The sequence below is a fragment of the Mustela putorius genome, unplaced genomic scaffold (assembly GCF_011764305.1).
Source record: "Mustela putorius furo isolate JIRA1106 unplaced genomic scaffold, ASM1176430v1.1 tig00000788_pilon_pilon_pilon, whole genome shotgun sequence".
NCBI classification, from domain to species: Eukaryota; Metazoa; Chordata; class Mammalia; order Carnivora; family Mustelidae; genus Mustela; species Mustela putorius.
In genome coordinates this window covers 7,882,079-8,026,257 of record NW_025421481.1, presented here as the reverse complement: position 1 = coordinate 8,026,257, position 144,179 = coordinate 7,882,079, and the positions used below count along the sequence as shown (strand labels likewise).

Below are 144,179 nucleotides of genomic sequence, written 5' to 3'. Positions count from 1 at the left end.
TTATAGATATGGGCATATGGTTCAGTCAATACCTTCAATGTGTGTAATTAAATTCAAGCCCCCATATGATTGATTTTATTTGGAGAGCCATGTCTAATTGGAGAAACTAATAGAAAACTTGCCTAAGTTATGTGAGTTGGAAATAAGAGGAAAAAATCTTTAATGGGATTTTCAGGAATTATATCAAAATTACAGTAATAAACTTAGAAAGGACAATCTATCACATTTTTTTCTTCAACCCACCTTATTTCTTCAAACTCTTGAATCATTCCCCATTCCTCTCAGAATAAAAATCAAAACTTCTTAACATAGCCAACCATGGTTTCTGTAGTTTGGCTCTTACCTACATCTCTAGTTCTATCTTACATCATGCCTCTACATTGCTTTTTTTGGAGCAGAAAAACTTTCCTTCCTCATACTTGGCATGTGCTTTCTCACCTCAGGGCCTTGGCACCTGCTTTTCCCTCTGTCTGCAGAAACTTGCTCCTTATTTTTGCTTATTTGACTAATACTCATCTGTCAGATCTCAGTTCAACGATTTCCTCTTCAGGGAACCTTTCCCTGGCCTCCTCTACTAGCTGTCTTGTTATATTTTCTCACAGAATCTATACATTTCTTTGCAGTTTTTCATGTCTCCTGCACTAGCCTGGTGGTCTTTTTCACGTCTGGTCCACAAGCATGACTGTTTTTGTGGAGTGTTCTATTCCCAGGGCTTGTCACAGTGCCAGTTACATAGTGGGCACTTTATAAATATCTGTTGAAAGAAGTAGTAATGACACTTAGCATCTATTGAGTGCTAAATTTATGTCAGGAATCTGTGTTATCTTACCAGAGGAAAAGCCAATCTTCCTTTTAGACAATAGGAAGTAAAGCAAAGGAAAAAAAGGAATCTAGTTAAGTGTCCTTGAGGAAGAATTCTTGAGCTTATAAAGTTCTGCATATTTACTTCTTATGTTGGTTGAATATGAAAGGTACCCAGGAGTCTAGAATTTGCATCAAAACTATATAAACTCTTAAACTTATAAAAATGAGCAGGGAATCAAGTGATATGTTTTAGAAGATATATTTGGTATTTTCTGCTTATAATTGGATTAGAATTACAAGCAGATCAAAATTTCCCACACATTTCTTATTTCTACCCTTGATCCTATACTAAATCAGGAAGCCTGAGGTAGCAATGGGGAAATACATTTTTTTAATGTATTGTAATCTGGGCCTTTGTCTTCTGGAACCTAATGAGAAGTTCGCTCTGGGTTTTGATTTTTATTTCTCATGTTTTATTCCACTTTGCAGTGCCTGCTGGAGATGGCCCCACATAGAGCTACTTTGAATTTTGAGAGAGGAAAGTGCAGACATTAAAAATTATAGAAGGTTAGAGCCAGAAGGGGCTGTAGAAATTATCCTCTCATTTTGCAGATGAAGAAAGTGCTACCCAGGGAGTGTATGTTCCAGAACAACAGTGAGAACTCTTGTTTCCACACTTCCTTCCTGAAGTCCATTGCCAACCACAGCTGGTCATAGGGAAGACAAGTGTTAGACCCCACGTTGAGCTTTATGTATCAAAACTTGTTTCTTATTAACTTGGCTTAATGATAGAATGATGAAAAGAATCACATCTGGAAAATACATGGGATTTATATAGACACTATGATAATAATAATAATAATAATAACATAAAAGCATTTTAACTTTCAAGTCTATTTTCCTTAAATGTGATTTTTTTCTATCATATAAAAAATACCACTTTGATCCATATGCTACCTCTACAGCAGAAAGAGCCCTCAGAGCTTTGGCATAAACATATCTGCGATCAGTTTCTGGCTCTTCCACTTATTAGCTGAAACATTGGGCAAACTACTTACACTTAGAACCTTTGTGTTTTCATCTGCAAAATTAAAATATGAATACCTGTTTCATAGACTGCCTAAAATACTTTTTGATCAGTCAACATGCAGATATATTTAATAAACAAAATACCTTACAGATGGCTATGAGGAATAGATGATATGGCAAACTTAATTTCCTTCCTTTTCTAAAATGAGTGGAGCCACTCAGGTCAGCTTTGGTGACGTTTTGCTTTTCATCCTTCCGAGGCTATTTGAGATCTGCTAGGAAAGGCCCCACTGGAAATATTTCACGTCAGTGTTATCTGACATGGAACATGTACGGAGATTTTTTTTTTTTACTGAGTATTTAAGTGGTTTATAAAATGACCCCTATGGTGGTTGCTGCTGTAAATGACAGGAAAATGTGCATGCCTTTGTGATTGAAAATTGCTGCTTACTGGCACACCAAACTTTTGTTAATGTATTGATGGAGAGTATTTGCATACTTGGTTTAAAGTTCTGTCAGTTTAATAGATTTGACTATCAACCAGAAAATAACAGATTTTTAGTATAAACCAGCAAGTCAAATTCAGTCTGCCTCAGGAAGCAGATTAAATTCTTCAGAAGGAGGCAATTTCTACATGACACTTGAAGAATATACCACTTCAGGCTGAAATATTGGTTCAGACCTGAGGATTCTGGCTTTTTCTTTGTAGAACCCTATAGCCTTGGGATACGGCAATAGAATTCAGTGGGGGTAATTAACACTATCTTTCTAGTTCCCAGAACCATGAAGGAGCTAAATTAGTTTCCAGGTGTCCTAGCATTGCTGAAAAACCATTGAAGTAGAAAGTCAGAATCTTGGATTTTCTCCTAGCACTGTGTGGCACTGGACAAAATTACCTACCACTTTCAGTTCTCAGTTTCCTTATTAGTAAAGTCATAGGCCTGGAGTAGACTCTCACTAAAGGAATAAAATTCTGAGTCTGCCTCACTTACTAGAAAGATATCTTTCCAACAGCCGTCAGCACCCAGCACCTGGTATCTCATTGTCCTACAAGATAGTCTATATACGTTTGTTTCCACCTTATTCTTTTTCCACATTACATGCTTAAAGCTTTGAAAGACAGTATTCTGTCCCCCCTTACCCCACTCCTGTCTTTCCTAGGCCAAAATCTTTATTACTCTACAAGCTGATGTCCTTTCAAGTTATATTACAGACGTGGTTGTATCCTCTGAACAAGCTTCCAGCACTCATGGTCCCCTTATAGGCTAGATTCCTTGACTTCAACATATAGTACTCATTATAGAACTTCCCCAGGGCAGAGGAGAGACCACAGTTTCTTAGCTAAAAATTTCTATCTCTGCATTCTCCATCTTGTCCACACAAGGTCTTAAGATGATGACCTGTTAGTCTGGAGAGCTCTTACCAAAGAAAAATGTATATTTCATCCAGGATATCTTATTCTTTTTAAGAATCTAGGGGGCTTTCCAATTATTTCCGTTTCCTTTGCTAATTGCTCATAACCTATCTATTCAATCATCTCTATTAGAATTTTCTTCAGGAATGGATATCAGACTCATTGATTTGTAGCCTTGGGAATCTAACATTTCTCCTTTTTGTGGGTAGGATTACATTTACCCATGGTCCATATCCTGGATAATTTCCCATTTTTCTAGTTACACTAAGAGGACCTTAAATGGTCCTATCTGTTCATCATTTTCTTGAGTTGATTTTTTTTCAAAATCCCTCAATGCCCATTTTTTTTTATCATCTCACCCCTCAATTCCTTAAACCAGAAGCTGCAGAACTACTGCTCAGAAAGTGTGAATGAGAACGCCTTTGGGTAAGGTGTCCACTCTCTAGCTCACCCAGTCCTTACAAGCGTTCTGTTTTGCTAACCTAGCATATATGTACATTTATGCTTCTAGTGCAGTCCATGAAGCGTTTGGCCTCTTTAACCTCCATTGAGTTCTACCTCTTTCAATGTGAAGATTATTTTCCTTAGTGGTGAAGAAGAAAGCACAAAAGGAGTTGTTGCCAAAGAGTTCCCTACCTTTTCTCACACTGTGCCCTCTGTCTAGAATCCTCTTCTCCACTTCTCCCAAGGGGTCAGAATCTTTCCAGCGTGATCTCCAATGATAGCAATAATAATAACAACTATTTACCATGTGCCTGCTATGACCTAGGCACTGTACCGGGAGTGTGGAAATGAACAAGCCCTGGTCCCAGGCTCAAACTCCCGGTGCAGAGTGAGGAGGTGATGTAGAAGGCGGTACTTACAACATGGTGGGTAATGTGGTGGTTTTACAAGAGGTCTCAGGAGTCACACTGTCTAGGTTCAAATTCTGGCCCCAATACCTAGTGACCATTTAGCCTGCCAAAAGTTTTTTAACTGCTCTGTGCCTCAGTTTCCTCAACTGAGAACTGAGGATAATAGTAGTCCCCCTTATAGAATTGCTGTGAAGATCAAATGAGTTAATGCATATAAAATATTTAAAATAGTACCCGGCACCTATAAAATCTTATTCAGTGCTTGCTATCATTTTTTATTGTTATTATAGTACGAGTATAGTCAGAAAAACTTCTCGGACCTCCTTTCCATCCCCTATAACCACTCCCATGTGTTAGATACTCCTTCCGTTTGCTCTACTATTCTGCATATATATTTATAACAGCCAGTGCTGAAATGATATAATGTAATGGTCTCTCTCCAAGGTACTGGCTGATAATAAATTGAAATCTTTCCTCTTGTTTGTTTTAGAAAGCTGTTTTCCAAGGTCACCTTTTTACCTAGTGTTCTCACTCACTGTCTTGGCAGCCCCAGACTCTATCTCCAGTATTCTTTGGACTTTCCTAAATATAGCAACTAAAAGGTTAATTCTTGACAGAGCACAGGGTCTGTGGGAAATCCCACCCAAAACTATTTCTAGTCTTTTGTTCTGATTGGCCAGGGCCCCAACTGTAAATATTTTGAATTTCACCCCTGCTTTATTCTTCTGCAATTTATATAGAATATCGTAGGTTCACTGTCCTTTATCCATGATTCCAAAGTTGGAAAAGAACTAAAAACCAAGTTTTTCTTCCTTTCTCTTCATCCTTCCCTCCCTTCCTCCCTTTCTTTTGATAAACTTATACTAAAACTCATTTGACCATAAATCTTAACCTGAACTGATGCATGGAGTTTACAATCTTTGTTATCCCATTTAGTATGACACTAATATGTTTTACTCTAAAACTGTTAATAAAATTATCATGAACACTGCCTTAGACTATATTGGGGATATTATGAAATAAAATTATATATATTGTCTGATACTTCTGAAGTCCAAAAAAAAAAAAATCTGAATTCTAAAACCTATTTGGCTCTAAGATTTTCTGATAAGAGATTTATGAATTCTCAGGCTGACACCTTGGATTTAAATCTTATCCCTGCTATGTAAATTGTGTGATATTGATCACTTTAGTCAACCTCTCTTTAATTCAGAATCCTCATCTAAATCTACCTCATCCGTATCTACCCATAGAGTAGCTAACAAGACTCTATAACAAATGCATGGAAACTGCTTACAACAGTGTCTGTCTTCTGATAAGCGCTCGTAGGTCTTCCTACGATCCCATTATTTTAACTCCCAAAACATTATTTTTGGTACTTAGGGTTCATTTTTGGTTTCCAGCAAAACACCTAATAATAATGTCTGAATACATTTTGGTTTTAAAGAATTCGATGTTTTCTTATGGGTCAGAATGGGAATCTGCCCTGATCACTGCTTATTGCATCACCTGAGAAGTGAAATTTTTGCAAGATTGACTAGGAGTTTTCTCATATTGTTCTGCTTGGAATAGAAGGCGACTTTCCAAACAAGTTCAGATCACTGGAGTTACTCATCATCATCATGTCTTTCCTCTGTAGTTACAAATTGTCTTTTCCAGAAGCAGGGAAATCTACAGGACATCCCAAAGGCATTATTTCTCCTGCTCCTTTCCTCTTCCATGTCTATCCAGGTCCTTCCACCTGCAGATTCATGCAGTTCTCTACTGATATCCTCTGTCTTGTCATACTGTATTTACTTCCACCTCTTCCGTTAAATGTATGTATTTTGAGCAAAGTATACCTTTTCATTATCATAGTCTAATCATGACTGCTATCATGTCAGTCATCAGGAATACTTCAGAATCATACTTGCTTTGCTGAATATTCCATTTCAATTTATTATCCAGATATTGTTCATTGGTATCTCTGTATTAGAAGGTACATTTATTATTTGTGACATGTTCTCCACTCCTCAAGAACTCAAGTACTTCTTTCCTACCATTCACTTTTAAGCCTACATGGCTTCTTCTCTACATTTTGGGGCCTTTTTCTTAATGCCATTTTATCAGCCTTATGATGTGGTTGGAAAATCTCTGCTAAGAATTTTCTTCCTAGAACACATTATTCTCTACAAGAGTCCTTTATTCAGGAAATGTTTATGATGTTCCAGAAAAGCAGCCCAGTCCTTGACTCCATATACCTCCCAGGTCCTTAACTTCTCTGTTGCCAATGGCCTATTTGTCCACTCGGTTTCAGTTATGTACTCTTATGGTCATTACCCTTGACCCTGATGGAAACTATACTACCTGTGATGTCTCAGCTTCAGATATCTCATTTTCACACTTCTGTCTCACATCCTTTCATCTCAGTTCTTCATTCAGTCTTCAAACTTATCGAGACCTATAATTCACGTACCCTAACCATCCTCATTCCTGAGAAGAAAGAAAAGGCTTTTCCTCTTTACCTCACAAAATAGGATTCCATAGTCCATTAATATAACCATAGCCTACCAAATGCCCCTGGTTCATCTTATCTGATTTTCTTGGGTACTTTTTCTAGGCAAAGATCCAGGCTGATACCTTCTCAGATCAAGCAGATCAAGTTCACTGCGGAGGGAAAAAAAAATCAAATATGCATTCAGAATTTTGCTTCATTTTAAATTCAAGATCATAAACCTCAGACCTGCCTGACAACCTTTCTATATTTATCTAGTAAGCTCATCTTTTTATCCCATCAATGACAAAGACTGTCTCTATGACCAACTTTGAGCAGGCTCCTCTGAGCCCTTTTGTGACTAGGCCCCAACCTTGGATTTTGTCCTTCGCTCACTTAGTCCAGTTTTAGCAAGAATCCTACTGAGTCTCTCAGTGAAAATCTACCGCCCTTGGTATTTTATCATCCTCAATAACTGATCAAAGATAACTGATCAAATCCTTCAACTCACCTAGCCACTCTTGATATCTTATACCTCGGCCTACATTAAACAAAAATCCTGTCAAATTGGTTTAGCCAGAATCCTCTTTACCCTTGATGTTTCCTCTGAGTAATTTTCCATCCACTGACCACCCCCCTTGCTCCTTGGCTATAAATCCTCACTTGGCATTATTGTATTCTGAAGTGAGCTGATCTTTCTCCCCTACTGCAAAAGCTCATTGCAGTAGTTCCTCCCAAAGTCTTTCTTACTGTCTTCATCAAGTGTTATGAATAAATTTTTAACATAAGATGACATATTTTTACTCTTTTTACATTTCTGCGTCATCTCTTCTCCCTTTGCTCTTAGCTGATCACCTTGATTCACACTTCACTTAGAATAGCAAAGCTTTTGGTCAGTCAAGAACCCCCTCCCCTCCTTACCACCAAATCTATACACCTATCTGCTTCTTCATCCATCTTCTCTTTCTTCTCTCATGTTATAAGGATGGAAATGTCCCTTTTCCTAGAAAAGGACAGTCCTTCCATTTGGTGCTCTAAACCCCATCCCTTCTTTCTTTGTCAAAGACTTAAGATGTTCCCTCATTCTCTTTCTCCTCAATAAATAAACACTTCTTTAGGGGGCACCTGGGTGGCTCAGTCATTAAGTGTCTGCTTTCTGGGTTATGATCCTAGGGTCCAGGGATCGAGCCCCTCATCAGGCTCCCTGCTCAGCAGAAGCCCTCTTCTTCCTCTCCCACTCCCCCTGCTTCTGTTCCCTCTTTCGCTATGTCTCTCTCTGTCAAATAAGTACATAAAATCTTAAAAAAAAAAAAGACCAGCTTCTTTATTGAATGGATTAATCTCATCACTGTTAACATGTTCCAGAATCTTCCATATTGAAAAAGATAAGAAGGAAATCTCCCTTGACTTCATCTCCTCCTTAATAGCTACTGTACCATATGCTTACTTTTATGACCCAACTTCTCAGAGATTTGTCTAAGCATGAGATCTCCACGTTCTTACCTCCCAGTCATCTCTCAATCCATTCCAGTGCAGCTTCTGCCTGAATAATCCGTAATGTCACCAGTGAACACTTGATCCAAAATACTCTTTTATATGCTTGTCTCATTTGACCTGTTAGCAATATTCTGCACAGTTGACCATACTCTTCTTTCTTACTTTCTTTCTTTCTTTTTAAGATTTTATTTATTTATTTGACAGACAGAGATCACAAGTAGGCAGAGAAGCAGGCAGAGAGAGAGGAGGAAGCAGGCTCCCTGCTGAGCAGAGAGCCCGATGTGAGGCTTGATCCCAGGACGCTGAGATCATGACCTGAGCCAAAGGCAGAGGCTTTATTATTATTATTATTATTATTATTATTATTATTATTTTTAAAGATTTTATTTATTTATTTGACAGAGAGAGATCACAGGTAGGCAGAGAGGCTGGCAGAGAGAGAGAGAGGGAAGCAGGCTCCCTTCTGAGCAGAGAGCCCGATGTGGGACTCAATCCTAGGACTCCGAGATCATGACCTGAGCCGAAGGCAGCGGCTTAACCCACTGAGCCACCCAGGCGCCCCCATACTCTTCTTTCTTGAAATAACCTCTTTTCTTAGCTTCTGAGGCACCACAGTCTCTGGTTTCTCCCCAACCTCTTTGGTTTTTTCTCAGTTCCTCCTTTTGTTGTACCTTTATATGCTGACATGTCTTAGATCTAGCTTAGGACTCATTTTCTTCTTTATGTACAGACTTTTCCTAGGTGATCTTTTTTTTTCTCCTGGAAAAGAAGGAAATGTCTTTAAATACTATCTATAATTCAAAAACTCAAATTTATCTTTCTAAGCTAGACTATAACTTTGTGGCATCTATAGATGTCTACAATATCACATGTTGAGAACTGAACTTTTGCTGTTCCCACCCTATCATATATTTCTTTTCCTTTGTATTCCCCATTTACAACAACCTGGGAATTGTTGGCTCCTCCTCTAACTCACTGCCCACAACCTATCTATCATCATATGCTGACAATTGTACCTCCACTCCTTACTTAAACCTGTACCTCCACTCCTCACTTAAACCTGTCTTACTTAAATCTGTTCATCTTGACACCATTCCCTAGTGCAGACCATCAGCATCTCTTTAGCAGGTCTCTCTAATAATCTCCTAATTTATTTCCTTGTTTCCACATTTATGTTGTTCCAGTCTGTTTTCCACATGCCATCCAGAATGACATTAAAAAATAAAATCTGATAATGTCACTCATTTGGTTAAAACCCTTGAGTGGTACTCCTTCGTGTTTAGAACTAAATGAACTTCCAACCACAGGTTGTGCCCTATCTAAACAACGAGTGAACCACCACAGCCTTTACTCACCTTGCTGCATTCTCAGTGGACGCCTTTTACTTTTTCAAACATGGAATGCTCTTGCTGTGTCTGGAACACTCCCTCACATAGCCTGCGTGTGGCAGCTTCATTCTTCAGGTTTTAGATTACAGATGTCTTTCTCAGAGGTATTATTATTTTCTTTAATGCAATTTTATATTCTATTCCACGAAGGCAAGGAAAATGTCTCTTTTTTTTTTTTTAAAGATTTTATTTATTTATTTGTCAGAGAGAGAGCAAGCGAGAGCGAGCACAGGCAGACAGAGTGGAAGGCAGAGTCAGAGGAAGAAGCAGGCTCCCTGCGGAGCAAGGAGCCCGATGTGGGACTCCATCCCAGGATGCTGGGATCATGACCTGAGCAGCTGCTTTACCAACTGAGCCACCCAGGCGTCCCAAGGAAAATGTCTCTTGTTCACAAGTGGAGATACACCCAATATCTATCGAAGTGTCTGGCAATGACTGTTTAATAAGAATTTGTTTAACAAGCAAGCAAAAAGCAGAAATGGACCCATAAATGCAGAGAACAAACTGATGGTTGCCAGAGGGGAGGGAGGTGGGGGAAATGGCCAAATCCGTGAAGGGGAGCAGGAGAGATAGGCTTCCACTTCTGGAATAAGTAAATCATGGGAATAAGAGGCACAGCATAGGGAATATAGTCAATACTGTAATAGTGTTGTGTGGGGACAGATGGCAGCTATACTTGTGAGTATAGCAGAATGTATAGAGATGTTGAATCTCTGTGTTGTATACCTGAAACTTACGTGGGTGTCAACTATGCTTAAAAAAAAAAAAGAATTTGTTCAGTGACTGAATGTCACAGTAAATTATAATTGACAAGGTCTTTGGTGCTTCTCCGACTCTCATTTTAGTCTCTGTGAAGTTTGGAAGTATGAGTCTGAAGATTGGTACACCAGTTCTCTGTTAATTATTACTTTGTATCTTCTTGAACTTAACTATGACCTTAGCCAAAATAAATCAAGAGACTTTCTACTCCTTGACCCTCAAAGACCTTAACTAAAGTGTTTATTTACAATGTCTACCTACCTACCATCTCTTGGAGTTTTTGCCATATATATCAACTTATATTTTTCTCTTTCAAAATCCACTTTGCAGCTTATTTTCTCTGATGAAAGTGAGATGAAAAGGAGAAGAAGAAATCTTATTATGGCACATAATTTTGTTCACACTGAATAAAAATTCAGAAATAGCTAGCCTATTTAGGCTATATGTTCTCTAGAAATTAAAAAAAAAAAAAAAAGCATGAGGATGGAATAAAATGTGTGTTGTAATAACCATAGGGTAGAGCCCATAGATCTATATGTCTTCTGGAAATTCAAAGATTTTTTATTATGAAATACCTAAGAATATATTATATCTTAAGTACTTTCATAGAAATGTCTTTCTTTTTCTAAAATGATAATTATTTTTACATTTAGTACCATTTTAATAGCTTATATATAAATATAACATGAACTTTAGTGGTAATTGGCATTGGTGTTATTTTTGTCACAAGCTTAAAAAACACATTCAGAGCTAAAAGTTTACTTGTAAAACATCTACAGCATCGTGACAAGAATTCAATATATTTAATAAGTAGCTAGAACACAGACATTTCTCTTAGGATTATAGCAACCTATGACTAGGATTATTCAGTGCCAACATTGTTAACTAACATGAATGTTGAAAGAAAAATCGGGATAACAGTTAACATTCACTTAAATGTTCAGTGTTCATAGGGAGAAGAAGGCAAAACAAGGGAGAACTAACTTAAGGACGGAACCCTCACTTATGAAGTGCTAGGTAGACATGCATGGGTTTCTTCCACACCTTTTGATGGTTTTGTTATGGACGGTCTGGATTATTTGAAAAATGCGGTGTACTTTTTTCTTATCAGAAAAAAAAATCTGAATCAGCTGAGAGATAAGACTAAACAGTGACATAAACATTGCAGCCTAAAGTTAAGTAACTAAAATGAAAATGTTTTCGTAAATGAACTTTGGTGTTTAACAAGCCCAGACACTTGGAACAGTGTAAGCTATATTAAACCCTTTTATGAGAGGATTATGTTTTGTATGATGAGTGTTTTAATATAAGTATGGTACACGGCGTAAAATACTACTCCATTTAACTTGAAGTAATTACGAGAATTCAGGCAAAATTATTTTCCCCTGTACTTTCACATTGATACAGAAGAAAAAAATTCTTCTGGAACCTTTCACCAACATGTCTCTGTTTCAATTATTTTTGGCAGTATATATTGCATCTCCGCCTCAGCTACCTTTTATATCGACAGTTGGTAGCACAAGCCTTTTAACGCACAAAGGGTAGCAGCTCTTCAGCCAATCTGTGATAAAAGGAAAAAAATGAAGTCACTATGGAAACTGCAGGAAGGATCTAAAAGCTCTCTTTAGAAAGTAAACGTCTGATGTTTGTGACTGCAGGGGTAAAAAATTCATAAATCTGTATGATGCTATCATTTCTGATTTGTTATCACTGAAAATGCCAACTCAAAGCAGCCTGACCTTGGCTTCATTAAGTGCTGGCTATTCAGAAATAGTTACTATTCAACAAGGGGAAGACGTGGTCTGCAGAGAGGTCAGGGGTTTAAGGGGGTAGTGTGGGACCCAGCAAAGAAACTAATTTGCCTAGAATGTTTCCTTTCTTTTCTTATTTGATTGTCTTTCTCTTTTAAATCACAGTGATTTGATGGAATCAGGCACTCCGAACCGTTCTACCCTGTGTTTTATTTTTGATTTGTTTTTCAGTCAGAAAGGGAGCAAATCTCAAACCCGCATTCAACTTAGAAAACTCGGTCTTTGATTCTGAATTGAAATCAAAACAAAACAAAACAAAAAGCTAACCTTCTCCTTCCAATCCAAAAGCAAATAAGTATCAAGGAGAAGCCATTCTCACTTCAGCACCCTGGACCCCCAGGAGGAAAAAAAATGCACAAAATCGTGGCTACCCAGGCAACTGATGAATCCGACCTGACCGCGGGCAGCGACAGACACCTGTGTCACCAAGGAAGTTGCAGAGCATCTCGTCACTTTTAGAAGTTCAGTGACTCTTAAAAGATAGTTGTCTGGTTGTTGAGAAAGGGAGCTTTTTATTCGATAATGCTCTATCTGTGGAGGAGGGACTGTGGGACCAAGAGGACCCTGAAAAATTCTCAAACGTGAAAGTCTGCAAATTCACTAATAGTCTTAATCCAGAGGAGGAGGAATATTCAAGTAAGTAGACCAGTTTCAACATTGCATATGCTACTATGCTGATTTCTCCAGTGTTTACAACTGAATACTACTTCATTAGTTAGAGAAACAGTGGCTTCTTTTTTTTTTTTTAAGTTTATAGCAACTTTACTGTAGTTATAATGCATTGAAATGTCAAAGATTGATGTGCATGGTAATTGATTTCCTATCGTCATGCTGTATTTAGACAATTATAAACACTGCTAATCTAATGTTTCAAGGTACTTATGAACAACTAATGATTCTGCACTAGCATCTCAAACACACTTTTGATGATGATAATACACCGAGATAAGTTCTATAAGCCCTAAAAGGGCTGTTGTTGTGTAAATGATGATTAGAAAAAAAAATGAGAGGGTTTTTGTCGTTGTTGTTGTTGTTGTTGTTATTGTTATTTGTTTTTCCCAGTGAAATGATGAAGGCTTTGAAAACAAAAACACAAGTATCATGCTTGTGAGTATGTACCAATTCAGCACAATTAGCAGGAAGAATATATTGCTTTATTGTGATCTACTTGTTTAAAATGAGGGAGGAGGACCTCCACCCTACAACTTTATTGAACTTCTACTCCCATGAATGACTAACTCGGCTGTTTCTGCAGCCTTTGTGATTTCCACAGAGCTTTCTCTCATGTTGAAAGAGTGTTAATGGTCAGTGATACAGAATCAAATGGAAGTGTGTGTTTGGGCACCCCAACATAAATACATGCATACTTTCATTTGAAAATATTTAAATGCCTCATACATATTGACAACACTGATGCTTTTTTGTGCATATAATGAAAACCAATTATCTGTGGAGAAAACTTGACTGGGTGGAAGGAAATTAAATTGGTTTTTAAAGACTTTCTTAAACAGCAGTAGCTAGGGAAAGCTCCAGTAACATTTTAGCTCAGGATTGTAATGACTTTGCTATATTAATAAATCATGTTTTATCCTGACTTTTATCAAAAGATTTGGATGGGGAAGACTGCACATGACAGAAGGCAGAGAGAGGAGCACTTACAGCTGAAGGTTGGCGTGGATCAGGCCGCTCTCCAAGCTCTGGAAACAGCTGTTGGAGAAGTCAGGTAGGTCCTAGTTCACTCAAAGAATGGGATACAGGATAACATGTGTCTTTTAACAAAAAATTCCAAATTGTAATTCTTGTTCATGTTCTGGAATAGTCTGCAATTATTATTTTTTTTTTAATTTTTTAAAAATGCTGTACAGGAAATCTTTACCAACTTTTCTGCCTAATTCCCTTCTGGGAGTTTCCCAACTTCTATGAAATGCTTTTGTGTTGAATATCAACTCTCATCAATCAGCTCCATGTTCTTTTTTTTTCCCTTTTGCTGTAAGTCTGAGACCACTCAAGAGGACATTTATGGAAACATGGAAAACATATTGTTTCATTTACACATGCAACAAAGGCAAATTCTTGCCCTTTGTAACTATTCAAAATATTAACATTCTGTTCTCCCTTTCTGGGTTCTCAGAGTTGACTTCCAGCAGCTATTGTAGAGGAAGGAAGACAGAATACTCCAGTGTTACCTCAGAATACCTGATGGCTCAATAACAGGTGAGTGAAAGATGTCATTGAATTTTTCCAAAACCAAATCTTTAATTAGTGTAAACTGCAGGTCAGGAAGTTGATCAGGTAGACTCTGTGAAGTATACATCATAGCATTGCAGGGAAGGGGTTGTTAGGGACTGGTGCCTACTTTTCCTTCTATTCATCATCAAATGGCTGAATATTAAACATTGCGTGTGTTTGGGTGCTGTTAATAGTTTCCATTAGATTTTCACTGAATTTTCAGAACAAGGCTCTCAGAAGTACTGTTTCATTCAGTGGATTAAATGGAAACATAAGTAGCATTTACCCCATCCTGGGTCTTAAAAATTGAAAGCTTTAGCTTTTATACTTCATGATGTATTTTCTAATGAACGAGGTTTCATAATCAGATTTTTAAGCCTTCAGGTTGGGAGGTAATCATGCTATCATGCTGATACGTTCCTCACACCCTGCAGAAGCTGTACTTCTCATGTCTCCCTCCAACTCTCAAGAAAGTCAAGTTCAAAGTCTTCCTGGCACTAAATACCCCTCCTTTAAAGGGGGTTTTGGAAGTTGTTCATAGTTTTGTATTCTTTTCTTTCTATTAGAAATACTTTGTAACACAGCCATTCATTTCCAACTGGCAACCATCAAAAATCTCGATTCCTTAGGACTTTCACTCTGAACCAGTGTTTACTCTCTAATCTTGAATCAGCCAACTGAGATAAGACAAAAACTTTTAATTAGAATCTTAATATGTAATCCAAGCCATTTATAGGTCATGCACACAGGTGATCTTCTATGTGTTTAATAACTGTGTGGAGAACTTAGATAATGTTTAATTTGGTGCAGAGACTATTTTTAACTTTGCTGGAGTCGGGTCACCTGCAATGTTCCCGGAGAGTCTCTTAGAAGTTTTATCAGCGTGAGGTTTATTGTGTGAATGAGTAACTGGAGGTGTCCGTAGCAAGTCCTTGGGGGGAGTTATAAAAATTGGAATATTCTTTAATACAAAGAAAGTATTCTGTTTTCCTTCCACATTCCTTCTGGAAAATCTGACTTCACGTCTCTCAGTTCAAGCTATGTGGAAGAAAAGAGATAAATGCCCAGCAGAGGACCAGGGGAATTAGCCTACCCCTTGTTACTATTAATGAGTGGTGCCCTTACCCTCAGGTGTTTATTTCTTAAAAACCCAGCTCATGAAACAGTTTTTTTTTCTTCTTCCAAGAAATAGCTGGTGCTTTTTGTTGGACTTCTGCTTGACATGAATTATTTGGCAAATTGGGGACTGAAGTGTGAATTATAAACTTGGGACTATATAATAGGTTTCAGGGGTGTCCTAGGGACAAAAACATCTAGGGATGTCACACACACAAAAAAACATTATTGAGAAAAAAAAAAGTGATCTTCTCTTCTACTCATGAAACAGCAACAGAAAATACCGTGCACAGATACTGATATCCATTTATAACACATGCACACACACACACACACACACACTTTACAGGAGTGCATCCTCTGTTTTTTATTTACATGTGCACATTGAGTCTCATTAATGTTGATAACCCTCCGCACATGTCTCCTGAAAATAATGGACCCCGACTGTGAGAACTGTCTATATTCAGACATGTTAAGAGCTGAATATTTAAAATCTGTTTGGCACACTAAGCTTGGTTTTCTGAAGACAACAGAAGTTGGACAGAAAGATCAAAGGGGGAAAAAAACCACTGTAAAAGATAATGACATCTGGATGGGGCCTGGGTAATGCACTAATTAAATGTACTTACACCTAAGTCTTATCACATGCTCAGGAGTGAGAGCTTAGATGCCCCTTTTAAACTGCCGCATTAGATGCAGTCATGGGAGCCTTGTTTGGGAGTTGTCCCCTCTGCTCTGAGCCAGCTCGTTCCATACGTGGCCCCATAATCTATTCTCCTTTCTTTCATTGAATGGGCTTTGGCTATTTTGCTCTTAAGATAGTCATGATAAGTTAGGTTATCTCCAAAGCTTACAAAAATACGCATGTTCTTTAAAAACAGGTTTGAAAAAAAAAATCAGTCTATCCCACTTAGAAAAAAGAAGCTACAAGATGGTCTTGTTTTGCTGCTGCCCATAGGTGAAGGTGAGCTTAGTAAGAAACCTTGTCTACCGTTCTCCCTGTCCAGGTAAAGTCTCTGACATCCTTCCCCTTCTGAGCATAATAGAAGCTCTCCCTAATTCTAAAACACAAAGTGGACTCTCAGAAGTCACTGAATCTAGCCATTTTAACTTCTGCAAGAGTTTCTAAAGCCTTTATTAATTACACAGAGTTTTTGTTAAATTAGCATGGCTTGAACTGCTTTCAACATCCTGGGATTTAGGAAGGTAGAAAAAGGAGGAAACTGTTTTTTCTAAGTCTTTTTTCTTTCTCGTTTTAAGTGGAGTTTTGAGACATCATGAAGAAAACTATTAGGATATTTTTTTAATAAATAAAATAAACCCTAGATATTTAGAAGAAGCAGTTGGGCTGTGCATAGATATATACTGCATATCTCATTACTATTAGGAGCCACGCATGGTTAAACCTCCCCCTAGTGCGCTGAGTATTTACCCTCTGGCTTTGTAAAGTGATGCTTGAGTGTGGGTTTTACAAAGGAATTTCACAACCATCTTATAGACTCCGCAGCACACCTACAAAATCAGAATATGCACAGCATTTCTTAGGTATACGGTAACAATTAATGAAATTGGTGTTCATTCTGGGAAAAAGTCTGAAGTGTTTGTATATTAAGTCTTTGGGGGGAGTATAAGTCCATCTCTTAATTTAACTCAATGAAAAGCTACTTTTTCTTCCTTTTTTTTTTCTTTTTCCCCTTTTTCCTATGTTCTGCCTTCTGACGGTGTCATATAGTCAAATGCAAGGAATCTTGCTTTCTTCCACTCCTTCAAAGAAAATTAATTAATATACAAAGATGAAAGTTAGAAACCCACTGTAATCCAGAAAGGTCCAGGAATTTAAACAATCGGATATACCCTCTGGATCTCAGAATCCAAGTTATTTTTCTCTGAGCTCCCTTAATTTTGTATTATTGCCTTAGACATAATTTAAATACTGGTAAGGTTTTGGGGAAAGCAGAATTTTGGGGGGCCTAGTGGGTGCTTGAGAAAGAGAGAGTTTAAAAGAATTCAGCCCCTAAGAAAACAGAGGTCTACCAGGGTAGCTTTTGAGTGGAATATGTTCTATGTGCCACACCCCTATGCAAAAGACTGGAACCCTTTTGGCTAAGGGAACCCCATTCATGCTCCAAAGTATATATATTTATATCCAGGGTGCTTTGAATAACCCCAATATCTGCCTTCTTTTTAAACTGGGCTGTGCTATTCATCCTGAATGTCAAGATTTTCTTTTACTTGCTCAGTCTTTCCCCTTTAGTCTAATGTTTCATTTCCTCCCAGAAAAATAAGATCTTTGCATTAAATTCAACATTTCAATAACAGTAGTGAAAAGTGCCTCTTTGTAAAAGATATGGGATTAGTTCCTGCCAGGATTTCCTCTGCATCATCTCCATTTATTTCTCCTGGGTGATGAGAAGACCTTTGCATTTGACCAAAAAGCACTAGTAAATAAGGAGTTAAAATGAAGGCAGGCTCACTGGTTTGCTGAGATCTGTCAGAGTCTGACTGGCTGGCTACATATCTGTCTCTGGAACAATAGGTACCTGTATTCTGCACGGACTGCTGGGCAGCGCTGACACTCTGGAGAAGGTCTGCCTCTGTCTGCGCTTTCCTGGTGAGAATCCCCAATGACAGTTCCACTTTTCAGTGGAGGAGAAAAAAATATCTGTCTACCTCTTGATGAAGGACAGAGCTTTGATCATTTTTATTCAGGCTTGTCTTGGCCGGAGGTTTTAGGTTCTTAGTCTCAAGTCAGCAGTCTCTCTCTCTCTCTCTCTCTCTCTCTCTCTGTCACGCACAAGCACACACACACATCCACTCCCTCCCTCTGCCTTACTCTCTCCCTCTCTCTCTCCCTCCCTTATTTCCCCTCGTAGGTTTTATGCAAGCAGATGAGTGCCACAGCTGTACCTGAGGCACAGACCGCTAAACATAGTGAAGCCAATTTCCACGATGGCAAGCGGGGGCACCGGAGGTGACAACAATGACAAGGACCTAGGGACCATCCTTCTGACAAGTTTTAGGTAAGAAAATCTGTATGTCCCGATTCTTGCATTTTTGCATCCTTGTGGCTGAGAGAGACGCGGAGATAGAGAGCGAGTCTCAATAGGAAAATATTTGTGTGAGGATATCATCTGTGCTGTCACTTGCCGGCAAACCTGTGTTCTCGGGGCTTTGTGTTACGAGAATCCGCGGAGGTGAGGTGTGAGCAGGGCTGGGCAGAAGGGTGAGCTGCTTTTTATGTCTGTCTGGTGACATTTATCATGCTGCTTAAATTCGTATCTGGAAAAAATTCTGTTTGATGATAGTTAGCAATGTTTTTTTGCAACGTAGAGCATATGGCCGGGTAGAATTCAAGTGATGCTCTTTCATTCTTAATTTGAAATTATTTTTATACTCAACTATACTGAGGTCAGGGAGTTTTAAAAATTAATGAGATTCCCTGTGGAGTTCAAATAGTAATGTCTACGTGAGCTGACACAAAAAGATAAGATAGAGCTGGTATATTTTTAACATGGACTTAACTGTCTTAATTGAACATCCCCCACTTGAAATGCATGAATTGTACAATAGTTTATGGAAACCTAAGTAGTGGGGGATATTAGTCCTGAAAAATTTTTTTTAATGACCTGGAGAAATCTTGTCAGAACTAGCCTGTAGAGGATGAATGTATTGTGTGGAGATAATGCTAAAACTTAAGAGGCATAATTGTTCTGGTAGTGGAGAATACCTTATACTTTCGAGGAAATGACAACTAATGAATGAGCCACATGCTAAAAAAAAAAAAAAAAAAAAAAAATCTCCGAGCGTACTTTCATCTTAAATAATATATAAAAATTCAGGAGATACTTAGGATGAAAAACTGCTGGCACGAACAAAGAAGCAAGTGTACCCACAGATGAGAATTCTTTGTCACAAAAATGAACCCAGGGTATGGATTTAGGAGGTTAAGTGATTTCTACATTCTCAGTGCCCCACAGAAGGCATGAGTCCAGACATTTAAAAATGTCCTGAAAACTTTCATTTCCCACAATTTAAAAACATTGTTTATGTTCTTGATACAACACATTGTTTAAATGAGGGGGATTGAAAAGCGGTCTGAGTATACAGTAATCGGGGCTAAAGATGCTTTTTATCCCGAGTTCCCCATTTACAAGACCCATTCTGAGCTTCCTGTGATATATTGTTATGTAAATACTGTGCAGCCGGGGAAATCAGTACTATGGAGATTCAATTTACTTTGAAAGTTGTTCATTATAGCAGGGATGAATGTTATTTATTTGATGTGATTCAAAGGCTGGAAATGACTTTTTCATTGTGGCGCCTTTTGTAATGGGTGCAGGGTGATCTAATCTTTTTAATTTTGGCTTTCACACCAGTGGAGATGAAAAGAGATCTGAACTCATTTATCGGTTGCTAGGTCCTTCTGGAGACCCAAGTCCTGTTCTTGGTTGCTATGGCCAGTCTGACCTCAATCTCTGTGGTTTTGGGGACTTAAGCGGTCTTTTTTTTTTTTTTTTTTAAATTGAGGAGCATGTACCTTGATTTATGTCCAAAATTGTGGCTGAACGTCTTTGTCTGCAAGTGATAAATGGTGCCGAACAATTCATCAGTTCTTACAAGTAAACACCGCTGTCCCACTAAAAATATGTTTTGTTCTGAGTTAATGGTATGGAACAAGGCAGCCTCCACAAACAGCTATCTTTTATTGCGGAGGGGCCTCTGGAACTTGGAGCAAAGTGGAGGAAATTGGCATGTATTTTCTCGTGCATTAGCATTTCAGTTGTGATTCTGGTGACATCGCTTTAGGTGGATCCAGGAGGAGAGGGTTAACCTTCCCTTTCCTTACTTTCTCTCTAGTTGGGGCTGCAGGAGAAACAGGCCCTTTCCGGATGCCTGACTGCTGCTGGGGGCACTAGGAAGTCAGGAGGAGTTTCTCTGCTGGGGTTGGCCTCTGCTTTGCAAGTGCCCAGGGCTGAGGCACAAAGGGGCAGATGTGCTGCGGCTGTCACCTTGGCTCTCATGCTGGTTCTTTGAGGGAAAGTGGTATCCAATATTGGCGACTCCCAGGGATGTTCTGCTTCTGTGCTACTTAATGGTCCCTGGACGACCTTGCATTCTAGAACCTTGTTAAGAAAGGAGCCGCGCTGATTAAGGGGCTGTGGAGTATAGAGCCGTGCTTAGCAGATGAGCCCTCATCCATTTCCGTTCCCTTAAAAAGTGCTTAATTGATGCTGCAGGGAGCATACAGTCTGCTAATCAGATGCTGCTGACAAAACAGGTATCAAGAAAGGCATTTATTGCTTATAAGCGCCGTCCGCTTCTTTCCGAGAGATTGCAGCTTTGTCGTGTAGTTTTTTTTTCTTTTAATAGTAATATGCTAATGGTTTTTATTCTAAATCGGCCAGAACTGAGTATCTTCAGGAAAAATGGGCTCCATAAGAAGTGGCATCATCCTCGAACGGAAAGGTAAAAATTAAACATTTTTTAAGTGCAATTGTCAAACCATTCCATGTACTTCTTGCCAGTAACATTGGAAAACCGCTCTCTAAATGTAACTAAAATTTGAGCCATTCTCTCTAGCTATAAAAGGTTTAAAGAAGAGACTATCTTAGGAAATTTTATTATTAATCATCTTGTAAAGATTGTCTGGGCTTTGTTAACAAAATACAACCAGGTACTTTTATGTTTCCTTCCAGCCTTGAAAATGAGCAGATTTTTGTTTTTATTTTGTTTTTTGTTTTGTTTTGGTTTTAGAGGACGTTATCATTTGGGGGATTAATAAAGCGATCTTTATTTCATGTAGATTTTACTCCCAGAATTGGTAAAGAAGAGCGGGGTTTGGGTGACGTCGAAAGTCTTCTTCCAGCTTGACAATTCCTCAAAGAGCAGTAGTTTTCAGAAAGAAGGCATAAGGATACCTTTATTGGTGTTAATTGCACTTCTTCAACTGTTTAGCTCTTTTTAGTGGAGCAGCAGTTAAAAGTTCTATGCTTTGTGATACAGGTAAAAAATGTGGCTGGAAGTCATTTTCCAAAAACTGATTTTTGAATTTTTTTTAAACTGCTGTTTTACTGCTTGATGAAGACTGGGGTTTTGCAAAGCTATATTGTGGCTCCTTACCTGGGTTCCTTACTTCAGGTCTTTTTTAAGGTAATATTTCATGTAAGTGGTGAATTTCACAAGAAATGTATAATTCCAGCTATCCGAAGGCAAATATCTCCCAGTCTGTGGTATGTATCTATGTGTGTATGTGGACATATCTCAATATAAAATGTCTTATATATTTTACATTGTGTTTTGCTTTGCTGTTTTTTCAGAGGATTTAACTGAATATTGGATAGTGCTCAATTTCCTGAAATGATTAAATTCAGTCTCTGAAGAATCTGGGGGAAAGGCCTATAATGACATTTTGATGACTTTCATTTTAAGGAATAATAGAAAATGAGTAAAATATTTTAATAGCTGTTCTCTAATATCTCATTCCAAATACAATGTTTTTATTGCTCATTCTAGCTTACAATTTTCTGGTGATAATAATGTTGGCTGGTAATTGTTTCTGACATAGAAATAATTTTATCCTCATGTAAAAGTTATTTCAGAGAAGTCTTCATGCATATATCTCAGCTGAAGCAACTGCATTGAACTCTTGAGATAAACCAGTATTTCCAGATTCCTCCCATTTTAATTTGGTACTCCCTTACAACAATTAGGTGTATCTTAAAGGGAGGAGTATTACAAATGATAGTTTGTAGTGTAAAGAGAGAAAACAAAGAGGCAGATTAGGGAAAGGCTGAGAACACAGAAAGAATCAGTATCATGCACTACCACAAAATTGATGACTTTGCTTCAAGATGTCATGTACCTTTGAAATTTAAAAATGGACTAAGAAATCAAATATATGCATGTAAATATATGCACTTGTTATATCTGTACTTAATAGGTAAAGAAACGTATAGAAACTTAATGTAATTGCAGCAAATGTTACGAGGAACATCTTTGCACCTCAATTCTTTCGGGAGATGTAGACACAAGTAAAGTTAATCACGTAGCTTTTAAAGAATCAAATCTTTTGGGAACTGGAGGTGTGACATATTAGATCAATTTTCGTGTAAGTCAGAATGAAAATCTTATATCAGTTTTTCTGAGCAAGTTACACAAAGCCATTAGCTTCCAAACTGAGTTGTTTCAAACACTAATTAGAAAAATGTGTGTGCAATTGAACTTGATTGTCGTGAATATTTCCAGTCAGAATATTATATTGTTGCTGAATTAACGCACCACTGGTGCAGTTTTTTTTTTTAGAAAAGCAAAATTAAGCTCTTGTATTTGCTTATTCTCTTTGCCTAATGTGTTTACTAGATTTCCCCCAAGTTTACTTTCTTTTTGTCATTAATACTCCCTTCCAAATACCAGTGTTGCTGAGTAATTGGTTACTCTTAGTTTCTTTCTGCCTACTGGAATTTGGGTTTTTGTCTTTTTGGTATGCCATTATTCTTATCTGTCATCTAGACAGTTAGATTGACTTTGAAGCTGTTTGTGTGACCTGTTTCTCTGTGTTTGGGGGATGGAAAACTTGTTTCATTAGAAATTGTGTATAAAGTGCTGAACGATCTGAGTTGCCATTGGGATGCCGCGCAAGGCCTTGATATTGGGATATAGCATTTCCTAGTGGTAACGAGTTACTTGCATCATTCAATAAAATCTTTCCTTCAAGCTACCTTAGCTTGTTTTCCACCAAGTGACAAACCTCAAAGTTATACTGAGATTCACCTAGAAGACTTGTTGTAAGAAAAACAGACTTGAGAGGGACCCTCTTGGATAGCTGGCAAAGGTGTCACTCCAGGTTACTCTTCTAGCATGTTGGCAAGGATTCATTGTAAAGTTTAATCGACTGGCCTTTTGTGTTTAATCGCCTCTGTGATCCAAAAGCAGATTTTAATTTGCATTACTGTCAGTCACATACTTTAGTTTAAAGGATCCCAGAATGATTTCAGAAAATAAAAGTTATGCTACAAACCTTAATTACACACTCTGTCACTCACTAATAATTAATTGAAGCATTGAAAACTTTGTTCAGATTTTTAAAATGTGAAAATTGTAGTTTGCTCCATGGTCTTTATAATCTTTTTTTTTTTTTTTTTTTAAATCAAGAGATGGCTCATATAGAATCGTAATGGCCCTGAGTCTTTCTAAAGTTGCTAGACTTTATGATCCTATACCCTATGGCGGACAGAACTGTTTTGCATTTTTAATAACATCTCTGAGCCATAATTTATGTTCTTAATGTCGCTTGGCATTATTGAAGCACAACATACTTGGGATTTATAAATCTTGAAATTCCTGCATTTTTCTGACGATGAAATTCACAGTCCAAATGCAAAGCCTGAAATACAGCAGAAGGCTAGGAATTTCCTTAGAGAAAGAAAGATAAGGTAGCAAGCACGCCATGGTCAGGAACATATGGTGTACAGTTAATTATCACAATCTCAAGGGTTCTAACATAGTTTACTGCAGGCATCTTTGAAAATATTGGATTTTTCAGGATATGTTTGAAGAAGAATTTGATTTGCTAGAAACTTGAAACGTGGAAATCAAATAAATGTTTTTTTAAATGTTCTCCCATAAGGATTTAGAAAATATTCATTCATTCATTCATTCATTCCACAGACATTTATTCAGTGCCCACCCTGTGCCAGACACTATTCTTGTGGATCTTCATTTAATATTCACCATTAATTCAATATTCATTATTTGCCTGATTTTGCAGATTAGAGGAGTCTCTCCAGTTACTCAGACACGGAAAAGCTAATCACGTCACAATCTATATCGTTTTGGAACTTGTACTCCCTTTGCCTTTCCTTTCAAGGGCTTAAAATATATTCTAGGCATATATGCCAATTTAGAAGACTATATTAGCAAAGCAGTCAGAATGTGTTTTAAGAAGGTATTGATGTGTATTTAGAACTGGGGTCTAAATTCATCCCCTTCCCTTCCTTGTTGAGGCCCATGATGCAGCAAATTCTACACCGGTTTGATGACATTTGCTTCCTTCTAATGCTTCTTATACTGTTTTAAGGGACCTCTAACTCTAATGATTAATTGTTCACATTCATTTTCTATACGCCAGTCAGTGTACTAAACCCTTTACCTTTGTTTTCTTGTTTAATCCTTTCAATTACATTCTGAGAAAGGTAGTGTTACCATCCCTGCTTGTAGAAGAGGAAATGGAATTTTCGAGATGTCAACTCCCTCCATGTCGCAGGGCAAGCAAGCAGCTGCAATGACTTAAAACCCAAGTGTTTCAGGCTCTGTTCATGCTTCCAGTCATCAACAAGTAGTATGGAGCTTTTGTGAGGTCCTAGGCCTCCTCAAGATGTTCAGAATAAAACAGTTGGTGTAACAGGCAAGGCTCTACCCTGAGAATAGGAGCACGCAGCCACCTTGATACGTCCACTCCACCATTTCCCTTTGTATCTATGGATTCCCCGGAGCCAATAGGATAAAACATTTAAATTTCAAACCCTCTTTAGACCTTGCACTATCTGGCTTCAGTCTTTCATTTCAACTGCATTATTACCTATTTCAAAATAAGAATCTGCTAAATGAGAAGACTAATCTGCTCATTGCCCCCATGAAGTTTGCCTTGTGTTTCCTCTGATCGTTCCTGCCCCGAAAGTCTTTTGCCACTGCTTTCTCAACGCTTCCCATCCTTCTGTGTCTGGGTCAGAGCCCATGGTGCCAACAAATGGGCTGTCTTGGAAATGAAATCCTAGAGTTCTTTTATCTGAACTGATCATTCGACACATGACGTCTGCAACAACTAAAGGGATTTGAGGCTAGGTAACATTTCACGTATTTCCCGTGTCCTGGCTGCTTTAGTGTTCAGACATGTGTCCAGGTGACATATTGGGAAAGAGTTCAGGGAATCAATAGTAAAATCAGAGAAGAACATAGAAGAGGAAAAGGACTGGAAAGCTTAGAAACTAGAGCCGCACAGCCTAGCACAGTGCCTGGCATAGAATATGCAGTTAATACATATTTGAATCTGGGAAGAGGAGAAGAGAGGCACAGAGAGAGGAGAGATGGACATCAGGAAAAAAGTTGGCAGGGAAGGAGAATATAATATTCCTAAACTTATAGCCCCAGGCCTTCAAAGATCTTTAAATATTTCATAACTGTCAGAGATCCCATTAAGGGATGTTTAGATATTCGCAGTAATCTTTATTTTTGTATATGTTTTTACTTTTTCTGAGAATAAACTGTCTCTCTTATCAACATCAATTCATTAAATATAAAATGAACTTTCTGATGTTTCTAAGAGAAGGGGCAATTGTGTTATGTTTGTCAATGTTTAGTAATACTTTTCAGGCCCAGGGCACACCAGACTCTAAGCTGGTTGTATTGTTTTATGCTGTGTCTCTATCCCCAGGGACAGTATTTAGTATCACAGAAGTTGCTGACCACTTCCTCCCCCCAAAAAGAGACATCCTCTTAACCATCATAAAGTTATATTGGTTAATAGTTTATGTCAGATTTTTTTTTCAATAAAAGCTAAATTCAGCATTCAAAATCCTAATGCAGCTTTCCCTCTACCAACAAGCAGCTCTTGTGGCTAATTTTATTTATGTTTTTACTCAATCATATTTTTTTAAAAATGTAACTTTGATATCTCAAGAAAAAAATATTTTGTGTGGGTTTGAAAATCACGTGCTCAAGGTAAAAACTTTATCCCACAGGAAAATCCAGATAGATACTTCTATTTTTTTTTTTTTTTTTAGTTAGATATTTCTTAAAGCAACTACTATACCTGAGCTCTGCTATGAGGTTGCTTTACTGACTCTAAGAGCCATGACCTATATACATAGCTATGACTGTAGGGCTTACTTCAAGGAATATTCCTTATACATAATAGATGTGTAAGATGTGTTAATTTCGTTGGGTAAAGCAAGCCAGAAGGGTTGCACCTTGAACCAGTGATCATGATAGCCAGGGTATACCCTTTAATTCCTATGGGAGTACTCAGCTGAAGCAGCACCATTCTTTGGGAATCCTTACTTGCTTGTTGAGATAGAGTGAGGGTGAAGTGATGGCCATGAGGTTTTGGGCTACATCGTGCTTTTAGGAAACAAGGGATATTTCTGCAGTCTGTATTGTCCTAGTAGCAGTGGAACAGCCCATGAGAGTTCCAAAAATGAGAATGTGCTCCAGGTGCTTATCACATGCTGCATTGATGTCAGTAAAATGCAGAGGAGGAGCTTATCTTCCCTTTAACCTGAACTTTCTATGGTCCTTTCATTTTGACACTAATTTCGGGCATGAACCTTGGACTGAGCTAGAGTGTGGAATTGTTGGTATCTCGCTGCCACCTGGGTGCACAGTGGCAAACAATATTTAGCCCCTGTGATTTGCCATAAGAACACACCACATGCAGTTGGAAAAGGGAATATTTAATCAGCCAGTTTTCTCCATGCAGTCCCAATCAGTTGAGCTGAAGATTCTGTTTTCTCTGAATTGACTTGTGTGTTTTGTCACTGCAAAAATAAAACCTTTGGCTTCCTCTCAAATTCGTATCATGCAAATCGGGGGACGTGGCGTTACCAACTTGAATGTACAAACAAAAAAAAGGTGTTTCAAAATATGCTAAATTAATAACTTGTTCTGGTCCAAGGATTTTTTAAAAACCTCCTTGAGTGCTCTGTTTTATTGGCTCGCTATGGATATGACATGTAAAAGGCTGTACATGACGCACAAATAATAACATTTCATTCTTAGGCATGTCGTGTTGACGAGGCCGTTGATCTTTAAAATAAATTCCATTTGGTGACATTTACAAAAATAGCTTTACATTAGCCGCTTTAAATTTTTATTTTTAAATAAATAAGAGAATGGTCTAACTTTCAAGTGACGAGGAAGTCACCTAGGAAGTGTGTACTTACGTAATGGAAACCAGAAATACACATGGCTTCCCATTAGATGTCGTCCTTCTAATCAGTCCAGGCTAGTTTAGACAAGTAGAAAAGTGGTATGAGAATGGGATTATCTACATAATTCAGGCAGCATACCATCTTCAAGACTGAGATCTATTTTTTTAAGCCCAGTGCTTTCACAGTGCTGACAGGATTTGAATCCAGAGTTTAGTCCCTCATTTTACTTAAATCCTGCTAATTCAGTGGGTGTAATGCGATCTGATCTAACCTACTTCAGTTCATTGTTACTCATTGGCTTTCTGATATTTATGAATACCTTAACCTCCTTCAGTCAGTTATCTCTTTGATAGTATTTGGTTTTGGGTTAAGTAAACATAATAGGAAATATCAGTACGTAGGGCAAAGAAGTTCTGATCTAGAATATTTTAAAGACTTCAGATTTTCACATACTTTGGGGACTTTATTTTTTCCATCCTAAGTTGAGTTAAAGCTGGCACAGTATATGACCTTTCTAACAAAAATAGTATCTTTTTTGCTTAATAGTCATGATTATAGTCATCAATGTCACGTAATTGGAGAAAAAGAACTTTAAAGAATTAATTGGATACTATAATAAAATTATTTTAGCAATCATACTTCAGTTCTGTGAAGGAAGAAGCTATTCCCTCACAGGTAGAAAGCAGTATTAACAATCAAATATATAGCTTTTTGGCTCAGAATATTGTTTCAGATTATTTGTTGTGAGAACAGTAATGAGAACATTCAGAATAAAGGTTGGCTCCTGAAAATGATTGTTATAATTTTCAATTTATTTCATCAGCAAAAAGAAGATTTTCATTTCACGAAGACTTAAAAAAATTAACTGTATCACATGGTTAGTAATCAACTGTCCAAAACTTACAAATACTTTATTGAAGGTTTATAATAAACTATATATGTGTGGGTGGGGAGCTGGAGTTTACCATTGCCTTAATTGTACTTCATGATATTCTTCTAAAATAGGACACAAATGAAAATTGAAAAGTTTTTTGAATAGTTCAACCTCCTTGCTGTCTTGAGAAGACAGACAGGCTAACATATTCTGTGCAATGGAAAATCTCAAAGCTGTCTTTAACAGCATCCTTAGGTGTGCCAAGCCCTGCCCAGAGTTTTGTTCTCTCGAAGAAATATTGCACCATTCACCCACATAGCTAAAAACATTATTCCAAACAACACCTAACATTAGTCAAAGAGCTTTAGGATTAGTTCAGTCTTAATTCTTATCATGATTATAAAATCTTAGGATTTTAAGGAAGACAACTTTGTATTTGTGTACTTGTCATTTACCAGGAAAGCCAAAGATTAAATAGCCAAAAAATTTTAAGGCTTTAATAAAAAATCTTGAAGTCTTTGCCCCTAACTAGGTTAAGATCTCATATTGAAAAACCCAGAAATAGTTCAATTACTCTTACTTTATCTTGTGGAGTATGTATTTTATAGATATAGAGAGAAGAGCCTTGACCATTTCTGCCTTCTTTGCTCAGGGAAGGGCAGAACTGGAGACAAATGAGCACTCTATTCCCACCAGATAGCTCGTGTGGACCCTGTATGACATTCACGAAGCAAGGAGGAGAGATGCCCTAATGTTAAGGGAACAGGGGGAGGGTCCAGCAAAGGACTAATTCTCTTGAGTATCCCGGTATGTGAATGGACTTACACTAGATGCGTAAGAGAAACAGATAGAAAGATACTTAGTGAGCCCCATTCAGAGAACAGAGAGCAACTTCCTCTCGAAGATGTGGCAGCTCTTGGTTCTCAGTGTCTGTGGGAAGCAGAGCTCACCATCGCCCTGTCTAAACAGATTCAGAGCACAGAGATATTATACACCTTCTTGCTGTGACTTGTGAATGCCTTTGGTGTCCCCAAATAAGGAATTCCTCTCACTACTGTCTACTCTAGGCTGCATTTCATTGTTTTAAAAAGATTTTATTTATTTATTTGACAGACGGAGATCACAAGTAGGCAGAGAGGCTGGCGGGGGGGGGGGGCGGGCGGGGGGCAGGCTCCCTGCTGAGCAGAGAGCCGGATGTGGGGCTCAATCCCAGGATCCTGGGATCATGACCTGAGCCAAAGACAGAGGCTTTAACCCACTGAGCCACCCAGGTGTCCCTGCATTTCATTTTTGATAGCCATTTGTAGAAGGCACTTTCAGACTCCATGGAATTCAAGAGGAATGGTTGAGAAATTCTTCAGTGGGATTTCTCTCTACCTACCCTCCTCCTCCAGTAAATGATTCGGAACATCAAGTTTAGAGACTTAAATACATTCTACCTATCTCTGCCTTTAAAATTGCACATTAAAAAGAAAACTACACATTTAGACTCACACCATTTGAAGAAAGGGGAACAAACAAACTCAAGAAGGTGAGAGTATTCTACAGCGGGGGATATTATACAGGCGCTAAATTTGTGAATCAGAAGAGATCGAAGACTATTTAGAAACAAAGAGATCAAGATTTTGTTGAATTAAGGATTCATCTATTCTTAGTTTCACTTGCTAGATCTTAATGTCCATTGTCTTCTTAAAGTTTAATCTTAGTGCCATACCTCTAAGGGTAAGTGTTTTTCAGCATAGCATCCTCACCTTGTCCACTGTTTCTGGGCATGACACCTCTCTAGTTCCTCTCCAGGTGCTCATTCAGGGCAATTTAACCTCAGCATAACTTGCTCATTGTCATCCAGGTCTTTACCCCAGAAAAGTAACCAGAGTATTTTGATTAACAGTGCTCCTGATGGCAAATACAAGTTCTTATGCTTTGTCTTAAACTATTTCAATATAAATCAGTATTATAGTGCCGTGCCAATGTCCAGGAGCACCGAGCTTTTTTCTTGCACCTACAGTGAATCCCTATTTTCTCAGTATTTGACTGTTAGCTTTTCAGGTTCATGTTCATTTTTCAGGCTACATCCCCTGGTTACATCATTTTCATGTTTAAGCTTAGGACCCTGTGATTTGAGGCCCTTGGATGTTTTTTGAAAGGCTAATATTCTAGCATTGGAACACATTCATTGAAGAGAGGGTTATGAGAACTCAGGCATCCTCGAATGATCATCCCAGGTGGTATTGGAGCATCTTCTCTGTTGATGTCTCCTGTTCTTGTTCACTTTAGGACCCTAAGTTAAGTAGCAATTTTTGAGGCAGGAAAATGATCGTCTTTGGAATTAAACCCAATTCAGTTCAAATCCAAGACAGGCCATTACCTTGGACCAACTGTGTAGCATCTTTGAAACACAGGGTTTTTTTGTTTTGTTTGTTTGTTTTTTCCCCTCTGCAAAGTAAGCACTATAATACCCATCTTACTAACTTTTCTTGACCATTTCCCGTGTCAGGCATCATACCCACATGGGCTAGAAGGTTATTATCCACAATTTACAGATTACCACTCTGAGACTTAGAAAGGTGAGGAAAATCCACCCCAAAATACACATAGTTGTTAAGTAGTGGGCCATCTTGTTGGTTCTTTTATTTCTGTGGAATTTCTTTTTTAGGAAAGGACTTGCAGGGTCTAAAGGTGTGTACATAATAAATTTAGTTCGTTTCCAAGCATCGTTTGGTTTTAAGCCCTTGACTATGAGAAGCAGTATTAAAGCTGTAATTTGGATTCCACTGTGTTGCTGCATTGTCGGTCATTCCTGTCGTCGAGTGTTCTCTGTAAGTGGCCGTGGAGAGCTGTATGCCCTGAGAGCTGCTTTATACTTTCTTCTTGGAGACAGTGATGATGCTCTCATCTTGATGAGCACAACTCCTTTTCAGTAAAGATTCTGGATAAATGGCTGTTGCATGGGACTGAATGCTGGTCTACAAAGTGATTGTGATGCCTCGGATGAAGAGTGGATGCCATTTCCAGAAGAGGCTGACATTCTCAGGGAAGAGTTTCATAACCTTGAAGAATTTTATATTTGCGATTTGTATGGCTCTTGTTAAAGAAAACAGAAATTCTTGACTAGGAATTTCGAACTTTTATTCTGTTGTGCTTCATCTGCCGCCCCGTTCCCCGTTCACATGATGCCGCTAACTTCAGATTCATCTACTTCATCTGCAGGCTCTTGAAGTCTGTGGGATGCCCCAGTGTGTACAGAAACACGGAAATAGCACAGTCCCTTTGGTTAAGAATAACATGTCAGTTTTCTTTTCTTGCTTTTGTGTGCTCTCTGGAGCTCACCCATGCATGATGTTCCAGTTGACTTCAAAGGCAAGTCTGTGGTTGGATTAGCTCCACAGGACAGAAAGCAAGGTAAGAAACAGGCTTAGTGCTTTCGAGGCCCACTGGGGAGCTGAGGGAGCCAAGCTATGTGGTTACCAAGATGATTTGTTCATTTATGTCCTCGTGGAAAAACGGGTACATTTGTATAGTACTTTCTATTTTATTGTCACACTTAAAGCCATTTTTGAAATGGTGACTGGACAACCCTGAGGAGGTTGATTTATAGCTATATAATTCCTGTAGTTGGGGAGTTTAAAGTCTAATAAAGGAAATACAAATATAATAAGTTTTGCATGAGAAAATACTACTAAAATCATGAGGGCACAAAGTATACAAATTAGCTAATTCTGGGTATTAAAAAAAGAACGGCCTAAGGAATAGTGTGTGCTTAAGAAATTGTAGCTAAGACAACTTTGCTTTCCAGATATTGCCAGCAAATGTAGATTCCTGACAGAAAGCCAGAGCGAGGCATTGCTGAAGGCACGATGGAGAAGACCTCATCACACACTTAGGGCACACTTTGGGAGAACGCTCAGAAATGCAAGGGGAGTGGCTGGATGATGTGGGTATCAAGATGTCTCGTCTGAGGAGAGTATGGCAGACCAGAAAAGGTTAAGAGACAAAGCAGCTAGGACAGGGTAGGGTGCCCCACAGAGACTGTGAAGCTAGGAAAACCTCCCAGGGAAAATGTCAGCAGAAACCTAAAGAGAAAGAAATGATGAGGTCCTTGGGACAGTGTGGGGAACAACCCTAGCTGTTCTGCTGTGTGTTGAGCCTTAGCTTATGTACGACGTCTGGAAGCCACACAAAGGCAGATGAAGAGTCTTAAGTTCAGAGGTCAGAGGGCGGGATGAAGGGGGCCACAGTAATCCACGTGGGTGTTCACCAAGTCCTGGACTGGCACTGAAGAGAGGATGTGAAAAGGGGGTAAACAAAGTGGTAGAGGAAATAAACCAAATACCAAGTACCTCGACAAAACCCAACGCCAGAGAAGGAGGGCTCAGAAACAGGAGAGGGTAGGAAGGAATTAAGTGTTGGAAGGTCTTGCTTCTCTGATGCTGAGATTACAGCTAAGAGCAAGCCCAAGGACAAGCAGGGTCCCGACAAATCCTAGGAAAAGGACCAAGCATAATTACTGCGTGCTTTTTTTTCTTTTTTCTTTTTCTTTTTCTTTTTTTTCTGTCTCTGGAATGAAGAAGAAAGAGAAGATTAAATCTTTGCACTACGATTTATTCCATTTTTATCTCCAGGATCACAAAATATGCATTCGTTGGATTTCTGTGAAACTAAAAGCACTTTTCAATTTCCTCATCCCCGCCCACTAGAGTTCTTTGAGGTCTCTTTATTTGACACCGTCTAGGGAGAGACTCCAGAGAAACTGCTGTCTGTGTGGTAACCAAAGGCATAGACTTTGTATTACTGAACCTCAGATTGAATCTTGACAGCAGTTATGTTCTCCTAGTGAATAGAGCAGAAACAGAAATGAATCATTTGTCTCCAGAAATTGTCATTCTTCCTCTGCTTCTGGAGACACTGGCATGTGTACTGTGACTGGAACAATCCTGCTTTGATTTGTCATCAAACACTTGTTACTGGACTTTGAAAGGGAAGGAAAATATTGTGAGATTCAAATTAGCTCTTCATTTGGAAAAAGAAGAGGCTGTGTGTCTAGCTCTCTTTTTAAATTATTACCAGTAGGTGTTTCTCTCCCAAGATAGATGCTGTAATTTTATGACCTTGGTCGCCTGCTCGGTATTTGCTTCAGTAGCCATGTAATATATTTTTATTTAATTTCCTAAATCTTAGAAAATATGATGGGAGTCTCAGTCATAGTTTTCTTTTAGCTGGAAATTGTAGGACAGGAAACCATTAATTGGAAGCACCTATTCCAATAGAGGCTGAACTTGGAGAAGGAGCTTGGGTGAGGTTGCGGGGCTGGGTGGGGACAGAACCAGGGAGAGCTCAAGCCTGTTCATAGCCAGATGACCCGCTCTTAGCTATGCTGTGCTGTCCCTTTCCAATGTGGGAATTTCTGCGCTGTTGAGAACTAACTGTACCTATGATTGCCATCTACCAACAAATCAGATCTCATGTGTGATGTCTCCTAATGTCCCTGCACATCTATCTCACAAGCTTTATGATAAAGTACTAGATAAGCACTCGGGTAATGACAGGGCTTACATCAGAATTAAAAGGATTTTTTTTTTTAATCATGGTTATTTAAGAAAACAATCACCTTTTCTCTGATTTCCTAGGAGATGATGTACAAAAATTATGACTGACTCCGTCTTAGTTCATGTCTTGCTTGCTAAAGAGCCTGCCATCCTGGGACCAGGGCACGTTGCCCAGAAAGTTTCTCCAGGGTGAATGTGATGGCATTGAAAGGACAGATGGAAGAGGAGAGGAGGGTGGCCCAGCCACAGAGGGAGCCATGGCCGAGTTTGCCGTGGCTAGGGCTGACGCTTCAGTCCAGAGACATTCATCTGTTCAAGTGGATCCCCGAGTAGCTTGCGTCTTACATTTCCTCCCCTATGCCCTGGTTCCAGTCCATCTTCACGTCAGTATCTCCCCTCCTCATCTCATTCAGACCTCTTAAAAATCAGCTGTATGTGTACTCTGTGCATTTCCTTGTCTCCGCCTTGCTGTCCCCAGCCTCTGGCGCCTGCTCTCAGTTCACCACGGAACTAATGGTTCCTAAACTGCTAAACCTAGGGGACGTTTGGAGTCTCTCCTGGATCTCTCTGCACACTTGGCCGCATTGAGTCTCCTTCTTGAAGTTCCCCAGGTTGTTCCTTCCCTGCCTCTATCATGCCCTTCTCTTCCTCCTCCTTCCCCAGGGTTCACCCTCAGTCCGTTGCCCCCCTCCCGCACTTCTATCCACTCTCAGGATTTACAATGATGCACAAATTTTATCCATAGCTCAGATCCCTTTCCTCAGATATCCAACTGCCTGCTGTGTCCACGAGGCACCCTCCAACCCTGCATGCATAGAGGGACCTCATCACCATCCCCTTCCCCGGTCTCTCATTCTTTGCTCTTCCGTAACGCGCGGTGGGACCACATCCTCACGTCTACCTGAACCAGACACAGGAGACTCATTTTCAGCTTTTATTTCCCACTTTTGTTGTCCCCCATGTAGAACCCACTGCTGAGACTGCCTCACGCGGGCCGAAAACATGCCCCGTGTGTTTCTGCCCAGCTGGGTAAAGTCCAAAATCGCCCCAACTTGAGTTCTTGCCTTAAATACACTGCATCTTGCCTTGCTCATCTTACTCATCTTATCTCTAACAATGTCCTGTTTCAAACTTTGCTTTCCAGACCCAGAAAACAGCTGGGAATTCTGCTTATGAACCCTATCATTTTTTGGCCTCTAAGTCACTTCTGTGCCCTCTTTGTGGCCCACTCGGAAGCTTCCTTTGCTGAACACAAATATGTCCCCTCCTTTAAGAATCCTTCTTTTGCGTGCCTTGCCACCTTCTGCCCCAACTTCTTAGCCTTACCAACACCCTATGCATGTCCCACTCACTGCGTGAGCTGTGTCATTCTCTAGTTTGTCTTGGTGTGAGCTCTGCGGTCCAAGCTGCTAGCAGCTTGTTAGCAACTTATTCCTTCGAACTAAATTCAGACTGACCTCTTTGGAGAAAAACTTGCTACAAGACTGGAAATATCTCTGTTCCGTGGCTGATAATTGAGTCAGGAAGCTCTTCATGTAAGGAGTTCTATGTATGCAATTTACCTTTAATTTAATTTTACCTTTCCTTCCTTCTGAGCAGTAACTCAGTCTCAAATATAGAGCTATCTTTATCTTACTTTCTCTCCCAACATCCACACTTTACCTATATTTTACCACCCAAAGAAGCTGAAATTAAAAAAGACTAAGTTATTGGCTTGCACAGAACACCCCCGCTAGTTGAGAAGTGTCACAGGACTCTATTTTCTCAACTTCCACATCTTTCCTCTTGCTGCTTTATGGCATTGCTTCCCTGTGATTAAAACAAAAAACAAAAAACACTTAAAGGTAAATTTTACATGACCTTTATTCACTCACATGTCTAAAACATTAAATTTCTGGGGTAGTCAGTTACCATGCCAGAGGAAAAAATTTCAAGTTTAATTTATCCACATACATTTTTTTTTATACCAAGAAGTAGCACACTGAACTTTGCTGTCCCCAAAAATGCTATAAATGCTATTTTCTCAGGAAAAAGAGTGAGGTTTATTTTTTGTTAATGAAGTGCCAAACAAGCCCAGCCAACTTGCTGGGCATAATTAAATTGGAGCATCTTTGGCAGTACACTATGTTGCTCTATCCATGCAAATGTTTTGCAAAAATTTAGCTTAAGCAATTTTTTTTTTCCTTTTGGACAGATTCTCTTCAGGAAGAGACATTCAGGAATTGGGGGCAGTTCTCACAATATTATAAACATTTTTCAAAGACTGGTTAAATTAGCTCTATTATTTCCCTAATCACTTTATTCAGATCTTTTCTTCCTATCCCCGCCATACACATTCAGATTTCAGCACTTGGCCCAGCCGGAGGTAAATGAACTAGTAGCAAAGTTCAGATTTAAAAACCTTGCTTGTCAAGTGCCTCCATTTCTAATTTATGTTTCTTCTACCCATGCTTTACAATAACTGTTTATTCACCATCTCTTTTTGTTCTTCCGAGTATCAGAAAGGGAACACACACATTCCTTAAAAAAAAAAAAAAAAAAAAAAAAAAAAACCTCTTAGAATATCCTACAGAAACAGCTTCCCCAAAAAGCATGCCAAAATTGAAGACAAATAAGTACTTTCTGTTTTTTAAGTACACATTTGTATTTCAATGAATACATTCTCTCTTGTGTCTGCTCACCTCTTCTGTTGTAGCTCAAAAGCAGCCGCAGATAATACATAAACAGATGAGCGTGCCTGTGTCCCAAAGAAACTATTTACACAAACAGGTGGCAGGCTGGATTTGGCCCACTGCGTGCTTTGCCAACAACTCGTGTAACTCGAAACTCTCTTCTTTTGACTTTTTAAGTCAAGGACATGAAAATTAGTGCTGACTTCTCTAATGAGTCAAATTTTACAATCAAAGACATATACATGAATTCTTCAAAGGTTAGAAAAGGTTGATCACTTTTAAGATCTTTTCTGTATCTGACTTTATTGCTTGGACAGCTACAAGTTTCTTGAGGGGAACGAAGAGATGATCATTTATGTCATGCTCTCACCATGACTAAAGTGCCTGCGTCATGGTACAGGCATATTTTCAAACAAATGAATGAACTGTTAGGGGCCTGTGTGCTGGCTGGTAAGTCAGGTTGTTCCTGTTGCAGACAAAGTATCAGACCCAATCTTGAATACTCAGTTCTTTGTGCTCTGCTGTTTCAAAGGGTCCTAACTTAAATGCACTGATAATGGTATAAAGAACAATGCCATGGGCAATGGGGAAAGTGTCGTGTGCTTCCTCCCGAGCCCATGTTCTGAAACAGCTGATTGGGGGAGTGTGATATGGTAAGCAAGTATGGATAAGACTTTAGTAAGTAGGGTACGATTTTTTTTTTTTCTCTAGTGCTTTATATCTGTCCCATCAAAAGCAAGAAGGAAAACACTTTCAGCTGTGAAGGTGGACTGAGGAGCATGATGGATTTACTAGTATTTTTGACTCCTTACATTTGAGGTTATCATGGATATAGTGTCTTGGGTCGAGCTTTGGAAATACTTGTAGCAGGTAAGTGGCCCTTTGCCAGAGGGATGCTATGGACATCAATGCAGAATATCTACTCTACAGAACTCCGTGAGCAACACGAAAAGTAGTAGGCTCAATTACAAAAGACCTGTAGTTACATTCAGGGTTCCTCTAGTATAGGTACCATGACTTCTATTTCTTTAAACTTAATGTTTCTTTAAGAATTAATTATAAATAAAATAGTAATCACAATGAAATTTAAGGAGGAAAAAGGAGCTCCCTCCTCCCCCTCCTGCTCGTCCGTCCCCAGTTCTACTTTCCTTCCCAGATAGAACATCTGGTAACAGATCGATTTTCATCTGTTTTATGCCACATATATATGTGTGTGTGAAACCTATGTGGGACCACGTTATGGTTAATGTTCTACTAGTCCTTTCTCACTGTATCTATCTATCTATCTATCTATCTGCCTACCTACCTACCTACCTACCTGGTAAACAGTCCGTGCTAGCCAATGTAAATCTCCCTCATTCTACTTAGGAAAGCACTGCCCATTATAAAACCCCATTATACTTTTCTCCCCTCGCCCCCTTAAGCTTTGTAAGCAGTATTCCAAAGATACTTTTATTAGAAACTAAGGAAACAAAAACAGCCCTTTCCTTGTGAAGAAATGAATATCTACTTTGATTAATCTAGATTTACTTTCAGTTGATTTACAGATGAATGTTAATAGCTTTGTAGAGCTTCATAGCTCTCTGCCAAATGTGTCCTGGGTTCTTCCTGTGGCATATTGTTGGACAACTGTGTGTGTTTATGATTATACAACCATAAGGACCCACGCCGCCACATGTATGCTCATGCACATATGCAGATTTATTTATTTATTTATTTCAAGGATGCGGTTCAGACCGCTAAGCTCAGAGTGGAAATCATTATGACACGTATCTGTCTTTTGTGACGATGGCATCCTAACAGACACAGTGTGCGACTGCTGAGCTTTCAGAATATTCTACCATCCTGTCATAATTGCTACATGCTTTGAGGTGTATTAATAAGAAGTGTGTTTAAACTTCTACGTACAGAAACCTTTATACCTTACTATTCAGAGACAGCTATTTTTAAAAATTTCCAAATTCACTTGAAGCTCTGTTCTCTGCAAGATCTTCCCATCTATTCCAACTGTGTCAAACTATGACAAAAACTGAAGAAAACAAGAATAGACTATGCATGTCACTCATGTTGGCTGAGAGGAGCTGAGAAAGCAAGAATTGGATGATGGTGGGATAAATATACCATCGTTTGAAAAAGAACTCTTCCCTTTCAAGCTATATATAATATCAGTGGTAGACGGAGCAAGACTATTAAGAGCAATAATTATATCTTACACTTGTCTAGTGCCATATAACTTACAAAGTCTTCTTCAAATTTTAACTCATTTCATCTTTTTGACAGTCCCATCCATGAGTCAGGGCAGAGCTTCTTCTTTCCTCCCTACTTCCCACCCCTGCAGGGACTTTCTGCTGTTCTTTCCAAAGTTGGTGCATCAGATTCAGAGAAATGAAACTCCCAGCCTTTAGCGCCACCCAGAAGTCATTACGTTGGGGCAACATGCTTGGTGATATGTTAGAATGTGGAAATTTCTGTTGTGGTTAGCATCCTCCTAGAGAGAATATAAATCACTAAGCTTAGGGCAGATAGCTTAGAGTTATTGAGTTAATGCTACCTTTTTGCAGTAGAGACCTCTGATAGTATTCAAAATGCATAGCATGAGTTAATGCCTAAAATTTATTCTCAGTTTCCTCAGAGTCATTCAGATTCCATCCATTTCTCTAGTCAGTTAGCCACTGATAATCATAATTGTGACCCTTAGGTGCAGTAAGACAATGAAATGCCTCTCGAATTATTAAGAAGTGTTCATTTATAACTACTGTCTGTGTGGCTTCGAATATTTTACTGTATTATCATTCCTTGAAAATTGGTCACCTGTAGATATGATATATCCATAAAACCAAATTTTAAGTAATGATAATATTTCTTTAGAAGGAAGCCTTGTTCTTAGTGCTGAATAAACATGATTATGTTCTATATGGACTTTCCCCTAGATTTCTGTTTGATGTCCATGATTTTGACTGATTTCCTCATTAGTCCTAGGTTGTTATTTGAGACAAAATAATGCCAAGCATTTGTGTGATGTTTTGTTATGAATCACTGCTTTCACTGTCAGATACATTGTCTAATTTATTAGATAAGCCTCAAAAGGTGTTTTATAAGATAAGCTTCAGGGAGCCTAGGTGGTTTGCTCAAAGCCACATGGCTAATAATAAGTGGTAGAGAAGAAACCCGGTTCCATCTGTCCACGTCAAGAACTTTGTCCATCAGTGCATGGCCATCTCAGAAACCCATCTCCCAGAGTTTGGATCAGGAGGTTTAAGCCCTGCACCTCTCCATGTGTAAGCCCATCTGGTGGAGTTTTTCTCGAGAGCTTATCAATGGGGCTAATATCAAGCAACAGATCAAAGACTCAGGAAATTTTCTATAATCCTGATTATCAGTGAAAAGGGATAATGTCCCCAGTATTAGATTGTCTTCCATCCCCTTAAAGAGGGGCATAGGATGCATCATTTTATAGAGAGATGACTGTTTATCCTACAATACAATGCATAGGATGCATCATTTTATAGAGAGATGACTGTTTATCCTACAATACAATGCATAGGATGCATCATTTTATAGAGAGATGACTGTTTATCCTACAATACAATGCATAGGATGCATCATTTTATAGAGAGATGACTGTTTATCCTACAATACAATGCATAGGATGCATCATTTTATAGAGAGATGACTGTTTATCCTACAATACAATGCATAGGATGCATCATTTTATAGAGAGATGACTGTTTATCCTACAATACAATGCATAGGATGCATCATTTTATAGAGTGTTGACTGTTTATCCTACAATACAACCAAGACCAGGGCAGGATCCTTTGTTAGTTTTTTTTTTTTTTTAAACATAGATGAGTATAGTAAGCTTTGAAAGGGAATATAGATGTGGACATTCTCCATTTCTTAGACACAAAACAGATTTTCTGCCTTTGATGAAAAGAACAGGCAGTACCCCATTCCAAGGAGAGAGTGTGAAACAAGAGAGAGCTCTGAAATAAAGCCCTGCTCCCCCCCATTCTAACCAGCAACCTGTTTCTAAACAAGATATCCTGATACTAACAAGTGACATAGCAGAGGTACTGCCTTGAGCACACTTATATAAAAAGTGGCACAAGAAGTTGAGGGACACCTCTAAGGAAGAAGGGCCTTTGCCATTAGTGATTATCTGTAAGGAACAGACAGTGCCTGGGCTGTGTTCACAGAAACAGATATCTAAAACATTAGGGCAGGCCTCCGCTTTCTCGGGAGATGCTGCTGATGTTGGGTGCCTGTTTCCACCCAGAATGAAGCTGATAACCAAGCCATCCTGCCCTCATCCATTCTGAAATATTCAAGAGAAATGTTTCCCGTTTTTAGTAAGCCACTTGTAATTATTTCTGACATGTCAAATATACTGAGGATCAAGAGAATAGTAGAAGATTGGGGAGAGCATTTTTTAATGTGATGTCAGTCTTAAAAGAATGGAACAAGTGGCCCCAGAAATGATCGTTTCTTTAAGTCTGACACTGCCACTTAATAAACCAGCAGAGAAAATATTGAAAGGAATTCTGTCAACATTCTGGGACTAGTGTAATTTTGAACAATCAAGCATAATGGCAAGATCAAGCTTGGTGTCAGGCTGTATGACTTGTAATTCTGGGAAATTAGAAAACTCGTGAACAAAAGGGAATGAGAAATATGTAGTGGTGGGAAGGAGGTAAAGATTCAGGAAGCTTGAGGTTCCGGTTCTGTCCCCTCTGACCTGACTGCTACGCACATTGGTTCATTATGTCAAAACAGCAGAGAGGAAACAGTCAAGGTTTCCCAAGGAAAGAATTTTCAGTTTTACCACAGAAAAAGAGAAATTTTGCATTTGGAATGCCCAAGAGCATCTGAAGTGTTGTCTCATTAAAATTTATGTTCAGAATTAATTCACATTCATTTTGTTAAGAACTAAATCACCTGGGTTGAATTTGTGTGAGGACTTAAAAAAAAAAAGAGAGACATGACAGCAGATGTACAGTGTAGCCAGTGAGGAGGACCACTCATAAAGCCTATCTTTTTTTTTTTTTTTTTTTTTTTTTGGTGTTCGGGCATCCATGTCATTTGTTGGCACTTATACTTGGTATGAAATAAGCAGAATTCTTTTCAAAATTCCTTAGGTTAAAGGATTTTAGACAACCTTAAATAAGACCCCAATATGTGGCAATAAGAAAAAATAAGACTGCCACAAGAAAATAAGAATTTTGCTTGTTGAGAGTGATTTTGTACCTGGTAGTGTACTCATCTGACTTAAAGATGCTTGCAGATTGGAAGTCTGATCATGGAGTACCTTTCCCACAAAGTTGCACAGTGGTCCCGTTCCTTTGCTATGTATGGCTCATCATCTCAAGTAAGAAAGCAGATTATGCTCTTTGGCTCCCCATCATCCCCTATTCGCATCCTCTTGGTGGCAGAGTGCTGAGAGAGCATCTCCTCATCGTACCCCTGTGGTCTCTGTAGATCATTCCCAGTGGAAGATGAGGCATCTCTTGCCAATAGAAATCTGTGTTTCCTGGCTTTCCCCTTTCCTTCTAATGACTGAGCTGCTCTTGGGAAATTTACTTCTTCTCTAACATTTCTACCACATTCTACCTCCATGAGTTCTAACCCTAGAACTGTCCCTCACTCGAGGTTACTTTAGGCAGGTGAGTATTTCTGGGACACACCATACTCTTCTAGAAACTCAGAGGCTAATTATTGCTAAAAGCTCATTTCAGAATGAAAGTCGGCTGGCCTGGGGCAGCTTATGGGTCCCTGCCTTCTGAATGTTGGTGGCAGTAAGCTTTCACAGGCACAGATGTAGGGTTAAAATTTGAGACTGTGTGTGCTTTCTTTCACCATCCCATTTTCTGTCTCTTTATGCTAGATGAGACTGCACACGGACCTCTTTATCCAAAACTTCAATTCTTGACCAGAGTGCGTCTTTATACATCTGTACTTCCTTCCCCTCTGGATCGCCAAAGAATATGTTATCTCTGAGCCACTGGGAAGTTAGGCACTGTCCTCACCACTAGCCCCTTGGGGACCAAAAAGTGGTTCCCAAGTCCCATGGCAGCCCTGAGCATCCTGGGAATATCCAGGCAAAAGTGTCAGTTTTACCCAAAATAGCTTCTCCCCAGTTCTCCTGCTGGACTTCCGGACTTCTCACTCTCTCTCTATGGTGATGGTGTCCATTTTAGAACCAAAAGGAGGAAAGGTTTCAATCTGTTCCTTTTTCTTTGTATAACACTTACCGAATAGCTCAGTGCAAGCATGCACTCAATGAGTCCTTTGCCTCTAGTACTTTCCTCTCTTTGCAGTGGAAATTTCTGTCTCAGGTTCCTAAGCAGCCATTTCTGAATCACTCATGTGGCCTCAAAGAGTTGGGACTTAAGCATAAACCTCAGCTTTTAGAATATAGAGAAGGGAAAGGAGCAAAGAAAGAAAGAGACAAGCTGAAGCCTGGACAGTTTAACTATTGTTGAACGGCACAATTGTGAGAGTTGCATCCCCACTGTCCAGGTCAATTTCATGTCAGTTAACTCCAGGCAGAAATCTGGATTGTGGTATAAAAAACAAATCATTAAGCGACCAATTCCTTTAAGTTACTTAAAACTTTATCATCTAGAAAAATTTACTCCTGGCTCTTGAGTTAGGTGTCCGACCACATTGTAAGCTCTGATGACTTTTTAAGTAGTTCTGTCATGTTCTGTGATTTGCCTGTGCCCTTGCAAAATAAAGGGGAATGAAATTATTTGTGAAGATCTGTCACAGAGAATTTTTAAAGCCAGATTGTCCCTGGGCTGAAAGGATTTCGTGTGACTACAACCGATTTTCCTAAAATCGTATTAATACTTTCACACCCAAATGACAAAAACTTTTGGTTGTTAGCGTTTTGTGGCAGCTGAAGGCTAGGCTTATTTGCAGTGACAAACTAAATGTCATAATAGCAAAAACATGTATTTATTGAGGGCTTGCTATGAGCCATGCACTAGGTTGAATTATTTTACATGGATTAGTTTATTTAATCCTCATGACCCTAAGCTATAGTACTATTTTTATTCCCATCCTAAAGATGAGGAAACTAAGTCCTAGAAAGAAAAAACAACCTGCCCAGCTTGTAAAAGGTACCATCAGGACTGGACTTCAGGAAGCCTGATTCCATGAGGCAACAATTAAGTTCATACTCTACTCAAAGGTCTTATTTAATTAACAGTTTTCATTCGTGCATTTTCTTCCTTACTCGATATTTTTCACATTCAGTAAGCATCTTCCAGGACATAAGTTTTAAAGGAGTAAACAGTATTCTGAAGGGATGATCAGTGAGAAGCAATTTTGTTTCTGAGAGGAGAAGATGCTGGCTCAATACGGAAGAAAATGCCTATGAAGAAGAAGCAGAAAAATGAGCCAAGCGGCCAGAGCTGTTCACAGAATAAAGCTTTTAGTTCCAGGCAAATTAATTCTGCTCCTATAGGAAAGAAAGGGCTAATTTAAAGGAATCACCCTTGTCTATCAATCCCTGTCCATAATGACAGCCACTTAGTTAGCATGGCAGGGCATGAGAGATGCCCAGTAAAACCATGGACTCCAGAGCCAAACTGGATTCAAATCCTCGCCCCAGCACTTTCTACCCCTGTGACTCAAGACAACCTCCTCGTTACCTCTTGGACTCTGTTTTCTTATCTGAACTTGCCTCAGAGGGTTGTCATGGGGATTCAGTGAGATCACATATGCAAGGTATGTAGAACCATGCCTAGCATGTAGTAGGCACCATGAAGATGTTTGCTCTATGTTGTCCTCATGAGGTGCTCAAACATTGTGTGACTAAGACATCAACAGTGGTTTTATATTTAGACATTCTTAGGGCTTTCCTATAGGAAAAGGAGATACTGGATTCAATTTCTTAGGCGGGCTTCCCTAAATTAAGCAATTCTTAGATCACCTAGATTCATTTTAATTTTAGAATTTGAGTGGTAATTTGTAAAGTTGATCAACTAGTGTGTTGCCATGATGCAGTCTGAAGGTGGAATTTTGCTCCCAGGGAAAAGCGCTTTGGCATATAAATTGAATGACGATCCAACAGCAACAGACTGACCACTGTCTTGAAAATCAGAAAATGGGGCTGGCAAAAAATGGGGGATCATCCTGCCTGCAAAGACCAGGGATTAGGGAAACTCGGGTTTAGACTTTGGCTTAGCAAATGTATTTTGAGGTGATGGTAGAAGTATAGTTCATGGATGACGGTTTGGATAGACTTGCACGTGTTTAAATACCTCCCCTTCCCCCCACCCCCTGGCTTTCTTCAAAGACTTGGAATGGGTGGCTTGTGACAGCCTTTGAAGGCTTCCTTGGGGGTGAGAGAGGCTTCGTTCCTTCCAGGCAATTTGGTCCAACTCTGCTAGTTCACCCATGGGGGAAGCCTGGCAAAATTCCAAAGGTGATTAGCATTGTATCTATTATTGCACAGGGTGGAGTGTGTTTGGGTGGTTGGAGGGGGAAACCTATAATTTCATAGCTGTTAATAGAACATTTCTGCTAAATCTCTTTTTATTCTAAAAATTGGTGAAAAGATCTCAACATACAAGATGCTCTGAGGGCACTGAAGTGTCCCCAGAATAGAATGCACCCACAGTTGTTACTAAATCCTGGTGGCGCAGGTTGGAAGAGTAGAAAATATTTCCTGCAAAGATCAGTTACTGTTTTGAACCATTTTTCTGGCAGATCTACATCAACTTTTTAATTACTTGAAGTCTGAAGACTTTGCCCCACGAATATAAAATCAGAGGTGAAGGCTTAACCTAGACCATTTAGGAAAACACATTGCATTTTAAAACCATGCTACCACTGTCTTGTTTGGGAAGAATACAACATGGGTCAAACTCAATGTTGAGTCATCAACTATTGTCCTTCTTCATCATGCCTAAGAGTAGAAACATTCTTATTTTTTAATAGGTTCTTTGAGTTATATGCTAAATGACTACCATGTAAATAAATTAGAAGCACAATCATGCCATGCCTTTTTGTCGTCCTGGGTCATTTTCATCAAATGCTTAGTAATTTCATTGCACTTGTGTAATTAGGTGAAGAAGCTCCGCCAGAGCGTCCATGGGTCAGCTATGTAGACTCTAGCTGCCAAAGGCGCTTCTCCTTCTGAACAGAGCGCTTTGCTCAGCCAGTGTAGACATGGCCTGATAAACAATGGAACTTCTCCCTTGCTGGAGTGTGGATTGATCTCAGTCCTTAACTCAAAAATGTGCACAGGTTTGATGAGTGTTTAAATGCCTGCATTTTAGTAAAACAGGAGCTTAAATTGACAGTAATGTGAGGAATAGCATAATTTATAATGAACTTGAAAGGCAGTAGCACTCACTGTTGCTCAAGCTAATCAAGAGACTATCAGATCAAGGTTTTAACATGAGCTTAAATACATGTGGCAGGAAGGTGGTTCTTGCGGGCTCATATCTGTCAGATCTTAACACTCAACCTGTCAGAGTGCAACATGGCCGTGTCACTTTAAACCAAGATGTCACATATATTGTGAGAAACAACCTGCTTTGTGTTTTCTTCTCTAGGATTTTACTGGGAAAAGCAAATGTAAAAGGAATTTTTTTTTTAACACTGCATTTTTATTTTGCAGATTCTCAGGCTGATGGAGTGAGTGACGGAGTGGGTTGCCAACTAGAGGGACCCCACTCAGCATGCAGGACGGCCGCAGGGAATATATTCAGACGTGCCCAAAGAAGTTTGCCCAGTGGGAGACACATACCTTTGAGGTTTCAGTCAGGTGTGTGAAGAATGCTGGAAACATGACTTCTTGGATTTTGGTTTGGTTTGGCTTGGCTTTTGCATTTATGCTTTTTAAGGAAGTGGGAAGGTTGGTGGCCCTTGCCTGATCTTCCAACTCCTTTCGTGCCATAAAACACACCCCCAGGTTTAACGTACTCTTTCTCCTAAGGTTTGATCCTCTCTACTCTGCCGCTTGAAAGGGTCATCCTTTGTTTTATCAAAACTTTAGGTCTTAAAGGCATGATGTGGTTTTTCACTGGCAAAAGGGGTTTTGATTTTGGAGACATTTTTTAATTGGGGGTTGAAGTTTACCAATTTGTCTTTTACCATTTGTCTATTTCCTTAGAAAAGTAAGTGGTATTTGTAATCCATGACTTAGCTACAGCATACCTGAGGAAATTATGTTCAAATTATCTTTAAAAGCATGTGTTCATATTATCTGTAAAAAGTTGTTAAGTGTCTCTGAAATATCAAGCAAATGTAACATTTTTTAGAAAATATAACCCCCATTTTCTTTCAGGATGCAGTTGCGCCTTAATAGCCTCTGTTTAATTCATTCAGAAACTACACAATTCTTGTTGCTATATTTTGTTAGAAAGGAAGGAGAGGCTGTTTCTACAGGTGTCATAGAAAAATCAATACTGAGCCACGGATTATTGGATCCCATAGAACCATGGAGACTTGGCAGTGAAATTCTTCCAAAGGTGAGTAGGGGCATTGATTTTCCTTCTCATGCCTGAAGAAATATGACACAAGGACCGGAGGCTAAATTTAGATTGGAAACAAGTCCAATCTGAAAGTATGCCTTTCAAAAAGTTAGTGACAATTTTTTTCTTTCAAAAAAAAAAAATTAAACAAGGAAATGAAATGAGAATTTGAGCTTGTAACATTTTTCTAGTATATTTTTCTTAGGTTCACCTTTTTCTTTATTCCTCTGAGTGCTCTTGAAAACAATCTGACTATTTAACCAACATTTTGTCTGTAAATCAAAATCCAGTGATTTCCTCGTACACTATAAAACAGCCTCACTCTTAAGCTTATAACCAGGCATGGAGTAGTCCTTCAGCTTCTAAGAAAAAGCATATTATTTACAAAGTCTTACTTAAAATATGTGCTCATTGCTAACCTTCCTTATTTGAACTGTGCATTTTTCCAGCGTTTTTGTGCCATAATTTTAGACACGTGCTTGCTTACTTGTTTACTGATTTCACAGTTTCTCCTAGATTTCAAAAAGTTGAAAAGCTATACATAACACATTGGTTGTTTTTACCGCATTGCTTAGCATTCCATTCATGCAGGCAAACGGTGCTCCTAGGTTTGGAAGTATAAATCCCAGGGGAAGTGAGCTGAAGAACATTTCACACATCACTCATCCTATTATGAGCCCTGTACTGTTCCATCTCTCTACAAGGTAAGAGATTTATTGTGAGCTGGCTTCCGCCAGTAGGAAATGACATATGCTAATCGCTCATGCTTCCAAGTGTGTGTTTTTGGAACTCATAATGGCGAGTCTAGCAATTGTTTTATAAGCTAAAGAATAATTGGAAAATTTAAGTTACTCATATACACTCTATCGTGCTCATCTGTCCCTGGGTAGTATTTGGTTGCTCTATCCTGGGACCCACATTCTGTAGTATTGTCTTTTCCTCATGTGAAGTGGGGTGGTAAATTGGTCATTTTTATAATGTATTTTGAGCAGAGTGGATGATCAAGGAAGATAATATGGATCTTAAAGGAGAAAATTGCCCAATCATCACTTGACTATGTCTGGGAGTAGATATAATTTAACTTTTAATACTTTGTGAGATCAAAAACCGATTATAAGTAAGTTAAAATGTAAAATACTAGCAAGTTCATGGTAATATATATAGAATCATCTTAATAGTAAGCTTTTCTTTCTGCTGTCCAGTTGAAGATTCTTCATTCTGTTTTTCCTTTTCCTGAACTTTCAGACTGGCTGAAATAACAACAAAAATTATTTGTAATTTGTATTCTAACTTCGGATCACCTAGTTAATACCCTGACTCTGACTACCCAGAAAGAGAAGGTTATATAGGAGACACTATCTATTAGAAGTCTGCTGCTGCTTTATTAATAAAATCACAGGGAAAATGTGACATTCTGGATGTCCCATCTGAGGAGGTAAGATTTTATCATGTCCCATAAAATGAGATTACATTTGATTTTATGTAGCATGATTTCAGCCCCCAAGAAAGTTTGCATTTGTCAATTTGATACAGAAATCTGTAATATAACGCTTTATATACACTTTCTAAACTGTGACCAGTTTAAGGCATTGAAAGCTATGCTATGTAGTAAGGTATTTTATTTATGGATAAATTATATTATTGTGACTGTTTTTCTATCCTTCTCAGCTTGGAAAATTGTAACGCAGTATATCAGATGACATACTTCAATAAAAATAAAGTACGAATATTATCATTGTTCTTGGGGGGAAAGGCGTACTATTTTCTAACCTTAGGGGAGGTTTAACTTTTGACGTGTGAATTCTAAATGTGCACAGACTAAAGACAGTGGCATACTTGGAAGTATTCTAGAGCTAAAATGGGAAATAAAGATTTTGTGGTAAGTGCCAGCCTTGTGTTTACTGTGGTAAAACTTTCATATCTTCCTGGGAAGGACAAAAGTGCAAAACACAATGGAGAATGATGGAGGACAGGAGCTGGACATATGGAAAGTTCAAGGTGCCTGTAGATACACAAATATCTGTTCCTCTTTATTTGGTACCTATTCTGTAATCCACTAAAGTGGCCAGGTGCTCACTTTGTAGTTCAAAAATATTGGTGTTTTCAACATCACTGCCCATTCTGTTTATACCAAAATCCCCTTTAATGCGTAAAATATATCTTATCCACGTCTGAGCAACATGACTGTAGACATTCTCTCTTTGGGTTATGCACATGGTATGACTTTTCCTAAAATGTTGCAAAGATAAATCTGCACTAGATAATTTGTAGCTTGTAAAATATCATGAATTTTTCAGGGGAAAAGTGGCAATTAATAGAAGCATAATTATCTTCAATGTGAAAATAGTCTGGGATGCTAACTTTGGCAAGCTCAGTGTCTTTGACTCATTATCATTTTCTTTGCTTGCTTTGTTGTCATTCTTTGGGTTCTTTCTGGATCCATCTCTCTTTTGTTCCCCTTCTACTGGTCTATTGTATTCCAGTTGGCAGTTAAAGAACAGAAACAGAGCAATAGACTGCATGGCTACATTTCTCCAGGGCCACCAACTGGGAGTTAAGCTGACTAACATTTTGAAAGCCCAGCCCATTTCGTTCACAGCAGGCAAGGCAGGTAAAAGCATTTCCGTACTAAAGTACACACTTTGTTTCTCCAGGTTTTTCTGGTCTAAATTCTCTTGTTTGCCAGTTGGGGGGAGAGACGAAAAGGAGGTTGGGGACCAAATGCCTGGGGTATTTAATCAAATGCCCAGCAACTCCTGATTATAGGATATAGAAATTTCACTTTTGAGGATTAACTATGGTGGATTTTGTCAACTCAAATGGGGTCCCCCCTCTACCCAGCATGTTATTGGGCTACTTCCTACCACTGCCTAAGTACGATGCAGTAGGAGAATTCCAAATTGCTTTAATAGCAACTCCAGGGTTAGCAAAAACTAAATGTGCAGGGTGAAAAGTCCTATAAAACATAGGTCTATGTGAAGTTCCTCTAAGAGTACATGTTGCATGTTATTGTTTGCTTCTGGAAGAACAAGAAAGTGAGAATTGATTTTACTTTGTTATGTTAATTTGATTACTATTTCCTAAGTGGTAAGTATACACCTCCTTAAATATTTTATGAAGCTCATTTAATCAAGCAAATATCCTAAAGCACATCGCTGTATTGATTCTTGACTTTTCAACCTGTCGCTCTGCCACCGTGGATGCCTTTTTCTCATGTGCTGGCAGAGGAAGGCTCAGGGAACTGAGAGAGTGAGTAGAGGCACCTGCCTTCTGTTAGAGCAGCAGCAGTTGTCTCATTGGAGGGGCTTTCCTCGCAACTGGTGAAATTGGGATGATAATATCAGTTTGCATTCATACGGAATATATACTTAAGGAAGTGTAAGAGCACTATTCAAGAGTTGTCTGAGGGGATGAACGTAATACACATGTCAGGCAAGAAGACTAAAGTTCTGAGATGTATTAGATTATTGTAAGAATATCATAGCTCATTTTAAGACTAAATTGGCATGCTTCCTAGCTGCAGCCCACGGCCCACATACTGAAGGAAATCTTACAGAGCCTATTTCTCTGGAGTTGGAGCCTGTATGTGCACCGTCTTACAGTGGAGCAGAACCCCTGTTTGTTTTATGTTCTAGGACTGATCTCTGGATATTTCTTAGCAGACAGGATCAGAAGTTCATAGAAGGTGCAGTGGGAAAATTGAATAACTTTGAAGTTATGAATAATTTTGAATATCTTTGAAGTTTTAGCAAAAAAGAAAAAAAGAAAGAAAAGAAAAAAGAATGATGAAAGGTCATGGATGCTTGCACCATGACCGTATCTGGAATCTTTTCAAGAGTATGAGGTCCCTTCTAGTTTAGTAGTTAGATGTATTCTTTAGCCAATTTGTCTTCAATCTGACAAAGATTTCCTATTTATAAATGTCTCTTGGGGTCCATGAGGAATCTCAGACACTCATTTATTTTGTAAAGAAGTGTTCAGGACCAGTAAGTTCAAAATATTTTGAAGTTACTGTCTACTTGCCTCCTCTGAAGTGATAGTGCCATGTTGGTGGCCATGTTCTTCCAGACACTCAACGCAGCCAACCTCCACTACCCTTTGGTGCACTAAATGGCCTCTGGATGTCCAGTAGCTTGAGGTCTCATATTTCTTTATTTAGTGCTTTCTGGTTTCAAAACTCTTTCCAGGGATGGTCATGGTTGGGTGAAAATGGTGGAGGATAATGTGTGTGTGTGTGTGTGTGTTTCTTTTCTAATTCGTTAAATGAAAAATGCTGGAGAATAAAATGCCCCTCTTTTGTTTACCATTCAAATAATTGCATGAGATGTGAATCACAGCGTGATGGTCATGGTGAGGAGTGAGGGAAGGAGGCGGTTACTCTTCAGCTACTATGGTTCTCAGGGGCCCACTCTACTGTCTTAATAAGCTCAAAAGAATGATGTACCATTTCTCTCTAATGTGACATAAAGATAGCAGTTCCTTTAAACAGATTCATTTTTAAATATGAAAGGCAGCGGTCCATGGTCCGGGTTAAATATGTGCACACGCGTATTGGCATGCGTATACTTCTTGTACACATTTCTTGGCCAAGTGGTACACGTGGTGGAAGAGAAACCACAAGGACTCTAAGGGTTGGGGGATGTGGGTGTTACCCTAAACAGGTACCAAAGCAAGTCATGTTTAGTTTGAAGGAATTCACTCATACTTTACATTCTGTTTCGTTATATATCATGATTGTTTTATTTTTTAAAAAAAAGTAATTTGGTTGTTGTTGAGTACATCTAATATTTGAGATGAGTGAGCCATGTTTGCCCTTTTGTGATTCTTTCAGAACATTTGTCGAGTGTCCGCTATGTGCCAGGTGCAGTCTCACCCCTCCCCCCAACACTGTCACATATCCCAGACACTCCTGGTCAAGTCTGAAAAGCCCATAGTATTGATACGCAGGAGTGGGAAACAGATGAATTGGCAATAGATATGTGAATTGTAAATCACCGTAACTCCTTGATACTGGGCACGCTTTGTACCCAAGGATTTTAGCTGACTGTTGTCAGAATTTAGCCCCATCAAATCTGTGAATTTTTATTGAGCTTAAAGCAATTCCTTTAGGCTTGAGATTACCTTGTTACTTTGCTTTTCAGAGACACAGAAAGTTCTTCATTTCCCACTTCCCCACCTAAAGATTGACTCCCCCAACCACGTTCACTCTTACCCTCCTTGTGTCCCATCTTTTCTGAAGATAAACTGCTGCATTTTTTTCCTTGTCTAATTTTTGTGGACCCAGTATGTGTTAAACCAGAGATTAGAAACTCAGCGGATGGGGGCTCTGAGTTCTCCGCTGCAGGTCTGTAGTATGGACTGATACATGTTTGTGTCTGTGTCACACTGTGAAAACACTGCCGCTTAAAAGTTTGGTGCATAAATGTAGCAGTTAAACTGGAATTGGATTGACTGGTTTGAGTTCCTGCTGTACTGCTTACTAGCTATATAAACAGATTCCAGCCCTGCTTCTTCAGTTATAAAATGAGGAAAGTAATCAGACCTTCCCCCATTGGGTTGCTGTAAAGATTACATGGAATAATGAGTATAAAGCACACTGTTTAGCATATGGTAGGTCAATAAACATTAGCAGTGATCTTTAGTACTCCTCTTAGTTATCGCGTATCTGTGCAGATACACATATACGGCATATATACAATTTTTCTATAAGCTGCATTAGGCAAAGAATTGATGGCTAATCTTAGACGACATCGTGAAAAGGCAGTATCTGCCGTCAGCAATGCCAGCTTTTATGGAAAAGGTGCATTCTGTCCTTATTCCCCTGGCATGCCCAGTTCCCTGCCCTGCTGCTTGCCTTTCCTGGATAAAACCTCCATGGAGCAAGGACCTGAAATTTATCCACACAAAGGTCTATGTGACAGAGAACATTTGAGGTGTTGCCCTTGTAAAGGTCACTAACCTCTTATCAAAGATCAAATACTGAGCCGATGAGATTGCTGGCAGCCAGCAGCAGCTGGAGAAATTTATTTGACAGTGCGATCTCTCCCTTGCCTCTGGAGATCTCCCCAGAGTGGGAATGGCTAACTGGGCCAAGGGATGAGGTGAGTTCTGTGGCCAAAGGTGCCTGTTGGGACTCTCCTGGGGTTGTCTGACATCCTCAAAGTCTGCCTCTCTAAGCCTGGGGCCACTTAAAAATGTCTGTCAGCTTTTCCTTTTTTTTTTCTTCCAATTGTAACTCTGGGTTTTGAATCTAGTTATGCCTTAGACCACAACCTGAAGTCCTTTGATCATTTTTTTCCTAATACACTTCTTTATTTTCGGATATACACCCACTTGTCACTGTGAACACCCCATCCACATATTCATTCTCGGTTGCCCATTGTTTCTTTCACAAAGGCTTGTATGCATGGTGTCAAGTTGTTTGTGCATCAAGCTACCATGCTGAGATGTTCTCCCGAAATATTCTCTCTCTCTCTCTCTCTCTCTCTATATATATATATCCCTCTACTTCACCTATACTCTCCATGCACGTATTTAAGAGTTTAAAGCACTGGGTTTGGGATGACAGTGTGTCTTCACCAGCAAGATATGCTTGGACAACAATTTAATTTCTCAGCCTCAGTTTCTCAGTTTCATGGGAATAACAGGATCTGCCATCGGGCTCTAAGAATCAAATTAAAGTGTTCTCTAAAGTCAAACATAGTGTAGAAGCTTTTTGGTCTTCTTTTTTGCCCATCCTAACTACCTCCTCAAGCAATTTTTTTTTTTAATAGAGAGCGTGCGGAGTCCCATTAGGCTTAGTAATTTGTGAGAGAAGAGATCAAATAACCTCTCTTTGACATTTTCCCTCATTACCTGAAATGGCTCCTTCTGTGCGTTCTTTTCTCTCTGTCTCTTGCCTCCTGTCAGCGACTCAGGGATGGCCCAGAGGAGAGTGTTCTCAATGAAAATATAAGAAGAGAAATGTCCACTGGTAAACAAGGGGCTCACACTGATGGGCTAGATCCACAAGTCGGTTCTCAAAGGATCCAGATCATTCTGTAGCATATCCGGATGTGGCCTGGTCAGGCTGCCATGTCCCCAGGTCACTCAGAAGTTTGGACTATGGCCATGTGAGGCATTAACATTTTTAGAATCTTCTACACAAAGTGGGAAATAAATAGAAGCTAGTATTTATTGAGTATCTACTATGCGCAAGACACTTTGAATAATGGTAACAGCTAACTGGATTTTTGCTAGACATCAGTTCGGCACTGAGTTACAAACCTTATCCAATTATCTAATCCGTACAACAACTTTGCAGTAGTGGTATATGTCCATGTTATAGTTGAGGAAAGAGAGCTCTCTGGCATCAAACCATTGTTTTCTGGATTTCCCCAAGGATCCTGAGATTTTGCGCATGGTCCAGGCCAGCCCAACCCTGTACATTACATCACACTGCTGTCCTGAGTACTCTCATTCTCAAAAAGGACCTTTTTTCTCCCCCTCTTAAATTTATCATATTTTGTGGGCTGATATTTTCATAAAATATAATAAAAATGAATTACTGAAAAAATAGAATTAAAAAAGATGTATGAAACACAAACTCATTTATTATTGGATTCTACAAACATGAAATTACTCAGGTTGAAACTGGAAAAAGCCACATCCCCTGTTTTTTGTGTGTTTTTTATCTCACCAAAGTTCAATAGTATGTCTTAAAAATATGCCCTCACAAACTGAATTAATTTTGTATGGGATATGTCTGTTATTGGAAGGTCTGTCATCTTACAACCTACAGACCCAAGAAATGCAGGCCACTCTAAATTGGTTTATTTGATAATGGAGATACCACTGTGTTACAGGTATATCACTCTCTCTCCAGGGGACAGGCTCATTGTTGGGCTGATTAATAATATTCTCTCCTGCTGTATCCAAGTGAGTTAAATGAAAAGAAGCATGATAACACAAAGCCAGCAAAGCAAATGGGTTAGTTCCCCCAGCAGCTAGTGCTCTTCTGGGCAGAGCAAGTTAGCTGAGTGGCTTCCCCTTTTCAGCATTCCTGAAAGCAAATTTTAAAATAGAATGGCCATGAAAAACAGCAAATGCATGTTTCCCAAGGGAGAACAGGATCTATAGCAGGTGCCTATCTCCATATCCATCTGTAGAAGTGTCTGCAGGAAATAGATGAGAGAAAAAGGCTTAATAAACATAAAATGTCAGTTGCTATTTTTGATTTGTATTTAGCAACATCATGTCTCAGATTTCAAGACAAAACTGTTTTTGCTGGATTCCTGGCCCAGCGTTCCAAGCACATCACTACTGTTTGGAATGCTGCATCTACATGACTTCAGTGTTGGTTATAGTTCATCTTAATTGGGCTTCAACTTCAAGGAAGAGATGCTGCATTTGAGGACCTGTTTCGATCACCGTGTCACCAGTGTTAATACTTTGCCAATATAGAACTTTCTCCGCTTTCAGAGAAAGTAAAAATGATAGCAGAAAATACAAAGGATTCTCGTTTGCCCTTATAATGGAGCCCTTATAATGCTGACCATTACATGGGCAACCTTAGTCCCCTGAAATTCAAATGGAGCTCCATTCTTGTTCTTAAGCAATCTCCTGCCTTGGCATTTAATCCATTATTTGAATTAATTATAATCATTTATATGTTGATCTTTCATTGATGGAATGAATACCCACTAAAATTCAGGTCCTGGGATTGGTAGATCTTGGAGAAACAATTGGGGCAATGTGGTTCTACCTTCAAAGAGTTTCCAGCCTGGTTGGCGAAGCACAGGGTACAGAAGTAGATTTAGAACATCACAGCACTTGCCATAATAAATGAAGGGACTGACTGGCTTATCAATGTGGAGGAAGTGACAAACTCAAGCTATGGAATCAGAACACTTCACAACATAGGTGACATACAGCCTAGAGCTGGAAAAATGAATAAGAGTTTAAAATTTAGTAATGGTGGGACACTTGACTGGCCCAGTCAATAGAGCATGCAACTCTTGATCTCAGGGCTATGAGTTCAAGTCCCACACTAGGCATGGAGCGTACTTTAAAAACATTTAGTAATGGTAAATACAATATTTTTGTACAGTGTGGTTTTCCTTGGATTCTTTTCATGGTGTGTTTTCTGGGGACTCTTAATTGATTTCCCAATGGAATTCTCTTTATGGAATATTTCATATTGTTTCTCTGCTTCTCCACCTTGCATGTCTTGTGTTTGGACAATAGCTAAAAGTTAGAGGAGTTAAAAGCAAAATTTTATTCATGCCTCCCTACTGTCTTTGCCATACTGACCGCCAGCAGCCTCCTTCTAGTTTCACAAGTTCAGCAACTCTGATGATGTTTTATTTCCTTCTTTCCCTATGATAAAATTTATCAGTAGTTAATGAGCGCCTAACTGTTAAATAGACTTTAGCCTTGTCTCAAGAATCTATGAGACCAGGCATACTTAAGATAGCAGTTAGTTTTTTTAAAAAAGTAAGCTATAGGAACCCTTACAAAATGGGGACTTTTGCTTTAGAAAATGAGAATAAGCGAGTGATCTGTAGGGAGATTTGAAAATGTTTTAAAAGACATTTTTCTTCCCTTTCTCCTCCTTCTTTTTCCTTTCTCTCTCGCTTTTTTTTTTTTTTTAAGAATTCCAGGGAAAAAGAATAGTACTTACTAAAAAAGCATAAATACTTTTAAGAATAAAGATTGTAAGCATGCATAAACTAGACATGCCAACAAAGAGCAAGGACAACATTGAACAGCAGGAAAAAAAAAATGCCCAAGTGAGCCAGATAGGCTGCCTGACCATGTTTAGTTGAAAACTAGATACTGGATGGGGCTACACAGAATGTAAGGGTCATTGACAAGGAGTGTTACCTCTATATGTCAGCTAAAGGATGAAGGTAGCATGTGGTTATATACAGTCAGAAAGTGGCAAGAGTAAATCCCAGTATCTTATTTTTGTAAGAACATACATTCTATTCCTATCCAGAATCCTGTAACTCTGATATGAATAAAGACCTCTGAATATCTGCAGTAGTTTATAGTAAGTGCTCAGTAAATATCAGTTACTGTTCATTTAAGATAGGCTGACACAATTAAAACACTATTTTTAAACCCAAACCAAAACCTTGACACCATGCCTTTACATGTACCAGCAGCATAGTTCTTCTAGGGATTGGAGACACTGCAGAAAATGAGAAAGACTTATCCTCAATCCTACAGTGCTTAGGGCTCAGAGAGAGACACAGATGATCATCTAGTGTTAGGCATGTGACAACAGGCTAAGTAGAGGGCACAATGGCATAACTAAAAGGAGAGATTGTAGCCAGGTCGTGGGGAATGTCTGAGGAAGTTTCCTCAGAAAGTGAGCTTTCAGGTGGGAACTGGAGGATTCATTGAAGCTGGCCAGCAGTGAAAATAGGCTGAGATTGGGCAGAGTTTGGAATACCAGAGTAGGGTCAGGTAGGAAAAAATGTTGAGCAAATGTGAGAGATAGGGTTGGATGTCATAATAACACATTGGCTAAAACCCAAGATGTAAGAATTGGAGGATAGCCCTGGGAGTTCACAGGAGTGGGAAGACCAATTACCAGTGGACAAAAGACCTGAGACTTGGAGCCAACCCAGACACTTGTCACAGGCCAGCTTATATGTGTCTCTTGATCTGGTACAGTCCCCTTTCTTACATCTGTAAAATGGTGGAAATGATATATACCTTGCCTTGCTCATAGACTGGCGCATGTATTAGGAGAGTTCTTTGTGAGCAATAAACCATAAATGAAGGTAGGCCCTGTTTATTGGTACTTTACATGGCTAGGAAACCACTGGGGGCAAACATCTCAAAATATAAATCTATTTTGGAAGGTCTAGATCCAAGACTGGGTACTCAATGAGCCCGACAAGGTCACAGTAAAATAAATGGGCCTCAAGCAGAGTGACGATAGAGAATGGTGGGGACTCTGGCAAACTGGAGAAGGCACACCCTGTCAGAAAATCAAAATAATGTGTTGTTATATAAGAATACAGATCTAGCCATGCAAGGTCTTCTAATTTTAACTTCTAAATCTTTAAAGACCTTCTAATTTTAAGTCTGGAAATTCAAATGTTTATGTGAACCTGGTTGGTGACTAGTTCAAATATTCAACAATGCCATTTTGTAGGTCAACATGAAACAGTGTCTCACTCCACACGCACCCCAAAGACCTGTGAATTCTGACCTGGGGACTGTGATGTCAGGTTCAGATGAATAATGGAGAATGAATACATCCCTAATCCTTTGAAATCATCAATGTCATATAAGCAAGCCACATTCTCTGGTGTGCAAAGACCAGGTATGAGGGTGGAATGTGATGTCCATGGCAGTCTTCATGGTCCTTGTCACTGGACTGCTAAGACGTTTTGCTTACTCTTATCTTTTTTTCCCTTCTGTAAAACCTACTGCAGCCCTCAGAGTCCTACTTGCTGATTTCTGCACTGAATATGCCACCCCCTTGCTCAAGAACATCAAGTGGTGGCTCCCATCACATACATCCAATGCAAATTGCATCTTCACCTATCTTCTCTTGCTTTGTCTTCCTCCTTGGTTATCCCACCTAATTCCTTCTTTCTGTTCCATTCCTCATGCTCTGCATCTTACTAAAAGCCAGCTCTGTGCTTTTATCCATGCACACTGAGCCTTCTGAATCCACTTTATTGACTCTCTGCCCTCAGTGTTCTTTAAAACCACAAATACACAATTGCAGAGCATGCAGCTTTTTTTCATAGACTTAACAGAAACTTTGTTAACGTGAGCAAGAAATGTGGGTCTTGTTAATCATTTATGATTATGCGTTTATGATTATGACTGTCTTATTAAACTATATTAAATCTCAAGCCAACTGAAAGATGTAAATACCTGATTAAGAATGCAAAGACACACACTTTAATGACTAAGTTTAATCCCAAATTTAATGACTGTTTCCTAAAATACAGTTCTTATTTTATCTCAGCATTTTCATCATAAAATTTAAATATCATCCCAGAAGTATTATTAGCACAATAACCTGCGTGTGTAATGAGTGTGATATCATAAAACCTCAGGTTTATCTTTGGTTTTTGTATTACCAATAAAGGAGGAGGACTCTGAGTATTGCGTTCCTTTTTAGAAACACGACGAGAAAAGTTCTTAGAAAAAATTACATGCATTAAAAAGGGGTCACTTATATTTGTTTTCATATTTATTTTCACTGTATCTTGGATATCCTAATACATATGATTTCAGACTTCAATTTGTTTTATATCCAGGATATGAGGATAAGGAAAATGAGTGGTTTCTTTTTACTTCTTGCTCTACTGAGTTCTACCCTTTGGAAATGGAATAAATGCCTCTTAGACGTGTTCTCTATGATTGGAGAAGGAAGTATTAAAGGAAGTAATATAAGAAGGATTACCTTCCTGGAAACCTTGGTCACCCCCATTTGAGAGCCTCTCATTTTAATCTTCATAGTATGTTCACTTTTATTTCACTTTGTTGTTGATGGCCTATGAAAGTATTTTAATTGGAAAATACTAGGTCTAATTTCTTTCTGGGATTCATACTTTGACACAGGTGAAATTTAGTTGTTAGATGCATGAAAATTATTCAGAGTTGTCTGAGGCAAAATCAATGGGATGGTTTCCCTTCAGGTACTCAGTTAGAAAAATACTAATACTTAACTCCTATGATTATGCTACAGGATCACAACCGCAAATAGAAGCCATTAGGATTGCCTCGGTAATCAGCGAGGAACACGAATCTCAAATGAATGACTGCTTGCAAAGAATTTGGGTTTTGACAAAAGTTTAAACAGAACCTGACAGCTGCAATGGGCTGTGTTTAGACTTCTCCTACTGTAGGGTAGCAGATGCTCAGATATGACAACAAAGACTGAAAAGGTTTACAGTGAAAACTCACTGAGAGCAACACTTGTCTTCTGCAGTAATGAATACTTCAGGCTTTTTACTATGAATTGCAAATAGTTTCTTTCATGAAATCCATAAATAGAGGTGGTGACAATGCCCTGCACTACTCTCTCATTCTTCTCCATTAACTAGCGAGATGTATGTAGTTACAGGTGCATATTGATAACGGAATGGAGAATACATGAGTGGCTTCTGCTTTACCAAAATTGCATTTATGTTTATTCTTCTAGGGTTTTCAATGTAATCCAAAGAAAATTTCTGGAGCTGGATTTAATTTTTGGTATCACTGTCATGACAGATTTTTAAAAAAAATTTAGGAAAATTTCTGCATCATTCTTATTGCCAAAAAAAAAAAAAAAAAAAACCAAAATTTGAAATACAATGGAAAGAAAGTGGTCAGGTGTAAATATCTGAAAAGCAGTTTATTTTCTTATACATTGCCAAGAGGATAAATACACCCTAGATGTAAGACATGAAGGTGTGAATTACTTAAAATATGTATTGACTTCTATATGAATAAGAAGCCATTTTATCATTGAAAAACCATTTATTTTAATAGAAGTAGCCATTAAGCTATTTATAGTAAGTACATTTCATGATACACTGTATTCTTATTATAATGTCAGATAGATACGACATGCATGACCACATAAGATTTTAAATTATAATTTACAGGAATATATTAGTTACGAGGCTATCCCTTAACTGTCCAAATTTATCCCATAAATAGAGCTTTATAAAATGGCTTAAAAATCTACTTCCTTATGACTTGTTTAGCTAATTTGAAAAGGTAGCCTTTGTGTCTAACATGACAGACATGTTGAAATGAAAATAGTGGTGATTTTCTTTCCCTTTCTGAATGCTCATCATTAATTTTCAGTGATTAATGTAAAACATGTATGTATCAAAAATATCAGTTTTATATGTACAACTACTTTCTATTTCCTAGGCTCTGTGCCAGGTTCTGGAGATACAAAGATGAGTGAAATAGATTCTTTCGTCCTTAAGGACTTCACTGTGAAGTCCAAATGACAGGAAAATGGATAAATTGCCACACAAGAAAATTAAAGATTTTGTTAGTTTCAGTCACTCTGTGGGGTAACTGGGAAAGGTTTTACCCAAAAAGATGATATTCAGGCTCATTATTAAAGGATGCAGAATGAAGACGTGGGGGAAATCATCTAGGCACAGAACATAACACCTGCAAAGTTTGCCCGCAATTACTGTGGAAAATCAATACAGTGTGGCTTCGGGTAGATGTACACATGAAGGAGGAGAAGTAAATGATGAATTAGAAAGCTGTGATGAGGCCAGATGGTGATGAGCTTTGAATACAAAGGAAAGGAACCTGAATTTTTAATCTTGTAAGAAATGGCCAGCCAAGGTATATGATTGCACTTTTGTTTTTTAAGGGGGCTCGTGATTTTGAAATGCTGTTATCATTATTATTATTTGGAGATAGCTAATTCTGTCAGTCATGAAAAAAATATACATAAGGAGAAACAAGAAGGGAAGGATAAGGAAGATTTTGTCCTTTATTAGCCCTCTAAATAATAAGGAGCTGATTTTACAAATGGCGATGAGAATGAAGAGGCTAGATTCAGTAAACAATCCTCAGTTAGTAAAAAGAGTTGTGATTGTTTCGTTTGTATGAATGAAACACCTTTTGAGTACCCTGTGAGGCAGGTGAATGTTAGCTGGACAGAAGAGGTAATTTATATATGGAGCACCTTTCCTCTCTACTTCTAATCTAGGAGAAGGAGGGAAAACATTAAAGAGTCCTGCCCAGGGAACTTAGCAAACTAGCTCCCACTGAAAGGATGAACAGGGTTGGGAGCGTCAATCAAAGGAGATGGATGAAGCAAGGGAACCTTAGGGAAGAGTGACACCAAGGGAGCCAAGGGGAGGGTGGGGGAGGAGAAAAAGAAAAAAAAAGTGGATTTTGAGGAGAAGAGAGTCTTACTGGTGCCAAATTCCACTAAGCTGCCAAGGGTACGAAGATGAAGTATCCAGCCTTTGGCTGGAAATAAAGAAGTTTAGGATCATCTCAGAAAGACTGAATTAGTAGGAATGTAAGCCAGAGTGAATATGACTTGAGAAGCGTAAGAGTTACAGCCAGCAGCCTACATTTTCTAGACATTCCGTATGGAAGGGAAGGGGGGGGGGACAGGATGTGGAAGGAGGGGAGCAAGCAGTGGAAGGATCGAAGGAAAGCTTTTGGAAAGACCAAAGAATGGAGCATGTTTGTAGGGAAAGATGTTTATAATGAGGGAAAGAGAGGCCAAGCAGATTACCTCATGGAGTGACTCCTGGGGGAGGGAGAAGTTAATCCATCTGGAGGAGGGGCCTTCAAAGGAACAACATATACCTCTCCCTTCCAAAAGAGGAGGGAAGAAGCTAAGGATGATTATCAGCTGGTGAAATGAAGCTATTTGTACCTCTTGGGCTCTTTTATTCTTTAGGGAGTAGGAGGCAAGGTAGTCCACTGAGAGGGGACAAGTGAAGAGTAGTAAATATTTGTAAGAGCTCTCTTGATGACTAGGGCAGGGAGATGCACTGGTATAAGTGAAGGAGTTTCTGAAGGCATCCCTTTGTATTGGCATCAATCAGCCCAGTGGTGTAAGTTTTTTCAGCATCCCGGAATGGCTTTGGAGCAAGAACAGAGAAAATGTATTAATTAGATTGCCCAGAGTTAGAAATTAATCCAGGCATATGACAGAAGGACAGTGGGGCAAATGATAAAAGTATGAAATCGATAATGAAGTGATGTAGGGTGGCAGATGCTGAATGGTCAAGACTTAGAACTGCTTTTGTTTTACTACAATTTTGGAAGTTTAGGAAGTTTAGGCAGAAACGAATGTATTCCACGTCAGCTTTAAAAGAAGACAAATATTTAGACAGAATCAGCTCTCTTCTTTACTTGAGTCATCATTGGGTATAAGGTGGCATAACCGGAGGAAACCCACACTCAATGACTTAATTTTCTTGAGTTTTTATAGTAAAATGAGTTCTTAGAAAGCTCAACCTTTGAATAGGATCTTAACCAGAAGACCATTATTACTTTGTCTCAACAGCTATCTTTGTAACTGCTTGAATTCTCACTTACATTTTAGTTAGTAAGAGGGAATAAAGATAGACCTTTGAGAAGGGATAATTATAAATTTATTTGTAAAGACTATTGTAGGCATACAGCTGATACTAGAGTTACTCTATTCTGTTGGTGTCTTAAGTCAGATCTTTAATTTACTGTCACAGAAATGTGTTGAAGTCTGCCTTCACGTATAAAAAGCTTTTTCATTAATATGTTCTCTGGGGTGTGACATAGTGAACTATATACTGAACTTGATGGCCCTGTTCTGCTCTCAATCACTTAAATCCAAATATGTCACTTTATAACTTAGGGCTTCAGTGTGATCAGCATGAAAATAACTGCTTTCTCCCAAGGTTCAGGCTCAGAGCCTGCCATGTAGGAGAAATCACCTTATCATAAAATCCTTTTCGATGGACAGTTAAGATGGCTCTATCTTCTCTCAATCTCTTTCCCTTTCTCCTCCCCATATGAGGTCAGAGTATTCTGGAAACATACAAGTAAAGTCCAACATCTCCTCCTTATCCATCACTCCAGTCTGCAGCACAAGTGCCTTAGCTTGAGGTAGGTGCCTCTTCTGTTTGTTTCTAGAGCAACTGAAATTCATTCCATTGTTCATCTGGTCAACAAGTATCTATTGAGTGCTTACTGTACGATAGTCACACTTCTGGATTCTGGGTGACATCTGTGAACTTAAGGAATTCTCTGTAATGCTATTTTTACCCCACCATGCTGAAATTCTATGCTCATGTTTATGTCTTACCTATTAGACTGTACCTACCTGAAGAAAAGGAATTGTGCCTTATTTCCTCAAATCCTCATGATGTAGCGTAGTGTTTGACACAGGTGGGTGGTCAGTAAAGATGTGCTGAGTAAGTCAGTTAGCACCATTAGATCAGTTAACCTAAGCGCATTTATACTCGGAGACTTAACAATGGAAGAGATCTATTTACAGAAGACTTAGTGTAACTTATCTCTTAAGATGTGGCTATCTGCCATGTTAAATACAAAGAAATAATTTTAATTAACTTGCTTTGTTCCATGACCTCAGAAATGATGCAACTCTGTCATTTTCGTGAAAGTTACGGTTAAACTTCTGTGAGGAACATTTACTGAAAGTGCCAACAATAGATGGCATTAAAAAAATTCTATTCATAAAAACCAGAGAGGGGCAGTTGAAGCCTGTAAAGAAAATAAGCTCTTTGGTTTTCATTGTTGCCACCTAATAAGTGATTTCTATGAGTCGCTTATTTACTTTGTAATTGAGCAAGTCATGAAATGAATCGAGCTTCCACAGATTTGATGCAAATGAAGATGAACCATCATGTGCTTTTACTTAATAAGAAATTGAATTTTCAAGATATTAAGAAGATTGGTACATTGTATGGTTATAATGCCATTATTCAAACAAGTAATTATCCAGTTTGTCTCAGTAGAATGTTAGTTAGCCTATTTGAGAGGAATATTTCTGTTAAATTGGCAGTTGCTTGAATTCATTGGTCAGAATTGCCTTGCTATTTCAGGGGGTTGCTTCTGGACGACTGGTGATACAAACATTTGTCATGTATGTTCACTCTATGGGACACCCACCAAAATGGCCAACATTTTTTGTATTAAATTTACCACTTGTTTCTTTGGGTTCATTTTCATCAAATAAGTAGAAGTGCTCATTTCCTTTTCATGCACAAATTTTTAAAGTTGCATTTAGTAGTTGATTTACTGTTGTACAAACACAGTTTATTCACATGGAGTCCATGATCTTGTTTCTCCTCTCCTAAAGTTTTGTTGTTGTTGTTGTTGTTTTTCTACCTCTATCAGTTTCTTCAGTCATAGGAGTACAAATTCAAAATTTGATGTAAATTTCAAAGTTAAAAATTTCTTTTACTATTTTGATCTCTAATTGTTAGAGACTATAAAGCAGAGAAGGAAAAATACCTTAAGAAAAAATGGGTTTCCACTGGGAACTTTTATGATGAACTCTTTGGAATGGTACTTCTTGGTACTTCTTCCTTATCAGGATGATGAGATTATTACAGAGTATCTCTCTTCAGAAATTCCTTGTCATTATTTTCCCTTTCCCATCATCTTTCAGTTTTATAAAACAGGGAGCATGGGATGGTGGAAAACATAGGATTTGGTCCTAAGAGACTGGAATTTGAAACTTGGTCCTGGTATTTACCTCTCATATGAGCCAAGACAGATTATTAATTTTGCAATGTCTCAGTTGTCTCACGTAGGACATCATAACTATTCTTTGAAGAGTAATGAAATAACCACTTCCAGCAGGATTAAAAGTGAAATTAACATACAGAGAGCTATTTACTTTGTATTTGAAAACCATAGGGTATGATAATGACCAAATGACTTTCGAATCTGTCAAGTCTCATAGGCTAATTAATGAAAGCCATTGCTTTACAGTCACCTTTTGTTTATGCATATGCACTTGATATAGTTTTAGCTATTGCAAACCCTTGATCTAATCCAAGACAATATGCAGCCAATACAAAGTCCTGTATTTGGATTTTTTAAATCAGTTTCATGAGTATAGAATGGAAGGGACGTGACTTGTTAACCACTCAATAAACAAAGATCTAGCATCTTTAAATGACTCTTTTATCCCTACATTTATTCACCAAATATTTGTTGAGTGCCTTCTTGTGCTCAGTGCTGAAGGTGGAGCAGTTTCAAAACAGACATGAATTCCTGCCCCCACAGAGCTTCTGCTCTCACTGATATAAATCCAACCCAAAACAGATCCAGCGAAGCTACTGTGAGACAGAAAGAAGGAACTAACTTTTACATTAGTTTCCAACTGTAGTAAAGCAGGGCTCTGATGGAGCTTATGCTTCTTGAACATACTTGTTTCTTATGTGTACTTTTGGTGGCACAAATTTAAAGGGATATTGATAAATTGGGGTATCTTGGGAAGGATTTTCTGATTCACCATGGGTTTTCTGAAACCATGCGCACAGTAAGCGGTGTAGTAGGAGAAATGGATGAAGGAACTTAGTCTCTGTTCAGAAAAAGAAAAGGGACAGAAGAAATGATAGCTGACCTCAAGCATCTGAGGGCCTGCTGCAAAGGAACAGCAACAAAAGAACCTTATGCTGATCCAAATATAGGACTAGGATCAAAGAGCGGCAGTTTTTTAAGAAGTAGATTCCAGCTCAAGACAGAGACTTTTCCGTTTAGAGGAGTTATTCTACAGACAGGAGGTCATCAAGGGGCATGCTTCCTCTTTGCTGGCGGCAACATAGCAGAAGCTGGAAGAACAGGATCAGAGGTCCTCCCCGAGCGGGAGACTGGCAAGATGCGTTCTGAGTTCTCCGCAACACCATTGCACCCTGTAGTGAACCACTGCAACCGAGAACAGCCCTCAACAGCTCAAAGCCAAAATAAAATGTCCAACGACAGTATCCATACAGGTTTCTGACCTTGAAGGTTTTTTACCTTTATGCAGGTCTAAAAACATCTCTCTACCTAGTACATTTTATAGGAAATGAGAATGAAGTCTTTCCTATTTACCAGCCACATTCAAGAAATGCTTTCTTGGTGTATGGATTTCACTATTGTTTTTCAAATTGGTGACCCCTTGGAGATTTGCCTGTCTAAATCTATTTTCTTATCAGGATTGGAGATGACAGGTTATTCCACTGCCCAAATATTAATTTCTGTGGCACATCTATATATTTCATTGGCCAACCTTCTGTGAATTTTCTGGATTTCGATTAACTTGTCCTAAACTCCTGGCAAGCTAAATTTCTCTAAAGGTCTTCAATTCATTGCGTTAAATGCCTGTTCAGCCTTGGATAATATATTGATTTTTTTTTTTTCTCAGCAAAGTGACAAATACCATTTTCATGACTATAATAGAGATTGATTACATTTTATAGAACACAGAGAGAGCCGATCTTAGTGAGACAACCTTGGAGCTTACAAAAATGAAAAAATCATTTGAATTAATAATGAAGTTAATGAATTCATCTGTTGCTGATGAAGTCGAAGTATTTTGAGAAAAAGCAAAAAGTTCTGTTGCTGCACCATCACTGTGAAGAATTGAGACCAATTTCAATACTTCGGAGGTGTCGGTTTGTGAAAACCTTTAGAAAAGTTAAGAGTAATGATTTTCAAATTGAAAGCCATGAAATTAACCCCAGGCACACCTGGGTATGTTGCCTGGTGTTATTCACTTTGAAAGATGCTTTTCAATTAAGTGAGGACGAAAGTAAATCTTGATTAACGTCAACTAAACTGGAAGTATTAAGAAGTCTGTGGGGAGCAGTGTATGCTTCTGACGTGATCTGTGTAGCCTAAATTTAAAATTGAGCCGGTCTCCTTTCCATTCTAAGCCTTTTACAGTTAAGCCTAAACTAGCACATGTAAAGGCTACCTACTATGGTTTTTAGCGCAAACAGAAATAAAGAACAAAACATTAAGTAAGGTCTTGAAATAAGCTATGGTGGACCTGGGAGACCTTGCTAGGAAAGATAATTGGATTCCTTTTGGGGGAGAGGGGTCTTTAACAAAACACAAAACCCAGTTCATGTCTATTTAAGGACCTTATCCGTGTGTTTATCCTCTTTCCCCCATTGCCCAGCGTTATTATACCACACATAGTATCCCGCCCATAGTAGTGCTCAACTGTATTTGTTAAATGAATAAACACATTTTTTTTTGATAGCAGAAAGAAGTAAAAGTCATTCTTGCAAACAACGCTGTTAAGCTACTCGTCTGTGCCATGGAACTTGACTACGTTTGCCTTTGATTTGTGGAATTCATAAAAGGTGATAACCTTGTAGCCATGTAAGAGTTCCACAATTCAGAGGCAAACGTAGTCAGGTTCCATGGCACAAACAAGTAGCTTAACAGCTTTGTCCTGGAGTGCGTTGAGGCAGGGAAACTAGCTTTGGGGAAACTGAAAATACATGTATATTCTTAGATCTGTGTTGACATGTTTGTTATACTTGGGAGAGAAAATGACCATACCTGAGGATTTTTGAAATCCCAGAGAAATTATGGATGTTTTTGTATCTCAGCCTCTTATTCTATGATTATATTACACACAGTGACACGCAAGCATTTGAGAAATATTTTCTAATGGTGTCACAGGTATATGCTTTGTCTCTTCTATGAACTCCTTGTTGGCAAATTATTTTTGGTCCTTCCTAGTTGTTCTCTATCAACCTGAGTATAATTCTGGATTCAAAGTGTTTTGAAAAGTCCTGGGTCATTGATCCAGACAGTGGAAAAACCTTCACTTGTATTTATGCTTAAATGATGAAGAAACTCTTCCAACAGTGGTTGACTATATCCTCTAGTCATACATCTAGAGAGAACATTTTATATTATTTTAATCATCTCATCGAACTTCTTAATTTTACATTTATGGAAAAAGATACTTTTGCTCAAGAATTTAATGTTTACTGAAGTATTCTCCCCATTTATAAAACATGACTTTAAAAGTAATTTAAATAAAATAACAGCTGTAAGACTTGCTAATTGCCATCGAACTCTAGGAAACTGCAGTAAATAGTTTTCTCCTTATTTCCTATCTGAATAGGCTTGGTACGGCTGTTCCTTTCACTTTAACATACACAGTCAGCAAAGGATATATGCGTTCCACTGGTGCTATTAAATATATCAGAATGTGACTTAATTTACTTCACAACTAATGTATATTTTATTTATCCTTTCATATTTCTTAGAATTAGGAGGAGCTAGAATTCCAATTAAAACCAATTGCTACCCACTTAAGCCCCCATGTTGCATCACCACTTCCTCATATCAGGGAGATCATATGATAGTTATCTTTCTCTGCTTGACTTATTTCACTAAGCATGATACGCTCTAGTAGGAGAAGAATAAATGAAACAAGATGGGATTGGGAGGGAGACAAACCATAAGTGACTCTTAATCTCACAAAACAAACTGAGGGTTGCTGGGGGGAGGGGGTTTGGGAGAAGGGGGTGGGATTATGGACATTGGGGAGGGTATGTGCTTTGGTGAGTGCTGTGAAGTGTGTAAACCTGGTGATTCACAGACCTGTACCCCTGGGGATAAAAATATATGTTTATAAAAAATTAAAAATTTTAAAAAAAGAAAAGGAAAAAGAAAAAAAACAATTGCTGAACACTTAAATGAGATTTGGGAAATATGTAAATCTTACTCAACTGTAGAGAATTTCATGATGAAGTAATGTTTTTTCCATAATGTTTAAGAATTTTCTTTAATGTAGAAAATTTTCTTTAATGTGAAAAGACATTTTCTGATTTTTAAAAGTAATACATAAATTAGCTTTATGTTAACCTTTAAGGATTGCTGTGTTGGTATAGGAAAATGCATCTTTTATACAATATGAAATTGGTAAGTTAAACAGCTTCATTTGGATGCATTTTGAAAATGGATTGCTAATAGATTTAAATGAAAATTAGTGTTCATATTCAGCATTCCCACATATTATAAGTTGTGATATTTTGTGGGAACCAAGTATCTAATAGTAGTGCTAAATCAGAGAATGAGTGAAGGTAGGCTCATGAGATGTAGCTAATGAATGATCAAGTAGCGTAATTACATAATTTAGCTTCTAAGCTCTAACATTATGTGTATCTATTTATTTTAGACTCTCCTCTTTAAAATGCAAGTATAAAGTTTTCCTCTATCAGATGGGAAGATTGATATGATTAATTAAAATGGAAAGGCTTTTGTAAAGTAGAAGTCAATACGTAAATCGTTAACGTTTCTGAATGATTTTTTAAAGGCTGCAGGTCCATTAAATTTTGAGAATTAATTAATCAAAATGAAAGGAAGCCAGTTTCCCCTACACTAACTTCAAAAGTGACACTTGTGAAGTGTCACTTATTTTCGGAAGTTATTTAAAATCCTTGGCAACTATTTAATAGATTTTTCAAATACTATGTTCATTTTAGTAGCGACTTCAAAGATAAGTTTTAAGTTAGTTTTTTCTAAGTTACAGAAGGATTTTTGCTTATTATTTAAGGAAATAAGTGATACAGACATGTATAAATTAAAGAGGGAAAAACCTTAGCCTTTATTTCTTGTACTATTCCTCCATCCCACTACTATTGATGAGCTTTTTTTTTTTTTTTAAAGATTTTATTTATTTCAGAAAGAGCTCGCATGTGAGAGAGAGAGCATGAGTAGGGTGAGGGGCAGAGGGAGAAGCACATGCCCCACTGAGCGGGGAGCCTGATGCGGTGCTCTATCCCAGAACCCCGAGATCATGACCTGAGCCAAAATGCAGACGCTTAAGTGACTGAGCCAAGTACACGCCCCTTTGAGCTTTTTCTATCAAAAAAGAAACATATATAAGTACACTTAGTAATACACATTGCTTTTTTTCATTAAAAATTGGATGGTTCTATACGTATTTTTCTGTAATTTGGTTTTAAAATTACTGTCTTAAACATTATTCCATAACAACACATAGATTTTCAGAATTTGTGACTATAACTGTACCATTTTCTGTCTATGTACCTTGATGTAATTATTCCCTTACTGAGGTTCTTGAAAATTATTTCCACCTTTATTCTATAAGTTAATAATTATATAAACGTGTGTGTATGTGTGTGCACACTATCTATCCTTATACACCTCTGCAGGTACTTTTCTAAGCTAGACTTCTAGTGGTGCTTTTGTTGTGGCTAAAGACTGTAGACATTTAAATTTTTCTTAGGCATTACCTAACACATTTGAATAGGTATATAAATTTAAACTCTCATAAAGTTATTAATAGTCCTCTTTCTCAGTACCATCACCAGCACTGAATATTATTTATTGTCTTAATTTTTGACCAATATGATAGTATTTATAGATGATTTGCTGATTTCTCTAAGGATTAACAAACAAATACTGACTTATCTGAAGAGTCAGACTTAAGAGAGACCTTCTGAAAATGGGTGCTTAAAGTAGAGTGGTCAATAAATTAGTGTACCTTTAAAGGGTTTTTTTTGTTTTGTTTTTTAAGGGATCAGTAATGTGTTACTGAAATATGTTGGATTTCATGGTCCTTTTTAGGGACACTTGGGTGGTTTAGTCGGTGAAGCATCCAACTCTTGGTTTCAGCTCAGGTCATGATCTTGCAGAGCCCCACATCAGGCTCTGTGCTTAGTGCAGAGTCTGCTTCAGATTCTCTCTCCCTCTTCCTCTCCCTACGTTCTTGCTCTCTGCCTCTCAAATAAATAAATAAAATCTTTTTTAAAAAGTCCTTTTTAAAAACATTGGAATATTAATATGTAGGAAATTCTGATGAGATTTGGGATTAAGGGCTTCTGATTTTGAGAGAAATGGACATTTTGATGTTTGTTTGGAGCAAAGGTGATTATTCTTACCACACATCTAGATTAAAATAAGAACTTCTGATTTGGGGATGCCTGGGTGGCTTAGTTGGCTAAGTGTCCAACTCTTGATTTCAGCTCAAGGTCACGATCTCAGGGTCCTGAGATCAGCCCCAGGTCCCCAGGTCAGCTCCACACTCAAGGTGGAGTCTGCTTGAGATCCTTTTCCTCTGCCCCCCAATGCCATCTTGCTCATGTGCACTTTCTCTCTAAAACAAATAAATAAAATAAATCTTTAAAAATAAAAACAACCTAAAAAACCCTTCTGATCTGGACCTCCTGCTCCGAGTTTCTTCTTGTCTCTGAGTTCTCCCTCCCCAAAGTCCTTCTGACATATCCTTCAGTTCACATCTTCCCAAATACATTAAATGTTCCTTGTTGCCCTGAAAGATTAAAAATAATGTAACTTATGAGTTTGTTCAAAAATCCAGTTTCTCACTTCTCATTTCTGAAGATTCTGATCCACAATGTCCAGAGTGGATCAGATCATAAGTTTTTACTAGAAATGAAAAGTGATTCTCCAGACTACATGTAGAGGACACTTAGGGAAAGACTGGGGGAAAGTGGTTTGTGTACGAGCAAAGGCTCTTCGTAATTACCTTTCTTTCCTTTTTATTCTGTTTTATCTTTTTAAAGATTTATTTTATTTATTTTAGAGAGAGAGGGGAAGGGTAGAGATAGCAGGAAAGAGAGAATCTCAAGCAGACTCCCCACTGAGTGGAGAGCCCTACATGGGATACCATCTCACAACCCTGAGTTTATGATCTGAGCCAAAACCAAGAGTCAGAGGCTTAACCCACTGGGCCACCCAGGAATCCACCTTTCTTTCCTTTTTAACCTGGAACATCTGTTTCTGTATCTCCTAGCCAAATGGAATGTTTTCTCTCTCTCTCCAAGTGGATTCTACGTTCTTCTATCTCTGTACTTCCTTAAGAAACCAGTTCCCTCCTCGTCACCTCATCCCTCACTTCCTAAGCCAAACCCCACCTCTTAAATGAAAATCTCCAGCTCTTCATCCCACAGGGTTCTGCTTCTACAGTATTTATTCACATCACACGTTTGACACTTATGGTTTAATATTGTTACTTATGGTTCACGTGTAATACTCTGTATCCCTCATAGCCTCTTACATGTAATCAACACTGTAAAAACATTGGTTGGTTGGCTGGTTGGTTGAGTGAGTGATCATATAATTAGACTACTAGGGAGCAGGTCAAAGACTGCACTTCAACCCCATGAAACCACTTCCTGACATTTTGCAACTCCTTCTCTTCCTGAGAGACTCTTGCTTTTGCTGCAAATTGGATTGCTTGTTTTGGTGAATTAAACAAAAGCTGATGCTTACCATATATTTGGGTCTATTAATTGCATGTTTAAATCACCGTACACGCTGTGCTTGAGAAAGTTAATCCATACCAAAGGTAAGGTTTTTAAATTTTATTTGAAGTCTAATGTTATAACTCTATACGATCTTTTCCCAGTAGGGTAAAGGCCCAGCATGCTTAGCTTAGCTTTCTTAAAAGAAAATTGTATTTATGTTCAGAATAATTCTTATCAGTAGCTACAACATAACATTGTGGTGAAGGCATTAGAATAAATGTATCATTTGTCACGGGCCCAGAACCTTAAGTGCATTTGATTTCTGTGCTGTATTCTTGCTATATGGAACTGAATTGTGTAATTTAGCATAGCTTTGAGTATAACCTGGCAGAGTGTTCATAAAAATTGGGATATACTACTAAAAATGATAATTTCCTGAGAATGGAAATAGAATTAGCATATATTTACCAGTGTTACTCAAGATGGCCTTTAGAAAAGCACCATGTATTGGAAGGAAATTGATCATGAGGTATGCATCTCCCTAATAATGTTTCATGACATAGGAAAATACATACTCTCTTTCTTCTCGATTTTGAAAAGCAAGCCCTTGATAAGTCACCTTGGAAAAATGGAAGCTATTTATTAGTTTGTCATTTTCCTGGACTGAAAGCATTTTGACAAATAAAAAGAGACATTCTTGGGACATATATTCCTTTTTCTTAAAACTAGCAATTTAGGACATTAGTGGAACGTCTACGGCCAGGCTGGTCTCCTGTATGTTTGACTGCAGGAGGAGCAGGTGTGCACTTCCAAAGTGTCTTTACAAGTGTCTCAGTGGGGCTTCCCTCCCACGCCTCTGCAGGAGACAGCTCATCTGTTTAATCCTTATGTTTTAGTCAACCTTTCTTATTATGCAGATAGGGCGCTGAGGCTCAGCTGGATTTTGACTCTCCGAATGAATTGATGGGGCTCTTTGATCTTAACTGTGTACTGCATCTGTTTCATCTTTCCTCTTAATACATAGTCTTCCAAACTCCTGTTCTAGCCAGTTGGCGTTCTTAAAATAAATCGCTAATTATACAAATAAAGAAATTAAAATTGCCATTTAAAACTCAGATACAAACTTCACTTTTCCTTTGGAACTTTTTTTGGGGGGTTATCATAAACTTTTTTGAAAAAATCTTCCAAATGATTTGTGTAACTCTCTAAGGGACCACTGGATTTGAGAGTATTTGACTACGTGTGTATGAATGTGCCTGTTCTTTGTAGGATTAGATTTGCATAGAAAGTAAGAATGACTGATCTTTGCAATTTAGTAAATTGTATAGTAGCACAATATCTTATTAATAGACCATATAAGAGCAAGAGGCATACAATCTACTTAGAAAAATCTACCATGTAACTAAAGGATCCTGCTGGGAATATTTCTTTTCTTGATGAGAGTGAGGGAGCCTGAGTTGCAGAGAAAATCAGTTGGAATTAGAACTAATCCTCATTGAGAAATCTTTCTAGGATGTTAAAATATCATCATTGCTTTTACACAAATCTTTGAAATGAGATATACGTGTTTTCACGTGCAGTGGAAGTGGAGGGTTGTTGACGGAACAGCGTGGGTTGTTTGCTTACCCATAGAAAGGTATGATTAATTGAATGAGAAAATATCAAATTTTTATCTGAGTAACCTTTGATATTCTAACCTGGTATTTTGGAGACTTGCATGTATTCTTTTTATTTTTAATTCTCCATGAATCCTCATTTATCTTTAAGTATACCACTATCTTATAATGATAATGTAACGTCAAGGCTGTCAGAATAATTTCAGCTGAGAGGAAAAAAGCTGATGTTTAATAAAAGCCAGAGGCCCTTGAGAGAATTATGAAAAAGTCTTTCTCTGAGAGGAAGACTATTGTGATACGGCCTTCTAGTCTGTTAAAATCTTTATCCCGACATATATATATATATATATATATATATATATATATATATATATATATTACTAATAACTATTAGTGATTCATCAGAATAAACACCTTCCTTAGAAACACTTAGGGATAAAGCATACAGAGAATACAATCTCTGATCAGTGCTCTAAAATATTGTTTTAAAAATATTCCACGAACTCTCTTCTACTGAAAGCATCTCTTAAGCCTCCGCATGGTACCCAAGTCTGAACTAGGGAGATTTTCTTCACTATTTTTGTACTCCCCATATGGAATCTGAGAATAACTGTGCAGGAGGAAATATGAAAGGTTACCCAATCCTTCTTCACACAGAACTACTCTGAGACCCACTAAAGATAGCAATGCTCCTCTCTAACCATTTAGTCTGTCTTGCTACCAGTTGGGGTGTTCTTTCTCTTTGTTTGCTTGCTTGTGTTTCAGCTGGCGAGAAAAGATCTAGCCAGTACCCAGGCATTGACATGTGGCTTCAGTATACTTCATTTAGGTTCCATGACTTCATTAGCTATAGTTTCTTATCTCACACACCTGATCGCTGTCCTCCTTTTATAAAATTGAAACAAAATTCCTGTACTTGTAGTTGAAGCAATTTAGTGCTGCTTGAACTTCTGAAAGATAAAATTTAGCCATTCCCACATAAAAAGAATCAATGCCATCCAAAATCTCATTCTGTTTCCATGCTCTTTTTGTCATTTGCCTGTCCTTAGAAAAGTTCCAGTGTATGTTAGAATAATGTCTTTTTGGTTCACTGATGTGACTCTCAGGTCAAGGCAGCCTGCTATATTCGAATGTATTTAAAAGTTGCTAAATGGCTCCCTGCACGTTCCCTTGTATTCATCAGTTCTGATCCACAGTCATCCTTCACTTACTTCCTTATTACTTCCTAAAAGTAATTGGGTGATTCACTTAAACTCCATTATTCTACCTAATCGTGAAGGTGATTTTCTTACATTATCCTCCAGACAAGGTTGGGGAGAAAACATTTGTCTTGAATGGGTTGTTGGGAATATGGTTTCTGTTAATTGCCACTGAAATGGCCTTGTGTGGGCTCTCTGGTCAGGATTTTGTTCCATGAATGTCACGATGTCGCCTCAGTTCTTGAACATCCCTTGTACTCATGAACTTCCAGAGAATCAGCCTTAGTTCTCAGAAGTTTTCTGAGGTTGGAAGTTTGAGTGACCCATTAGTGGGCTGTTTAAAACCAATGGAATGGATCACAGCCAGCACTAAAAGTTAATAATTGTAATAATTTTAATAATATTAAAATAAAGAGAATGGAACTGTCAGAGCACACTGAATCTAGCAAATATTGTCTCATGAACACATTTTTCAAAAATCTTCTGAGTGTGTGTGTGCTCCTTAGCTCTACTATAAATATTTTCTTACCATGGGTTTCAGTTTGAAAAAAAAGCCCAAAAAACAAAAACAAACCTGAGTTAGGTCATATACCCTTTGTTAGCTTTTGCCTGGATGCTGGGTTTTAGAATTTAGAGTATTATCTTACCATATTAAAATTCTGGGGTTTTTTTCCCCACTAGTTATCATCAAACAAATCAAGAGAACTCATAGCAGTAGAAATAATAATGAAAGCTTAGCAAATATCTCCAGAATTTTTAAGAGTTCAGCTATATCAGCTTGCTGATGGTACAGTATTCTTACTGATTAAACCATTTAGTTTTAAGTAATTCTCTTAAGAAGTGACTGTAAATGTTTAGTTACACAAGAGAAGCATATAGATCACTGAAAAAATATTTTGTTAATATCTTACTTTGTTTTGGGGTCAAACAGATTGAATATAAACAATGGCTTAGGTTGTGGTAAGAAAGGAAATCATAGTTATCACTCACTCTTTTAAAATATCTCAGGGTTGGGGCACCTGGGTAGCTCAGTCAATTAAGCGTCCACCTCTTGATCTCAGCTCAGGTCTTCATCTTAGGGTCATGAGTTCAAGCCCTGAGCTGGATTCTATGCTGGGTGTGGAGCATACTTAAAGGAAAACAAAAAAAACAAAAAAAACTCAAGTTTAAATTTCTGCCTTTTCCCTTAAAATTTTTTTTTGTAAATATGACCCTTACTTTATGACTGACATAATTGATTTTTCCCCCTTGCCTTGTACCCAGCAGGAGTCAGCATAGAGAGGAACCTAGTTGTACTTTTATTCCATACCTGTATTTTATTTGAAGACTGAGGAATGTAAATGCAGAGAGATAAGCATGAAAGAGAGAAGAAAAAGATATTACTCGGTTGTGCACATAAGTACATAGTTTAATAGTCATTGTGTTTATTATGAAGTGTGTCATTCTTACTCTCTATAAAGTCCAGGGTGTCCATAACCTGATAACCCAAGGCCAGCAGTGGTTGGGTCCCTCCAGAACCTGTCAGAAATGTGGAATGTCAGGCTCCACCCAGACCTACTTGAATCAAAATCTGCATTTTAACAAGATCCCTCCCTGATTTACATGACCATAAAAGTTTGAGGATTGGCATATAGCATGAATATTACCAGTTGCTCTAAGGGCATGTGTTCATTTCATGGATAACATTTACTCTGGAATAGAAAAATTAGCAAGCGGGAAAAACCAGCAGTTTTTCATATCCCAGTGCAACGGTTGACCATCTAATGGTGTTTAAAATTAGTGGTGATGACAGTGATGCTGCTGCTGATGAGAAAACCCATTATTGAGTGCTCCCAAGTGCTGGCCATTGTATCTGGCACGCCATCCAACCCCTTTAACCATCATCTTTTCCCTGTGAGTTCAATACTGTTTTATAGACAGGCAGTAAAGGCCACAAGTTGCACGTACACCTGTTGCAAATCCAAGCGTTCTGGTGACTAACATCTGTGATCGGCAGTTGCACCTTTTATATTCCATATAAGAAGGAAACATGACACATGAAAGGTTCCTATGAAAGTATCGGTTGATATTTGTTTAGATAATATTTATAATTAGCAATGAGTTCTCAAATCTGCATATTTGAAAAGACAAAAAGCGTCTTGTTTGAAGCCCATACCAAGCTTTCAGGTTATCCGTGGAGAATTTACAATATACCAGGAGTTTCCCCTTGTGCCGTACTGGGCACCCTTAGCTCTGGGCATTCTGCTGGCAACTAGAGGACCTAGCCTTGAGAGCCAACTGCCTATCTGAAGATGGACATGTGTCATTTGTAACATGAAGAGTGCTCCTAACTTGAAATGATTCTGGAATAATCCAGAATGTATAGTTTGTCTCTCACGTGCTGGGTTCGATCCTTTATAAGGATCCTTTATAAGAAAGGAGAGGCTGCTGGAATATCAACAATTTGGCACTTACTGAGTGAAGAAAATTAACTTACGCAATGAAGGCTCCTGAAACAGCAGCATTGAAATGAGAGTTGAAAGGAAAAGGTCATGTTATGATACAAACAAACAACACTAAGCGGGCACCTGGCTGGCTCAGTCAGTAGTTGCAACTCTTGACCCCGGACTGTAAGTTCGAGCCCCAAATTGGATATAGAGATATAAATTAATCTCTAGGGGTGCTTGGGTGGCTCAGTCAGTTAAGTGTCTGACTTTTGATTTCAGCTCAGGTCATGATTTCAGGGTCATGAGATCAAGCCTCATGTCGGGCTCCCTGCTGGGTATGGAGTCTGCTAAAGATTCTCCCTCTGCTTCACACTCCACCCCTCCTGCTCATGCTAACATACACACACACATACACTCTCTCTCTCTCTAAAACATAAATAAGTAATAGAACAAAATAAAATCTTAAAAAACAACAACACAGTGTATCTTACAGATATCTGAGTAGACAAACTAGCAAATCATGTCTACTAGCATGAAGGGTGGATGTTGTCTCTACTTTTTTATAAAGAAACTGAAACACCCTTCATACTCAGTGATAATAACTTTTTTAAGGTTGATAAGTTTATTAATGCTTTTAAAAGAGCTACATACATATAACACAAATTCATACAGTAGCAAAGAATATACAGACAGCCCCTAAGTTATACTATGGCTCGACTTAAAATTTTTTTATTTTATTATAGTGCAAAAGTGATACACATTCAGTGAAACCGTACTTTGAATTCTGAATTTTGATCTTTTCCTGGGCTAAAGAAATATGGTAAAATGGTCTTTCCTGATGCTGGGCAGCAGCTCCAAGTCAGCCGTGGAGGCTGAACAACCCGTACATACACTTACAACTCCTAAACTGTTCGGTGTCTATACAATCATTCCGTTTTTCACTTTCTGTACAGTATTCAATAAATTACATGAGATTTTCAACACTTTATTATAAAGTAAGCTTTGTATTGGATGGTTTGGCCTAGTGGTAGGCTAATAAAGTGACCTGAGCATAGTTAAGGTAGGCAAGGCTAAACTAAGGTATTCGGTAGATGAAGTGTATTAGATGCATTTTAAACTTATGATATTTTAAATTTTTGATGGGTTAATCAAAACATAATTCATTGTAAATCGAGGAATATCTGTACTGTGAGAGAGTTCCTCCCCTCCTGTTCCTCAAGTGCCACATTCCCCACTGAAACAACCACCGTTAGCAATTTCTTATGTATCTTTCAGAGATTCTCTAAATATACAAATATTATGAACAAACTTTTATTAAACAAAATGATAACATACAATACACTGTTCTTTCCCTTAAGATGGATCATAGAAATGATTTCATATCATTACTTCTTCATTAATTTTAATGGCTACCTGGCATTCCACAGTATGGATATAGCCTTCTTTAACCAGTTATGTTTGGTGATTTTTTGGATCATTTGCAGGCCTTCGCTGTTGCAAATAGTGCTGCAACAAAAATGAATATGGACATAGATGAATATATGTATCCTCAGGTCTTCACATTCAACGTCCTGATTTGTTTTTACTATACAATAGTTACATAATGGGGAAGAAATAACCAATTAGCATAGTAGGCAGAATAATAACTATACTTGCAAACATTATTTACTATGTGGTAAGTACTTTGTAGTAGTCGTTTAACTCTTATAATGCTATGGAGATGTTATTATTACTATTACTGTTTTCATTGTTGTTGTTCATCATTGAAGTGAGAAAACCAGGATCTAAATTCACCCACTGCCGAGCTGTGCTGCTTCCCAGGGATTCCACTGCTCCTTCAACAATGACAGAGTATATATTGAATACCTACTGTATACTAAGCAAATGACATGTATAGTTTAATCTTCACAATAGCGTTACAAGGTGGTGGTATTTTTTTTTTTTTCTTAACAGAGTCTTAATGAGTTTTGATAACTTGCCTGAAGTCCCCAAGCTGGTAAGTGAGGAGCTAGGCATAGGACAGAACAGGCCATCTGACTCCTGAGACCACGGCACAACAGGAAGGGAAATGAGGTGTTTGATTCTCCAGCAAGTAGGCCAGAAGGCAGGAAGGAAATAAATATATGTATGAGATTTAATTAAACAGATTCAAGTGACCAGAGGGACTAGGAAGGACTGTTGCAGCGGCCAGCAGAAGCTGGTGCATGGTCCCAGATAAACACCTAAGTAAGATTTAGTTGTCTGTGTGGATTCCCAGTGGATATTGGTGCAAGCTTCCCCATGGACAGTGTGTTTCTAAGTCCAGATGAACGTGTTCTCACCGACTCTTTCCATCTGAGCAAAAGTCCACACCTGTGCATCACATCTATATAATAAACAACCCATTGTGAGGAGGGGCGCTGGCAGGCTCTAGAGAGAGCTTCTGCTCTGCATTGGAATGTGTGCCCCCAGGGAGCAGAAATCAGCAGGCACCACATTGGAAAAGGAAAGGAAGAGCCCTAAGATTCCTTGAGGGGTTGACCATTCCTCCAGGTCACATTCTCCTATTTCCACTTCAGTTTCCCAGCAGTCCTGTTTCTTTATTGGCACAGCCTATGGCAGAGCTAGGGCCTGCTTCTTAAGACCTGTAGGGTTTATAAAAAGTCACATTTATCTATTCATTATTATTATTATTGCCATTAGTTTTTTTACTGATGTATATTTGACATGAAACATTACATCCATTTGTGTGGTGATGGATGGTGACTGCACCCATGGTGAGAACTGAGTAACATACAGAATTATCGAATTCTTGTGTTGTACCCCTGAAATTATTCCTGTCATTATTATTTCATAAATCCATTTTATCACCTAGGCTCTATTTCTGTGTCTGGTGGGTTTTCCTTGTTTCAGATTGTGCCATTTAATTCAGTGACTCTGGGGATTTTCGTAGAAAAAAAATGAAATTATAAGTGTAGGTCGATGTGTCTGGATTCTTTATATGGGGGTTATAGGAAAGGTAAGAATGAAGATATGTAACGAGTGTTTACTGCAGGTCAGGAGAGATGCAAAAGGTTTTGTATGCACTATCTGATTTAATACCAGAGCTCCGCCAGGAGGGTATTATTTTTGTTGTTCCATTTTACAGATGGGGGCTTCTATTCAGACTTTTTGAGATGAACTATTGTAATGGTGTCAAAGCAAGCTCCTGGGCAAGAAGAAAACACTTTCTCATCCCGCAAAACATACTTCCTCCTCGGACATTTCTTCTTCCAATCTTTGTCCAGATGCACTCAGTAATCAGTATATGTACAGTCCCATACTCCGCTGTTTTCGTTTACTGTAGTCATAAAAATTTGATTTCCTCAATCATCCCATTCTCACGTAATGACTGCATACACCTAATTGCTGTAGTTTAGTAATTTCCCTCTTTAGGAATATTAGATTGTTTTCATTTTCTCTTATAGACACTACTGTGATGAAAAACTCAGTGTAAGTACTATGTTTTATCCTGAATTTCTTAGGGAAAAGTCTTTCAGTCAAAGAATAAAAAAGCTTTTGACTCATGAAGTTTCTGAGTTAGAACTATTTTCATGGGCGCAAGTAGTGAGCAAGACTGAAACACTTATTTTGGAATCTTAAGAAAAATGGTATCTCTTTGTAGGTCTGAATTGGGGGGTTTGGGGGTATGTTTAAAGATACAATTCTTGAATGAATATGTGGGGATCATTGATCTATAGAAACAGACACAAGGCCTAAAGAAGGATTCTTTTGGCATTACTTAAATTCTAAGATGGGTAAATTGGGCTTTGGGGAGGATGGTGTGTGCAACAAAAATGTTCATTCTGCATCAACATGCATTTCTTGAGAAACTGCCATGTGCCAGGCCCCATGGTGGTCATCAAGCCTCTGACAGTGAAGGTGATAGTCTGCTCATTTCCTAACATCACTAAAGGTCATGTCTAAGGGTTTTTGTTGTTTTGTTTTGTTTGTCCTTGAGACTGTGCTGCAGCATACCCTCAGCCTCTAGTGTCTCTGAATCCTTTGTTCTTCTGCTTTCCTGGGCTCTGACGTATTTCTTCAATGCAGCCCCAGACATGAAGGACAAAGAATATCTTACTCTCAGAAAGACATATGCATAGATATGATTTCTGAGAATTCCTGAAACCATAGTTTTCTCCTCCCATCTCTGTTCTGGTAGGATTTAAGAAGCCTTTTTATCTTCCTGGAAAGAAAGTATCTCGCTCTGTAGTTTTGGGGATCCCTACATCATCTTATCCCTGTCATATATAGCTCAGACTGCATCTAACTACATTTATCTTTTCAGCACTTCATGCTAAATAAACCAAACGCAGGGGCTTTGGACCTTCCATTACAGGAATATCCTCATGTGGAAATAAAATGCAAATTTAGATACATACCATGATTCGTTAACACAGTACACTCTACCTGCAATTTTCATAGGTAGAGAACCATTTTGGTCCCTTTAGGGAGCCAAATATATAGAATTCCTATTTAAAATGTAATTCAAAATTGCATTTTAACTTTTCACCAAATTCTTCCATCCCGGAAAAACCTACTGATTTGTTGATAAATACAATTTTATTAACATATTGTATATTACTCTCTTTAAAAGTCTGCAATGTAAATGTTTTTTAATGCACTGATGTTGAAACACTTCAAAGGGGAAAAATAATCGTTTAGTAAGTATTAGATTGGTTTAATGGCTTACCATGAGATCAAACTCTTTACTGGTCAACTGAATATTTCACTTTAAAAAATATTGTTAACGTCATTTTACAGGAATGTTATTAAGTGTGTTACCAATATACAATTCAATTTCAGTAAGTTCATTAAGGTATGTGTGTTTATATCTACCAATCAATTGATCAATCACACTTCTATATAATTTGAATTAACTGATTTTTTTTCTGAAGGGAAAATTTGTATTAGGATTTAGAGATGTCTGTCTCTTTATCTAAAGTTGTGTAAGTTATTCTTAGCTGCAATGCCCAAATTAGTTCCTCATAAAATTCTCTGCAAGTATGATTTGAACTTATTTGTAAGGCTGAGTTCCAGGAATGGGAATTTATAGAGTACTCTTGCTGATGAAAAGGGGATGGATGGATACAACTTCATAATGTCAGAATACAGTTTCCAGGGGTTGACCTAAGACTACTTAGCCATAAAGCTGTCTCCGCTGGGTAACAGTCTGTTCAGAGACATGACCAAGGTAATGCAGATGTGGAAAAGAAAATACAAAGGCATCTGAAAAAGGAGCTCTGATAGGTTTTTTTTTTTTTTTAATTCTCCTTAAGTTTCTAATATCCCATATCCTTAACACTGCGATTGAAGTACTCTCTGTTGCAACCTTACACATAGCCTCCTTTTTGAACTCAAAACCTAGGAACTACATGTCTGAGATCTGAATGTATTCTGGGTCTCAAATCAATCTTGTCACTCCTCAGAAAGCAATGCAAGATAATAAGTAGTATTCACCTGATTGCTTTCCTGCTCCGAGACAGCTGGTGACGCGTGTCTTCCTGATAACCAGGAGTTTCAGATCTAAGGCAGGGATAAAGGGAAGCTGGGAGCTCGCAGAATCTAAATCTGACAGTCGATGGCTGAGGAGAGGGTCAGAAGGGATAGAATCTGTGACACGTATGAGAAGGGAACAAAATTTATCTGCTCTGGTTGCAATGATTAGATGTCTCTTTGTCTGGCTTTCTTACAGCGGTTGACTGATTGTACCCGCCAGCTGGCTAATATCATAATTAACAAAGTTGCTACTATATCTGCAAAGTTTAATCGAAAAATTTGCCAGCGATATGATGGCATTGTCACAAAGATCACAAGGGACACGGAGTTGACTTTTGCTCAAGGTGGAATGGCAAAGCCGTATAGGCAAGATGAGAAATCGTGAACTTGTTCAGCCGAAGGTACGTTTGTTTGCTTTTTCATAATTCCACATCTGGGCTTTCTTATTCAGATTTTTTTTTGTTTGATGGCTTGTGGATTACGATTTGTTTTGTGACCAAAATGATTTGTAAAAAGATCCATATGCATCTTGAGCATTTACATCATATTCTCTGAAAGCTTTGGGTTTTTTCCAAATCTGGGAATTCAGAACTATAATGAAATGGCTTTTGATGCAGAGAATAGAGTATAAAGCAATGTTTTGCCTGTCGTTGTGTCTAACCTTTATCGGTTTTCAGATTAACTGTTTGTTAACAAGTATCAATTGAACCTTTTATATTGTGTAGCCTTGGATTCATTTTGCTCAAAAATAAGAGCCTTTGCTCTGCTTTTTCTATTGTGTTAACCTCGTTATAGGGGTGAAAAAAGTAAGCATAGTTATAGAAGATGTGGAGGTCCTATTTCGGTTTCAAGAAATGCTCAAAGCAGTTGGGAAGGAAGGCTGGGGTCTTGACTTTTGTCAAAGTAATTGGGGCTTTTTACAACATTTAGAAAGACCAGCATATCTTAAAATCATGCTATTCCTCAATGCCAGTCTGGCCATTGACTGTCATACCTGTATTTTCTTTTTTACTGGGATTTGCTTTGTTTGATTGAATATTCAGGCTCTGGGGAGTTACCCAAATTACAGTCATCACATATTGCTAATTAATGAACTTGAATATTAATGAGAAGGAGTGTGTGCCTCTGTGTATGCCTGTGTGCTTCCTCAGAGTACAAAGAGAGAGGAAGGTTTCTCAAAAATGATGCAGAAGGTGAAGTTTGGGCTGTTTATGCTGTGTCACATCACCGCTAGAATACCAAAGCAATCAATCTGCAGTATAATTGGGACTTACCCTGAGGTTCTTTGCTTCCCTCTGTGGTCGTCTAGACCAGTATATCATGGCAAAAATAAAGCAAAATTGTGTGTTTGTTTGTTTGTTTTACCAATGCCATTTGCTGTGTGTATTAATAGCAGTTTTTAAAACATAATGAAATGACATTTTGGAAACGAATGCATAGCAATGCGTATTTTTAATAAGCCCATTTAAACTTTCTCACGGCTTTATTCCTAGTCATGGGAGACTAGATACTCTGAATATATTTATTTGAAAATATGAAAATCAAATTTCATATTCTCAAAACTTAAAAAATGAGCCACTTATGAGATTGTGAATTTTAAACTCTTTAAGTGTCCGAATAATAGAAAAAAAACTGTTGAAAATTTGGCTAAAATTTGACTCAGCATATTTCCAATCTTCACTAAAATTTAATGACGTTGATAAGAAATACTGGAAGTGGAGGTTTAAGATATCATTTTATTATATTCCGGATGTCATTTTCGGAAGAGAGTGTTATTCTCATGAGAGAGAATCTCTTTTTTTCTTTGACTTTGCATTTCTCGCCTCCTAGTATCTGGTACATAATAGGCACTCGATAGATATTTATTGAGTGAACAAATTAATGAATTTAAGTCTTTCTGCTGCTGTTCAAATATGGTTAACATTTGCTTCCTCCAATCAATAACTTTTGAATGTAGTAAACATTATGGATAGAAACAAGGAGATGAATGGCATAATCACAGACAATAGGGGGGATTAAGTTCCTAAAATGATATAATGTTGTTTTAACCTAAACCTCCATAACATTTTGTGTCATTGAGATTTCCTATTGTAAGAACTCAGTTGGAGTAGCGAAGGTCTATGAGGATTAGAAAAAGCCAGGAAAGTGGTTCACAGCTGATACACCCGTTCTTTTAAACAGGATTATCTCCTGAGATGTGTAGAAATGAACTCTTGTCAGAGTTTCAAAGGAATTAATATTTTTGGTAAAATGTGCTAATGTAAAGAGTTAGAAGATTAGTGATGCATAATGAAAGCAGTGCATTCTTTCACATGGAAATAGGAATATAATAAATGTCCTGCAGGTGATTGGGGCTGTAGCAATTTTATTGAAGATTAAAGTTTGATTGACCTTTGTTAGGGTGATTAACCCTTCTGAAATTAAAAGCTAGAGCTGAATTATTCTGGCCAATTTAAATGCAAACATTGAGCAGGTCGTATGTCATTCAACTAATAATAATTAAAAAAAAACCCTATTTTAATTTTCATTTTTGCACTTCTGAATGGGATGCTGCTTTGGAAGGATCATAGCTCTGGCGAGAGCATCCCAGTGGCAGGGAATATGGACTAATGTATAGATAATTGGGAGCACATGGGAAGCATCCCAGGCATCACTCCTATCCAAACATCAAAACCACCGCCTCAAAAAAAGCCGGGAGCCTGAAGGCAATCTCCACACACTGAAAAATGCGTGCTCTCAATAGAAAAACCGATCTAGAAATGTCCTGAAGAGGTTAGGAATAAATAGCAGGGACATCTCTATTCTAATCCACTGCTAGCCACCTAAACTGGATATTATATCCGTGTTAAATCTGTATGACATCTCCTGTAAATGGAGGCTTTGTGGTATGGTTGCTTAGGAAGCTGTTTGTTGCAAAATGTTGATTTCTTTCTAATGTTTAGAATTTCGTTGCCTGTGATCTCTGAGAGTCTATAAATATATTCAGTATCTTACATTAGGTCCAAAAATGTTATAGGAGGAGCGAACTCTCGTTGTTTACAAAGTCATGTAATGGGTGGGTTTTATTTTTCTTCGTTAAATTTTTCAGAAAATTTGTGAAAAGTTACATATTCACGTCACTGCAAAAGCTGTTGCTATTTTTCATATCACGTTAAATTTTTTTATTCCCAAGTCAGTGAGTTGTTTAAGTCCCACCACGTAGTGAACAACATCTTCCTTTTATGTGTCTGTGGACTATTAAAATGATAATACAGGTTCTCTTCATTCTATATCTAATTTACTTCTCTCTCTTTTCATCAAAGCATTCACTCTGAACATGTCAAGGGACGAATGTCCCAAGTATTATAGTGTAAAAATTAAGAAGCCTGAGGTGCTATGGTTTATTTTTGCGCAAGCTTTTCATGTACCCTTTTTAGCATTTTTTTCTGAAAGATAGACTTCTACCCCAGGCCTATGTAGAAAGTCAAAGATGAAAATCCTGTGATAGAGTGAGAGGGAATTCAGTTGGCTACGTGACGCTGGCACCCTCCAAAGAGCGGGGTGATACCTTGCAGTACAGATTAATAATCTGTTTGGCTAAGATCTGTTTGCTATAAAGATAATTTCCTAATTCTTAATCGTGGGGTTGGTATTCAACCATAAACTGTAAACAAATATGTTGTTCTGTACCTTGCCTGATAAAGTGTATTTTATTAGCTTGAGGTTGGGTACATTAAATTGTCCAACTTTTTAAAAACCCAGTTGTTCCGTGATAATACTTTTCTTATTAGAGACACTCCTCACTAAAACAAACAAACAAACCCTACTCTAAACTCAGTCTCTAAAATAAGCACTATTCATTCTTCAGCTGTAATTCAATAATCCCCTCTAATTTGATTATTCTTATTTTACCTCTTACCAGAACGGAATGAAAATAATTGGGCGTTAAAATTTATTGTAAACATGACATCCTCTCAGCATAAAAAACGAATATGCCAATCTACTGATAGTATCTTCTGTGTGTTGCCCTCAGTTACCAGCAATCTTTCCCATAAAAGAAAATATGGCTTGAGAAGGCGAGATTCATATTGTCTTGGCGTAGAGAAAAGATGTGCTGAAAGAGCAGAGGCAAATAAGATTATATTTTGTTAAATCCCAAATCCAATCATTTGTTTTGCTTCAGTGTATTTAGAAGACATTTTTATTTCTTTGTTGCCTTTGTTTCTGGCAATCTGTTCGCCTCTAATCCACCCAGTCCCAGACCTGACATTTTCTCTTATGGCTGCAGAAGAACATTCTTTACCATTAACAACCAAAATTAATCCTTTTGATATTTTCTTGGGCCGCATATTTTAGTAGGAGTCCTGGTGCTTATAAACCAGACTCTCCGTAGAGTGACCAGTGGTGTCGTTTTATTAACTGCATCTTGTATGGTTTGTGAGTCAATAATTTAATGCCACAAAAATTTAGAGTAGACCCACTATGAACAGTCGGATGGTGCCAAACCAAAGAGAGACAACAAGTGGCAAACACAAGGATTTTCAAGGTTTTTAAAATCCCTCATGGTCAAGAACTTGTCTGAATTTTTCAAGGTGTTATTCTCCTTAGCGGGCTGTGCTTCTAGAATAAAATGATTTGGTTAACGTTGGTCAAGTGAATTTTTTCTTGTAGTTTGTTTGACAAAATCATAAAGATACCCCGGATACCATAAATGCTCCGATGTTAACTTCCCAGCTAATTGTGAAAGTTCTGAAACATCAGTTTACGGGTGAATTGGAAGGTGACCTACTGGAGGGTAGTGACTTGTAGCCTGTTGAGGAGGTGCATTCCATGCCACTTGTTTTCACACCACTTCTGCATAGGACTTTGGAATATGGAGAACTGCTTGATAAAATAGCTTCTGACTAAATGCCTTTAGCATTAGTCTTTCTGGAGCCATCACCAACTAATCTGTATGGGGTGTCAGCAAGAATTATTTGGGTATCTCATATGTACCACGTATCCCCTCAGTGCAGCCAGGTGGGCCCATGAGTCACGTTTTCTGGACCAGAAACTGAGACTGAGGGTGGAGAGCAATTGGCCTGGCTTGGAAGCAGGTGCCATATTTCAAGGCCTTCTTGAAACACCAGAGCTAGTGTTGCCATATCCGTAGCATCCCACTTTGCTGAAACTTGGTGACTGTGAGCATGGGGATTTGAGATGATTGTAAACTCTTCTCTTGGACAAAGGAATTTGCTAAATTGCAGGGACTACAAGGAAAGAAGGAACTCTCCCCTGATTTGTTCCTAAGGGAGAGAAGAGGTGCTTTAGAATGACCAAGATTATTCATGGGCATATCCATGCAATGAACTTGACTTGGTTGGCTCATCTCATGGAGACTAAAAATTGTCCTGCCCAAATATTAATCATTTAATTCATTGAAAGTCAGCCAATAGGCTTTTCTTTTAAAAAATTATCTTTAAAATGTTTGTAATTAACTGTCTTTCATTTGAAATTTGTAAATAATTCTGTTGAACCCAGTGAGAGTCAGAGGTATCCCCACCTCACCTCACACACTGTCATTGGCTAAGCAGTTTAACAACCCTTGATAAATGTGCCTCCATGTTTTTATGATCCCTCCTCCTGAAACTGCATATGAGTCCAGAGTCTGTCAGATTGCTCTCCCATTGGGAATTGCCCAGTTGCTTATACCAAATGAGTTTAAGTGAATATGTGAAAAAAAAAATATATATATATATATGATATTGTATGGGGTTACTGTAATGTGAGAGAAAGCCATCACGCTCCTCTGGCAGAAACAATTATTGTCCTCATTTCCTAATTCATTACGAGAACAAAAGAGTTAGCATGGGTTAAACAAAAAGTAAACCTTTGCAAAATTAGCATAGGAGGTTCCAAAAGTTTGGAACAAAATTGACAGATCAATTTTCAGTTGGAGAGTTGGTCCACTTTTAAAAAGTTGATTCTTTTGGTCTGTGAACCCTCAGAGCTTGGGTCAGAGGGGTGTGATAGGTCTAAAGACATCTCTGTTTCTGCCCACAAGGGCATAGGAGAGTGCCTGAGACATGGTAGGTACCAAGGGAGTGTTTGTCAAACTGGATCATGATTATTACCATCAAAATAAAGTTAAGGACATTGAATTCAATATTTCCTTATAAAGTCCTGGGGTTTGCACTAAGAAAGAAATCTAAGTTTCAGAGTTGGAAAAGAGAAAAGGGAAATTGAGATAGATGATAGATGAAGGATAGATTCCCATATCTACTATAGAATTCTTTTGAGAATGACCCAATTTTTTTTCTTTACTTTGACTTTAATGCTTAAACCTGTCAATTTCCTTCCAACCTGAATTGTTAGTTACTGGTTACTGCTACCTTGCCAACAGCTAAACTAGTTTTTCTGAACTGACTAGAATAATCAAAATTATCAGATGGGTTGATGTTTATAGGAAAATAAGAAAAATGATTCACAATATTCATTTTGAAAATGAATGAAAAGGTGACTAGAAGGCATTGTGTAGAATCATGGGAGGGATGTAAGAGTATTTGCAGGAAAATTAGAAATTACTCTTGTAATTCTAACTGTAAATAAAAGTCAAACAGTAAAGTGTATAAGAAAACGAGAGCATCTTCCTTAAGAGATGCTAAGCAAGATGGAAGAACAAGTTTGACCAACATCTTCTAAGTATATAAATACTTGAGAATTCATTAACCATTTGAGTCCTGCTTGATGATGATTAAACCCTTAGGCAGATGTGAATCAACTTCTCTATGTGGAAACATTGAGAGAAACATTTATGAAAAATATGATCCAATTTCTGAAAATACAGGCCAATTAAAGTTTGAGATTTAATTTAGGAATTTTGACTCTGTCTGCATGATGTATATATTAATGATGATTTCTCTCCCCTCATTCTTCATCTTCATAAGCAAAGGGAGATTTTTTTTACTTATTGACATATTACTGAAGAATCTAGCTTTTCTCCAAAATTACACATTTTTTGCATAAATGTGCCTAATTACCTGAATTCAGTTTTGATTAGCAGTGTTAATTGATGCAGCTGTGGATGGTATCTGTTTACCTAAATTACCATGTGCAAACAGCAATATGTCTGGAAGTGAATATGCTAAACTGAAAATACTAATTAGCTAAGACAGATTGTTATTCAAGTCACATCGTGGAGCTTTCTAATGAAAGCCTAGATGTGTCAGGGTTTTATGATATTCAGACAGAAATGTCTATATTACATATGATTTCTAAATTTAATTCATAAGAACAGATGGGATGTCAGCCAGGGTTCTTCTTTTTTATTCCCGTATTAATGTGAATATTTTACTCAACCGGCGATATATTCATGTGTTTTTTTTCTAAGAAACTCATCGTGTGCTTTGACAGTGTGCCAGCCCTGCACATCCAGACTCATCTATTTCTTGACCAATATATTCCCAAATTACATCCACCCACTGTCCCAAAGATGAAGATAAATAGAAGACCTTGCAAATTTAATCACATCAACTGGTTAATTTAATGAAATCCAGTAGTAGAAAGGTTAGTTAAACAGACAGCTTCCAGTGAGCAGTATTTTAGGGGTGTTTTCTTTTTGCATCCCAAATAAATAATAGTAATAATAATATTTTGATCATAGGGTGCTTAGGAATCCCTGAGCACTTTGCAGTACTGGAAGGTAAGTTCTCAGTGCCTTCACGTTGTCTCTCATCTTCGATCATTTAAAAATGGGTTGCAAAGTCATGCTTATTTTGAAATGCCCAGATTTTAAGTATTACAGCTCTTACTATGTCTTTGATTCCCATTACCTGTGTCCTAAAGCATGACCTGCTTTGCTTAAAGTTTCTCTCCAAAGAAAGCATTAATCTTTTACCATCTGCTGTGGCACTCAGGGCTCATTAATGGCAAGGTGGCTTCGAGGTACCCAAAGATGATAGTACAAATCCTACACATCAAATCGTGAAGAATAATGGACCCGTCCTCCCTTTCCCAAGGGGCTGAATAACTGTGCTTAATACATAAGAAGTCTCTTCTTCCCAAAGGCTTGAAAATAAGGCCTCTTGACTCAAACTTAAGAGTTTAAGATCCCTTATTAGGTATTTTAAGATGCCATGAGCAAAATGGGGATAATTTTCATGATGCAAATTTGAACATAATTATAGTTTGGCATATTTAATTTAGGTTTAAGTGAGAATTATAATTACCAAAAATCAAATTATTTCCATTATGCTAATTTCTATTCCCAAAGTTTTGTGTCATTTGGGTTCTCGAAGATAGGTTTAGATCCAGCAAAATTACAATCAAATCTAGTACTGAAAATAAGGAATTTGTGGAAATGACTCTACTCTTGTTACATTTTGGCTATAGAAATGTTAAAGTACAGTGAACTGGCCCCAGATACCATGAAGTCCTCAAAATAGCCTAAATCAAAGTTGAGAAAGGGACATAAGTCCTGCTTGGACCATTGATCTTCCATTTTCTGTATTAACACCAGTTAGTTGTAACATAGCGTTGCCATTTGCTGTCTAATCAATGAAGCTCACCCCAGTATTTTTTTTTAAATAAAACTTATGTGTATTACAATTATGGTTATTTAATAGCATGCTTTAAAAAGTCACCTTTAAAATTGTCTTGCCTTTAATTATCATTTTGGCATTTGCCTTTTCAAAAATGCCTCATATAAAATTCCTTTATTCTGGAAATATTTCTTTTTGAGAACTTGGGATTATTTTGTTTCCCAGCAGCTAAAGGTAGTTTGCCACATGTTCTGTGGGTAGTCTCAGGGAGTTCATTGTTAAAGAACCAAAATATGGGTGTGTGGATGTGTGTGTGTATTCATACTTTCATAAAATCACCTAAATGAAGGGTTGAATGTAGACACTAACGTCCCCCAACCAGTTTGATTGTGAATGTGCTTACTGCCATGCTGCTACACTCAGTAAAGCAACTTCTGAATAAACCTAAGCCCTCTTTCAGAGCAGAGAGAAGAAGGAAAGTTCTCCCTGCCAAGCTCATCCATCTCTTCTATTATCAGTGATGTCTGGGGCACTCTTTGCTCATCATGAGATTCCCTATATATTTTAGTAAAAGTTTTTGTTTGTTTGTTTGTCTTGTCTCGTTGTGCAGATGTGAACTTACTTGGTGTCAGAATCTCTTCCATAATCTTTGTTGACTATGTGTTAGCATTTCTACACAGTAACCTTAAAATGGGAAACCAGGTCAGTGATGTGAAATGTAAAATGGAGTTACGGAGTGTTATCAGACATTGCAATGAATTGTCTTTAGGCAAATCACTTAACCTCAGTGTGCAAATTAGTTAATTTTAAGAATAAATATAGCTATCTTTCTGATTTATTAAGGATTTATCACTTGTGCCCAAGGTTCAATAGATCTGTAAATGAAGTGTATGAATCTTTTCTTTGAACTCTAATTGGCATGTGGGGGAAGCAGGTCAGACTGAGTTAAAGGCTGAGAGACTTAATCCTTTGAAGAAATTTTGATTTAGTTTTATTACTTCTAAGTATTGCTAATGTATTCTAAGATTAATTTGACTCTTTGAGTGCTTCGTGTATGCTGGTTTCTTTTCAAAGGGTTAGACTATAGACTCCCTGAAGGTTCTCTTTTGCTTCTTGTTAAACCTTCCCCTGTACCTTGCATAGCTGTAGGACATGAGAAGTGGTATGCACACAGTGGGAGCACCTGCTGGATGCCTGGAGTGAACTGTGGGTACCAGTGGGTCCAAGTCATGGCCATTCACCCCATTTATAGCTCAGTAACCTAAATTATAGGATATTGTGTATTTCCTGGCCCAGCTGTTGTAAACCCTCTGAAGATACGTTAAAAAAATTAAAAAAAAAAAAAAAGTTAAACCTCCTGGTTATTTTTAGAAAGTTGCATGTTTTTGATCAGTTCATGTTTGGTCAAAGGAACCCTAATATTTTACAAAGAACAGAATTCATTTGAATTTGCTCTCGGATAAGCATAGCATATGCTACACTTGAATTAATGCAAATTTCGGATGAATAAGATTTGACCTGGTAAGCAAAGCTTTGTAAATAGGAAGACCTGAAGATTTTGCCTCTGTCATTTGCCAGCAATGTGGCCTTGGGGGGCATTTCTTAATTCTTTTCGGGCCTTAGTTTACCCATATGCAACAGAGAGATAATAATACATATCTAGAGTGGTGTTACAATGAATAAACCACACAATGTATATAAACACATTAACTTAATGTGTATCATCAAGTTGGCACTTAATAAATAGTAGATATAATTATTTAATAAAACACGATAGCTCTGCATCAAAAACCAACAGAAATTATTAGAGAAATTTTCTTATTGTGGCATTCATTAACTCTTAAAGTCTTATGCAACAAAGTGATTCAAATTTCCCACCAGTATACATACAAACCCGTTTTGTCCTGGGTGTATATATGTGCATGTGTGTTTATATACATGCACATATCATTTACATAAGAATGAAATTAAACACCTGTCTTCTCAAGGCGTGTTATACACAAACATATATTCCTTCTGTTCATATAATGTCTTACAGCTATGTAACATTTCATGGCTCAGAAGCAATTCTGTACACATGATCGTATGTGATCTTCACAATAATGAGATAGGACAAGTGACATTACATTTTTCTTTATAAATGATATAGGCAGAGATGTTAAAGAACTTTCCCAGAATCACCTGCTACAGTGAGGGACAGGGAAGCAATGAAGGTTCAGAATACACTCAGAGACTTTTTCTGGACTGTTCAGGAAAAAGAAGCTATTAATGCTGTTTCTCCATGCAACAGTAGCAGAGTAACATCCTATGTAAATATTACCGTATTTAAATATAGGGCTGAGGATGCGTATATTGTGAAATCCAGGACATTATCCATGTTTTGACAGGTGGAGTGGAATTTGTTTCTCCTCGGTAAACATGTGTTAAGATATTCTGACTCATTGCCTTGTTCACAATAGTTAAAGATTACTATTTCCATCCTTACTACTAGGACTTTTGTAGAAATGAGGTGAGCTATATTTTGAAAAGTGGGACCAGGAATTTAGGTCTCTTTCAGGCCTGGCCAAGAGCCCAGAGGTGGAAACATGGGTACATGTGTAGGGATTTCTTATGAAATTAGCACCCGGAGCCAGATTTTAGAAAAATCTGTTCTTCCTTCATATAAGGAGCTGGTAACAGGAAATGGAAAAATGACCCCAAGGAAATCATCTCATTCATATGTTACTTGTTATGTTGGGTTAAACTATTTCACTGATTCCACGAATATTTCACAATACCTTGTGTTTGTGAGGTATCCCAAAATATACTGTAGGAACGTAGAGAGGATAAGACACGATGTCTCAAGGACTTCAAATAACTATCTTGTCATTATGTACCTACTATTGCATGTATTATGTACTTCCTATTGCAATAGGATATAGTTCAAGTGGCAGATTCTTCCTCCTTTAATTCTAAGATCTTAAGTAATACATGCATTTGTTCATGTATTCATTCAACAAACATTTATTCCTCCCTGCATGGGTGGTGGAATACAATGTGGTCTCTGAAATCAGATGGCCTGGGTGTAGATCATTGGTTCTCTACCAGTTAGTGGGGGGGGCAAACTATTTGACTCTTCACTTGCTTGTCTTTAAAATTAAGTTGATCATAATAAGATAGTTATGGGGGTTAACAGTATCTGTAAGGCATTTCTCACTGTGTGGGGCACACGCAAGTGCTGTCATTTCACCAAGGGTGTGTTCCTTCATTCAAGGGATGTAAAAATAGTTGGAGTGGACAGACACGCACACCAAAAGCAACTCGAGAATTCTACGTGGCATTTAAGGAGGTACAGTCTAACGTGGTCCAGACTCCACCAGTGCTGACAGAAAGTAGAAATAGGAAAGGTCTTTTCGAGAGAGGGGAAACGGTACCAGAAATATTTTCTGAGCAGTGTGGTGTCTGAATTCTAACCATGCCTTTGTCGGTATGTGCGGCCTGATGAGCATCTCCCTGGAGACCACTGTTAATTTAGGAGCCTTCAACATCTGTGCAGTTTAAATAGGACCAGAGCCCAAACCTAAAAACACAAAGAACACAATTTCTTATTAAGTGTGGTTGAAGAGGACAACATCCTTCCCTGGGCTTTGATTCATGAACTACGTGGACCCAATGGAGGCTGGGTTGTTGCCTTTTTGGGATAGCAGGCATGGTAGAGTGTTGGTGTATTTGGACTTTTTCAGGGTTCTTATGTCCAGAAATTCCAAACTAGATTTTTGTCATTAGCTCGTCAGGCTTGTCTTAAGCCCACTTAATGAGGTCTGGCCGTGGAATGTCTTTTATGTTCGATGGCCTTTGTGCTGAGTCTCAGCTACTCTCAACTGTGGCAGAGAAGTTAATGAAGATACCACAGTGCTCGCTTGTCTGCTGCTTTTGAAAACACACCTCGTATGTGTTTGGGTATTTAAATTCTGTTTTCTAGCTTTTAGGGTTTATATCCTCGTGGTGCATTCAAGTGCTATGGAAATAAGACCAGATGGATGTGACAACCAGCCATTCGGGAAATTACATACACATTACATTTCAGAAAACCAGTGTACATATGTCTATCTGGATGCGTTCATATGCTGGATTATTTTTGTTGCAGCCAAATGGTTGAGATTTCAGTGAAGCAGTTACCTAGAATGTCAGCCTGAGAATTCCTCTCTGAGGAAAAGCAGGGCCTGTGGTGAGCTGTGTGTCAAACACAGTGAACGTGGGGGCAGAGTAAAGGTCACCCCACATTTCTCTACCTTCCTTCAGTTTTCTCTGTAGCACAGACTATGTAGTTTTACAAACGATGTAGTTTTCTTTCTTTCTTTCTTTTTTTTTTTTTTTAAGATTTTATTTATTTATTTGACAGAGAGAGAGATCACAAGTAGGCAGAGAGGCACCAGAGAGAGGGTGGAAGCAGGGTCCCTACTGAGCAGCGAGCGTGATGTGGGGCTTGATCCCAGGACCCTGATATCATGACCTGAGCCAAAGGTAGAGGCTTAACGCACTGAGACACCCAGGCATCCCTGTAGCTTTCTACATAGTATAGTACAGACATTATATTATTAATTTTTTTTTATTGTCTACCATCCCCCCGAATGGAAATTATATAAGGAGAAGGAGTTTTTCTGCCTTAATACTGTAGTGCTTGGCACATAGTAAGCACTCTATATATGATAATGAATAAATTGGCTATCGCTGAGATAGTGAAATGGTATTTAATCTCCCCTTGTGCTAAAAGCCTACATGACATGAAGGTTATCTTTTGTCTCTGAAATGATGAACAGATCATTGTGAATAATGGGGCTGATGGTCACGGTCATGTCTATCACTCACACAGTGTTTGCTCTGCTCCGGGTACTAGTCTGAGCACTCACAAAGACCTTTGGTGTGGAGGCTGTTACTCTCTCTATTTTCTGGAAGGGAGTCTGAGCACAGAGACTCTCATGTGACAGAGCCAAGATTCAAGCCCACCAGGCTGTTTTTCTATATCTTATGTGTGATCAAAGGCTACTTTCCGGGTTTGAAAGTAAGTCTTCCAGGAATCTATTTATCCTTTCAATTAGCAAAAAATCTACAACCACAGTTATTTCCGTGTTATTCTTAAATATGCTGCTCAGTGCAACCCAGTGGTGCAAGGACTAGGATGCCCATTTTACTCTATGAGTAGAAATCTGGAAAGGCAGTCACATCTCCGACTTCGTATTATTCTCTCCATCGAATTTGCCCATCTACTTGCTCTTCTGTGGAAAGGAAAAATGATGATAAATGCTGTAAATAAATACTCTGAGTTTTTGTGCTTGTTAAAATACTGTGTTAACAAGCCCCAAAACATATTTTCAAGCTAAATGGAAAGATTGGTATTGTGGATTCTACCTTGGCTTACTCAATGTTTACTCAAGTTTTATTCTCACTGATGCACATGGCAACAGAATATTCAAATTTAGCTCTGAAATTGAAATATATTATAGAACTTTCAGCAACAAATATGTCTGCACAATTAAGGTTGGTTAAATTAATGTTGAAGATTAGTTTCTGTACCTCAGCCCAGACCTCCCAGGGTGGTATAGGCTTTGTCCCCGGTGAGTGCCAGAAGTCAAAGTGGACAGTATATAGAATGCAGTGTATTTATTGGTCACTGCATATAGAATACAGTGACCAATAAATGTTCAGGAGAATGGCATAGTTTTCAGGGATAATTTGTATAGTGGGGGAGCAGTGTTCTATTGCAAGAGGGACCATATCCTCACAAGAATTGGGAATTTTGTTCATGACCTGTACATTTTCCTGAAACCTCTCCTGTTGTCCACCCATATAGCCATATTATCTTACCACTTCATTTTTCTGATACCCCTTCCATTCAGTCCAGGTGCCCAAATCTGTCCTCCTACCTCCCTTCTCTTGAATTTATCAGTTCCATGAAATCCCATTCAAAAAATGACGTAGCCTTATTGGGGCTTACCTAACTCTATCCATTTTTTTTTATATAATATGCACTTATATGTTATACATTCTTGGTATTACCTAATAGGGCAGAATATATCAGTTCCTGCCCTACTACCTGAACAAGATGATTCACACAAAATGTTTAACCATAAGAAGCATATGGTAACAAACCCCAATAAATGGCATCTATTATTAGGCATCAATTCCTTATAAAGATATTCAAATACATTGAAAGAAACTTGGAGAATTTAATTTTACACAAGAACTTTTGGATGAGCTCATGATCTTTCCCATTCTGGGTCAGATAAACAAAATCATATGTTTCTATTAAATTACATTCTCAGACTTAATCATCATACTGAATCTAGTATGGTTCCTCATATCTTCTTTTTCATATATTATAAAATCGGCTGGTCCTCATGTAACAATTATCATCATCATGATGATTACCATATCTCAACAAAACACAATATTTACTGCACACTTTCCAATTTGTAGGGCACTTCCCCTTATGTTTTCTTCTCACAGCGCTCTGTGGTTGACATGGCAAGTACAGGGGAGACAAATCATATTGCTAGTGTGGGACAGATCTAAGAGTCAGACTCCAATTCTCAGATTGCACATCATAGTGAATAAATGGGAGATCTATTCAATCATTAGTACCACAAAGAATATTTAATTACACCTGCAGGCATGTCCCACCTTCAGAGAACAGATTTTAGAAAAAATATTTTTGAACTAATCAGTGATTGAGACTGACCTTAAGGAATGAAACATTCTCTCCTGTATCTCTCCAGATGGTAGCTGTGGAAAGGGTTCTCAGACACTGGCTTCCAGTTGCCCCCAAGCTCTTCTAGCAGACAGAAAAGCAAGCAGGTAATCAGGGTATGGAGCTAAGAATATTTGCTATTTTATTAGAACTCAAATATGACAAGGCCAGAAATATAGAAGATTGTGGCATTTTTAAAAAAGACTTATTTTTTTAAAAGCACTTAACAGCTTATAACAAAATTGAGAGGGAAGCGCAGAGATATCCCATATACCCCCCTGCCCTACTCATGCATAGCCTCCCTCACTATCAGCATCACTAGAATGGCACATGGTTTTTACCAAGGATGAACATACATTGACACACCATAATCACCCAAAGTCCATACTTAACTTAGGCTTCACTCTTGGTGAGGTACATTTTGTGGGTTTGGACAAACATATAATTACATATATCCATCTCTCTAATGGTTGCATTGCACCGTAAATCCTCTAGGCTCTATGCTCTGCCTAGTCACCTCTTCCCCTCCTCACACCACCTTTGGCAAACACCGACTTCATTTCTGTATCTGTAGTTTGCCTTTTCAATAGCATCATACGGTTGGAATCTAACAGTATACACTCTTTCAGATTGGCTTCTTTCAATTAATAATCTGCATTGGAGGTCCCGCCTTGTCTTTTCATGGCTTAGTAACTCATTTCTTTTTAGCACTGAATAATATTCCATTATCTGGATATACCACATTTATTTAGCCATTTACCTACTTACAGTCATCTTGGTTGCTCAGGTCATGGAATTTGATGAGGAAAAAATTCTAGGGATGAATGGGTCTTTTCATTAATATGTCTAATACTGTGGTGTTACCATGATGCCACATAAATATGTCTAACAGTTTTATGAAGAAGGGATAAATGAGGCATGGATTTTTGTAAATTATTTGTGTTGTCAGATGGGAGGAGAAATGGGAATACGCCAGTTTCTTATGAAACACTGGTTCAACCGGTGACAAAACATCCCAGTTAACAGGAAGGATTGTCTGTGGGTGCAGTGTGAGTGCTTAGTCACTGCTGGGCAAGAGAAAGTAGGAAATGGAAGAGGATGCTTTAAGTAGAGCTGAAGGAGATAATACCTCAGTCATTATTATCAGCTAATCATTGTTGCTTTTCCATCATGTACCCCAAATCTTCATCCTTGAAGGGCTTATATCCAAGGTAGATGAATAGTACTGTTTCTGCTGACTTATATTCCTAGTCATGGAGAATATTTGAAGAGTATGCTTGTGTGTTGGCAGGAGATTTAATCTTCCCACCTATGTTTTCAGTCAAGGAAATGTTAGCGTCAAAGTACATTTTGTGATTTTGACTATTTTGTTGTGGTGGAAGTGAAGAAAAAATATTTTGACCATGTATGAAACAAATGAAAAGTCTACCACCTGAAAAAAATAAACAATGGAAGTTGACTTGGAAGGTTTGCTTTCATGTTATCAAGCTTTAACAGAACTCTAGCTCTGAAAGCAGAAACTTCGGGAAGAACGATTTGAAAATGTATCAATAAAACAGAAAAAGATTTTAGAGTTTTCAGGAAGACTGGCCTGCCCATTTCCCACTACTCACCTGGAATGGTTTTAAACTTTGAAAACAACATAGAACAAACACATTTGCACATCATTAGCATTAAAACAAGCTCCCCACCCCCACCCACCATAAGAAGTCAAAATATCCTTCAGAAACAAATTGGTTGAGTCTCAAATCCTTTTCAAATTGCAGAAGAGAACATGTTTTACCTTACCAGAGTGTGACTGGCAGACCATTGAGAATACCTTCTGTATACATATGTATTTATTTGATTTGTGAAACAGGCCCTTTTCGTTCATAGCCAGAGGAACCATTCTCAGAGAGCATGCAGGCAATCAAAAAATATTTTCAAATCCCGAAAGCCAAAGAAAACTAGCTTTTCATTTATTTACCGGGGGTGGGTCTTTGTAAACATTTTCTTTTTTATTTTATTTATTTATTTATTTTAAAGATTTTTTTTTTTTTTAATCTGACAGAGATCACAAGTAGGCAGAGAGGCAGACAGAGAGAGGAGGAAGCAGGCTCCCTGCAGAGCAGAGAGCCCAATGTGGGGCTCGATCCCAGAACCCTGGGATCATGACCTGAGCCAAAGGCAGAGGCTTAACCCACTGAGCCTCCCAGGTGCCCCAACATTTTCTTTTTTAAACTGGCCCTCGAGGGCAGTAAGCTGGATCTCCATTAGACCGGAGTGGAGAAAAAGGATAAGGATTAAAGGACATTCAGCAGGAATGTCCTGCAAATAATGTCTGCCTGAAGATGTATGGTCAGTCAGGTAAGTCTAAGCAGGTGAAAGTAAACAGAGGATAGTCTGTGTTCATGCAAAGTATCCAAAATGTTCTGAGCAAAATGCTTCTCACAAACTTAACTAGGTAGCATATAAAATTTGTCAAAACAAAACCAAAAAAAGACAAAAAAAAAAAATGAGGTGGTTTTGCCATCCCAATCTCAATACTGTATGTCAGCAGTATGCTAAGTATTGATGAAGGAATATAAACATTCAAGAAATCAATGGGTATTTTTTGCTGGACTTGTAACTGTTGACATAGAAGCCGGTATTAGATAACAAAAAGGGTAAGTTCCAGATCTGTCCTCCACAGAAAGAGAATGAAGTGACTTAAACTAAGTTAGAGTTTCAAATCTCTACAGAATTCCATATTTTGTAAAAATCTCTACAGAATTCCATATTTTGTAAATGAAGCTTTCCTTCCCATTTTATATGCCAAGAGACCAACACACACAACATTTGTTAAGTAATTAGCATCACTCAAAAGTTCAAAGTTGAAAACAAATTGAGAAAATCAAAGGATATTATTGACAAAGAACCTGTTCGTAGCATTCTAAGTGCTGTACAGACAGCCATTAAAATAACTAAATATTGAAAGAACTGAAATCATGTAGATGGTCCAGATATGGGGACACTGACTATTTTTGATGGTCAAGGGGCTTCTTCAGGGAATTCACCCATATCAGATACTTTTAAAATATCCCGTGGACCCAGTTGGATCCCGTGGACCCAGAACAAAATATCATTATTTCAAGACATTAATAAATGTCTTTAGCCTATACGCTCATCTACATACATGCTAATTGGGAGTGGGAAAGTAGGCTTACCAAATCCCAAAATTCAAAAATGTATGGAGTTTTCACTAAAGCCATTGAGGAAGGAATGGGCCTACCGTCACTGAACCCCTACTGTATTCCAGGTCATCATTATATAACCTCTACTTGTCACAGTTCTCTGGAAATGAGACAACACAACTGCTCTTTTGTAGAAAGAGAAATATGAAGTTAATTGTGGGGGTTTTCTTTACATTTAAAAAAAAATTTTATTTACGTATGAGAGAGAGTGTGTGTAGGGGGAGGAGTAGAAGGAGAAGGGTAAGCAAACTCTGTGCTGAGCATGGCCCAATGCCAGGCTCAGTATCAGGACCCCAAAATCATGACCTTGAGCCAAAACCAAAAGTCAGACGCTTAACCAACTAAGCCACCCAGTTGCCCCTGAAGCTAATTGTGGTTGATGAATTTTTTCAAGGTTACCCAGATCAGATTTTTGAGTGAGGGTCACATTTTCAAAGACCGTATTCTTCTTTTCACAGCACGTATGCAAGCTCACTATCTTGAGAGGCTATACTAACTCAAAATGGAAAAATGATCAGTGATGTTTATGGTTCACAGTTAGCAAGCGCTAAGTCCTGTCCCCTTTCCTCTGAAGCTCCTCAGTGCTCTTGATAATTGAATTGCCAAGCCTAGCATTTCTTATGCCATCTAGAGAAGGATAGAAGGTTAGCTAAAGGAGAGGGGGAAGAAAAGAGAGAAAAAACATTGGATCTGTCTACTCGGTGTTTCTTCTCTTAGAAGTGGTGTAGGAAGACCCTTGTTTTCCTACCTTTTTTTTTTTTCTGTGTAAAACATAAAAGGGGTAGCAGGGAGTAAGAGTAAAGAGAGAAAATTGATGTGACAATGATGAAGAAAACGAGAATGTAGGAAATGTGGTTTGGGGTTTTTTCTCCATTTCCCTGGCCACCCCACCCTTCACTGAATGAGAATATTCGGTTTCAGGCTTTCAGGCTGAGGTTGTCATGTGAGAAGTGTATACTAATTTCATATTTTCTTATAACTTTCTTTTGAGAATAAGCATTTTGGTTTTCAGCTGTTTATTATTTCAAAGGCATCTATATGCTAATATATCTTATGCTAATTATTTTCATGTTTTCCCCTTAGGTTATGCTTCATCTCACCCACCGGGGAGGATCATCTCTCATGAAAACTTTCAAATTTGATTTTGAAAATTATTCAGAAAAATTGAAGCCATGCTATCTCCCAATGTAGGAAGGAAGACACTCTGGAGATTCCTATAATTCAAAGAAAACAGACCTGGATAACATTCGGGTTCTCATGCTACCAGAATCCTCTTGAGAAGGACAGCCAGGTACACAAAGCACTTAACATTGTGACATTGAAGTGTTGGAAGAATAATCAAAATAAAAGTCTAATAATGGGTTTTTAAAAATTGCTAAATTGTTATGTTTGATCCAGAGCTGAGAAAGGAAAGGCTGTTTTCATTCTCTTGGAGTCTGAGGTGTAACTGTTTCTACTGCTAAAAATACCATATTTTAAATGTATGTCATCATTTCTTAGCATCATTGCTAGAACGTTAATTCTAATGGTATGAACGCCTAAAGCTGAGTTTCTGCTCCCAGGAAGAATCCGGTAAAAGAGGAATTTCATTCAATAAGCTAGCCTGACGTTTTCTTCCAGCTTTTTCTTTACAGAGATTTTTGTTGTTGTTGTTGTACTTTGAGAGTAGGTTACAATTTAAAAATCAACCAACCAACCATAAGACATTAGCCAATTAACCTGTCTTAAAAACATTTTTTCGGGCATCTTCTTTGGAAGATAACCAAGGGTTAAAAACTGACTTCTCGCCATGAGGTACTAAAACTTAGATCACTTCGGAGGGTCTTTTACATTCCTCCCTTGGTTAAGAACTAGACACCTTTTGTCCCCGAGCACTGTAGGGGTGCAAAGAGAAGAAGGCCCACACTTCTCTGTATTGTTGTCTGCCCGCTCTGCACTTACGGAAAGCAAAGCATCAGAAGCACTGGGGGGCTCGGCCTCCAGACTCCAGTTATTTTATGTGCCAGCCTCCTCTTCACCCGCTCCTCTCTCCACTTCTCTGTAGCTGCACCTAATTTCAGTTCTAGTTTCTAAATGCTTTCACTTGGAGGACCTCAACAATGACTTCATTCTGTCAGAAGTGCCGCCCAGCTGCCGCTGTTTCTCCTCTTGGCTCCTGTTAGTGCCTCTCGAGCTCCAAGACAGCTTTGTCAGGAGGAGAGTCTCCTTTCAGGGTGGGAAGAAAGGTCTCCTCTGAAAGGGAGCCTGACAAGTATACGAGGCTCCCCTCCAGACAGGAGGGGCTCTGTGGGCACCTACTACTATACAGACAGGTGTAGACAGGTGCCTGGACAGCATGTGCTAGGACGGCCACCCAGCATTTCAACACGTACAGTCATCACCTCTCCACACACAGGTAGAATCGGGGCTGGGGATACGTTTGGTGAATTGGTTAGAATAACTGATCTCCAATTAAAGGCACGCCAACAGTTTGTTGGAAGCTGGTACATACATTCCGTTGCGATAAAAGACTTGGAGTAGTTTATGTGCTAAGCCTTTGTAACCCATCATTCTTTTCTTCTCAGTCTACTTATCTGCCCGTGACTACACAAAATGGCTACTCCTCTTCATCTACCCTTTTTAAAATGTGTTCAAAGAAGGATTCATTGAATGAACACATTCAACCTTAATGCAGCCCCAGCTAAGAAGAAACTTTCTCTTCTTGCTCTTCTTGGAACACAATTCAAAGACAGTTCAAATAGAAAAGCAATTTGTGTACCATTAGGCTCCAAAATGTATTAAGGGTGGGTGAACCATGCCAACTGATGAAGGAGGCTGCCATGAGTGTGTTCTTCCTTTCAGGTACTAAACTCCATAAGGACAGGAAAGACATCTATCAACAACTGTTAGCCAGTAGCTCTAGAAGGTGGCTGCATTGTGTGGACTGTCAGCCAGTAGCTCTAGAAGGTGGCTGCATTGTGTGGACTGTCAGCCAGTGTTTGGTGGGCGTGACTCAGTCCATATTAGCAATGAAATTTGGTTCAACACAGCTCCAGAGATGCTGTGATCTGTGAGGAGCGGGACTCCTGGGTCCAGCCATGCTCAGGGGACATGATGCAAAGCACACAGCTTTGAATAATCGGGACTACAATCAGAGAAGCCTGGAGATGAGTCCCACGGGAATACCTTCTAGTTTTCTGACCCAGATGACTTTCCTATCTCCTTGAGCCTCATTCTCCTCGTAGTTAATATGGGAAGAAAAAAAAAAAACCTCACTTATTTTATTTAAGTTAGCTGAGACGATGAAATGAGACAATAAATTTGCATGGTGCCCATACCTAGTAAATGCTCAACTAACAGTCACTGCTTCCGTTATCATTATTTTTGTTAGTGATACTACTTTAAGGATTGTTATTATGGTCATGATTAATGATATTAATGGTTGGGAGAAATGCTCAAAATTTTCCCTCTGGGAGAACTCAGATAGTGGAAACCAAAAGAAGCATGCATGAGATACTTTTTCTGCTAGTAACACAGGGCCCAGGAAATGAAGATGTGGAAAAACTCGAGTTTTAACTGTGATTCCCTGGAAGCCTCTGAACTATCACAGTGTCCATAAACACGTTCTGTGGTTAAATCTATGATGTCACACAAGGTGAAAAAAAATTGAAGTCCACCAAATTTTACTGCTTATATCTAACCAATACCAGATAGATTCAGGTAAAATAGAAAAAAAAAAATGTTCTCTTGGAAGAGAGACATTTAATCCTCCCTGCCGAGAATTCAGATGTCTGACTCATGAGCTGGGTTTTCCCCTTGTCTTTGGGGTACCTGAGATTATGAAAAGCCATTTCGTGATTGGCTTTGTGTGTTGCTGGTAGTGGTGGTATGTTGATTATGGTGTACAGCTTGAAACTCCTGTATTTCGCAAGGCGTGCCATGGATCAGAACAAAGGCTTTCTATAAGAAAAGCCATCTTGCTGGTTGAAAAGCCCTCGTGAGCTGCCAGGTCATCTTCATGGAGGCAGAACATCGTAAGAAAGCATGCAGTTGGGTCTATAGGCCATTAAAAAGTTTCAGCCTCACTGCCAAACAAGAGAAAAGTAAATAGTCTTGTGTTTGCCCCTGAAACACATGGTCCTTGCAGACAGAAAAGTCAGATGTTAATTAAACCTTCGCAGGGCTAGAAGAGATCATGCCATTATGTATTGAAAACTGAGTTTTGACTTCGGCCTGCCCCCCCAAAAAGACCTGTGAATGTATTTGCTAACAAAGGTTCTTACTGCGTACAAGCTGCTTTTAAAGTCAAATGACATATCTTTTTTTCTTTGTATTTGGAATGGTTCTAATATATCTTGAGTATATAGTTACATATTTCATTTACTTCTTACTGTTTCCTGTGGATTTCCCTCTTTCATGAAGCCAGCCCTCAAAGAAAATGCCGACAATAAATTAACATCCACACCCTGGTGTATTTTATGGTGTTTCATTTTAATCATTCATACTTGGATTAAAGTGCAGCATCCTTTACCTTTCAATGCTTAGCATATAGTAGAGGCTAAATAAACAGCAAGGAAGAGAGATCATTTTACTAAAATTAGAGCAATACCTTCCTAGATTTTCTTTGCATTCTGTCATTCTTCTGTGAAGTTGGTGTGATTTCTCCTCAAATAGGCGAGATTTGGGATTGTTCACAGTCACAAGTGAGAGAGCAAAATAAGAGAGATTTTCATTTATAAGATTGCCTTTCTCTTATCTAGTGGTCTTGCTTCCCAGACTGTCTGTCTGTCTCTGGAAAGCAAAGTCAATAAAAATGATTAGAGCTGGCATCTCACAAACGTACACCCTTAAACCATGAAGCAGTAATGCTGTGCAGGAAATATTTTTCTGACCTTTTCAAATTGCATCCAACTGTCTCGGGAATTTCTCAGTGACTAGAGGTAATAAGGTTCAATCCGTTTTACTGGCTGGCTTCAAATTTAGTTCCTCCGAATCTCCAACTTATCTGTTCTTTGCATCTTGGCTCTGGCATCCATTCAGCACAGAAATCCATGCATCTAATCTTCCCCCCAACCAGGCCCCCCCACTCAGGTTTTGCTGAAGGATCACACCGCAGAATTTACAACTTTGACAACTCTGCACTTATAGCCCCTTGAAAAACAAAATATTGGCATGGGAAGTGTAGTGGGCATGTTTTCTTTTCAGAAGCCCTTGTTGAATTTAATTAGCTTGTAGGTTTCATCTCTGTCTTACATCTCAGTTTTTACCTGTGTGATTTATGCCTCAGTAATCTTCATTATGTAAAACTTTTTCAACTTAACTGTATCACAGGCACTTTGTAGAATATTAAAGAGGCAAATATATCTGAATTTCTTTTGTGTTAAATTGGTTTTTGATTTTTTTTATTCTGTGAGTCCAAATGCAGTGGACACATTCTCCTCCAACACCACCCCTCCCCCCACCCCCGTAAGGATGGGAGTCATCCAAGTGTGACTTGCTAAAAGGCAGCTGGGCGGCCCTATTCTTCATCGTGTTCCCTGAAGGAGAACAGAAAACAAGCTGGGGACACATTTCTTGACCTCATGAAAGTGTTGGATGTCAGGAAGCCTTGACAAGGAGTTAAAAAGCTTGTCTTCCTTTTCTTATTGAGAGCATCTCTGTGCTGAATGCGATTCTGGGGTGATATCAGTGTTTTCCTCATTTGTAGGACACACCAGATTCAACGCATACTGTGTTCTGTTGCTCCCATCCATCACCTTCGCACTGCCTTGTGCAGCGATGATTAGAATCTTGGCTGGAAGTTCCTGTGGTCAGTGGAGCTTGGAGCATCTTTCTGGAGCCTCTCTGTTCGTGGGCAAATAGCCATCAGCAGGAAGAAATCTTTTTGAAGTTGCCCTTCTAAGAGTCTGTGTTTGCTTGCATAGTAATTGTCAAGTTTGATCATTGTAAGATATTTGGCTTTATAGAAATGAGATCATTTCAAACAACTCTTCAGAAAATAGGTTTAGAGGGAAGAGGAGGAAGAGCGGGCATTTTTCTCACTCGCAGCAATGTACTATTTTCTTAAAAGGAAGTGAGTATACCTCTGCAAAAGTTCATCTTCATAAGAGCCTTTTTATTTTTTCATTTAAAAAAAAATAATGGAGTTGGTGAAAGTTAAAAAGAATCGTGTGAAGTATGCTTAAGAGTATAAATGTCTTTGGGGTGCTCGAGTGGCTCAGTTGGTTAAGTGCCTGACTTTTGATCTCAGCTCTGGTCCTGATCTCAGAGTCGTGAGTTCAAACCCCGTGTTGGGATCCACGCTGGGTGTGGAGCCTACTTAAAAATAAAAAAAAAGAAAAAGAAAAAAGAAAAGTAAAAAAAGATATGAGTGTTTTCTGAAGTTGCTATTTTTATTTTAGGAAATTCAGCCCATCTTGATAGTAGATGTTGACCTTGAGAGGGACAATTGTCCTAATGTCCCTTTACAACCCAAGAGTGGTTAGCTGCTATTTTGTTTAGTAAACTTGAGATATTTGGCAGTTTTGCAAAATCAGATTTATCTACTCTTGGCAATTCAGGATCAGTGTTTTTATCCCCAGCTGGGGCAGAATGAAGACTTCCAGGTGATGTCCTGGAGCAGGTCTGTTCCTATTCTTGACAGGGGGTACTCATGAGAGCTGTTCATGCAGGTGTGTATATGCCTGTGCATGTCACACAACCATGGGTGGGGCTCAACCAGGGGTGGGGTGTGCAAGGTGTGCTCACTAACTTGAATTTGGGGCTGGGGGACAACAACTCCAAAACCAAATGGATTCTAAGTTCTCCCTGGGGACCTCCTGTCTTAGTGCATGGCTGACTTGGCTATACCCATGAACCCTCTCAGAATAGGGAGTGGCTTGGTCTGTAGGTTTGGATTTTTGCACATTGAGCACCTCCTCTTTCCCATTTCTCAGATCTTTTCTACCCAGCAGGATCTGGAGGTAAAACAAAATCAGTGTCCACTACTCTTCCACTGCAAGAGTAAAGTGATTTGAATTTGGTGGAAGAAAGGAAAGAGGCGAAGCAAGGGTCCACCTGTCATGGGTTGTTTTGTTTTGCTGGGTATTCGAAGAGTTTGGGGCAGGATTGGAGAACGAGTGAGGAATTCCCAGGTGGAGAGGCACAAGGGGAATGAAAAGGCTGATTAGCAGTGCCATGAGTAGGAATGGCTGTTCCTGGTTGGGTAAGTGCTATTTCCTGGGTGCGTCTTAGACAACCCAAAACCAAACGCTTCATCGTCCGAGGCGCCCAGTAAGACGGGCCCAGCTTTTCTCAATTCACCAGTTTACTGGGGCACAAAGTGATGCTTAAAATGGTTGAAACTGAGTCTACGTCGAAGGGTCAGGGGCATTGTGCAAAGAGAATCGTTTTTATGTGAAAAGGAAGGAAATAACTCACTTGTAACCAGTGGGCTTTGGAATGTTTTCCTCTTCCTCTTTCCAACTCCTCAGTCACCTCCTCCTTTCTCACTTGGCTTCTCCTCCTTTTTCTTCTCCAAGAGAGAATCAAGGGAGACCGCATTGTTAAAGCATCGTCCCACGGTGTCTCCTGCAACAGGCAGACCTTCTTCTCTCCTTACCCACAGAGTCGCTTTCGGTGGAGCTACTTACTTAATGATTTTGAAAGTTTAATAAGGGCCAAGAGTTCTGCCTCTCATGGCTTATATTATCTTCACACAAGGTAATTTTGATTACCCTGAAACAATCATACAGATGGCAGAGGATGGTGATTATATGCTGTCCTGACAAGTTCACATTCAGCCCGGCCGAATCTGTCTTTCATCTGAGCTAATGATTTACCAGGGAGAAAGAATGGATTGAGGGGAGCAGAGGCACAAAGATATTTTTTGTGAGTAAGCCAGCAAAACCGATTTCTGCGAATATTATGTTTCTAAATCAGGACTGAACTCCTTTCATGAAGGTCGCTTCTTCTATTTGCCTCACGTATCAATATTACAAAAATAAACATCCCCAATTGCCGAAGCCGGTGTGGTATTGCGGCCTTGGCTCAATAGAGATGTCGATGCCCGAGGATTCAATTTCACTCTTACAGCGATAACTAATATACTCTAATTTGTTTCTCAGTGAAGGGGCTTGGTTATTTATTCCAGGTAAACTGGGCTGCTTCTATTGCCACAGCCTCAAGGAGTCACAGAGACTGAGACTGGCATCCTGTTGGGGCTCCTTTGTTCCCAGGCATATCAGAAGACAGAAAACAGACTCAAATCTTCAGCAGGGCAGTAGACTCTCAAAGATCCCTCACCACCGCTCGCTGCAAATATATCTCTTCCCACAGTGGGAGCTCTGAAAATTTGGACTGCATCTCACTTGTAATAAGTACCCCCTTTAAAAATTTCAAACAGAACTACACAGGAGAGGCCACGTTGTGGCTTTAGATGGAAAGATGATTTCAAGTCACCTCTCCCTCCTCCCTCCCTCTTTGTCTCTCTGTCTCTCTGAGGTCTCTTGAATATGCATGGGATCGCAGCACAGAATTCTTCCGTGAAAGCCTTTATGTGTGCACAGGTCCCCTTCGATTCCCATTATCATCCTTACTGGAAATAAACTCAAAATAATCTAAACAAGGAGAACTTGTCCCAAAACTATCTGCCACACACGGTTCATCTCCAACACTTTGCTTTCCATCACCGCTGAAGGAAGGGAGCTGATGCCATCGGCTTTAAATCTACAGATTTAGTTGTGGGCACCTGCCTGTGCTTCTGTGATATACTGGCAATCTCCACTTTCTGACCAGGTTGCAGCAGTATTTATCTTTTTTTAATTGGAACCCCACGGATACCCCATGGGATTTCTTCCCATTGGCTAGGTGATGTATCCATATAGACATAGAGCATAGCCACCATGGTCTATGGTAATATTAAAGTCAGAAATATCAACATAGGGATCAAAATTAAGCCAACACCTAGGCTAGTGTAGTTTCCAGACTGCCTTTAATATTACTAGGAACGCGCCCATTTTTCTCAGTGTTTATCCTTGGAGTTAAAGCAAAGTCCGCAGAAATTCAAATTAAATACGTTTTATCACAGTGTTTCCTCTCAATTTAATTCTTCACTGCATTGCTTCCAGAAGTGAGGGATTCCTGATAAAATTACCAACTATCACACGTAATGAACAAGTAAACAAGGAACACAGGAGTTTGGGCACTGTATGTGCAACTGTTACCCTCTTATTACATCTTCCTTTCTAAGTGAATGAGTATAATAAGATCGGCTTTATGCAAATGCCTGGAAAGCTTAATTTTATTAAAATCACATTAATTAAAATGAAATGAACATGTAAATCCCTTTTATCTTAACTTTCAGTGTCAAAACAGGATTCATCACCTTGGACATCAGAGGGCCCCTTCATTGTCTTGTGGTTACAGCCTTTGCCTGTCCCTCGTGCTATTTTTATTTTTGACACTGGAGTTCATGGAGACTTAATCATCAGCCCTCTAATTTTCCAGAAAAAAAGGAAATATGTTGATTATTGAACTGGCTGCAGAAAAGAGAAGAGGAGGATGAAGAAGGAGATCAATCTGACATTGTAGGTTAATAGTAGGGAACAAAACACATTCATAATTAGAAGAGAAAAGGACTTTCCTTGTTCATTCCGGTTTATAATAAAAAGCCCCTCGCCAAAGTGTCTTAGAAAATAATGCATTCAGACTGAGTCGAATTACCGCCTAGCAGATTCTATTTATCTGTAGCTTAAAAAGCAGCTGCGTTTTTGTAAAAAGCAATGAATGTGGCAGTCCTACTTAAAGGTAGAAGAAAAAGAACACCCCTTGTTTTGTAATAAGGGGATTTTCAATTTAAAAGAGAGAGCGAGCCTGTTGTGTGAAGTACGGTTATTACATCCACTGTATTCTATCTCACCCACCAGGAGGCTAATAATGAAGGGCTGGGGAAGGAGGCCAGTGCTATGAGGGTTATCTCCCAGCCTCAGATGCTGGATAAGTCGAAGGAGGCAGAATCGCTTTTGGATGACATTCAGAAAGGCCGGAGTGATTATTTGGAAGAGAAAAGCCTGCCTATTCTTTTCCAAGGTAAACAGTTCATTTCATCTATTGGCTGCATGTTTCCGTATAAAAATATGTTTATATGAAGATATCTATAAGGTTTGCCTTTAAAAAAAAATCATTTTAGGTGTGTGACTATTCCCCCGGCCTGCCCGTCCACTGATGAATTATTAGCGACCTGCCTTAGACAAAGGATGCGCTCCAGCCCCGCCACACCTAAAGCCACGCTTTGAAGGATCTGCCAAGCTCACTTTTAATCAGGAGAAAGAAATTACCCACATGGAGTCCGCAGAAAATGAGAAAGTAGAGCTCGTGCTGCGAATAATTCCAGCAAGTGCCAAGGGGCTAGTTGAGGAATGGCTTCATGAAGTGAATATCTTTAGCTTGTACTTAGGGTTTGGTTAGCGTATAATCATTTTCTCTTTTAGGAGCGTTGACGATCCTAAGTGTCTTTCCTCACTAAAGAGTGCTCAGAGCATTCGTCAGGACGTTGACAGATTTAATTCTGGCCTCATCTTTGTTGTTATTTACTGTGACTCGATTTACATTTGCAAATGTGCAAAAATCAATTTAGGCGGCAAGGCTCCCCGGTGCCGCTGGCTGTTAATCGCTGTGCGTGTCTGTGTGTCTTGCTGTTGAGTGCCAGTCCAGTACTTCTGTCTGTGTCTGTGTGTGTGTGTGTGTGTGTGTGCCCTTGTTCTTGTCATCTCTCTGTTGTGCACGTAGGCTGGGGGGTTTGGCCAGCCAGTGCGTTCTCAGAGGTTCTCCCAGGCTTTCCTTTGATTTTTGGACCAGGAAAAAAAGAATGTGTCACATCATGATTAATGGTCAATCTGAATTTTCAATTCATATGAAGGGAAAAGGGGAGAGGATAGGAGCCCAGTGATGAGACCAACCTTTTCCCTTTGGGAAAAGCGTGATTCAAATTAAACATCACTTTCACTGTGAAATTAGTTTGAAGGCTTCTTCCCCCACCCCCACTCCGGCCCCCCACTGGGCCTGGTTTAACTCCTTAGTGCCTGTTCCTTCGAGCGAACCCTTCCATCCCTGCTCTGTGCCCAAGTCTGCTCCCAGGAGGCCATAGCTCCTCTTCTTTTGTCTTATTTTTCTAAAGACCAGGTCCAAGAAACCAAGAAAAAAATTTTTGCCTGTTTCACTGTTTTAAAAGCGTCATGACTCACAAGATACGATTTCCCCCAGAACATGTTATTTCTTTGTGTCCCAAACGAATGTTTCCAAGAAATCAAAATAAACAAACATAAATAAATAAGTAAATATGTAAATAATGTTCTTCTTTTAAGAGAAGGAAGGGAGGAGGAAGAAGAGGGAAAGCAGGGGATCCTTTCCAAAGAGCTTTTGAGGGCCCTCTGCTTTATGCCGGTTTCTGCCAGCCCAGGGAGCCACAGTGGAAGAGCAGCAAACAAAAACCCCAAGTTTTCTCTCAATTCTCTAGTTTCCCACATAACCGAGTCACAGGATCACCATGTCAGCCGGCAGCAACTTTGGCTTCAAGCAAGGACATGCCAGGACACTCCGAAACTACCCTTCAGTACATACTGGTCCAAGGACTCAGGCCCAGACTCATAGAAGGAACCCGCTGTCCGTGGAAACGCTAGGCAGCTTGCCCATCTGGGCACATTCTCGATGCCACAGTTCGGCATCCTCAGGATGTGATGTTCTTTCTGCAGGTTGCTGGGTTGCAGGGAAAGGGAAAGTGTAGAAAAGGCTAAGTTGAGGCTGGTTCATTTAGTATCTTTTCTAAAGGAAGAAGTTAGGGGCTTTTGAATTCCTTCCCTATAGGAAGAGAGGTGTGGGGGGGGGGAGGGGAGCCTCCTGGGATGGGCCTGTGGTGGGGGAGGGGAGGCAGCTGGAGTGGGCTGTGGCAGGGAGGGGAGGCAGCTGGGTGGGTGAGCTAAGGGGGGGAGGCAGCTGGGGGCAGAGGTAGAGGTGGAGTGGGGGAGGTGGAAGGTGGAGGCAGATGAACAGCTGTGTTTATTTTAATACATATCATTTAACCCTCACCTAAAAACAAATTGGAGAGGTTTGGGAGTGCATTAATCTGGACCCAATTAGCATGTCTTTCTCCTTCAAAAGTGCAACCTGAGATTAATGAATATAAAGTAGAGTTTCAGATGCAGTGCTTGAATCATTTGCATGTTTCATGCATGATAATTGAATTTATGTATGCACTTCCTTTCATTTAACTATTTCCAGTCTCCTCCCTGTGATTCACATAAACCAAGATTTCATTAGAGTAACCTCCAGGTGGAAATCGCTTGCCTAGAGCTTACTCCTCATGAGAAATTCCAGTTCTTGTTTCTTTTATTTGAATTTGAAGAATACAATACTTTTTTAAAAAGCAAAGGGCAGTGTTTATTAGTCTGGGCACTGTTTTAGGAGTAGGTAAACAGGCATTCCAGGTTTTTTTCTGAAAGACCAGGAAACCCATGGGAACTAATGGCATTGAGTTATCAGTGGTCACAGAGACTTGGTTTCCGTGTGCTCACTTATAAGTGCATTAATAGCTCCAAGAGCAATGTCACTTTAATGCAGCATAAAGAATATTCTTGGGCTCTGGACCTGAGTTATTTCGATCACTGAGAGCTTTAGTGCACCGTGTTGTTTCTGGCATCAATATTGGCTTCTACAGATGTGGGTGGGGGATGGCATCAGCCTCCAAGAGGTCTGCAGATGAACTGTTAGCACTTGTGATCTCTTAGCGTGCTGTAGGGTTTCTCCCTTTCTCTCTCTCTTTTTTCTTTTTTATTTAGGTATAGAAGGCTTAGTGCTGACTTAGTGTATTAAGCAGGTGCTAAGTTCCCCCCTGTACACCAGCTCTAGAATGAAAAGTCTGAAAGCCGGCAGTGGGCCATGTAGGAAAGCTTCCTGGGTAAGAAGGCGAAGTAAGAGGCTTGAAAGAAATCCCCTGGTTTCAGTTTGCGTCAGTGATTTGTCTGTCTTCCGTCTTTCCTCCTGTGTTTCCAAGTCCAATGTCAAAGTGATGAGCTTTTCTCCAGGAATTCTTCCCAGTGTCCTTTGTTTTCAGTGAATTCAATGGTTGAGTGTTGCTGAGTGTCTCTGGTCTTGTTTCTTGGTCCTTGTAGTGAAGAATGTCGTTGAAGGATCACATCTTGTTAATTTGTGATGTCACAATTTAAGTGTGCTTCCTGTCACTTATGTGTAGTTTAAAATGTTCTTTAATGTAGCATGAAATGATTGGTTAGCTTTGAAATGGTTGTGAAGTCATGTGAAGAAAATAAGTTTTGCATCCGACCAAGATAAATTCACTCTAGTGCTTTATGGCTTTTTATTCCTATGTGATAGTAATAAAGTCTCATGTAGGGATGGAAGCCATGAAATACATTGTGAAAAATCATCAACTAAGAAGGGGCCATCAGGATAGAAAACGTTGCCTGTGCGGCTGTGAACGTGACGAAGCAATGTTTTAGCGGATAGCTCTGCTACATGCTTGGTGTTTGAGTTTCTTTATCCTTAGATTTCTGACAGCTAAGGAATCTAGGTTATGAGAGTTGATTCATCTTCGTGATCATCGATTTACATGCACATTCGGGTTTGCACATTTCCGTCTACCATACATTTTTCTCCGTCTTCGATTAACCAGTACGCTCTAGGAGAACTGCTATGAGCCCACCAGTCCAGTAGGCAGCGGTCAGTCCTCCTATGGCTTCTTTCTCCTGTGGTGGTCTCTTTTCTGAAACAAGGAAGAAATAGTCAAATCAGACTTGCCCTCTTGGAAATGTGGTCCAGATTGCTCTACTCCCAAGCTCCAAAAAGGTATATGTTGCGTGGGTTAGATGGACCCCCTCCTCAGACCATCAATGCACTAAGCTTGTTCGGGACCCGGGTCCAGGTGTAGCGCGGTAGAGAAACACCTGTTGGGGGAGGGAAGGAGGAGGGCTTTGGGGGGGAGCTGAGTTCTCCTCTCTCTGCCACTTCAACTTCGAGCCCTGGCACAAGTCATTTAACCTCTGTGAACCTCCTGTAATCCACCTTGCAGGGTTGTTGTAAGGATTAAATGAAGTAATGCCTACAGTACCTAGCAAGTGACTGAGCTTGTTGGGAAAACCCGTGAGATACTAGTTTTTCTATTGTCCTCCCTTTCTTCCCTCTACCCTTCCCCTCTCTCCCCATCTCATGTCCTCCCTTCCCTTCAGACGCTGGTTCTAAAAGCAGTACCTTTGAGAGAGAACACCGATCTTCTAGAATGTCTAGCCATATCTCCTTTCCATAAGTGGCTTAAATGCCTCCGTTGGATTCAGTTTCCCTTTTTTTTTTTTTTTTCAATAATGAGCTCTTTTAATGTTGATGATTGACCTATTTCACTGTTCTTTTTTCTGTATATGTATTTTTCCTTGAACTGTTTTAATATGACTGTTGACCTATACTCCCTTTTACTGGTTTTCTGTATTTTTTTCAATGAGAATTCTAATAAAGATTATTTTTGTTATCTTTTGCCTCTCCATTTCCTCCATACAATGGGATTTTAGCTTGGGTTCTGAAAATGTCTGCGCTGCCCCAGTAAGGTAAATGCAGCCTTTTCCTCAGAAACTGCCCACTGGTGAGGCCGAGCAGTATAGTATCTTCGCTGTATTTGCATATCAATGTGCTTGAGGAAATTCGTCAGTTCAGTTGTAACTTAAGTGCTGGTTTAACTTCTAAACACAGAGAATTTATCATTTGACATTATCACTAACATCTGTAGAATACTTGTGAATAAAGGAAAGGACTTCACAAGTACACAAATACTGAAACTTTAAAAAAAATTACGGAATGGCGTCAGTGTATTGCTGTGTAAAATACAGAAGATCGTGAAAATCAGTGACACCATATTTGTATGCAGTTATTATAACTGAATTTATCTATTTATTATGATTTGTTTATCTTAGAGAGAGAGTATACAAGTGGGGGGAGGGGCAAGGGGAGAGAATCTCAAGCAGACTTCCTGCGGAGCTGGGAGCCCTACATGGGGCTCAGTCACAGGACCCAGGGGATCATGACCTGAGCTGAAACCAAGAGTCAAGAGTCAGCAGCTTAACCCACCCAGCCACACAGGTGCCCCATTTATTTATTTTTTTAAAAGGGGGGGAGGGGCAGAGGGAGAGGAAGAGAGAGACTCTTAAGCAGGCTCCATGCCCAGCACAAAACCCGACTCGGAGCTTGATCTCACAACCCTGAGATCATGATCTGAGCCGAAATCGAGAGTCACATGTGTAACCGACTGAGCCCCCCAGGTCCCCCAAATTTGTTCTTTAAACCTCATGCTTACCTCTCCGTATTCCAGAACCTAGTAATGTCCCTGATGCTTAGGGGCATGAGGCAGGTATTCAGAGAGTTGTGAATAAATGAATGGGAAAGGAAAGAAGGAGGAAGATGGAGGCAATCGAGAAGCAGAAGGCTGTGTATCACCTTAAGAAATACATTGTATGGATAGACAAATAGAAAATAGCCAACACACATACATAGTTAAAGCTGAACTGGAAGGAGAGTTTAATACTGTTATGACTGAATGTTACTAAGTCAGTCTAGATAACGTGTAATGAATGGTGTATACAAAATTACTATAGGGATCCAGAGCAGGAAACGTTCCCTAGAATCAGGGTAAGAGGCATGTGAGGATTTAAAACAGCAGCCAGATTTCCATAGACAAGAGTCAAGGATTTAAATATTAATTTATCAAGGAATTTATGAAAAGCCCAAGTGAGTGGTTCTTGGAAAATTTTCCAATCTACAAAGTATTCTACCCGGGAGAACCTATTTATTTCTAAATATCTTCCCAAGTACCATTAAAAGCAGATAGTAGATTTTACTGGACACACTTGCTTAGATTAATTAATCACTGCTGAGTCTCACTGGGCTGCAATTAGCTATCACCCATGGGGGATAGGATGAGTCTAAGTTGCCAGACTGCTGGTGATTTCAAGGATGGGCATATGTTCTTCGCCCAGTTTCTCCCCTCCTCTATTTTTGTGTGCTTGTGTTGAAACTCTGTCTCGTACCTGCTGGAACTCCGAAGCCACTTGTGCAATAGTGGTTGCCTTTGAGAAGTGCTCAGCATCCCCCAACAGCTCTGGATAGTGAGTCTACCACTGACCTTTTCAGGGTTATTGGGTGGCAATAAATCTCAGGTTACACCTAGGTAAAGTGTTGACCAGTGGAACAGAAGGCTGTGGTAAAAAGGGATCTCACTCCACAAGTCAGTGAGTCCATCTCCGTCTTGCCTGTGGTTATAGCACAAGCAGGAGACCTGAGCTTTCCCCAACAACATCATCTTAATAATAGAGGATAATGTTTATAGGATCTGGGACTGGGCAGTTTAAGAAAAACCAAATTGTCTCACACATCCAAATCCCAAAATGTTGCAATTGTTGGAAGTGTGAGGCCCCCTGAGAAGGTAAAATAAAGAATTCAAAATTCTCTCATATCTTGGATGGTCCCAACTACTCTGTATCCATGGTTCAAATAGCAAAGCCTAATTTTTTTAGTCATAATTTGGACCTCACCAAGGATGCATGTCCTCTGAGGTATCTTTGCCAGAGTAAGAATGGGCTCAGGCTGGCCCACACACTCACTTGCCTACATTTATCATGAGAGCTACTTCCATGCACATGTAAGGCGTGACAAAGGGGCAGGTCCCACCAGCAGCTCTGGGTCACAGTGGGGTGCACAGAGGAAACCAAAGCCCTGAACCTCAGTAAGCACCACAGAACATGACCCTCTTGGTCATGAGCTTCAGGTTTCCCCTCTCTAAAGCCATTCTTGTAATCAGATTGCCCAAGGGTAGCAATGCCAGAAAGGACGGCCCCAGACCCGGTTCTTCTAGATTAGACTGTCCTTGGATTTGAAATGCTGATGGTCAGGGGGTGGAGTGGAATATGGTTTCAGAAGATTCTCATGATTTTACTGGAAGCAGACACCAAGACAAACGATGTTCTCGAGACCCAGGCCACTGCCACTGATGACAGGCCCCCTTATCTTTCTACCTTCAGTCCTTATCAAGAAAATGAAATAAACTGGCTTGTTTACGCTAATAAAATTAGCCACATTTCAACCTTTCACTCCATTAGGGTTTTTTTTTTTCTTTCTTTCTTTCTTTTTTTTTTTTTTTTTTTTTTTGACAGACAGAGATCACAAGTAGGCAGAGAGGCAGGCAGAGAGAGAGGAGGAAACAGGCTCCCCACTGAGCAGAAAGCCCAATGCGGGGCGCAATCCCAGGACACCAGGATCATGACCTGAGCCAAAGGCAGAGACTTTAACCCACTGAGCCACCCAGGCGCCCCTCCATTAGGTTTTTCTTCCCTCTTTCATGTGTTTAATTAAGCACTAAGAAAAAAAACCACCTTCTAGCCAAGAGATTTCATAAGTATTCAGGGAGTATATTTTAGTACAGAATCTGTAAGTGACTTACTGGTCACCTAAAATCAGGTTACAAAATAAGGGCTCAAAACATATTGATGACTTAATTGCTCACTCAAGTTCAGAGTTTTTGCAATCATCCACAAGACCTCACCTGGCCTGGGTTCACCCTCCCTCCCTCCCCCGCCCCAATCTCCAACCTCATCTCCTGTCCATCCGTTCAGTCCAGCCCCACTGACTTTGTGGTATCTTATGAATGTGTCAAGTGTGCTTCTACTTCAGAGCCTTTGGAACTGCTGTTCCCTCTCCCCAGAACACTCTTCTTGGATATTTACATATCTTCTCACACCCTTAAATCTTTGCCCAAAGTCTCCTTATCAGTGAGACCTGCCATGACTATCCTCTATAAAATAAGTCACCTCTTCCACCAGACGCCCACCACTTTACCCCCATTCATCTTTCCTTCTCATCATTTGATGCACTCCATATTTACTCCATATTTGCTTTAAAAAGAGTGATGATTATCTTTTACTAGAAAATAAGCTCTAGGAGGCCAAGACTGCTTTATCCCCACAGCCTAGAATTGTATCCTGTCACGCAATAGACCCCCAGATATTTGTTGAGTGAAGTAGTACTTATCTAGCGCTTCCGGGCATCTTATGTGTCAAGATACCGGCCTCATATAACATAACAACAAAGAATCACTTCTATGTCTCACCATTTGAGTTAACCTTGCTTCAAACATCATATTCTTGTAAGACATATAGCTTTGTTTTTCCAGTTTCCTCCCTTAGTGTGCCGGTGATGTGCATTTTTGCCTATCACTTTTATGCCAGTTCTTGCTAAGGATAAGTCTCTTAATTGTAGAATGACTATATCAGAAGTTTATGAGCATATATTCCCAAATTGCTTTCTAAGTGTGATGTACCAGTTCCCACTCCTAGCAGAAAGGAGATGTCAGAAACCTTTTGTTACACTTTTTAAGATCAGTATTATGCTATTTCTGCCAGGTTAACCAGATTCCCTTGCTCTCTTGGTTCTTTTGCCTTATTCTTTCTTAGAGTGTCAACTTGTGCTACCTTTATTTGCTTTTTCAATTTTGATTCTAGAATTCTAGGATGCAATAAATTATTTTAGAAATGGGAGTCTAAAATCATATTCTTTAACTCCCCTATTCTACATATGAGAATACATATGAAATGCAATTCCAAGATCATTCTACTGGTTGCAAGCAAGGCGAGGAGTGAGAGACTGCTCTCAAGTCTTGAAAACCATGAGTCGATTAGGAATTGACAGGAATCAGAGTACACCATGCTCTTACCTATCAGAGCCTACCTGTTCCTCATTAACGTGAATGTCAGAATGTCCGCAAGAGTATCCCTTGATGTTGAAAGATTAGCTATATTTATGGTGCGTAGGATGTAACTTTTAAGTTGAACTACCTGTTCCACTTGCTGTGTTAACTTGTTCTAGAATCTTTTGTTTATCTTAGTCTCTCTTACACAATCTGGCTCCTTCAAGTTTATCTTCTTTCTGAATTTCATAAAATTACAAGCAAACCAAGAAACTACTAGGATTCATTGCATTTCTTTGAATATAAGTAAAAAAATTAGATTTCTGGTCTTTTCCCCAGAGAATAAGATCTTGTGCTTCTCTGGCACTAACACAAAATTGTCATTTGGAGACTCTGGGGATGACTATTCAAGTCAGCATATACATTTGTAAAAAAGCTGTACACCTTTGAAGACATCTATCTTTTTAGATAAACACACATAATCTCCCATTTCTGTGTAGAGAAATATACACTAATATATTGCCTTTCCTTTAAAATCCTCAAAACTGGCCCCATATATTTTTTCTCATGTGTATATGCCTTCATAAGATTTCTTTTCAGATAAGGTGTTCATACTTCATTCATAAACTGAATTGTTATGAGAATGCCATAGCTAAAGATCAAACAATGGTTAACATCCATGGTAGACAAGAACAATTAACAAAGCCCTCTTTATTTCCAGACAGACTTGAGGGATGAATCAATTGATAGCTCAAATAGGACACTGTGACCTGATTAGAAAAAAATCATTAATATACAAATATATGCCTTACCCTGGGTGCCTACTCTAAATTCAGGAAGTCTGAAATTCCAAACGACTTAGGGAGAATACACTATTATTTACTGATGGCATTAATGGCTCTAAAGAAAAATGTAAGAACCCAGGTGAAATAAATAACTCGATTGACAAGAGACCTCCCAAGGGAACTAGAATGACTGAATTTAATAGTCGTTCACTGTAGTTACATGGGATAGGTGTGTACATGGGTGTGAATCCATTTGTTTCAGGAGAACAAATTGTTAAAGGGCAAAAAATAGTGGGGTTCACCTGAAAGAAACCTGGCTGTGTACAAACGATATACACTATTTTACTTTTTTTTTTTTTACTTTAAATATGTATTTCTTGGTTGTGGCCCCTTCTTGTGAGATTGTAGAGAACAATTTCCGTAACTATTTTTCTCAGTTTTATCAAATCCGAATCCTTAAAACCAGCTACACCCCCCAACATCTGTCAGCAGCTATGCCCTCTCAAGTCTGGAAATAACCTCTTTTTAGACATCGACAGCCTCTTCCCTCCTCACTTCATTTCCATACTTTCTTTCCCTCCGAGGTGCATAAGAACTAAGAAAACAATACTCTCCCCACAACCTGTCTTTGGCATGTCTTTTACATACATCATCTTGATCAGTTTTCTCAACAACCTCACCAGGAAGACGTTATCCTCATTTTTATTTTTCAGGTTTGGAAACTGAGGGACTGAGACATTGTGATTTACCGGGCTGCTTTTCACAGACATTGTGATTTACCGGGCTGCTTTTCACAGGATTCTCATTATCCCCCCAGTGTCAGTCCTCAGACCCAGGGTACGACTCGTCCTAGGCATGCCAGTTATTAAGATATCGTCCCTCAGCTCCAAACCTTCTGTGTTTTGTATATAGTGATACAAGATGACTCTTTCACTCCAGCTTCTCAGAGGTTTGAGACTGGAGTGAGTGCCCAACACCACCAGCATGCTGCCTCTACACACACACACACACACACACCCCTTTCTTTGTTTCCTCTAACGGCTAACCTGTCCAGGAAAGAGAGGAGCTTGAGACCCCCAATTTCTGTCCCCATAGCTGATTTTTTTCTCACTGCTGTTGTCAACATTTTCCCATAATTCTTGCTGTAGGTAGGAATGATGCTAGAAAAAGGAGGGATGGCCCTATCAGGGCAAAGTGTCCTCTGAGTATCTGAGCGGTAAGCTTCCTGCCTCCCAGGAGGGAAACAAAGTGCTGAGGGTCACTGGACCCCAGTGGGGACACTTTCTACAACTTCCGCACTTCCTTGCACGAACGGTGTGGCTGTGGGTGGTCTGTATCCTAATTCTACTAGGGCAGGTGACGTCAAGAATAAAGGAGAAGGAGAAGGAAGGAGTAAGATATTTCAAAGTGACTCAGACATCCTTTTGCAATCTACGCAAGCTTTCAGTAATAGAATAAAGAGCACACTATCCAATGACAGTTGGTGAAGGTGACAGTAGAATTATAGTGGAGTGGACAGTGCTGCCCCTGACTAAACATGTGCCCATGAGACGTTCACTTCCTCTCTTGAAGCTGAAATTCCTTATCTGTAACCTGGGTATAATTTCTATCCTTCTGGTTTCAAGTTGTTACAAAGCTCAGCTCAAGTTATGTGTGAGCCAAAATGCTTTGATGAGCTCATACTTTGCAAACGTAGCATCTAGAAGGTCATTAAGTTGGAAATTAACACAAAATGGCAAAAATACAATTTCACTGAAACTTACTGTGTTGATTTTAAGGTCATTCACTGGTTTACCTGTGAAGCCCTGTGCCAGGGGCTGGAGATAGTCCCAAGAACAAGGCAGGCACTGTCCTCTGTGGGGCCTAATGGCGGGAGTGAGGGTGGGAGACACAGACTGAACAGGTGGTGTTCTGAGGAGGTCTGCCCAAGGTTTGGTGGATACATGGAGGTTTCCTTGGGAGAATCCGAGAAGGCCTCCTGGAGAAACATTTAATCCTCGTTTCAGGGGTAGGAGGCCACAACTTCCGAGTATCATAAAACTAGAGTACACAAAGCTGTTACTCTCCTACCCGATTTCCACTCCTTTTTTGTTGTTGTTTTTTAAGACTTTATTTACTTATTTGACAGAGAGAGAGAGATCACAAGTAGGCAGAGAGGCAGGCAGAGAAAGTGGGAGAAGCAGACTCCTTGCCGAGCAGAGAGTGGGGCTCCCTCAAAGGACCCTGAGATCATGACCTCATGCCGAAGGCAGAGGCTTAACCCACTGAGCCACCCAGTCGCCCCAGATTTCCAATCCCTAACTAAAGATTCAAGGTCATTCCTTTTACTCTTACACAGACACACAGACATTAACAGGAATTCTTAGGCTAAAGATAACTTTACACAAAGAATTTCCCATTCTGACCCCCCTTGGCCAGCGGAACAGGGTTCAGTGTCTCCTGAACTATGTTGGGAGAGGACCTCTGTTTCTCTGGATAGGTATAAAGGGGAGCCATATCTCCACTTCTTTGAGGGGATAAAAGTATATTTTCTTGTCACCACATAAACAAATCAAGGGCTTTCCCCTGAGGGTTAAAAATAAGTTAACCCCTCCAACTACTTTCCTAGATAAATCTCTCCTCTCTGTGCACAAAACTTTTTCAGAGAAGTGTCTTTTTGTGTGATGTCGGACAGGGTATTGAGCCTCTCCATGCAGAAAGAGGAAAGCCACGGAGTGTTTCTCATAGGGTCATTGGAAGGACTAAATGGGTTCTGATCTAAAGTAGTGCCCGAAACACAGGAAATGTATGAATGGATGCTAATGGTATTATGATTACCATCACCATTTCTTTTACCTCGCCTCCTACTTACTCCAGTTCACCCTAATTTGCTTAAACCTCATGACTCATAGCCAGAAACAGCTCCTGTTAAGGTAACCAGTAGCTTCTATGTAGCTGGATCTGAAGAACCATTTTCGTTCTCATTTTCCTGACTTCTCCATAGCAATCTACCCAGCTGATCAGGGCCTTTTAAAAATATGTATTCTCTTCTGTTGACATTATGAGACCATTTCCTAATTTTCCTCATATGTCTCTGGTTACGGCTCCATTTGCTTTGCTGGCTTTTCCATCTCTGCCCACAGACTTAATATGAAGTTACTCAAGATTTAGCCCTGGCTCTTTTCCTCCTCTCCCTCTAAGTAAGTCTTTTCAAGGCTGTGGCTTCAATAACTTCTTCCTGGGTCTCTTTTCTGAGTTCCATTTTATGTATGTAACTACCTTCTCCACATCTCTACTAGGATGTTTCAAAGGTATGTCATTTGAGATATGTTCAAAACAAATCAGTTATCTTCTGCTCTCAACCCGGGACTTCTCTAATTTCCTATCCCAGGGAAGTGTATCCATTGCATGAAGTAGAAATCCAGGAATAATCCTTGATTCAGTTCTTACCCCATTTTTAATCTAATTTTGAGTCATATCTTTTTTTTTTTTTTTTTTTTTTTTTTTTTTTTTTTTTGAGTCATATCTTGAATGTATTTCTTGCATCCCTCCACTTGGCTTTGTCCCCATGGCCATGAGTCAAGGTCAATAGGCAGAGTGACTGCAGTAGCTTACAGCTTGGCATTTCTGGTCTCTTCTGTACTGTCTCTGAGCCTCCAGCCTCCGTGCAGCCAAACGTAGCTCCTCAAATTCAAGTCTGATGTGTCAACTTGCTCTCTTGCTTAAAACCTGTTAGGGATTTTCCATCTGTTATTAGATAAAAACCAAAGTCATCACCGTGCCTTCCAAGGTACTGTGTGATCTGGACGCCATCTACCTCTCCCACCTCTCTATCCCTACTGCTCTGTGCAATTTTGTGACCCTCAGTGATTCAAACATGTTAGTCCTTTCCCACCTCTCCAAACTCATGGCTGTCTTTATCTGGAAGGTTCTCCAACCTTGCCAGTCCACCTCCCCATATCGAGGGAGGGACTTCTAGTCAGCCTTCAGATTCTTCCCCTCCTAGATGCCACCCTCCCAGCTTCCCAGGCTAGATCAGTTACACATCTGTTACACATTCCCATCGAAATCTGTGTGTGTGTGTGTTTCAGGAGATTTGACTCGGTTTGTAATTATTTATTAGGTGATTAATTAATGCTCTTATTCCTAATGATAATTTAGGCCCAATGATAGAAAAGAATGTTTCTGGTTCTTGCCCCTGTTATTCCCCAACACTTACATGGAGGGGACGATTATATAGAAGGAACTCAACATTTGTTGAAGAATTGAATGAATGATTTTCCTATCCCAGCTTAAAGTATCAGAATATTTCATATTTCTTTTCAAAACTCTCAAATCCTCTCCAGAACTTGCTCTTACTACATTCCAAGAAAGACTTGAAGATTATAATTCAATTTCTGCCTAACACATAGCTTGAGTTCCTTTTTAATAGATGTGGTTTTCCTATAAACGTGAGATTCATTAAAGCAGAAGTTGAAAGAATTTGTGTAAACATCCTCAAATCAAGTATACAGGATTCAAATAGGATCGCAGCTGCAATTAATTTGAAACCTAAATTGCATTTTTGCATCAACAAAGTTATAGAAAAATGAGTCATTAAGTAATTGCTATTGTGACATAGATTCATGCTATAGTTGAAATACTTTGCACAGCTGTAATCTCAAACTACCTTGAGGTTTGCCACATTCTTTAATTTTCTGATTGATTAAATGGATTATTTGACATTTTGGCAGATCATAGAAATTGCTGAATAACAAAGACTCCTTTCATTCCTCATTATTTGCTATCTCTGAGCTTAATGCAAATTCTTTAGAAACAATGGAGTGATATTTCCTTTCCTATAATTTTATTTCAGTGTTGTAGTTTAACTGATAATAATAGCAATTCCTACACAAAAATTCCACATCATTAACTTAGATAGCATTCTCTGTAATTAAAATGTAATGCATAATGAGATATGGACTTCATATCACATTCAGACTTTTATATTCTTGTCATTGTACAGAGAAGTTAAAAAAAAAAAAACCTACCAATGATGGAAAATTTCTTCAGTTTTGGCTGCCAATGCATCCTTTGGGAAGAAGGTATTTCCAGGTGGCCAGTTAAATGATGGTTTGGACAGTGTTTACATTGACTGGATTGGCTAGAGAAAGGCTTTTTTGTTCCAAGTTCATTTTTCTCCAGTCTATTCAGTTAGTACTGATTATATAAATATTGCATTATTGTCCCTATTCACTAGGACACCATAGACCTTCCTTTACAACCTACATCCAACTTCTGACTTGTGTAAGCTTCCCCAGAGTAGCCTCTCTAATTAAATCATTGTGCCTTCTCCAGGAGAGAACATATTAGTTATGGGTCTGATGGCCTAGAAGGGCTACAAGCATTCATTGAGTTCCTACTAAGTGATGGGAGCTGCACTGGTATTAGAAACAGGCACTGACTTGTCTTGAGCACAAGATCGTCAGACTCAAGTGGGGAAAACAATTCTGATGTAGTGTAATAACCGCTCTGTTGGAGAACTTAACCATCCCCTACCCAGATTTGGAAAGCAGGAAAGACTTGTCAAGAAGTAGCAACTCAGCTGAGATTTGAAGAAGAAGTAGGAGGAAGCCTAGTGAAGAGGGGTGTAGGAGAAATGTATAGCATTCAGAATGAAGCAGCAACATATGTTAAATGTGAAAACATCACCCACTATGACAGGATTCAAGATCGACAATCAGTTCCAATTCACAACGTCCCGAGCACGAGCACAGGCTATAGAAGAGGTAGCTTCAAAGGAGGCGATTCAAGTAGAGACATGAAGGGTGTGTCAAATATGGAACTCTATGTTATCTTTGCCGTCGAGAGCCACTTAAGATTCAGAGACAGGGAGAACGATGATCAGCTTTGCTTCTCAGGAAGATCTCTCTGGAGCAAGAGTGGAAAGAAAAGATAAGGGCAGGGAAACCCATTAAGAGGCTGAAGCAGGAAAACTTATCAGGACCAGAAGCATGTGGTAGCAGTGGAGGAGGAGACAACAGGGGACAGATGAGAAAGCTACTTAGAAGGAGTGTTAGGCAGGAGTTGGCAACCACTGAACACAGGCGGGGAAGGAAGAACAGAGTTAAGGATAATGGTTATGATTTCCTGGGCTCCTGCGTGGTTGGCATTACATTCCATGAGATAACGCACGCTTCCTATTGGTAGTGCTAATTAAAAATAGCCGGACACATGCCTGGATTCTGGAGATATTAAGCAGAAGTGATCCATAGCTTTTCTTAGCTGGAAACTTCCCTCTATATGCAAGAGGTTTGAGACGGTGGCCTTTTCCACTACAGGGAGTCTTCTGTTGGGTGGCCTTTTATGTTCTCATGCTACTCTCCTCCGTGGGCTTCTCTCTTTTATAACACATAGCAGACTGTGCTGCAATTGTCTCTTTACTTAACTCTTTTCCTTACTAGATGGTGAGCACCTTTTGAGTAGGGACTGTGTCTTATGAATCACTACTCAGACATTTGTGAACTCGACAGGGTACTCAACATTCACAGTGTCTATTGCATGTCGGGTACCCATTTACTGTATGCTCAGGACCTTGCTTAGTGCCTGGCACATAGCAGACCTTTAAGGAATGCTTAAGGAATTGAATGCCACCCAACATGTGATTTAGTTGGCCACTCTTCAAAGATTTTTACTCTAATGTGAGGAAATCTCAGATTGTAAATTCTATGCAGACAGGTTGTTGAGACTAGCCTTTCTACTCAGGTAGTCTGGGGACTACTAGCTTTGGCCTTACCATGTTAGAAATACAGGATCTCAGTGCCATCTCCCCTACCCCAAACACACCCACAACACACATACTTACTGAATCATAATCTATGTTGTGATAGGGACCCCAGGAAATCTGGGCGCATGGTATGGTTTGAGAAGCCTGCCCCTGGAGAAGCAGTATGAATTGCTTTAGCCCACGGATGAGTAGTGTGCAAATGGTGACACCCCAATATTCCCTGACTATGCCTAGGTGTGCTCCTCCATTCAGTCCAAGCTCAACTTTCTTCTCCACTCAGCCACGACCAAACTCCAGTCACAAAGGGGCAAATTTTTCTCCTCTCTTGTTTTATCAATCTCTTACCCATCTGGTCAGGCTGCCCTGTGGTAATAGCCAATATAGCGAGTAATGACATCTGCTGTGTTTCCAGAATAATAGCGATTAACCGTGGATACTTTGCAATTAATTCATCATGTGTTTGAATCCTGAATCTGTCACTGATTAATGGGCCCATTTTCTCATCAGTAAAATGGGGATAAGGGTAGTATCCACATCAAAGGACCATGGTGAGGAATACATGAGGTATCGAGTAACTGACACACAGAAGTTATTACATGTAAATGCAATGACTCCTGTTATGGAAATCCTTTTGACTTTTCCGGAGCTATTTAATAGCATTCATTGAGGATCTGAGATGTGTAAAGCCTTGCAACAGGGAGGATGCAAAGATCTACACCGTAAGTCCAGTGAAGGAGATAAAATAACAAGCAGACAAATGACTGTACTGAAAGGGAGACTACTAATTGCCACACATATGATCTGTTGCCATAGGTCAGTGGTCTTCAATGTGGCTTTTATAAAATACTGATGCCAGGCCCTCCCCTTAGAAACTTTGATTCAATTGACCTATTATTTTTTAAGTACACGCTGGACGGTTCTATGTGCTGCAGGTTTCAGACCACACACATAAGGAATCCAATGAGGAGAAATCACTTCTGGATGAGATTCTTGAAGAAAGCGTGTAGAAAATGATATCTGGAGGGCATGGCATGATAATCTTTAAACTTAATTAAGATCATACTTTTTATTACAGAAACTTAAAATGGTGAAAACTATTTTGAAAAGGAATCCACGCTGAAACCCATCATTCTTCTATTTTGTACAGGTTTCTCCCTTCTCTTGTCCATATACATATCTATATTTGTCATACTAAGAGAGAACTAGTCAATAGAAATATAATGTGAGCCTGAAATTCAAGCCACACATGTAATTGTAAGTTTCCCAAGATCTATATTATGAAAACATAAAAGATACAGATAAAAGTAATTTTAATAATGTATTTCATTTAGCCTAATAATATAAGTATTATCGTTCCAACATGTAATCAATATAAAATTAATGAGATAGAATTTTATTTTTTTGCATACTAGATATTCAAGATTCACTGTATATTTTACACTTAATACAAATCTTAATTTAGACTAACCTCATTTCAAGATCTCGATAGCTATATGCAGTTGGTGGCTACTATGTTGGACAGCATAGTTCTGGAAAGTATGATTTATGTAAGACATGGGAGGGATTTGGAAGTAGTCAATATTTTATAACTATTATTATTGTCTTTGGAGTTATTGCTGATGTAGAGATCTGGTTCAAGACAAATCTCATAGAGTCAGACCATATTGGGAATTACCTCAAATACTGAGTTAAGGTATTTTATTTTTATTTAATGGTCATGAGAAAGGACTGACAGGTTTTAATAAGAATATTAATTTAGCTGGAATATGTTAGATGAATTGGAAGAAAGGCCAGTTGGAGGTGAGAAGGCCAATTAGATGTCCAAGGGAGAGCTAATTATGATGTGGATTCTAGCCAAGGCAGGGGACATGGAAAGAATGGAATAAATAGGGTAATATTCACAAAGACGTGGTGATTAATTTCATTTGGAATTAGAGTATAGTCAAAGATGATTCCTTGGCAGATCAGAAAGTGAAAGAGAAGAGTTTGTCTAGGGGGTGCAGGAATGATTTTGTTCAATTTTAGTCATGTTGAATTTGAGATGAATTCCTGATCCAAATGTCTAGCTGGTGATGATTGGAATGTGGGCTTGAAGTTTACCAAGAGCAAGGAGGGGTGAAACCAAAAAAAAGACTGAAGGACATACAAGTTCTATAGGGCTGCCTTTAAATACCTCAAGAACGGATATCTGGGGGGGGGGGTGGGCACCAATGTGACTCTGCAGAGCAAAAATAGCATTAGTCGGGAAAGTTATAGAAAGGCAGAGTTTAGCTTCATGTGTAAATGATCTAACACTCAGATAATTGTCCATACATAAAATACGTGGCCTCAAGAGATAATAAATCCCTTGGGTCTTTTTTTTAGAGCAAACATTTAGAAATAAAAGCACATGTAAATTCATATCCCATGCCTTTCTTCCTTCTAACTAGACTTTGCATCATTTCTACTAGAGCTTATTTAAACTCCAGTATCGAACACACAACCCGAGTAGACAGTTACCCTCCATGAAACTCTCTTATTCATAGGTTTCTGGGTTTATGCCATACCATTAGTAGTTTAACCATGCGCAGGCAGGTTTTTTTGGCCTCCCTGGACTCATTCTTCTTCTGCTTGCTCCTGGAGTCTTTCTGACACAGTATTCTCTCAACACATGTTATTCTGTTTTCCAATGGGATCATCTTCTTTTAGCTTTTTTTTTTTCTCTCTTCTACCAATGGTAACTATTAGGAGGGCATATGTGTTTTGGTTTCTAGAGAGAGTCTATTATTCCTTTTTTTCCTCCTACCTCTCTGTAGATCAAATCACAATCAATATAAAGTACATTTAGTGATTAGGTTGTAGATTGATTTTTGTATGATATGAAAAGAAGTAAAATCTGAACCTGCACTAGGGTACATGGCCTCCCTTCCTCCCTCTGTCTCTGTCTCTCTCTCTTTCTCGTCCCCCTCCCTCCTTTCTTACTTCCTCCTCTTCTCTTGAATCTTTTCTTATTTTGGCTTGACATTGGAAGTATGAGTGGTCATAAAGGGATCTCAGTCTTTCTCCCAAAAACCACAAGGATTCTTTTTCTTCAACTTTCATGTTTTTAGAAAACAAGCAGGATTCTGGGAGGATTTGGAGCATTTCAGATGATGCCATTGTGTGTTCTCTTTTTAGTTTTAGGCCCAAATCCTAGAAGGAAAAGAAGTTTTGTGGAGACACATGGCCCAGGCTATTAACTCACACCTCCATTAGCCTGAGTACAATGTAGTGGTAAGAGCATAGATTCTGGAGTCAGGCTGCCAGGTTCAGTCCTAGCTCTAGCACTCACTAGCTTTGTGCCCTGGGTCAGAATTGTTTCACCTCTACGTTTCCTCCCTTCTTAACCTGTAAAATAAGGAAGCTGTTTCTACAGTTACGTGGCTGGCAATGAGGATAGAGCAGTAATGAAAGAGATAACATCCCTGTGCTGATAGAACTTCCATTCTAACAAAGAAGACAGAAAACAAACAAGTAGATGATTTGTTGAGTGGTAATAAGAACGAAGAAGGAAAGCAATACAAGGTAAAAAGATAGAGAGTGATGGAAGGATACAATTGTTATGGAAAAAAAAATTTATGGAAAAGAAGATAAAGCCTTTGTGAAGAGTGATGTTTCAGCAAAGACTTCATACATATATGGGCAAGGGATATCTGAAGTGAGGAAAAGTGGGTAAAAGGCTTTGGTAAGGGAAGCTTCTTTGGGTGTTAAAGGAATAGCAAGGAGACCAGCATTACTGGATGAGAGTGAAGGGGATAAAAAGGTATCAGGAAATGACATCAGAATTTAGAGAGAAGACAGATCATTTATGGCCTTAGGTTGGATGGTATTCTGAGTGGAATGGAAAGTCATTGGAGAAAAGTAAGAAAGGACTGCAAAGATTTTGCCATTGCAGTTAGAATTCTGTGTAAATCTGTCATTTACTGAGGTGAGGGAAGATTGAGGAAGAAACAGAATGGGGATATCAAAAGTTTATAACCAGACATATTAAATTTTAGATGCCTATTAAAATTTTAATTGGAAAAGTCTAGTAGAAAGTTTAATACATACATTTGGAGTTCAAATGCTGCTGTGAGTCCATGTGAAGTGAGAACTGAGAATTGACCATTGAATTTGATAACAGAGAGGTCATTAGTGACTTGGACAGGAATATTTCAATATTTTAATATTTCAACATTTCAGTGGGAGGATGAATGCCTGACAGCAGGTAGCAGATAGGGAGATAGAGAATGAGAAGATTCAGCTTCTGGCTGTGACCATTGAGCACATATCAAACCAACCTCCTGATGAAATAACTAGAAAAGCTAGGTTTTAAAAATCTATTTGAAGATATCTGAGATATGCTGAGACTGAAAGTATTTGAGAAGCCAAGATGCAGAAAGGAAATACATTGAGGTAATCTCAATATTTGATACCAGAATTCTTTTCTACTTAAGAAATTCACTTCTTCATAAGTGGCACTAGAAATAGAAGCTGGGAAACCAAGCAGGAAGTAATAGCAAAGGAAGTAAGAAACTTACCAGACCTATGGACAATGTAATGGAGCTGGAGAGACCAAAAATGAAAGGGGACAGGATTGGTGAATAACTCAGGATTTCATTTGGGAGCCCTGATGGGCCTTATCCTGAGTAAAAGCAACCAGAAATAGACCAAAATTCCCAAATAGTAAAACCCAGCTTCTCCTCACCTCAATCACAGACTAGGGTAACTGTCTTCCAGAAGTGAAAATAAATTCTCTGGAGCAGAGCTGTCTGGCAGAACTTCATGTGGTGATGGAAATGTTCTAGATCTGTTCTGTCTCATGAGGTAGCAACTAGCCACAGGTGACTCTTGAGCACTTGCCATATGACTAATATGACTGAGGAAATAATTTTCAGTTTTTAAAAATTTCAATTAATTTGAATTTAAATAACCACATGCACTCCCTTGCCATCATATTGAACAGTGTAGCTCTGGAGAAAGATAACATCATGCACAGCCTCAAATTATCTCTATAATTTTTTCATACATCATGACTACTTTTGAAAAATAGCAGGCATGTCAGGATAAATGACTAAAAGATAAGAGAAAAAACTAAGAGAACCTTAGATGACCCAAATGTATAAGTTATGATTAATGTATTTTAAAAACTTAATGAAAATTAAAACATTCCAGCAGAAAACTGGTACTAGAAAAATAGAAATAAATGGGAAATTTAGAACTGAAAAATTTTAAATTCAGTAGATGGGTTTGGTTATAGATTAGAAACAGCTGATGAGAAAATTAGTAAGCTGGAAGACTGGTCACTAAAAAATGTCTGTACTGAAGTGCAGGGGGAGAAAATGGAAAAAATAGAAATGACCTTATAAGACATGAAACACAGTGAAGAGGTCTAGCATTCATGCAAATGAAGCAGCAGAGAATGAGGTATGAACAATCTTTCAAGATATAAGAATATAAATAATCATTCAAGACCAGAATTTTCAGAATTAATGCCAGTCCTCAAACCAGATTCAAGAAACTACACATTCTAGGTAAGATGAATGCAAGTAAAATATACCTGGGTACACTGGAGAAAAACTATTGAAACTAAAAGACAAAAGATCTTTAAAACAGAGCATGGGACAATTTCATTACCTTCAAAGGAGTAACAGTTAAGACTTAAATTGACCTCTAGTTGAAAATTATGGAAGCAGGACAACGATGAAGCATCTTTAAAGAACTGGGGGAGTGAGGGGTGGGGAACTCTTTTAACCTTGCATTCTATACTTCAATAAAGATACCTATTTAAATGTAGGCAAAATCATGATGTTTCCGCACAAACAAAAATGAGGAGAACAGACTTGCAAACACAGAAGGAATACTAACTTTTAGGCAAAAGGAAAATGATCTCAGATAAAAGTGACAGAAGGAACAAAAATCACTTGAAAGGATGAAATGTGGAAGATCCACATAAAACAATTTAATGTCTTACTGTCAAGGGGCAGTGAGCTACAATCATACAAATTTAAGGGTCTTGGAATCAAACCAACCATTTATAATTCAATTTCATACATACACACACACACACACACACACATTTAGGTGAGGAACTGATATATATTCTATATATAGAATCCACTTTTCCCAATTAAATATATATTCTATATCAGTTCCTCACCTAAATGTGTCAAAACACTGTTATCTCTTACCATACCAGTAGAAGTTGGCATAAATCTATATACAATGCTAGATTGGTTATCAGGTTACCCCTGTAAACCTAAGTATCTTATTAGGATAGCCAGTTAGAAAATTAAATGCATTGAAGAAAACATAAGTGAAAACAAAGAATTATTTTGTGTTGAACAGTATACCACACCAGAAACTGCTGGCATAAAAAGAGTGTGGTAATTCTGAATATGTTACTCACCTCCATTTTGTTATAAGACAAAAAAACTGGACTACATACTTCATTCGAGAAGCCTGCATCCTACTTCTCTTTTCTATATTAATCAGAAGTACCTCACTTCTTTTGCTTTAGAGGGAGGGTACAGAGAATGAAAGTACTGACAATGAGTCTGACACTTGAGACGGAAGCCTTAAGTAGAAGTAGAATAATGCAACCAGAAAGGACGTAAAGGTTATTGAGTCCAGGGAGTTCTGGAAGCTTGAAGAGAGATGGGACTAGATAGGGGTGGGCAAGAGATTGATAGGGCTCTTTAGATTTCCTCCGTTAGCCAGAGCTATCCCAGTTCAATTATGATTTTATTTGAAGGAATCTTTCTGTTGATTACATTAAGGGGGGGGGAGTACTTTTCCTTTTTTTGTTGTTTTTTTTCCACTTTTCCCAATTAAATGGCAGTCACTAGTCCAGTCAAACCCACTCAGTGAGGAAAACTACCTCGGAGAAGGGAAAAACAAAGCTTTACATTATAATTTTGTGGTGCTTCAAAGCAAACTTTTCTCCCCCCTGCGAAAAAGACCCCATGCTTTACCCAGTAGCAACCCTCATGTGTGACACTTTACATTAGTCAGGTTGAGGAAATTACCTGGATAATTTTACTGGCAAATAAATCAGTAATTTGAAATGATTTAGCATAGGACTAATGACACTTTATATCATTTTAAGTACAGTTAAAGTTCTTAATTACAGATACTCTAGAGACTTAGAAAAATGGCTACAATTAGGGCATGTCATTAATTCTAAGGAAACACAGCTTCCTGGGCAGCACTTGCTGGGTATATGCGATTGTCAGGTTAATGTGAATGATTAGAGATTAATAGTTTCCATGCTCTTAAGCCACAGTTAATTCCTGAAATCTCCCAGCTGCACTGGTGTCCACAGTGCTTTATTTTAACATTTTATGCTGATGTGCTTACATTTCATAACTTTCAGAGGTTGAGAAAATTCAGTACACACATTAAGCATTAGACATAGAATAGCTAGAAGCTGATTCCTTGAAACTGCATCATCTGAAAATCCATCTTTTAAGAGAAGAAATACGTTCTCAGTGCAAAATTATATGAGAAAAAAAATGGCATTCCCTCTGTGATTCATTTCCAACTATGAAAGTTGGAATGGTAATGTACTTTTTTTTTTTATCACTTCATATGTGTCTGATGGGCAAAGACTTATATTTATATATATTCATTTTCTTCAACCTTCATCACATTATCCTTCAGCTTTAACTCAAAAGCCTCCAGATATTCTAGTTCTTCGCATTCAAGCAGAATTTTGTCTTCATGAACCACAAGTACTCCATAACTTCAAGAAGGTAATTCCAGTCATACAATGCATCCTTATTCTCCAATATCAGGACAGTGATAATAGTTAACATTGAGTACCAACTCAAGAGAATTCCCAGTCATTTCCTTTAAATGCATTATCCTAATATCATCTCTCCTGCAACCCCATACATACTCTAATTCCACATGTTTTATAGATTTAGAAACTTAGGTTCAGGGGAAAAAAAAAAAAAAAAAGAAATGGTCCAATGTCACAAAGCTCATAGGGGTTAAGTTGGGCCTTGAACTCTGCTTTTACTCCAAAATGCATGGCTGGAAGACTATGATTATCTAACTCTGGTGCAATGCTATGACCAGGAAAAATTCTATCTCATTTGAATAACGATGCTCTGTATTTGCAAAGTTCTTAATCACTTTGTTGTATTAGATCCAAAGAGCTCTTCAGTCATCCAACTTTGTTATTCTCCATCCATATTGTACTGGCTCTTTTGGGTCTTCTAGACCATTTTGCCTCTTGCACTTCCACATACAGTGCTCTCCTTTAGCTGTATGCTTTTGAGAAAAGTAAATTATCTCAAAAATTCTATTTCCTTTCCTGTAATCAAAGCCTTTGTGTTAGGGATAAAGTGCCAAAGTTTCTTAAAAATCTGATATTCACAGATTCCCAAAACACTCTTTTTACCAGATCACCTCCTTGCTTAACGTTCCATGGCTCCCATTATAAACTCCAATATTAAACTCCAATATTTTTAAACTTAATAAAATATTATTCTTAAATTATATCTCAGCTTGTCTTTCAAATCTTCCATCTCTTTGTTTTAATCACGATTTATTCTACAAATATCAAGCTGGTTGCCGGCTGCACACCATGTTCTTCCCACTCCCATAATTTTTCTCATTAAACCTTATAACCTTCCCCACAGAGAGCACCAGGAGACTACTACAAACAGAAGAGTACAATCTGAGACAATAAAATAAACATGCTTAAAATATTTGGAGAGATAAAAGAAGGAACAGAATCAATAATGGAAAAATAGGACCTTATGAAATATGATCAGAAGAAGATTTGAAAAAGAACTAAGTAGAGTTTCTGTAATGAAAAACTAAATGGACAGACGAAAGCATAAATTAAATGCCAAAAAGAGAATCAATGAGCTAGAAGATGGATTTGGAGAAATCATACAGCATGCAAAACAGAGAGATGAAGAAGTAGAAATTTTGAAAGAGCATTTAAAGATGCGAAAGCCAGAATGATAAATTCCAATAATACCTCTCTTAGAGAGAGAGGTAGGAAGCTAATTTCAAAGACATAACAGTTGACAATTTTTCTTAATTAAAGAACACATAAACACATAGGCTAACAAAACACTGATTAGGAAAAAAATTGCAGAAAATAAAAATAAATCTCCTCAGTAGATCCTAGTAAAATTGCAGAACATGAGAGACAAATAGAAAATGTGATACGGTACGAGACAAAATATGCAGATTACTTCCATAACATCTTGACACTGACAACCTAAAATTCCATATCCTGCTAAATTCTCCATCAAGAATGAGAGTGAATTAAATACCTATTTGGGAAACAATATAATTACATGAAATCATAGCTATACTCCAAAAATCAAGAATCTGTAAGTGTATTCCTTCCCTGTAAGGAAGTTATACACTGCCAGAGAAAATAATTGCATTTTCTCACTTCTTTTCATTAATTTACTATTTTATATAAGCTCTGTTAGTATGATTCTTTCTCATTGTTGTCTGACTAATGCACTTCAAGATCAACCTCGCTCAGGGCTCTTGTGTGGCTTAGTCACTTAAGTGACCGACTCTAGGTTTTTGTTCAGATTGTGATCTCAGGGTTCTGGGATTAAGGCCCACATTGGACTCTGCGTTCAGCAGGGAGTCTGCTTGAGGATTCCCTGTTTCTCCCTCTGATCCTCCCCCTGCTCACACTGCTCTCTCACTCAAATAAATAAATAAATAAATAAATAAAATCTTTTTAAAAAAAGTCAACCTTGCCCATACTACTTTCAGTCAAAAACTCTTATATTGACTAATGTCATCTAAGTCAGGGATCAGTAAAATTTTGCTATAAATATTTTACATATTCTGTAAATATTTTTGGCTTGGAGGACCACATGCAGTCTCTGTTGTGTATTCTTTGTTATTGTTTTTTTAAAATCCCTTTTCAAATATCAAAACCATTCTTAGTTCTTGTCCTGTATAAAAACCAGCTCTGGGCAGATTTACCTGGGTCATATATGCCGAGCCCTGAACTGAGCTTGGAAAGTGTCATTCAATGGTCTCTTTTCTTTTTGCAGACTTTCATCTTAATACTGTACTGCAGAGACCTTCTTCTCTGACATATTTAACAGAACAAAATATGTTGACCACAAATAGTAGAGGACTATACATTGTCTTTCTGGACTCTCTCAAGTGCTATAGGTTGATGGGGCTGGGGGCAGCTACTGGTCAGTGGGATTCAGGAAAGATTCCTCTATAACAAGGCTATGATTTAAAGGCAAAGCAGTCAGCTAGAGGCCTTATTGGTTCACAGTTATGCTTGGAATTCTGTTCATATGGATTCGGCTACAAAAATGAATAGCGTTCTCATCCTGAATGTGAACAATTCAGTCTAACTTTTGGATTTCATGGATATCTTGAGCAGATCATTCACTGGCCTAATGGCCAGGGTTGGGGAGACAAATTTAACAGTACTTCCTCGGAGGACCTCAAAATCTCTGAAGAGAGTTTAGTTGAATTAGTCAAAGAACAGCACTGTAAGTTCACGATCATCAGTTTCTAACTGTTGTCTGCCAAGAAGACATTGCAGGCAAAGCCTAGATACTCACCTTGAACACTTGCCCCATAAGTCACTCAAAAAACACACACAAGACCCTTGTGTCGTACAGAGAAATGCCTAGTTACTTCATGATTCTGTTTTCTTTGGGCTATAATTTCTTACACAAAAATTTAAAATATATCTGTCATTTCCTCAGGTTCTTATTTGTTCAGATACAATCCTCGATCTCTTTGTATCAACCACTTGGATTAAAGACTGTTCTAAATCAGCCATGCTTTCTGTGAAAGGCGTGGTGATCTTAGCATGTGGGTGTGTATGTGTGTGTGTGTACGTGTGTGTACGTGTGTGTTTGGTAGAGGGTGGGGGAATGCATATTGCTATAGGTACAGGGACAGGAAGGTCTCCCTTAGCAAACCAGGAAACTGCTTGATTTTCCTGATCTTTGAAACAACCCAGAAATCCTTGCGAGTTCTGTTGTTCTCCCAGTCATTAATTACATCACTCAGTCAAAACCCTAGCGCAATAATCACCTTGCAGAGCATACCCCCTCCCCACCATAGCTGCTTCTAGGTAACCTAACCACAGCCGTCTCCACCCCGCAGCCACAGCATGAACAGGATGTATCAAGTTGTTTGTGATGCTTCATTCACAGTAATCAGAAAAAGAAGTCAAGCGGGCACATTTATCATGGTGACCGTAGAGTTTGTAGGTTAGCCGCTCCGAAGGGAGAAGATACCTTTGATTAAGTTAAGACAAACTATAATGGATGAGAGTTCTGCTCAAGTCCAATAAATCACCAGAGCCTTTCTAAGCTAGCAGGACTAAGGAATCATTGGTAAATTAAAACTTGCTGCAACGGCTATGCGGACGCCTCTAATGTAGATTCTGTCCCGACACCTCTGCCGAGGAAAGCTGGAACAGGAAGTCTGAAGAGTCTTGAGAGGATATTTGTGATTGACAACTACGCAATGTATTACCCACTGGCCTTCTTCAAGGGCTATGCTTTAATAAACCCTGCTCCCTTCCAAATGTAGGATGTGGTGAAAGGTCGCTGGACTTCGTCTGAGCAATCAGACGGGCAGGCTGGAATGGCAGTGGTGTTGGGACTGTTGTGTATGTGGATCAGATCTCCTCGGAGGGGCTGAGAGTTAGAAGGCGGTCATTCGGAGTAAGAATGCGTGAGCCTTTTTGTTTCGGATTTCTCTGTGTCTATAAATTTTTGGATTTTTTTTTCCCTGGGATTCTGAGGCCATGAATAAAATATGAGTATGTTCTATTTCTTGTTCCTTAATGAGAGATTGCCTTGGATGGTAGGGCCATTCCCCGCACAAAGAAAGCCACACGCTGGATTTATTAACTCTTAGCAAATGTTTGTTCGATGCTGAGTAATGAGGAGGTTTGCCGGTGCAGCAAGATAAAAGGCTTCCCCACTTTGTGTTTATCCTCTGGGTAATGAAAAAACAAATTGGCGATTTTGTATTTTTCCTGTTGGAAATTCATAAGGTCACCCGGGGAAAACTGAGAAGGTTAACCAGCACAAACACTTGCCTGTAAGCATGGTGTCAGGAAAGAAAGGTCACAAGTGGATGAAGTATCCTAAACCGAGACCAGAGCCTCTGCAGAGACGGGCCCGGGGAAAAGAAATTGCGTTCAGTGCGAGCGGAGCCTCGGGAATTGCCCTGACGGCGGCCGCGCAACCGATCTCGTGTCTGCAGCACGCACACGCTGAGAACACCTTCTGTAAAGCCAGCAGAACAATACCTTCCTTTTTTGAAAGCCCTTCAGTTTTTGCCATCTTCCATTATCTCCCACTCTGTTGGCCTGTTTTTGTTTGTTTTGTTTTTCCCCTTTATGCCTTTGTGTTCTGTTCCTGCACCCCTTTCCGTTTCTCATCTCTCACTGCAGAGAAACCCGACTTGCTAAGGGTCCAAGGGAGGCAGGAGGAGAGGCTCGGAGAACTTGAAGCTGTGGCCTTCGGTGATTGATAATCTACGCACAGCTGAGAGCCTTTGGACCTGCCTGAAGCTTTGGTTGATCACTTTTCTTAATGTGGAGCAAGACTGTTTCCCCTCCTACCCCTTTCCTTTGTTAGGCACCAACTCATTAGGAACCAGAGAAATGGGATTTCCTGCGAGTTTGCAGAGTATTTCAGGCAGGGCATTCCCTCTGGTTGAATAAACCAGTCTGGTTCAGGCTTCTGTTAAATTAGGGAGCAGAAGTCAGGGTCATTTCTTGCCAGCAATCTTAGCTCTCTATCTTGGGGAAAAATTGCCTTTCTCTCTTCCTTCAAGAGTCCCGCTTCTGCTCTGTAACAATCTAGATTGGGTTGAACTTGGAAGAGAACTCTTCTGACTGACTGACTACTCTCCCAGAAGGCAAAATAATCTCTGTCTTTGATGGGGAGGCAGGTGATGTTTGTAACCAGAATTGGAAAACTGAAAGAAAAGGAGAGAGAGAGACAGGGAGAGAGAGAGAGAGAGAGAGAGAGAAAGAAGATGGAGAAGAAAAGAGAAATTGAAAGATGGACGCACTAATACTCCAATCTCTCTGTGAGAAGGAGGGAAGGTGTGGACAAGAGAGAAAGAGATTGGGAGAAACCAAGCTGGAAAGTCAAGTCAGGACCAGCTGGAGTGGACAAGGCTTGTAGGGAAATAAGCTCATTCAGAAGCTGATAATGTTGCATTTCCATGATTCCTGTAGACCCTCTGGCCTTCACAAGTGGAAAATTACAAGGTTCTGACTGGAAAAATGTAAGCACCTCATGATGGATCAAAAATCAAGGGGAGACCAGAAAGTGCTCAGAGGAAAGCCTTTGTGGACACGTGAAGCCTCAATGTTGAAGCTCCTGAGGAAGCCCTGTGGATGGGATCTTGGAGTTGGAGGGGGCCTTTGGCGTCTGTCAAGCCTGACTAGCTCGTTCTGCAGATGAGAAAGTCAAGGTCCGGATTATTGGAGGGGCCCATTCCAAAGTCGAGACAGTTTGTAATAAGGATGTTGCTGGGAGTTGAACCCAAATTTTCTGCCTGTCATGTGACCTCTACAGCTGCTTCTAGAACTGACTGTTTATTTCTCACTGCAGGCGTCTGGTCGCTGATAGAGCACTGGGCTTCTGCCAGCTGCTACCTCCTCCCAGCTCTGACACTAGAAACAATAGGGGGCTACAAAAGGTTTGCAGGCAGGGGAGTAATGTCACGAAACTGGGTTGACAGTGGATCATTCTAGCAGTTGAGTGGAGTGAGCAGGTGGAGGATAAAGAAATCACAGCACCACAAAGCCCTGATAAAGTACCTGTGTGACCTTGAACAAACCTGTTAATCTCTGCACTCAATTTTCTCACATATAAAATGATGACATTGGATGGTCCCATGCACCTCTAACATTTCATGATTCCAAACCACTCTTTTCTGCAGTCATGGCAGTTAACATCACTTAATTGCAGCAGCTGACAGGCTATGACATGCCTGTCATTTATTCCCCTCAATGTTGGCCACACATGCCCTGAGGTAAATTGGCCACTCCACGAACAAATCCCTGAAAAATGGCAAGTCTAGCAGCTTGCCAGAGGCTGGACCATGGCATCCAAATGGGGAAAAGACAAGAGCACACACATGTCTATTTAACTCTACTCTCTTTGATTAATGAATATTATCCAAGGTAATAGCCATAAAATACAAAGAATTTACACAGCAAGAGACTCTACACCAGTTCCCCCAACCCCAACCAGCTAATAGGAATAGAATCCCAGGGGTTCTGACTAAAATAGTTCAGTATCTAATTGAAGGCAAAGAAGTAACAGTCAGCTAATTCTGTCACCGATAACATTGTCATTGTGAAGAAAACCTAACCCTTTAATCATTTCAAACCAGTTGCTCTCTTATTTTACATTTTTAAAGATAGAATTTCAAAGAAATGGCTGTCTCTTGGCAGAATTTATCTTTGGGAATCAGGTTGATAAGAGACCATTATATGGAACAAAAGGGGTCAATAATGACAGTCTGAAAAATAGTTAGCTCTTGCCATAAATGAAAATAGAAGTATCTTCCAAAAGATACGATGTTATGTAGAGAATATTGTTCTAGTATTTCCAGAAACGTTGTGTGGGTTGTTCATAAAGCAGTCTCTGAGGTTTGAGAAAAATTAAATTGCAAATGCTAAATTAACAAACAGCTTTGGGATATTAGATAAACACAGAGAAACTAAAGTAGGATTTATTATTGGATAATCGAACTTTACGCCCACAAATGATAGAAGGAGGAGCAAAAATGATGTCAAGGGAACTGGATTTGCCTGGGAAGAAGAACTAGGTAAACACTGAATGCCTACCTGCTCAAGAGAACAGTAGTGTGTGTCTCTAACTCAGTAATCAGACCAAAGAAAAACATGGGATTAGGAGATGCCATTTTGTTTCACTGAATTATTATTATTTTTTTCCTTAAGAGGAATTCACAAATCAACGCAGAGAATTTGCTTACTTATAGAATTATAGAATCAAAATAATTTTGTAATGATTTTGAAGGCTCTGTTTTATTGTTTTCTAGCATTTACTATTGATGGCGAGATGTTTGATGATTACCTGCTTCTTATTCTTTGGTAGATTAACTTTTTTTTTCTCTTTGATGACTTTTTAGATCTCTATCTTTGATGTTAGGAAATTTTAGAAATTATACAATTTTTAAAAAATTTTTAATGTGAAGCCTCTCCCTTCAATGCTGGAAATTTTTATCCATATTTATTCATTATTTTTATTTTAAAGATTTTATTTATGTATAATCTACTTAGAGAAAAATGTTCAAGTCATAAGAAGACACTTAGTATTTTTTCACAAGCTGCAAATACCGTTGTAATTAGCCCCTAAACTAAGAAATGGCATGATTCCAGCAGCCCAGAAGCCTTTCTCATGTGCTCTTCTCATCATGTTGCCAATGTAACCACTACCCTAATGGCTAACTAGAAGATTCATTTGTCTGTTTTTGTCTTTTATATAAATGGAATCAATATATTATTTGTCTACTAATTTCTTTCTATGCACATTTTTCTTCCTTTCTGTGGAACTCCTAGTAGTCAGATGGTGGACCTTCTGGATTATTTATTTGGTATCTATTATCTGTTCTCTCTCTCTCTCTCTTTTTTTTTTTTTGTACCGGGATTGATTGATTGATTGATTGATTTGCTCTCTGTTACTCTTTCATGTTATGTAAGCTACTAATGAAAATCTGAGTTACTGTCCTAATAGTTCTCCAAATATAGTGACCTGAGTAATACAGAAGAGGATCTCATTCTCATGTCACTGATGTGACATGGCTGGGGTGATTGTGCCACCTGAAGACATCCAAGAGCCTAAGTTCTTCCATCTGTCACTGTGTCAGCTGTTAGGGTGTTGTTCTCATCTGTGTGCTCAGTCAAAGCTGGGTCCTGGCCATATCCACACAGGGAAGGAAAACAAAACTACGGGACATAGCTGCAAACGTGACTTCTTGCATTAAGTGGACTAAAACTTTATCACATGTCACAGCTAACTGTAAAGGAAGATAGAAAATATAACACCAAGGTGGATGCCATCAGGAAGAAGGGAGGAAAAGTAGAAGTCTATATACCATCCTATAATTGTATATAATTGTATTATTGATAAGAGATCTTCTCAACTTTCTCTGAAAATAATTAGAATATTCT

General features: G+C 38.9%; 2 long non-coding RNA genes across 2 annotated transcripts; both read left to right on the top strand.

Annotated features, from left to right (window-relative positions):
• The first annotated feature begins 45,552 nt into the window (after nt 1-45,552).
• Nucleotides 45,553-104,171, top strand: LOC101690711. Its single transcript, XR_006608040.1, has 4 exons — nt 45,553-47,584; nt 48,126-48,315; nt 83,526-83,730; nt 102,850-104,171. It is a non-coding gene; the product is annotated as an uncharacterized LOC101690711 (long non-coding RNA).
• Nucleotides 104,172-108,100: 3,929 nt separating this feature from the next.
• LOC123393289 lies at nt 108,101-113,407 on the top strand. The gene is made up of 3 exons (XR_006608039.1): nt 108,101-111,311; nt 111,651-111,813; nt 111,914-113,407. It is a non-coding gene; the product is annotated as an uncharacterized LOC123393289 (long non-coding RNA).
• Nucleotides 113,408-144,179: the final 30,772 nt, after the last annotated feature.